Source organism: Prunus persica, chromosome G1, assembly GCF_000346465.2.
Source record: "Prunus persica cultivar Lovell chromosome G1, Prunus_persica_NCBIv2, whole genome shotgun sequence".
Taxonomy (NCBI): domain Eukaryota; kingdom Viridiplantae; phylum Streptophyta; class Magnoliopsida; order Rosales; family Rosaceae; genus Prunus; species Prunus persica.
This window is the reverse complement of record NC_034009.1, coordinates 26,518,610-26,659,388: the sequence shown is the minus strand read 5'-3', so window position 1 is coordinate 26,659,388 and position 140,779 is coordinate 26,518,610. Positions and strand designations below refer to the sequence as shown.

Below are 140,779 nucleotides of genomic sequence, written 5' to 3'. Positions count from 1 at the left end.
CTACTGAATATTGTAACATTTTTAAAAATAAGATCACGTAGTAAAATGTAAAGCTCTTTAATTAGTTCAAATGACCTAAATTAAAAAAGGAAGCACACAACCTTGATTGACTAAGATAAGAAAAAGATGAAAGTTCTAACTCAAATTTCCATATCACTTTTGAAACTCCTCACAACAAATTTTTAGCACAATACTTCATGTTTAAGTGTAATTTTCCTTTCTTGCTAAATTTTGAAGCAACTTATTTTCTTTAACTTTACTTATATAATTGATCCTCATCGTGTTCCCATTTTTCTCATACCATCATTCTAATAATCATAGCGGTTTGTTTTTAAACCAAGGCAAAAAAACGCTGTGTTAACTATATGAATTTTAAAAAAGGTATAATATGTATGTTTTTTATTTTCCCCCAAATATCATGTGGCCCTTGTTTTTTAATTTCTTTTCATTCTATTTTATTTATTTTTCTAAAATATTTTTGATGTGTATTAATAGTTACGAACCAATCACAAACCATGAGGCCAAAACTCAAATCGTATTGGCCCAGTCACTAACCATCAGGCTGGGCCCAACCCTGTCAAATTCGCAAATGGCAACCCCTAGCTGCCCAGGCCGTTGACCAAATAAAACACCTACCCAGGCCATGCTGACCAAAATGACACGTGATAGGATAGAACCGATGCATAGTCGGCGACCAAGCAGCCCACTAAAGGTTGGGTTGGACGGTTGGATGGAGCGAAGGAAAACTTGTCTAGAACGAGGTCCTACCTCTCTAATCAGGTCACACATTATGTGAGACAAGAGAAATTATTGGATGACACACACAAAATAGCGGGCGTGATTTCTGTATTATAGTGCAACTGGACTCCACGCTGGTCCTATCCATTTTACGTAAGTTCTTCGTTGGAATACGTCTTTGTCATGGTTCGACATATGTGCAAAAATAATTCTTTAAAAGTACAAAAAGAAAAACTCCGCCTTTAGACTGGAGTGAGAAAATACAGATTTAGGTTTAGTTGTACAAGCCCATCCTAGCTAAATCACATATTAGCCCACCACACTCACATTTAAGTAAATCAAAATACAGATTTAGGTTCAGCTCATACAAATGACCGATCCCATTCATTTTCATCCCCTAGCTGTGTTGCAGATTGCTTGGCTAATGGGAGCTGATATGGGCTTCTGTACTTATGATATTCCTCCTATTTGGATAGCTTCCTTGTCTTCTTCACCTTAAAAAAATATACTCTCAACCCCAACCGTCGGATTGACTTTGGATGCTGCACTTGAGAGCCATTAAACAGACCAGGAGGTTTGCTACTGAGAAATCAAACTCTCCCTTTAGAGCCATACACGTGTTTCTCTAGGTGCAATATAACTTTGAAAAGCTTCAAATGTTTTGCTTTCCTGTTTTAATCTTGTACAACATTAAATGTTTTTTTTCCTTTCTCTCTTCCATTTTTTTTCTTTCTCGCCAAAACCTAGACAGGCATCTCTGGGTTTGATTGGCAATGAACCCATGTTGGTGGTAGTTCGATGATTGCAGTTGTCGTGGTTGATGGGTTAGGGAAGCCCCATTATAAAAGATCTCCCAAAAACATAAATTAAGCCCACCCCAATATTAATTCATGATTATCTCATTGTATACGCATATCAAACTGATATTGACAAAGAATATAAAGTTCATAATGGGACAAGTATTTCACTTTTCTCCCGGTTATTTCATTGTATACGCGTATCAAACTGTTATTAATAACGATTATAAAAGTTCATAACGGGACAAGTATTTCCCTTCTCGAAGCACATTGTCTTCCCAAATTCCCATGTATAACAGTTTTCTTGGACCACCTGACCTGACAGACACCTTTAATTGTGAAGATTGGGTTTTGTGATTTAGATGGTAGATACCTTCAGGATACAGGCTGTGTTGTCCTGTTCCTGTCTTGAGAGCTTGTCACTATTTGAGAGAACCTATCTATTTCTTATCACAATAATATTATCCTCATCCTGGCCATTTCAAAACTGAATTGAATTGCATTGCCTTGACTTACTGCAAAGGAAAAACTTGGCAGGTGACACTCACAGAACAATATAAAGTGAAACTGAAGATGATCAAGTAAAACAATTAGCATTGAGGATGTATTATATCATTATGGATCGAACTGAGATTCATCTATTGTGACAAAAACATTGTATCTATACAAGTTAAATGGTGCCCCCCAAACGGTAAAAAACGGCCATTACCGCCATCTGTAAATATCCAATCACTCTTACTGGGCACCGATAAATACATATTCGATGTCACCATGTACAAAACAAGAATGGTCAAGTCCTTCATGATCCCGAACAACTTCAGAGGTTAAAAAGAATCCATCTGGCCAAAACGATGATTTAAGGTCACGCAAACGGTGACAGTTCCAATCAATAGATGCTTTCGAAAGAAACCTGGATATGTGGAAGATGCCTAGGCTTTGGGCTTGAAGCAGTAGCAAGGCCTTGAAGTAATTTCACAACATCACTGGCATCATCAAGATAGTACTTGGCCTTGCTTGGCTTTCTTCCGACTGTGCAGGCAAATATTTCGGGAGGCGAAGGCAACAATGGACTGGTGACCGTGCTTAATATGCTTTCAAACATGTCTTCATCGGATCTATCATCCCCAATGCACATCACAAAATCTGGTGCCTTCCCATCATTGACCATTCTTGAAAGAATCTTCTCAGCAACCAATCCTTTGCTTACTCCCTGCATGTAACAAGGCATTAGTGTAAAAATTCACCAGTATTGGGTTTGCGTAAGTGTATATGTGCATGTGGGGAGAGAGACTCTGTGGAGGCAGTCTTACCTGTGGCTTAACTTCAACAATATGCTGGCCCCTCTTAACAACTGCTGGTTCGTTAGAAAGAACATTTTCCAGATGATCCAACAATTCCTTGGCTTGACAGGATCCAAAGTCAGGGTCTGCATCTTGATGATGCCATACCAAAGCACTCTCTTTAGTTTCTATGTTGGAGCCATCCGTTGCCTCTGTATACAATCTCATCACAGGCTCCACAATTTCTTTCCAATCCAGATCGGCACCAACAGGACTGGTTTCCCACTCAGAACTTCTATTCCACCTAAACCAACAGACCAAAATACCTTAGTTCAGTTTAAAAATCAGGAATGGGCTTGCTCAATATTCAACAAATAACATATTAGTAACATACCTTAAGAAGTAACCGTGTTCAGCAGCAATTCCCAGCGTCTCGCATGAGGCAAACCAATCGCTCAGAGAGGTCCTTCCTCTCCCGCTAACAATGAAAACAGTGTTCTTTGGATCCTTGCACAGGGAATTCATAAGAGAGAGGACTTCTGGGCTTGGGGCCTTAATAATGGAAGCTTCGGGAATAACAGTTCCATCATAGTCCAGGAATATTGCCCTTCTATTTGTTCTTTTATATGCTGAGACAATATGGTCTATAGACAACTTCCTAAAGTTCGGAGAAAGGGAAACAACTCTGAACCTCAAGCCCAATCCAATACCCCAGCACCGTTTACTATAATGATCTCGGCATGCTCTATCCAAATCCTGCGCAAAGCTTCGAGCCCAATAAGCCACATCATGAGAACTAACATAACGATAGTGTTTCTCATGACGTAATTGCTTCTCGGATTTAGGCATGGTGATAGCCAAGTTCAAGGCATCAGCTACAGCATCAATGTCCCACGGGTTAACCCTGATTGCTCCACTTAATGAAGGTGAGCAACCAATAAATTCAGACACAACAAGCATGCTTGTCTGAGGAGAATCTTCTGTAATGCCTAAAGCTTCATTTATAAGTGGAGTTCCCTGCCTGCAAACAATATACTTGTAAGGAACTAAGTTCATTCCATCCCTCACAGCATTCACTATACAACATTCTGCTACAGCATAATACGCAGTCTTCTCATAACGCGGGACAGGACGATCAATAAGAACAACCGGTTCATAAGTAGGTGAACCATAAACCTCATTTATCCTTCTGGCAGTTAAGTATGTCTCACTCTTTGCTTCCTGTACATCTTTTCCTGAGCCCCTTGCAGGATTCACAATTTGAACCAGAACTATTTTGCCCTGCAACTCTGGATTCTGCTGTAAGAGTTGTTCTAAAGCTAGAAACTTTAAGCTGATGCCTTTAAATATATCCATGTCATCAATGCCAAGAATCATCTTTTTCCCCTTGAACTGCTCTTGAATCTCTTTAATTTTGGAAGTCGTATTCGGAAGATTCATCGCAGATTCAAGTCGACCCATATGAACACCTACAGGAAGAATTTTAATGTACACAGTGCGGCCAAAATAATCAAGCCCAATATGTCCTCGTTTGGATTCATAGTCCAGGCCCAACATTCTACTGCAGCATGAGAGGAAGTGGCGTGCATAATCAAATGTATGAAAACCAATGAGATCACAATTTAGCAAACCCCTCAAAATTTCATCTCGGACAGGCATAGTTCGATAAATTTCTGATGATGGAAATGGACTGTGAAGGAAGAATCCAAGCTTTACTCGATAGTATCGCTTCCTCAAAAATGTTGGGAGAACCATCAAGTGATAATCATGAACCCAAACACAATCATCCTCAGGATTAATAACTTCCATAACCTTGTCTGCAAATATTTTGTTTGCAGATACATAGGCCTGCCACAGTGAGCGGTCAAAGCGATCGCCATGATCCGGGCACATAGGCAGCATGTAATGGAAAAGGGGCCATAGTTGCTGCTTACAAAACCCCAAATAAAACTTCTTTTGAAGATCACTGGGTAGAAATGTCGGCACACAATTGAATTCCTCCAGCAGTTTCTGTGCAACTTCATCTTGCTCACTGATATCTATTTCAGCCTTGAGAGACCCCACATAAACAACCTCAGTTTCAGACGAAAATCCATCCCTTGATTGTAACAAAATTGAATCCTCATCCAAACTGAAGCGCCATTTATCCGTTTCTGGATCCTTTTTAGCATGTAATGGTAACATATTTGCCACAACAATTTTCCGCTCACGATAAACAGATGATGTGGAATCTGAATCCCCATCATCATTGCTATAACTATCCACATCAGAGATAATGCCAGGAACAGTCATCACACGTGGAAGGGCCCTTGGAGTACAAGGAATATCCAAAAGTCCTCCAGATGCCAAATCAAAAGGGTTCGTACAAGATCTTGATGCCATGAATAGAAACCCTTTCTACGTGAATCATGCAGAGCAACAAAGTACCAGAAAATAGTAATTTCCACAAACCTGCACAAAATTGAAAGAATGATCAGACCATTAAACTGCTGCCACTTACTAAATCCTCTTTTCCCACCTACAACAAATAAACTACACATGGTCCAATTCTGATTGCTGGTCAATAGAATCAAAATAAGTACACTGAATATAACATGCTTTCCTCTCACATGTTATGTTGCAACCAAAGGAAAGAGCAAAATTACATTCGCCATAAAACATACTGAATATTGAAGTATATCAATTATCAGGCAAATGAAATTCAACTCTGTGTTTGAATGTCCTGCTCATCCATGATAAATCGAATTCCATGTTTCCTTACACCATTTTCATTCCATGATTATAAAACAAAAAAAGTGTGGACAAAAACAGGTACTAGGTAACCAGGTAAGCATGCATCCAATGCAGCACCGTTTTGGTACAAATATGCTGAAAGAAAGTTGAAACAGCTGACGTGCGGGCATCCAAATAGGGCGAAAAGAAAATTATACTGTAAAGAGAGTTTTTTATAATCAAATGAAGTAAAGGAAGAGTTGTACAAGCATAAAAAAAGTATAATTATAGGTTTCTAGAAGGCCCTTCTGTCATCATACATTGACCATTGTCCTATCCTGAATTTATTCTCCACCCTATCATTTGAATCTGATGCAGAAAATTTACCTATACTAATAGGTACAGTAGTATACAAGAACTAAATTCCTTTTTTTCCTTTTTAGCGTGACAGCAATATCCAACCTAGTCAAAGTATTCCAAAGAAAAGCAAACAGTGCGCATCACAGATTTTATTAATATTTTGAAGGTTTGATGCAAATCTAGCAGATAAACACAAATCCTGGCTCTGCGACACAGTAAACTACCTTTCCCGTACGAATAAATTCCTAAAATAGTTTTCTACCAATCCAAACAAGAAAACGAACACAAATTTAATTTATTTTCTTTGTATTCGAAGAAAAAGAACACAAATTTATCAACCAGAAACACAAATTTATCAACCAGAAAGAAAATGAAGTACGTTGTGAAAGCTATATGCTGCAACTACAAGTAAACAAAGATCTCAGCATACGCTACATATAAGTGAAAAAACGTGAGCATTACCTGAATCAAAATTTATTATGAAACTAAGAGTCCCGTCCGGAGCTTCGATCAACAACTTCCTGCCAAAAAAAAATGTCAAAATCATTCCAAAAGGACAAAATTTCCATAAACCAAAAGGCGCAAAATAAAAAATCTATTCAGGTTATAGCGTTTTTGCCGTCCGTTTGGTTCCCAATAAAATAGAACAGTTGAAGAAAAGAAAAGCTCGTGAGTAACGAGAACAAGCAAAAACGAAGAAGCGTAGTTGTGTGCAGCCGACTGAAAAGCGTAAATTTAGGAGACTGGGATCAAGACTTTTACTTGCTATGGCTATCTCACAAATTCTCCAGAACCAAACGGACCGCATGGAAAATTCAAGAAGCCGCCGCATTAGAAAGCGGCAGGCAGATCAACGAGGAAGACAATAGCTTACCTTTCCGGTGAGAGGCCGGCGATCAGCGCCGGTTGGTTATCGGAAAACGGCAAATTAAATTTTAACGTTGGAAGTGTGAGAGAGAGAGAGAGAGAGAGAGAGAGAGAGAGAGAAATGGAGGCTGCTCTGGTGTTACAAACTCAAAATAAAGAATGAGAGAGATCGGAATGTTAAAATATAAACAAAGTAAGAAAGTTTTAGAGGGAGAGAGAGAGAGTCCATGTGAGTTTTTTTACCGCGGTTTGATTATTTTAACTCTGGGGTTAGGTTTCATTTTGGATAACGTTGAGGCCTCCAACTATATTTCCAAAAATGACAATACTACCCTTTCGTGTTCTTTTAGTTTCCTGTTTTGATTTTCTTTATTTTCATTGCGCGTCTCTCCTCTTGTGGACCCCTCTATCGGCTTTTTTTTCATCTTCTTCTTTTCGCTTGAGAGGGTTTTTCTAATTTTATTTTATTTTATTTTGTATTTTGCGGGGTTCCCTCTTCTTTCGAAAGTCACATGCATTAATGTTGTGGATAAGATTTGCATTAGTTTCCTTTTTCTTTTTTCTTATAAAAGGAAACTTTTCATTAAATCACTCGACATTTAAAACATAAAAATCATCCATATCTTTTGGTTTTTTTTTTCTTGGCCGGATCCTCCATATCTGGTTGAATATGATATGAGAGTGACGCCACTCAAACCCTTCGCCTAATGAATTATTTAATTATAGGATAATTGCATCCATACCAATTAATTGTTTTAAGTTTTTATAGTATAGTATACATGTATGTACGTTGTGGTTTTGACATTTATTTGACAAATTTTCACCGTATTTATTTTAATTACTCGCAGTGGCGAATCCATATAGGGGCAAGGGGGGTCGATTGACCTCCGCAAGCCCGAAATCCACCATAGGAACCCAAGAACTTGACCCCTGCAAATGCCTAGAAGGTGTTTGATAAAATGCCCCAAAGAGGGAGCAGCTATAGCCAAGCAAGCAAGAAGCTTGTTGTCCAAGCGCATGCGAGAGGCACTCACCGCTTCTTTTTTTTCTTCTTTTTTCTAATGCCAAAATGACGTCATTCCACTTAAGTGGTTTTTATTTATTTAAAAAGACCTGGCCAAAACAACGTTGTTTTGGCTCAGGTTAAAAAACAAAAACAAAAAAAAGCACAAGTAGCACAGCAACTCGATAAAACAAATTGGGGAATGGGTTTTTAACTCATTCCTCTCATTCAAACCCTAAATCCCCAACCCCAACCCACTCAATCCGACGGCCTCCCCACATGAATCACCCTCCGGCGCTGGCGACCTCCTCATCAAGTGACGGCAACAAACTCCAAATTCAATTTCGTTTGAAATTTGCTCTCAAAATTAAAATATGTGTTTGTTTGTGTTGATAATGACTCTATTATGCAACGTTTTCAGAATATAAAAACTCGTCGTAGACAATTATAATGTGATTTTTTATATTAATTAAGAATTATAATATTATCGTTTCATTTTTTTTAGTTCTATTTTGTATAGAATTTTGTTACCGTTAGACGTTGACACCTGCAAGCAAAATTTCTGAATCCGCCACTGATTACTCATGTACATATATTCTCATCTCGTGTATTATTGATTTATGTACACTATAAGTTTTCAACTCATTACATTTTGGTTCGGCTTCGATTATTCGAACTAAACCGAATAAGTATCTCTTAAATTCAAAAGGCCATATTCAAATGTATTTTTGGTTTATATATTTATAATTTATTGAAAGCTATATATTAATCAAGTGCACATATTATGGTTAGAGAATGAATAAACTTATGTATTGTGAGTTGTCATATGAGGATAGATAAAGACATAATTGGTGTAGTTAGAGGAGAAAAACTTACCTAATGTGACTTGTCATATGAGAAGAGGTAAAGACTCAACTAGTGTAGTCAAAGGAGAAAACTGGTATAATATGAGAAATGATAAAGGCGCAATTAACGTGCATCCTTAAAATTTAAACATTTGTCAAATATTTTCATCGTGTGCTAATCCAGTCAAGCATGGGGCAAAATAGATAACTAGCTAGGCTACAGCCTAAGCTAAAACTTGAAGTAAAATGAAATATTCTACATATACCTTTAAACCTAGCCAGTGTGCACTCACAATTAAAAAAAATAAAATATCATATATATCTTATTTAAAATCCTGCATTAATCCCACAATTTAACCTAATTCAACACTCGATTTTAATCAGATCCTATCCAATTGTACGTTGCTGTCGAATTTTTTATATTTAAAAACAAAAAAACAAATAAATGAAGCAAATAAAATAATGTAGATGGGGGATGTAGACTCCTCCATAATAATAAATTTACGAAATCAAGGCCACCATAATTTAATTTTAACCTAAGCTACGATTTTGATGAGCCGCGTAGGTGAGGGAAATGAATTGATTCTCACCGTCACCCAAAAAAGGGTAGCTTAATTAACCTAAACACCTTTGTTTAGGCTTTAGAGTTGGATTGAAAGCACTTCCCCACAACTTTTATTAAATAACATTATCCTCCAATAGTTTTTATGGCCGTACATTTTTTTAATACCCAATTGTTTAGGTCAAATTTCCTTGAGTTATTTTTTCAATTTGACTATGTCCCACCTCATCCAATTGTATCGTTATCCTCAACCAAGTAATAAAATAAAACAAAAAACTCAGCACGACTCTGTATTTCTACGCACGCCATTAGCGACGCCATTTGTGACTGGGTGGTTGTGATAATCTTGCATATGAAAAGGCTTTTGCGATGTTCAATTAACCTTGTGAGATTCATGCACTTCCCCCCAACAACAAAAAATCAATATTAATGTCAAAATATCCTTTTGAACTTATAAATCTAAAAAAATTGTAGTCCGTGCAAAACATCCTTGCAATTCATGGCACACCTCTATACTGTTAATTTAGCGACGATGCCTTTGCTGTCCATCCGCCTTGAATAGTGGCTGTGCCCTAGTTGCAGCCCCGACTTTGGCCATCGTAGCTAGCTTAACTCTAATTATAGGGGTCACTTATTTTCATTTTATATTTAAGTAGACAAATATTTTTTTAAAATAAAAATGATAGTCTAAATTACTCTAATTCAACGTCTATAATAAATTAACATTTGTGGAGTTGTAATTACAACTTTAAAAATCGAGGAGTTCAAACTCTAGTATTCTTTTACAACCACACTTAACACCGTAACTAGAGTCTTATTTCTTCAATTTCCTTTATTTATTTGTGTTTGAAGCAATATTCGAAATGGAGAAATCACAGATAAAACAACCTCATATGCAAGGATAAAATAAAAAGGGGAAATCTTGTACATAACACAAAGGAGTTACATACCCTTTTTGTGTGTGTATAATTAGCTTGTATAATTATAAATTATACAGATAATTATTGGATAGCACGAGTGTTATCCAATAATAAAGTCAAAAGATGCTTCAACTCACCTTTAAATTTTTTATCAGACAAATAATTGTTTATCCTAATTTCTCCACACAAAAAATGTGATAATATCCAGCCCAGCCATTTCTCATTTATCATTTATTCAATCCAAAATCGAACTAAACAAATAAATAAAATATTTATTAACTTTAACGGGGAACAAAAAGGAATATCCTAAGGTGTCTAAGGCCTAGTTTGGGATTGTTGTCACTTTTAAAAAAAGTTGCTTCTGCTGTGCTTTGAAAATAATTAGTTGTGAAGTAAAGCAGTTCCATGTTTGGTAAACAAAATTTTTAAAGTGTTGTTAGTACAAAAAGCAATGTCAAAACCGTTTGGTAAATTTTAATACAAAATTATTGTAACTGTGAATAATGACTAAAATAGACATGATATTGAAAGTGTTATGTACTAATCATGTGGTGGTAGTGGTGATGATGGAGTGGAGGTGGTGGTGGTGATGAAGGTGGAGTTAGTGGTTGTGGTAGTGGTGGTGGTGGTGGTGGTGATGGCGTTTGTGCAGGAGGAGGTGGTGGTGGTGACGGTGGTTGTGGAGAAGGTGGTGGTGGTGGTGTTGGTTGTGAAGGTGGTGGTGTTGGTTGTGGAGGTGGTGGTGGATGTGGAGGTTTTGGAGGAGCACGAGTGTTATCCAATAATAAAGTCAAAAGATGCTTCAACTCACCTTTAAATCTTTAATCAGACAAATAATTTTTTATCCTAATTTCTCCAAACACAAAACGTGATAATATTCAGCCCAACCGTTTTTGATTTATCATTTATCCAATCCAAAATCGAACCAAATAAATAAATAAAATATTTATTAGCTTTAACGGAGAACAAAAAGGAATATCCTGAGGTGCCCAAGGCCTCGTTAGGTTTGTGGATGAAAAATTAATTGATTTCCTATGTTTGGTAAGTTCATGTATGGAAAATGGTTACCTGACATATGGGAAAGTAAGGGAAAAAGTGAAGCTCTCCTCCCAACTTGGGTTTTATTTTCCCTCCTCATAGGAAAGTTTGTGAAAATGAGCTAATATTAAGGCCAAAAGTCAATTTTGGTCCCTGTAGTTTGACACTTTAACCACTTTTGACCCAATTCCGTCAATTTTGTTATTGTAGTTTCATATTTGTAGCAATTCAAGGACATATTAGTATTCTTGTCAATTTATTTAACGATGCAATGAGCAATTTCGTTAACCCAAAATCCTTGAGCGTAATAGCTTGTCTGAAATTCTTTCCATTTCATATTAGGGCTCGAAATTCAACCACTAATCCTAATTTTTGAAAAAAACCCTAACCCAAATGACTGATTTCAAGCCCTAATATGAAATTAGGGGAGTTCCAGACGAACTTTTATACTCAAGTATTTTGGGTTGATGAAATTGCCCCTTGCACTGTCAAAGAAATTGACAGGAATACTAACTTGTCCTTAAATTGCTACAAATACGTAACTACAGGGTCAAAATTGACGGAATTGAAACTACATGGTCCAAAGTGGTTGAAATGCTAAACTACAGGGACCAAAAGTGACTTTTAGCCAACATTAAATGGACATTTTTCATGACCATTTTGTCTCATTCCTACTCAAATTAAATATGAGAAATGAAATAAAATGATATCTTCCCGTTACTTTCCCGGAATTTTCAAATGTGGGAAAGAAATCTTCAATTTTCCATCTCTTGAGAAATGACATGAGAAATAATTTCCCATCAACTCCATTCCGTGAACCAAACGGAGCCAAGAAGAAAATGCCTTTGCTGTATAGTGTTCAATGTACATTGAAGAAGATTTTATTGACAAAGGTAACCGACTCACATTCATTGCCCATTTATAATTAATTAATTAATTAAAAGTGGACAAGATGAGCTGTGCGTTAATAAATGACAGATGGTTCTGCTAAGGTTTGCGACTTCGCGTTGCGGTTCCCCAAGACCTGTGAATTGTGAAGTCGTACTATTACCCAGGACACCACTTTCCCAACTGGCATTCTGCTTTCAGATAAGATTAATGGCACACATGGTTTTTTTATCAAATTACCATCACTCTTTTCACTTCTGAACAAGATTGCTTTCGTTCCTCTATAAACTAGAGGTCATACATTCCTGTTAATGGCAATATAATATATGTGTAAATTTTTTTTTGGGAGATTCACTATTATACCCAATATAGGGGCCCAAATTATTAAAAAACCTTATATAAAATGGACTTGAGAAACATACCCAAAGCCCATTTGCAACATAACAAATAAGCTTTTAACTTCTTATAAATTACAAATTTGTCTTCAATTTCTTAAAATAAGCCCAATCCCAAAACCTCATAAAAATACCCAAAACACTCAATAGGGCATCAAAGTAATTTAATAATCAAAATTAAATTAAATAAGGTCAGTTGTCATTTTTTTAGGTTTTTTTTATAGAAATAAAATGGTGTAGGGTTTATATATATTATTAGTGCTAAGAATGAGTATATGACTAAATATTTCAATTTTGTGTGTGTTTTTTTTATGAATTATTTTTGTACATGTGTCAAACCATGATTTGCATGAAGGAGTATCTCCTTCCAGAAAATGAGGCAAGAAGTATCCTTCACAAAATTCATCATCTACTATCAAACTAATTGGTGGGACTCACTATGCCACACATGATTTAACTTTATTTATTTATTTACGGAGTTGACATGATAAGGTGAGATATATAATTGGACTTTAGAGAGTAAAGTGAGTCATTTCGAATTTCAAATGACAAAGTGAGACTGAAATATAGTTTCAAAAGGAATATCAATAATTAAGTCTCTTTTCTCTTACAAATGAAGTTTGAATATAAAAAGAGACTTTTATAGACAAGCTGCTCTTAGAGCATCTCCAATATTAGTAGCAAACTAAACTTTTCAAATTGAAGTTTGTTGACTTACTTGGCAATTTGAAAAGTTTTGTTTGCTACTTTAATCATTTATGCTTCGATAGACTTTCAATTCAATTAATGGAATGTTATGAAAACTAATGAAAAATACGAAAATATGTGAAATATGTCTATGTATTTAGTGTTTGAAAATAAGAAATGCATGTTTTTTTTTTATTACATTTTCTAGGTTTTCAAAGTAGAATTAAATGTTTTGAAGAGCAAATGTCAACTTACCAGTCCTAAAGAGAGAGAAAGATGTTGCAACTTTGATGACTGAGTTTTGACAAGGCTATTAGAAATGATTTTGATGACATGACTCACATATTTTAACATTCCAAAGCTGTTAAAAAGACTATTGGAGATTCTCTTATGTTAGCAAACACAAGTATATTCAAATCCATGTTAAAAAAACAAGTATATTCAAAACTTTAACAAATATATGTTGCAAGCATGGAAGCAAGGAAGCTAATGTGGTTGTGGCCCATGGTTATTCGGGCATGATAAATGACAATGCATATTATAATATTATTATTTTTAATATACAAGCGATATTGAGGAAGATGAAATTAAATCTAGAACTTCAAATGTATGAGTAAATGCTCTTAATCATTAAAAAAAGAGCAAATTAAATTTAGAAACCCTTTATAATTTTAATTTTGTTAAAAAGAAATATGACTAAACGAATAAAGAATTAGTTAACATACACGTTTGCCATGCCGAGTAGTCTTAACGAAATGCTTTCCTTTAAACGTAATTTTGAAAAAGAGAGTCCGCACTAATAATGGTTTTGCTAAAACCATTTAATACGAAGTAAATTGCATAGCAAGAGTAATGGCAAGCACGTAATTATATCGAAGACGAGGTGTTCTTGTTTCACAGTCCAGGGCCGGTTTGGGTTTCAAAATAAAAAGTGGATAAAATCGAGCAGACAAGGATTTCTCCAACTTTTCTCCACTTACCGTTTTCCTCGTCCCCCCATTGAGACCCGAGTACGGACGCCCCGACACGTGGAAGCACTCAAAATGTCCCCAGCGATGGCCACTACGATGACCTAACTCGCGTGAGGCCCACCCGGTCATGATCCCACCCTTACCACCATCCGAGCCGTCCACGTCAGCCAACCCTTCCTGGGAACCGACAGCGAGCACGCTCGTGACACGTGGGTATCACGTGACCTTTAAGTCAAACAATTGGAGATCCCTCATTGGGGGGTGCTCCGGGTGGGCCCGGGTTTATCCAGACGCCGCGTTTCGTGGGGATATACAAAAGGGCAGGCAGGCCGGGGGTAGTAGGCTTGGTGGGGTCCTCTCGCCTCGCCCTAATCCAAAGGGACTCACAGGTTTGGCCCGTGGGACCCACTAACAAGGGTCTCTCTTCCAATGGTGAATGTTCCAGACGTGTCTTTCACGCTATCGCGTTCTAAAAAGCATTTGTTTTAAGAATAATAAGGGGAAGGGGGGAGGGGGGAAGAGAAGAGAAGACGACTCTTCGTTTTTGAGATTGCAAATTTTTTGGTATGGATGAGAGAGAGAGAGAGAGAGAGAGAGAGAGAGAGGGGTTGCGTACAGACTCTTTTTTTATTGTCGGATAATGCTGCATTTTATTAAATATAAATAAATAAAGGGGTTGTTACGCGTGAGTTGTGAGTTGTGATTATCAGGTTTATCCACAACTGCTATCTCTTCTCTTCTCTTTTATTTTTTATTTTTGTTATATTGCGTGCATTTGAAGCTTCTGGTCCATATTACAAAATGCTATGCTATCAGAAGTTTCACAAATGCTAAACTTCTCGACAGAATGATGAAGTTATGGCAATCAACAATGTTGAAGGCCATCATGAAAAATGAATTGAGGACATTGCGTGGGAAAAGTATGCATCACTAGCTTTTAATTTGTACTTCCCTCTCATTTCAATAAACTTTTAGTTTAACTATTGATGCCAACTAGCTACCTATGAGTTTAAGTTGTATTTTCAGTTGTGTTGGACGGTGTTTCAAATCTGGATGTTGATAGATTTAAAAAGATAAAAAAATAAGCAATAGATTATTACCTCAAGTAGTTAAGAGTAGTTATCCTTGTAATTTACTTCAAGTTCTATGTTCGAATTCCCTCCTCCCAATATCGAATGTATTTATTAAAAAAACCCCCAACTATTCTATTTCAGCCACCCTCCAAAGAGCATACCTGTTCACAAACCCATCTCCAATTCAAAGTTGCTCGTTGTTGGGTTTTTTTGTCAATGTCCAAACTTATGGTTAGCTTCTGGTTTTGAAAAGAGTGAGAGCCTAATTCTCTTCACAGAGCCCAACCCAAAACGAACCCCCTTACAAAAGAGCCTCTAGCCCATCAATGGCTTTTGAACATTTGTGTTCCAATTGGTGCGATTGATGATGCCTCATTTGTACAAGAAATAAATTCAAGAACAGGGTAAGAAGAAAGAGATATGTGTAGGAACTTGAGGAATCTATAGTATGCTACTATTTTGACAATCCTATTGAACAAGTCCCTTCTCTCAATCCAAAGGAAATATATAATAAAAAAGAAAAAAGAAAGAAAAAGAAAGCTACACAAGTTCTTTATCCTCTCACAAACCCAAAAAGGAGGATGATGAACAAGCCCTGTGTACCAAGAAAGTGACTAAATTGCTGGGATATCTTTTTTTCGACCACTATATATAATGCATCGGCTTTCAACTATTGCACAACTTTACAAAGATGTACAATTTACATTATAATTTTAGTATAATCAAAATCAAACATGGTAGATCATGCCCACCTCCAGAGTAGATGCATGTGGTACGCTGAGTGCATAGCTGGATGTCCTGCTATTCCTCCTCAAGAATTCATATCCGTAGTCGATTGCAAACCTCCTCATCCAACTAGATCCTTTCTTTGCATTCATGTATGTGTTCCCAAGTATGTATGCAATGCCGGCTTCCCTAGCTTCCATTAGCTCCTGCAATTCCTCCCTTGTACCCATGTTGATCTTCGGACTCTCTGGAACTATGAATCTTACCTTCTTCCTTCGTTGGGTCGGGGGTGGTGACCTTATTTCTCTTTGCACTGATTCGTTCATTTCAGTGCTATGCTCACTCATCTGAATCCCATCTGCATGAGTAGAACGTGTCCCAACAACTGTCATTTTATCGTCTTCCTTCCCCAAATCTTCACTTGTAACATTGGATTCAGGGCTTCCTGAGCGTATGAACTCTGCTATACTACACATGAGATCATTCTCAAATTCCATGTCATCTTTGTGAACATCACGATATCCATATCTCACAATGCACCTATAGAGTCGGTACTCTTTAGGGCCAATTCGGCCCACTAGAAACCGTTCCTCAGGTCTAACATGGGGAACTGGGACAGATTTGATGCAGAGGAAAACTAGGACCTGGTGAAAGGCTGGAAGGTTGGTCACAAAGTGGGAGAAGATTGCAGGAATTCCAGACACAAGGTCAGTGTGTATGAGGCCAATCCCACGAACTCGTACAATTCCAAGGCTGGGACCAAGGCTGAGCAACCAGTTAATGGAGACCTTGTTTTGTAATTCAAACTCATACCTTTTGATTGAGCCATAGTGCCAAACATACATGACAATGAAGAAAGAGAGAGCAAGAGCAACAGGAACCCAGGCTCCTTCAGTGAACTTAACAAGAGAAGCAGAGAAGTAAAGAGCTTCGATTGTGCCAAAAAAGATCACAAAGCAAATTGCAACAAAGACACTCTGCTGCCAGCATAGGACAATAACTAGGGACATTAAGCAGGTGGTGACCAGCATCACAGAGATAACTGCAAAACCTGTTCCACATAAAAGTTTTGGGTTAAATAAATTTAACTGGAATGCAAGCATCATCATATGTGGGATAACTAAATGATTAATCCAGCTAATAGATGCAGAAGCCTGTACTAAGCATGAAATAGATGATCAGTAAAATATGCTTAAGGATGTGCCTGATTACTAGTATACATCCAATAAAAACATGATTAAGGCTGTGGCTAAAATAGTAGCTAATTTGTGAGATCAAGAAAGTTTATAAGCAAAGTAACAGGAAATATCAAGCATTCATTGGTTTACTAATTTGTGAATAATTTCATACCTGAAGCATTACCCATACGCTTTGTGTCTCTGAAACCAATAGTAACAGCCAAACATAACACCATCAAGATCCAATTGATTTCAGGGATATAAATTTGACCATGGATTTTGGATGATGTATGGACTATTTTGACTCTTGGGAAGCAATCCAGAGAAGAACATTGCTTGATGATTGAGAAAGTTCCAGTGATGATAGCCTGGCTTCCTACTATGGCAGCAAGTACAGCTATTACCAGAACAGGCCATCTCAATTTCTCTGAGAAGTAGTGGAGGGGTGCCAGATTAGCTAAGAAGTTGCATATTTTTCAAATCTAGAAACTTCCTGCTAAAAAAAAAAAATTCAAGATGTTTACCTGGTACAGATACGTAAAATCCAATCTTAGGATTACTTCCAACAGTGTGATGTGAAGATATATAGGCAGCTTGTCCCATGTATGCTAAAACCAAAGCTGGATAAACCAAAGAGGTGAAAGCAATCTGCAAAAAAATGCGAACATCTATTAGACAAAGTGGTCGTTTTGATAACAATACCAGGATGAATAAGAGCACAAATGAGTGCCATAGTTCTAAGCTGCACTCTTATCTGGTATAAATTATAAGAAAATATTCTTGAAAAATGTCGCATATCTTGGACAATCAAAACAAAATCACTAAAAAAGCAAGTGTAGAAAATTTATTCTTCTTTTCCAGGAGAAAAATCAAGCAGGCCAAGATTCTCCTCTTGGAAAGCAAAACAGAGCTGATACATGACATAGCAAGAAGGAAACCCCAAGATTAGCTTTGCCTTTGACAAGTCATGATGTGTTGCTTTAACGGAATTTACTATGAAAAGATGGCCGGACTTCTAATTCACCAAGTCAAATTACCACTTCTGTTGTATCTGCTTTGCACCCAAATATGATTACAGCTGCACATGTCTATGGGGAATACTTAGAAAAGGCACTAAACTGCAACAGGATATAAACTCGGCAGGTGCGACGTTTATCTTTTCCTAATTTCCAAAATATTTATCATAAAAAACAGCTTCATTGAGATGAGGCACAAAATTAAAGTCTCCATCATACAAATACAACACTAATATGCGAAGCAGACACTAACTATCACCGACCAACTGAACCACAATTATACAAATGCATTATCAATACTACCATATAAACTCCATTTCTGGATGATATAAGTTATAACAAGCCATGCTAAATTAATTCTTAATCAAATTGCATTATAGTTTTGAGCTTTCTAAATAATGTACCTTGATTGACAATTGTGAAAAGTGTCCAAGATCAGCAAACATGGCTTCTGAACCTGGAATGTTAGTAAGTGTATCAGAAAAACAGGCAAACCACTTTGCTTGTCACGGCATACATATGCAAGTCAATCCTATCCATACATACTGACCTGTTATACACAACAAGATTCCACCCAGGGACATCCAGCCTCCTTTCTGAGTTTTCTTTAAAAATTTGTACATATAGTGTGGAGAAAGTGCTTTGTACACACTCGGATTGAAGTGAAGTATATTATAAAGACCAATTGCACTAATGCACAGAAGCCATGTCAGAACTATAGGAGCAAACAAGAACCCAACCCTATGAGTTCCATAATGCTGAAGTGCAAACAGGACTATCAGAATGATGCATGCAATTGGAACTTCTACATCTGCAAAAAAAATTTATCAAACTTTGAGGAGGAAGTATAAATGCAAAGTAGCCATGTTATTTTATATAAGAAGAGTGAAATCAACTGTCCAATCAATCACCCAATGAGATTAATGGAAGGCAGACACCAAAACTTGTCAAGTTAAAGAACCAACAGTACAACACATTTCATCTGAACAAATTTCAAAGCTATGTATTGACATGAAAATTTTACTAGACTGGGAGTGCAAATAACACAACATGCAAGTCTAAAGCAGTAGTGGTGGTAGTTACTTCAGAACTTCAAACTTGAGAGAAAGATCTGCAATGACTTATGGAAAGTACTTGAATTATGGGCAATTCGGGGATGACAACTAAGACAATTAAAGTAAGAAGAAGATCATAATTATTTTGAAATAGAAGTAAATTATGATTGGTGAAGATGAGCTGCACCGGAAAGAGGGAAAAAGCTGGCGATTTAACAAGTTGGAAAAAATTGGACGAAGCTATGCCTTTAATCCCAGCAATTCAGAGGAAGGGAGATTCAGGTTGAAAACTACTAAACAAGAATTTTCCAATTATCTTCAAGCTCTTAACATACAGCCAATGTTCCAAAAGAGATTTGGGAAAAAATAAAAATAACTATCTTACATTTGTGATGCTTTTCGGACATAGAAAACTCCAGCCCTGAAACCGCAGAAAATACTGCACCAATTTAAAGCAAGTTCCAGTTATCAAAACGACACAAAATTTTACCTTTTTATCCAAAACCCACAAGCACAGAAACCAAAAATTACCAGAAATAGATGGTGTGAGGACACCATCACCAATCACCATGCAAGTGCCAATCAAGGCCAGAACAAGCAAAAATCTCTGCAACACCCTATGCCTCTCCAAAGTGGACTTCAACCTCGTCCCGAAACTTGATTGTAGCGACGAGCCAGTGTTTTCCTTCTTGTAATCAGAGAGCTCCTCGTCAGCCAATTGGCAATTGGGCAACGAACTCACTCTGGCGTGACGACACAGCAACGAGTACAAAGCAAATGTCCCTCCTTCGCCATTATCATCAGCTTTGAGCACAATAAACACATATTTGAGAAGTGGAACCAGAGTGAGGGTCCAGAATACGAAGGACAAGACGCCAAAAATCTCTTCATTGGTTTCTGAGTGTTCAATATCTTCAGCAAATGTGCTCTTGTACACGTACAAAGGTGAAGTGCTCAAATCCCCATAGACAACACCAAGACTCTGATAAGCCAGAGTCAGAATTGTTCTCCATGATTCTTTCTGTGGCAAAAAAACAACAATTTGATTACTTCAATGAAATGGGTTTTTCTTCAATGCAAAAATTAAATATGAAAACAGAGAAAAAATTGCACCTTTACATGATTTTTATAAATCCCTGTTTCCGGATCCATGGTGGGTCGTCTCACTCTCAGTAGTCAAACAGAGCCATTGTTGCCTTAGATTGGAGAAAAATAATGAAACCCATTTGCAAAAACACCTTCCCCAGTTTATATTCTGAGTAAAATCACAGACTTACACGCATTTTTTTTTTTGGGTTTAATTAATAGGAAAAATCCGATGAGATTGTTTATTTACTCAATGACTTTCTGAATCTTTGATGGGTTGCCTCGTAATCTCAAAAAGAATCCCCCTTTCTTAATCTCTGTAAAAAAAACAGAAGAGACTCAACGAAAACGCCTCCCCAGGAAAGGTTTTTGAGAATACTGAACACAAAGAGAGCGTTACACACACACGCGAAAACAACTTCTTTGTTTAACTAGGGAGCGAGAAAAAGATTGTGTCTTTAAATAATAAATTTAAAGAAGAAAATGTAGACAGCAGGTGAACAACCAACAAGGGAGAACAAGCACGAAAGGCCAAAGATGATGGTGGCTCTACAAAGTAGTCAGTAATGTTAAAGAGATTAGAATATTTGGCGTCAAGCTTCTCTGAGAGAAAGCGAAAGACACACAATGAGAGAGAGAGAGAGAGAGAGAGAGAGAGAGAGAGAGAGAGAGAGTGTTTTTGTATTATTGCAGTTGGTGGGATTTTTGCGTTTCTGGGCTTTTATGGTTTCTCACTGAGAGAGTAAATTAAAGGGCACTTGGCTCTGAGACAGAGAGAGTGGTGAAGTGGCAGCCTTCTCCGAATTCCAGCAGACAAATTTCTGCTGTGGCTTCCGAATCTATAATAATGCTTTTTGTAATTTTTCCAGATAGTTGACCCAGTAAATGCCTCTGGTGAAGATAACTGACACACTGATATTAGCTGAAAAACGCATTAAATTTATATGTCAAGTTAATTATTTCTGACCATAAAAATCCGATCTTTTTTTAGAATCTTCCTCAGAAAAAAAGAAAAAAGAGAACAGAAGAATAAATTATCGCTTTCCATTTCTGGGAAGAGCCCAAAGGTTCAATATTTGATTATCTTTAACATGTTTTGTGACCTTTTTGTGTGTGTATGAAATGACTGTTAAATTCAGTAGTTACTTTCTGGAATATACTTTTGTTAGGCTGTAGGCAGCCACCAAACATGAATCTTGACTTTCTTGATGTTAGTTGAAAGGTTTATAATGTGACTCATAATTCTGTGATTATCATTTCCATATATAAAGATTTTAAATCTTGGACGCAATTTTGCGTGGTGGGTTCAGAAAGGTCAAGCTGAATAATAAAAGTAATGAATTGATAATAATACAAAGAGCAGGCAGCTTTCAGGCTTTGATAGTGTGAATATTTTGTCAAGCCAGTGGATTTAAACAAGTTGGGAGTTTGACTCAAACGCAACACGTACGTGTAGTGTTTGATAGGTTATCACTCTTAATAAGCAAAGGCCAAAGTGTGTGTGTGTGATAGGAAACTTCAAAAGGCTTAAAAAAGAAGAAGAAGAAGACCTCCATGCCATTCTTTCCCATTTGTTTTGTATCTGCAGTGCAGTGGGAATCTTGCACAGAATCATTCCGCGCCTCAATTTGGGGTGGTGTCTTAAAAGTTATATGGCTTTGGCTTTTGCTTTTGCACCACGAAAAAAAAAAAAAAAAAAGGTTGAAATTAATGGGAGGTTTTGCTAGGATATCATTATTAGACGCAACAACTTTTTTGGGACTTTATGGCTTTATTTGGCCAACTAGGTGTGCGGCTAGCTCAATTGCTCATTTGCAAGCACCCTTTAGCTGCTTCAAGTTAATATGGATTGTTAATGCTTTCTTTATAAGCTAAAGTTTAATTACCTCTTCATGATATTTGAAGCAATTTTGGTGCTTCCCAATTCTGAAGAGGCAATGTTAGTCGTAGTTTTTCCATCAACTAATTAACTTGTAAAGAGACAAAAAATATTTGCCAACAATGATGTCATGCAAAAATATCCTCATTTTCAATTCTTCGGAAGCCTTATGGTGTCAATTTTAACATTATTAGACCATTTAGTAATGCACAAAGTGGGATTTGGTGTTAGAACTCAATATCCTATATTGGAAAATAGCATATTATATTTATGAGCACTTTTTCCTTATAAATTAGTATTTAGGGGCAAGTTCTACTCATGGGTTCTTAATATATTATATCATAGCTTGGTTTAACCACGCAATTGAGCCCAATTCCACTCAATTGAGTCAGTGTCGCCAATGAGTGGAAGGAGCGATCTATAAGTTAGATTAAGTCGCATATCATAAAGTGGTTTAAGAACTCATGGACGCCCTTCTCTTATAAAAATGAGTGGAATGAGCGACCTATAAACTGGATTAAGTTGCATATCATAGAGTGATTTAAGAGCTCATGAACCCTTCTCTTATAAGCCAATTTTTAAGGACAAATTCTACCCATAGATTTCTTAACATTTGGAGAGTGGTATAACGTTTTTCTACCTTAAAAAGAAAATAATTTGATCTTTGTCTTCCCCCTTTTAGTAAAAAGGAAAAAAGTTGGGGTTTGGGAAACTTGGAGATTGAGTAATAAATATATATATATCCTTTGATTATGCATTTTTTTTTCTTCCTTTTTCTTATGACCCTAATATGAACGTGATTATGTATTATACACACAAAAAAAAAAAAAAAATGTAACATGAGTTAGCTTATTGAGTTTGACAAGAATTAATGTGTTTGTGCCAGTTGGCAAGTTGGATATGGATTAGAGAAGATTGTTCTAGCTTAAGTTGTTAATCAGGCACAATGGAAGTGTCTAGAAATCAAAATAGCCTAGAAAAGGAAATCAATAAAAATACTATTATTATTATTAGAAGTTCATTCTTATTAACAATCACTTACAAGTACATGACCAAACGAATTGTAATAAGCATTTTCTTAAGGGGAATAATTTGTCACTAATTATGGGTTACCAATCCTTCAAATATTTTTCTAATATAAGGGAACAACGATCTCTCTTGGGTTCTTCCTTTACCTTTTCGGATGTTCGAAACATGGTTAGTGATGATGGATGATATTAAATTTGTACATCATTTGACCGAGGATGCCTTTTTAATTATGCACGCCGTCCTTGAAAGTTGAATCTTTTTTTGTTTGTTTCCTTTTTCTTTTAGAAAAAGAAAAGAAAGTTCTGGGATGAAATGAAGAATATACGTGTCCTGCTTCTGGCGCCATAACACGTGCCATCATGCATGGTTGGAAATTTTGGGAATGGCTCACGTTTTTTCTTATTTGAGTTCCACTAAATTAACGTGAGGGATGCAAAGACAGATCAAACATTTGATGGGATGCGTTGACGGATTGTTTCCAATAAAAGACATCCAAACATGTAAGAGGTCTTCCTTCGTTTCTTTACTTTTTCCTTAAGTGCGCCTCAAGGAAATTTGATGAGGCAGCCATGAGCTCTAAAAAGTTTTGCAATTTTAACGTGGAATTCATCATGTGATTGTCTCGTACAAGAATGTTAAAAGTACGACGTTAGTGATTTTTGTTTGTTGACTAGCTTGCCTAGAATGGTGTTTTCTTTGACTAAGTAATTGACTTGAATCGGGGTTGCAACTTGCATGAATGGGATAGATACAAACAATTGCACCTGGGAAATGATTAAGATGGTTACCAATTCCATTAAGCATTTTGTAGCAAATTTCTCCACCTTTCGCAGATTTTAAAACCATACATAGCTTAGAAAACTTTTAAATTGTTTAAAGAAAATTAGACTTCTTCATCCGTTATCAAATGCGACTTTAAGTTAGATGCTCACGTACAAACAAAATTTTTGCTATTTGTCAAGTCAAAACCTCTGATATCAAAGTTACGATAAATTAAAGTGAATAAGAAACATATTCATAAAAACACGAGACAATTACCTTCAAACTACATTTAACTCATTAGAAAAATATATATTATAGAACTCATTGAGAAAAACCCAATTGGCAGGATGTGCCAAGAACTAGTTGTAATGAATTTAACTCATCTCTACATTTATTTATTTTATAAGAGTAATGAATTTATATTGTAATTGGTGTCCAAATTATCATATTATATGGTACTATATATAGAAAACAAATTTAACATAGCAAGAATAAAATATGAAGAGAATGCGAAATTAGAAGTCTCCCACCCGCATGGAGGGATGGGCCCATGCAGACCCAAAGGTGTTGAGTGGGAGAGTCAGTATCAAAACCAGAACTCAAGCTTTGCAGTACATAAATATCACCAATCCAAATTAAATAATAAATTATAATTCAGCATGGGAGATTAGGTAGATTATTAAACCTGCACAGGAGCATAATTAATAAATTAATTAACATTATATATATTTTGTCAAATCACAACAATATTGTTAGGTCAAGAAGCACCGGCTGGATCAGACTGGATTAGCAGTTTGTTTACTTAATTACTAGTTTCCAACTCTAATTAATAAATCCAAGGGCCAGCAAATGTCGTGGTCCATGGACGGTGGATCCAGCCTGCAGTTAATTCTCATGCATTTGGTTTAATTATATATTGGGATATCCAGAGAGGAAAGGAAACACTTCAAGCTCTGCCAGCATATAGTTTGTGGAGGTAATTAATTCTTCAAGAAATGCAAGCTACAAATTACAATCCCTCCATATGTCACGATGAGATTTATTCATCCTCCATACGTTAAGAGTTCCTTTCATCCACGGTGCTCATTCATAAAATACATACGCGTGCCGATATATATATATATAATTTTTATTTTGGTCAATAAAATTATCTGAAAATGGCTGGGCCCTAATGACCCTTCAAAGCTTTAGCAGGACCACTAAACCTTGTTGATTATAGAGATAATGTGAAATAAAATGCCCTTAATTATTCAGTTATTCTGAGACGTAAGGGTCACTTTTATCTATGAGAGAGTCTTAATTGTACCTAACCTTTGACCTTTTAATATTTAAAAGAAGTTTTCAGTTTCCATGAATTTTAGTTAAAGAAAACATGAATTAGTGTCCCAACAAATTCAACAAAACAAAAACAATTTTTTGTGTCTGCTACCTTACATTTTCTGGGTCACCATGTGGTGATGCGAAATCCACACCCTTTGTTTGGGTGGAGGTAATGAACTTCCATGACACGTGGTGAAGATCAGTCGGCTGGGCCCACCCACTCAACTGGTCCCCAAACCCAGTTGATGATGATGCAAAGTGCAAACCTTAGTATCTATTGTCTATCCGCACATCCTCTTCACTTCATTCTCTTTGAAGTATATTTGTTTGTTCATTAAGTGTTATACAAAGAAGAGAAAAACTCTCAATTAGCCCATTATGAAGCTGAGACTTGCATAAGTTGGGTCTTATGTGATTGCTATAATAAGAAAAGCCAACAGGGTCTAACCGAGTGGAAAATGGTATTAACTTGCAAATTAGTGATCTTGGGTTCAAATCTCAATGACACCTTAGTTGTGTGTGTGTGTGTGTGTGAAACCCCCTCCTCTTGTAGTATAGACTATTGCATGTATTAAAAATAAAAAATAAAAAAACTTTTGATATTGGTATCATTTATCTTGGTTCAAATGACAACCATGGATAATTTTTAAAAATAAAAGGTAAATGAAAGTTTGAATTAATTTGTGGCAAATAGTATAATCACTAGGACAACATGAGATGAGAGGAATATATATGCAAATCAAAGGGTTGCTACTTTTGCCAAAACACCAGACAACAAAAATTGACCCAACAACAAGTGGCTTCTTCTGCAGCACAACTTTCAGCAAGGCAAAGGGAGATAAAGAAATCTTTGGGGACATCACTTTGATGTTAGCATGGCTTTAAAAAGAAGAAAAGCATTCACACAAAGAGATAATCTGATGGGGTCCAAGTTGAAAATGAATTAAAGCAAAGAGAAGGGAATGACACAGACCATTTTGTAAAGGGCTGCAATAACCAACAAAGGATGATTGTATAAAAGTGGCAACAGGCAGCCAATTATGATGTAATAATTCTCTTACAGTGTAGTCTCACATAGAGGTTGCAAATAAATATCCAATAAAATGAGACAATTCTGTAAGTCATAAACAAATCATACCATGTAAGTCATTCCCACTTGAATGATATTCATGTGAGGTACACTCATGTTTGCAGCACCTGCTCTGCAGTTCTTCCTCAAGAATGCATAGAAGTAGTTTATGACTAGCTTCTTGAAGAAAAATGAGTTCTTCTTTGCTCTCACATCTCCATGTGCAAGCAAATAAGTAAATCCCGAGTCGATTGCTTCTCGAAGAGCAGAGAGCTCATACTCCAGACTTGGGTCTTCATCTGATGGCATCACACTGGACGGCAATGCTGTACCAGCAGTAGTTTCTTCTGAGGTAGAAGTTCCTACGTCTTGCAATCTTCCATTATGCATCAGTGGAATTTTAAGTTCCTCAATCTCATCACCTCCTGGGACTCCAGAATCCCATGATCTGGGTGAAACATCGTCAACGTCTGAATCATTTAAATTGCTCTCCAAGGCAAGATCTTGAGCCTCCCTCCTCAAAAACTTCTCCAGGCTTTCAACAAGAAGTTGTTCAAATGCATATTGATCTTCCTTCCGAATATCTTTGTAACCATATCGGGCTATACAGCGGAACATATGGTAGTCTTTTGGGCAAACTCTTCGAAACAGAAACCTTTCTTCCTGAGGGACCACTGGGACTGGGACATACTTAATGCAGACAAAAACTATAGTAGAATGGATGGCTGGTAGGCTAAGAAGGAATTGCACAAAAATGGATGGGATGCCTTGGACAAGCTCACTATACAGCAATCCAATTCCTGGGACTCTCACGGTCCCAAGAGTGGAGCCAAGATCGGTCATGAAGTCCATGGATATCTTCTCCCTGACCTCACTTCGGTACTTCAACACACTCCCATAGTTCCAAGTGTACATCACGCAGAGGAAGCAAATGGCAAAAACAAGTGGCAGCCATCCACCTTCAAAGATTTTCGATAAAACTGCACACAAGTAGATAAACTCTACTGATCCAAATACAAGGGGGAAACACAGAGCCAGAAACAAGTTGGTCTGCCAAATGAGAAGCATTACAAGTGTCACCAAGGTGGTGCTCACCATCATGACACCAACTTCAGCTATTCCTGCATGAATAATATAACTGCATTAGAAAATTTACCATTACAGGATTAGAGTTGGTAATTTTTAAAACTCCTGTTCGACTAAGAAAACTCTTCATTATTGTTGTGAAGGATATAAGCTCAGTAATCCTGTGCTATAGATATTTAGGGAACTACTGGTCACTACTGAATTTGGTGAGTCATAGAAATAGTACCATGCTGGAAAACAAAGCAGTAGAAAAGCACTACGTGTTGAGGGAAAACAAAGATCTGCTGTCATGTTGGCATCATTTACAGCTTTCAAAATTTGAAACCTTTTTTTGGGTCATATAGAACTAATACATAACTTATTTGTAAAATTTATAACATAGAATTTCATAACATTGGAATGTGAAAAGTTTAACCAACTTCATTAAAATCTAAGAATATTTTTTGGCTTTTTGACCAAATATTATAGGAAAGAGAGGAAAAGGATACTTAACCGTATGCATTGGCAATCTCTGTCGTGCTCTGGAAGATGGAAACTACAACTATGCACATGATCATTAAAAACCAATTGATAACAGGGATGTAAATTTGGCCCATTCGCCTCCTTGAGGTGTGAACTATCTTCAGCCTTGGAAAGCATCCAAGAGCCATGGATTGCTTAACACATGAAAATGTAGCAGATATCATCGCTTGGCTGGCAATCATTGCAGCAAGGGTGGCTACCACAAAGACTGGCCAGAAAAGAATACCTGTTTGTTCACAAAATTCAGGGACTGGAAGTGTCAAACTGAGGCAGCAAATACAAACAGATGCTCCTCTATGAAACAATTAGAAAGGAATTGAAAAGAATGGGTAGCCATGTTGTTGGCAACAGTCACCTGGCACAGAATTATAGAATATTCTAGACGCAGAATCAGGGTATTTCATCAGGTAAGCTGCTTGGCCCAGGTAAGCTAAGAGAAGGCAGGGGAACACCACAAAACTGAAGGCAATCTGTGTAAGATGTATAGATTATAGGACACTTTCGATTAAACAATGTTCATGAAGCAATTCGGAAAGGTAATGGATATGCATTGGCCAACCTGTATGGCTCGTACAGAGAAATGTCCTAAATCAGCAAACATTGCTTCGGCTCCTGCAAAAGCATAACCAGTGATGTATTTGAGCAGGCTTTTTACTATAAATCCAAAAGAAACTATTTTAAAAAATGAATAAATGGCTCTCATTATAACATATATATTATATTCATGCTCTGCAAACAGTCACGTTAAATTTACAAATCTAAGTGGAAAGAATGAGCTAAATGGACAAAAAGTTTCAAACATGCAATTGCTTTTGGATTTCATTTCAAGAAATTTGCTTAAGATACAAATAGGTCTTATGATATGAAAGCAGGACATCAATATCCAAATGTAGGTTTTATGATATACAAGCTTATCAGGTTTCCCCTAATGTTAGCATATTACGTTAGCAGACTGTCAATCTAGACTATGCATTTAAGAAAAATCTCTTATGATTCTTATAAATGGTTCAAATTGACAGTTTGGCTACAAATATGCCAGACTATCTAGAAAAAGAACATTCCCTCTAAAATTATAAGCAAATATTTGCACAAAATCTGTTTCAGTTGGAGAAGATCACTGATCTGCCTCATATGATAGAGGTATTTAAAGAATAAGAATATTGCCAGTGGATCCTGTACTTCTGAAGGTTTTAAAGGTGAGATATACCTGTTATGCACAGAACACAACCACCAAGAGCTAACCACGCTTCTTTATCGTTCTTCTTGAAGAAAAAATAAATATAAGCAGGATTGAATGCCTTCAAGACGGTAATATCATACTTCACTAGATTGTAAATTCCAATAGATCCAAGACTGAAAAACCACAAAGCAAGTATAGGAGAAAACATGACACCCACTTTGCCAGTCCCAAACCTCTGTATGTTGAACAATACCACGAGGATTATGATTGAAACAACAACCACAGCAGCTGTAATAAAAATCAATCAGATTACAGGCCAAATCCAAATGCAATTATTGGTACATACTACAAAGAAAACAAAAAACTCAAGCAAAAAATTAGTGTTATCAGGCAGTCTAGTAGGTTCAAGGCGTATAACTGTCTCTGATCAATCTATACCCAGTGCGTCAGGCAAAGCATGCTGCCCTCAAGAAATCAATGGCCCACCAAATGAACTTCAGTTTGATATCAACACCCTAGGTATGTATGATCATTAAAGAATGACATGAAAAGAAAAGAAACTTGGAACCTTGAAATGAACCACAGGTTCCCAAAAGGGAAAAGATACCCACTTGTACCAAACCCTGGAACTTCACCCTGCAGGCCACTCACAGCAGACATCACTACAACAACCAAAAAGAAAAAAAAAATTATCATTCAACTCGTACATAGATAAAATAGAAAAGATTTCACATTTAATACATGAAATGATTATTGCAGGTTCAGGCAGGTCCAACGAAAAGTTCTAATTCCAAAGTAAATGATTGGGGATTATAAAGTGCCAATAACGAACTGAATCAAGTCAAGAAAGCCCTTTTTCCAACCATGAAGGGATGCCTAATTCTGGTTGCCTGTCTAAGAAGAGGAAGTGGAAGAAGATGCCAGAATAATCCCTGGCTGATAATAGTGATGTTATTTCATATCTATATAACAATCTGGCTTACATAGTGTTAAGAGAAAATATCATTAGTTACAGCTTAAACTTATATTTTTGGTTGAGTATAGCTTCTGGAGTATGCCCAATCCATTCAAGTACCTGATATTGCTGGGGTTAGAATACCATCCCCTATAACCATTGAAGTTCCCATCAAAACGAACAATAATAGGAGAGTCTTCAAGAATGATCTCCTTTCTAAAGTCTCTTTTATACGCAAAGCCCTTTTCAACTCTGGAGTGGGTAATTTGAGCCTAAAACTTGAAATGTGTTCATCAGCTGGCTGACGATTTGGCAGCAGATTAACCTTTGCATACCTACATATCAGCGAGTACAATGCAAATGTTCCTCCTACAATTGGAAGAATAAAGAGTGTTGGGTTAACAAGTATAAACATAACAAGAGTACTAAGAACTAAAGGAGAAAATAACTTCGATAAGAGAAATGCCTACCTTCTCCATTATCATTGGCTTTGAGAACTACAAAAACATATTTCGCTAAGGGTATAAGCGCAATTGTATAGATCACTATTGATAAAGCCCCCAAGACGTCAACATCCGATTCGATTTTCACCCTGCTGAACACATCAGCGAAGACATATAAAGGGCTTGTGCCCATGTCACCATAGACCACACCGAGAGTTTGGAATGCTAAAGCAAGAGTGCTCCAAACAGAAGCATCCTGATTTATTAAATAAACGTCAGTAGACATGGATAGGTAGAGTACATGATAGAACTGGGACAAGCTAATTCTGTCTGCAAAAACGAAGTAGGTGTCTGTTTGCTTAGGCTCATTTTACCTGGACCTTTGAATAATTGGCAAGCTTTTGAATAATTTACTTCCAAATCCACATATTGTTACATACAAAGGGAATGAAAGTAAGCATGTTATTTCCTTCACACTCTCGAACACATATTGATAATACGGATGCTGAGACAACACAAACTTGCTGTCAAATCCTAATTCTGCTGATATACGACATTTACTCGAGTATTGTTTTACTTGTTGTAACTTACCTTACTTAATTGTGATGTTAGCTTGTGGACTCCATGCATAAACTGCATGTGCTAAGATTAACTGTTCTTGCCCATGCTTCAAAAGCTAAACCCTCTCACATCTCCAGGAAACTATCAAATCCCCAAGGATGCGAATCATATTAAAGAATGAAGTAATCATCTGTTAAGTAATCATTGCTCCCAAAAGATTAATATGAAATTGCCAATCACTTCAATCGCTCCATTTGCATTTCTCGATACATTGGTAGGCATCAATACCAAATTGCCAATATCCCATCTTCTTTAATGGTCAAAGAATGTAACAAAAAATGACAAGAAGAATAAAGACTATTAATTTGGATTTCGAACTTTCAGATGGTACTCCGTATTCCAATCGTAGACCATGCCCATGAATTTGAAACGAACTCACACACACACACACACACACACTAACAGCATATGGATAACAAGAACTAAATAACACATAAAAGCACACAAATTTCATAATATTTTAAGAAATTGAAAGCAATTGTAACATTACCTTAGAATGGTGGCTACCACCACCAGCAATCTCCATGGCTTCAACATCAAAAGAGTCAACTCTCTTGGGCTTCTTGGCAAGCCTTCTCCTGAGAGATCCATATCCTTCTCTGCCAATATTTTCAGAAAGCATCGAAAATGGAGGTGACTCTGAATCCACTTCGCTTCCATCAACCCACCTCGAGTCACTACCGCCACCACTCCCACTCCTAACCACCAACCTCTCACTTCTCTCCACAATCCCATCTTCTTCTTTCATGTTTCCACAGACCCTTCAGAACCCACATGCAAAAGACCAAACTCTGCTGAATCAAACTCTGCTGCCAGTACCGCTCTGGGAACCAAACTCTGCTGGTTCTGATGAATCTCCAACAATGGGTCACGAAATTTAATTGCTCTGGTGTTTTATGAACCTGGGAAATGAGTGAGGACAACAACAATAGCTACGAATAACGAAAAAAACATGATTGGTTACGACAAAACACATGCTTTTTTTTTTTTGGATAAGAAAATCATGCTGGTATCTTTCCTTGGATTTTCAGCACCTATTGGTACACATGTTCAGACACTTTTTTGTTTATTTTAATTTATCTGTTTATTTGTCAATATTTTAATATATCTGCTCACTTAATAGAATATTTTCTTTAAAAAATATATATATATCTCTTTAAATCTCTCTGTCAGTCCCTAACTTCTCACTGTACTGAAAAATCTTTGTGTCAATGTAGTTAGTTCTCGAAAATGTAAGTTAAGTAAGTTGATTAAAGATATGTGTGTTTGTTGTTTTCACTCAATTCCACAAACCTCAATTTATGGCTCAGCTCACATTAGAGTAGTTTAGAATGTATTAAAAAATAGAAAGAAGAGTAACCATCAATTAGATAATCAGTTCTCTATTTTTGAAACCGTTTTGCAATTTACAAATAAGGAGAGCGATATTTAAGATGGTCCAAGACTCCAAAGTATTTCCGCGGTTTCATGCATCTACACACACTCTCTAATTTATTATCTGATTATTTGTGGAAATGCATGTTAATTATCAACCGTCCGATTAAAACAAACAACAGTTGACATTTATTCTGAAAAAAATGGAAAAAAAAAACACATAAATCAGTATCTGAAGCAATCTTGAGTGTTGGTTAGCATAGGATAAATCCGGTATTTTGTTGTTCAACCAGCTGAATTTTCTGGTCAAAAAATTTACCGTTTTGGCAATTTTTTAGGATCTGTTTGCTCTAAACTTCTCACACTTATCCATGCACTGACTCCATACGAAAAATATCTTATTTCGCTGGTCATTTTTGACCTTTTGTCCTGTTAAAATCATGGGTTTTACTAGAGATTTAAGCCCAAATAAACGTGATGATGATGAATAAAAAAAGGCATTGGAACTATGAACAATGAATTGAAAAAAAACATCGTGAGAAGGTGAAACGTTTTGTTACACCCGAATTGGATCTATATTCTCGTAAATTAAAATGATTTAGAATAATTTAGACTATAAAATTTATTAAATAAAATGCATGTATTAATTATAAGCCTTATAAGGCCATTCTTCTGTTATTGGTAGGCAAGGGCGGCCTTAACACGGTGCAAGTGGTGCCATTACACAAGGTAATTTTTTTTTTTTTACTTTATATTATATAGATTAATAGCCCCGATCTCTTGGACCACAAGGTTGTGGGTTCAAGAGATTGTGTTCACCCACCTTTGGATGTTAATCTAATGGTTCAAAAAAGTTTCTTAAAAGGAGTGCAAGAGCGAGTGAACCATTGAATTTACATCAAACAGTAAGTGACCACAAATTTCTTAGACTCCTGTAGTCCAAGAGATCGGGACTGTATATATTAATATTATAAAATTTTTATATATACTCAAGCGTGCAACACATTGACACAAAAGTGTATTTGATGGAGATGATTTCTAGTGCATATCCCTGTATATATCACATCCATATGATTTCTCCTATAAAAAAAAAAAAAAAACTTTCTTCCACTCCAAATAAATTCAAAACAAAAATTCATGCCTTATTCTTTCTCTTGAACTCTTATTTTTTGTACCAAACATTTATGAATTTATCAAATGAAAATATTAAAAAATTTATGAATTTGATTTGTGATTGTTATTACATTCTAATTGATGATGAATTTTAGTTATAAAAAAATTGTTTTATGACATTAAGTAATGACAATTTTTTTTTTAAGTATTTTCATATTAGATTATGTGAGGGCTCCGGTTAAAGTTTTGCACAAGGCCCTCAAAATCTCAGGACCAACCCTGTTGGTAGGTAGGTAAGGTTCCTATGATGATGTCATAAATTCCCACCTGCCGCATATTTGTGGAATATTCAACAAAAACGGCATGTCGTTTCGGTGACATTAGAAGGCTGGGCCTGGTGAATTATAATGAAAAGTGGGCCAGTTGGGCTCCATTTGACTTAACGCACATTCACAAGTAGAATAATAAGAAGAAGCAGGGAAAGCAAAACGCAAAATAGCTTCTGGTTCTAGGGTTTATTTGAGCTCTGCGATTTCACGCGCAGCGCGTTCAATTCCTTTCCTTATCGCTCCGATCGTTCATCTCTCAAATACTCTAGCGGTTTTTCCAAGGTAATATTTCGATGGTATTTGTCTCTTCTTTCGTTTCTCATATCATAGACTTTGAGAATAAGTATAAAGCCAAAGTATTATTAATTTATTGGATGAAAAGTTCGATCCTTGATGAGTTTAAAGGGAAAATAAATTATTCTTGTTTGATGGGTTTTGCTGTTTTATATATGTGTATAAATATATATGTTTTCTTAGGTTGAAAGTGGTTTTGCGACGATGGCTCGGGTTTATGTTGGGAATTTAGATCCTCGAGTGAATGAAAGGGATTTGGAAGATGAATTTCGGATGTTCGGTGTTCTTCGAGGGTTAGTTTCCTTTCTTACTAAATGCCTCTACTTTTTCATTGTTTGAATGAGTCACAATAGTTATTTTAAGGTTCAGTGAGATTTATTGATGCTGGTACTTTTTTATGTAATTGATCACAGTGTATGGGTGGCTCGAAGACCGCCCGGATATGCGTTTATTGAATTTGACGATCGCCGGGATGCTCTAGATGCAATTCAAGCTGTGGATGGTTTGTCTGACACTTCTACCACTCCAATTTGGTTTGACACCATAGTTTTCCTTTAGCAACTGCAAGTTATAATTTGTTGAAGCTTCCACCTGTTGAGGATACCAAAGGCCCATCCTTTTGAACTAAACTATAGTTTCAGATGGATGTTACTTATTACTTATAGTTAGCGTGTCTATTATCGTCAGCCCATTTTTGTTAGAGAAAGATGTTAAGGCACACAGAAGAGGCATGTCCATCATATTCTATGATAGATTCTGTACACCATATGTTTGAGTTGTGTGCTATTATCATAATATATCATCATCATCAACATTATCATCTTCACCATCGTAGCATCTCAAAGCTTCCTATTCCCATTTTTGTTTCTACAGGAAAAAATGGTTGGCGTGTCGAGCTTTCTCACAATTCTAAGGGTGGTGGAGGCCGTGGTGGTGGTGGAGGACGCGGGCGCGGTGGAGGTGAGGACTTAAGGTGTTATGAGTGTGGTGAACCTGGTCATTTTGCTCGTGAATGTCGCTTGCGTATTGGTTCACGAGGATTGGGTAGCGGAAGGCGCCGAAGTCCATCTCCTCGACGCCGCAGAAGTCCCAGTTATGATGGTTATGGACGCAGGTATACTGAAGACCTATGTCTTTCTTGTTTTCATTTGCATTGTACATCTTGTGGTAAAATTATGCTCTTCGCCACATCCTTCTTGCGCTTTGTTTCCCAGCTCACATAGAAATGAGATGTGACAAATTGAAACTTGTGATATTTGATTCATTATTCTGAGTAACCCTACTAATTATTTTGTACTAATTGCATTGTGGCTGCCGAGTTTTCTGAAAACATTACACTTAAAAATGTTTTATGTTGTTCCAGGAGCTATAGTCCGCGTAGGAGAAGATCTCCTCCACGACGTCGTAGTGTCACACCTCCTCGACGTGGACGAAGCTACAGTAGGTCTCCTCCATATCGCCCTGCTCGTCGTGCTTCACCTTATGCCAATGGGTAAGTCATGGCTGTACAATGTCTTGCTGTTTCTCTTTACAAATTATGTTAAATGTAAGGTTTAGCAAGTGTATTTTGGATGGTGTTATGTATTAGAGGACTTCATTTCTTGTTGATTTCTACGAGTAGCTGATTCATGTGTGTGTTTGTCTTCTGCAGGGACTAAGCTGGAATTGGAGCAAATGCTGGATGACCTTGAAAGGATGATATCTCTGCTATATTATAGTTCTAATAGGATTGGTTGAACTGACGAGAATCATGTTAGTTATGTCGATGTTGTGACAATGGGTTTTGTTAGAAACTTGGATTTGGATGGCTTGCTTCTACGAAGTGTTTTTGCCACCAAAAGGGGTGTTGGACACCGTTTTGCGTCGGCTTTCTCGCTTCAGCGTACTGAAGAGGTCCCTTTCCTACTTTTAAGTTGCCATATTATATCTGTTTATATATGATTTTTATGTGAATTTGTCCTTTGTGGTTAGATTTCATTGTTTGCATTAGAGGTTCCTAAAGTTTGCTTGTTTTGATTTGAGGTGTGATTTTCGGCTAAAACGGCTTCGTTTCGCCACTTACTGCATCTTAGTGCTCATGGGTCCCATCTCTGCGTCCTCCAGAGTATTCTACTTCTTGTTGCTTCTGCATATTGTTCAGTGAAACTGGAATATCTAGAAACTTTGGTACTTTCTACTTTGGTTGCATGCGGCACTTTTTTTATTGCAGTCTTCTGCAACAAAGCTTCCTGAATAAACCTTTTTCGTTAGCTGGTTCAAGAAGATGAAGCTGTTTATTGCCTTCCCCATCTCTGCACCACTGCACAACATGTACTTTTTGGTTGTCTGCACGTTAATCTGCTTGTTTTACTTGAGAAACCTGGCTGCATCTGACCATATTAGTGTCATCATCGTCAGCAGTGCTTCTGTAATAGTAAGTAAGACGTTCACTTCTTAGTCCTCTACTAGCTGGTGGAAGAAGGTGAAGCTGTTGTTGCCCTATTGGTTCTCATCACTCGAGTCTGGTTATCAATGGTTGAAAGCCAGAGCATCCATGGTATTAGTTTTAGAGCTTACTTAGTATTGTCGGTTAATCTACCCACTGAGTCGAGATGAACTGCAGACCTTTTTCGCTTGTGGAGTCCGTCACAAACTCGTCATCGTCAAGACCTAAGACTTTCCTCTGAAATCTTCTTGTTGTAGCACTCTTATTTTTGCACAGTTCTACAAGCCACACACCGCGAGCATATATAAGATTTTAATCATCGCGTAATATGTTTAAGTTGCTTGACCGAAGACCTGAATCCATCATTGAGGGCTGTCAGGCATGACAACCCTGTTTGGCTTGTGGTTGGTCAGGCCTCAAGTTATCTTTCCCCTTACCCTTGAAACTTGGTGGTTGCAATGTTTATTTTTCATTTCGATTTGATTTGTATTTTCGTTGTTGACTTGTAAATTAATATGCCGATCTGGTTCAGAGATGGCAATTATGAAACAAATGTCATGGTTTAGTACTTTGCATACTTTACATGATGATCATGGCGGACAAGTCACTATCTTGCATTTTTGTTGCAATAATCTTAGGATCTCACATTCTTTCATAGTAAGTAAAATACGAAATGGGATAAATACATTGTATAATATGTGAATTTTGTATGTATTGTTAAGATTTTGTAAAAAACACGCATATTAAATATAATGATACATTAAATATTTTATTTAATTAATATAGCCATGCGGATATATTATTTATTTATTTTTTTAAGAAAGGACCCCAGATTTCCTAGTAGGCCAAAGTGACACGGTTGGGAAAGTTGGCTGGAATATGTCGCTGTTGTCCTCTACTTCTTCGGAAATTTCAATGATCAATAATGCAAGTTACTTTATTATTTGATGTGCTTTGGATTATCACCCCAAAATAAACTAACAGGAGGAATCGGCTAGATTTGTACCATTCAAATGGAAACAAAACTAGAATTATACAAGTTTGTATCACAATGTCAATGCACCGCTGCTATATATATTGAAGAAGGAACCAATGCAAGACCCACAGTATTCAAACTTCGTAGTGGTACATCTGAGGGAATGGAGAACCCAAAATTTGCTGAGATTAAGCTATGGTTTCTTGGCACCGTAGGTCTAATCGAATCAGCCATGAAAATCCCATTTAGAAATCCCAATTTCATAGCCTTAACATTGATTACCTCCTTCCCACTATTTTGCATGAGATTAATACATGAATTGCCTTATAATTACCAGCCTAGTTTGATCAAGGAGGCAATATATCAGCTAGGAATTCTTACTCATGATGGAGGCAATATGTCGTGGGCTCTAAATCTGACCATTCAAATTCTGGAAGTTTACCTCTCTGTCTTTGTTGACTTCCTCAGTGCCCTCACAACTATCTATGCTGCCTCAATAATCTGTACCAGTAGTGAGAGGTCAACAATGGGTCTCCGAAATCTTCTTCGAAATTCAATAACCAAAACAAGGTGGCATGAGCGTATGTTTACATTCTTGTCTGTGTCCTTCTTGTGCTCTCTTTCCTCAAGTGTTGTAGACTATTGGCTTTATGCTAGGCCGTTACTTTTACCAGGCTGCCCAACTCGGTTGTCGCGGGGCTTGCATTTGATAGTTTATGGTGTGGCCTTTGCTAAATGGGCAGAGTACAGTGCCTGGTGGAACCTAAGTGTTGTTGTTTCCATTTTAGAGGAGAACAGAGGAATTGAAGCCATTTCAGCCTCATCAAAGTTAACCAAAGGAAATAGACTAAGAGGGCTCATTTGGATGCTTCTGTATTCTGTTTGGAGGTTCAAGTTGCCATCCGTCCTTGCCACATGGACTTTCCCACATATACTTGCATCCTATTACCTTGACACAAGCTTCGTGTGCCTGGGGAAGGTTATCAATTGGGTGGTTCTCACAGTTTATTACTACGATTGCAAAACTGTCACAACAAGGTTGCCATAAATTCTTAAGATCAAGCTATAAGATCTCTGATTCAAAAGTTCGTAATTGCTGCTTTTGCTCAATTAATTGAATTGAAAGTTACATGGGTTCACAAAAGTACGAGGGGCTAAGAAATGGTTTGTTGGCAATTCTACCGAGTAGACAATTCAGGGTTAACAAAACAATGGCTTGGATTTTACTATGATTCTCACCATGTTCTTGGAAACCACGGTATTATTTTATATATCATTTTGCAATTAGAAAAAGAGTAAAAGTCTGAGTCAAGTCAACTCCTGCCTCCCCACTCTGGGGCCATCAAGAAAGACTTCATGTCATTTACAAAGTCTCTTGATTGTGTTTGGATGGAGCTTGGGAGTGAAAGCACGGAGATGGAAAGCAACCTTATGGTGAAGAAGAACCAGAAACTGGAAGCCTTTGATATTCTCAGAAAAGCTCTTATAATCTCTGCCAGAAACATCTGGTGCCTCTCCATCTCCTAGAGCTCAGCACTGTGCTTGTGATCGTTGAATTTAATTGGAAAAGTTCATATAAATCTGATCTACACTTGAAAAGAAATATTTCCTTGGAAATGCTCACTTTGCCATTTGACACTTCTGAATTGTAAAATCGGATTTTAAAGAGGAAACCAGACAAGGAAATATAAAATGTAGTTGAGAAGTATAATGAAAGAACACAGGAAACAGAGAAAAACAGAACCCAATCACAAAAACTAGAACAGTATCTTCAAGATTACAATACAAAAAACTACGTCAAATGGTGGACTGTCCTGTCCTTGATTATTAAATTGACTAAGCAATGGCTACAGATGCGAAAAATTAGCAACTTGGGGCCTGTGGTATTATTTTTTAAAAATCATGACCCAATTAACAAAACAGGGAAATCTGAGTCAAGTCCACTCTTGATCCCCATCAATGTTCATTATACTTGCAGCCATCAAGAAAGACTTTGTGTTCGTTGACCTGTAATGAGAATCAGCTCTATTCTCTGATGGGCAGGGCCCATGGTATTAATTGTTTAGATCATGAAACAATTAGCAGAAGAAGAAAAGTCTAAGTCAAGTCAACCCTTGATCCCTATTAATATTCACTCCTTGTATCCACCAAGAAAGACTTGATGCTCACCACCTAGAAACTTTCAATTGTGATTGGGTCGAGCTTGGAAGTGAAGGCATGGAGATGGAAAGCAACCTTATCATGAAAAATCCGAAGCTTGAAGCCTTCGGTATTCTCAGAAAAGCTCTTATAATCTCTACAAGAAACACCAACTTCTTTATCTTCATCATTCTCACCTCCCTTCCTCTGTTCTGTTTCTTGGTTTACTATGAATCTTCTCTCCAAAAATCCCTGGTTGAAATCTCAAAAATTCTAAATCCACTCCACAACAATGTCCATGGTTACAATGCTTACTTCAACTTGAGTTGGTCAATACCATTAGACATAGCCACAAAATTGAACAAAGAGTTTCCTTATGAGTTGACTCATCTTGGTCTTCTCTATCTGGTGCCTCTCCATCTCCTAAAGCTCAGCACTGTGATTGTGATTGTCCATTTGGCATCAAAAATATACACAGAAGAGATACCGACAACGATGACTTTCAAAGAGATGGTACATAGACCCTTTGGCAAAACAAGACTGAAGGGCACATTTGTTACATATGTCTATGTTCTTTTCTTGTCAACTTTTACTCTTCTAGGATTGGCATGGTTAGGAATAACATACTATGCTCTCTTCAGGGACTTCAGCTTCATGGATGATCGTGTTTCCTATGCTGTTCTTTGTTGGCCATCTTTTGTAGCATTGCTAGCAATGTATTTGGCATGGAGTTCTGTATGGAATGTGAGTGTTGTGATTTCAATTTTGGAGGGGACACATGGAATCAAGGCATTTGGTCAAGCAATATATCTCACCAGTGGTTGTGAGTGGAGAGGGTTTATTTTGATGCTTATTTTTTGTGCTTGGGAAGTAGGTTTAAGGTTGCCATGCCTCTACATTGGCAGCTATGAAAGAGGGAATTATATTGGTCTTGTTGCACAGGTTAGCTTGTTCTGCTTTGGGAATGTGCTGAAGTGGGTTGCCTGCATGATATATTTCTACGATTGCAAGAACCGGGCTTTAGAGAAGAAGCTAATGATGAAGAGTAAGAAGAGAGTTGAAAGCTGTGGATGAATAAGCACTACAGGCAAGTAGATGGATGTGATCAAGCTCCAGATGAGCACTAGTAGGAACTGCAACAAAGTTTGATTTGGATCATTCTGCATCATGCTGATTTAAGTCTTTTAGCTCAATTTGCTTTTTTGCTTTTCTTTTGATTAATCATGCCTCACTTTACTTGGCAATGTTTCAAATATGTTTGGTATAAACGTGAACATAACTCATATCTGCTATTTTCTTGCATACCCATTGTTGCAAATTCCATTGCTATGTGGGAGACAATTATATCACGCATTTACAGCAAAAGGTGCCTCTTGAAACAGTATTGTTAACTCTTCAGAAACACTATTTCGATTCGACACATTGTTTCACCCAATGGTGCCGGTTTCTTCATTGTTTCACCCAGAAATTCTCCTTAAGAGTAATACAAAAACTATTTCAAATGGTTGGACCACCTGATATGAGGAGAGTACTGAACTTCCCAGAAGTGGTCCTCGTAGGAGGAGATCCCAACCTAAGACAGATGGTGCAATGTTGAGTTAAAAATATAAAAACTTTGGCCTTTGGGAGCACCGTTAGGCTCTTGCGTCGTCTCATCGGAGTGTTAAAGCGTCCAAGAATTTCTACGGTAACAAAAAGGGTCTGCAATACCTTGATATATAATAGAACTATCAATTACAGCCTAAAGGTCTCCACGAAGGTGCAAGGGGATATGAAATGGCGACATTTTCCACCAAGTAGACAAATTCAAGGTTAAACTTCTGTTTAAAATATCTTTTGTGAGCAAAGAAACGAAGTCAAGGTTAACAAAACAATGGCTCTGAATGTGAAAAATTAGTAACTTAGGGCCATGATAATGAATTTTTTATTTTGTGCACCACGAAGCAATTGCAAGGACGGCAAAAGTCTGAGTCAAGTCTACCCATCAATATTCATTCTGCTCAACCATCAAAAGGGTGGGGGGGTGGGGGTGGGTCAGGGTGGACTTAACTAAGACTTTTGAGTGTATTGCTAATTGCATGAAGTCAAGAAAAACTTTATGTTCATTTAGAAATTTATAATTGTGTTTGGATTGAGCTTGGAAGTGAAAGCATGGAGATGGAGAACAACCTTATGATGAAGAATCAGAAGCTGGAAGCCTTTGATATTCTCAGAAAAGCTCTTGTAATCTCTGCCAGAAACACCAACTTCTTCATCTTCACAATTCTCACCTCCCTTCCTCTCTTCTGTTTCTTGGTTTACTATGAATCTGTTCTCCAAAAATTCCTAGTTCAAATCTCAGAAATTCTAAAACAACCCCTTGATGACCTCGACTATGTTTGGATCATACCATTTGATACAACCAGAAAAATGAACAAAGAGTATACTGATGGGTTCATTCATCTGGGTCTTCTCTATCTGGTGCCTCTCCATCTCCTAGAGCTCAGCACCGTGCTCGTGGTTGTTGATTTGGCATCAAAGATGTACACAGAAGAGAGACCATTGATGACTCTCAAGGAGATGCTACATATACCCTTAGACAAAACAAGACTGAAGGGCACTTTTATAACATCTCTCTATTTCCTTGTCTTCTCAACTTGTGCTTTACTTGGATTGATATGGTTAGCAACAACATACTTTGTTGTATTCAAAGGCGCAATGTATGATTTGTTCTTTGCTGTATGGTGTGGGCCATCATTTGCAGCATTGCTAGCAATTTATTTGGCATGGAGTGCTGTGTGGAATGGGAGTCTTGTGATTTCAGTGTTGGAGGGGACATATGGCATCAAGGCATTTGCTCTAGCAATATATTTTAGCAGTGGGAGTGAGTGGAGAGGGATTCTTTTGATGCTTATGTTCTTTGCTTGGGAAGTAAGTTTAAGGTTGCCTTGCATCTATATCGGCTGCTATGGAAGAGGGATTAACTATATTGGTGTTGTTGCTCAGATTAGCTTGTTCTGCTTTGGGAATGTGGTGAAATGGGTCGCCTGCACGATATATTTCTGCGATTGCAAGAACCGGGCTTTAGAGAAGAGGTTGATGATGAAGGGTACAACAGGTGAAAGCTGTGGCTGAAAAACGGCTTGTGCATATATGTGATCATGATTATCAGAAACTCCAGAGTACAATTATGAACTGCAGCAAGTTCAGCATCAATTTCCACATTATGCAGATTAACTACGTCTTCCTAGCTCAACTTGTAATGTTTTTTTTCCTGAAATTTTCCTGAAAAGTTAATCATGTAAAAGTTTACTTGGCCAAGTTTCATATGAATTTGGAATGATCTTAAACAGATATTTATCTATATCTGCTGTTGTCTTGCATACCTCTATGTGGTGAATGCCATTGGGAGACTGAATAAACTTGTGGTCAGATTTGCACTCACCTAGTTTGGGGTATAATCTTTATTTTGGTGGTAAATATAATCAGTAAATAAAATGCAGATAGCTTTATTGAAAATATGTACAATATATATTTCAAACTTGTAATTGTAATGGTTTGTGGTTATGACAGTATATATATGTGGTGGGTGTTTTATTTTTATTTTTATAGTTTGTGTAACGTTTACTATGTTGCTGAATGGGGACACATGACACTACAACTTGTTGAGATCACTTTCCTTCACAAAGAGTCCATGGAAGCCATAAGGCACCCGCCGGGGCAGCCTCACATCTGCCACAATATCAAGCCGAGGAGACTTGGCATCCATCACCAAGAAGCTTGATTCTCCTGCCTTCTCATCATGAACATACGTCACCACGTACCCATCGTCCTCATCTGCCTCCGGATTCTCGGGCTCTCTAGCCACGAAAAACGGCTCACCCCCATAGCACCCTGGCCCAAACATCCTGCTAGCCACTATACACTCCTTGTGCTCCACATTGGACACATCTAATTTCACCACCCCTGATATCTTAGGCATTGGATCACCCACAGCTGCATAAACATACTTGTTCTTCTTCCCCACATAAGCCGGATTGAACACAGCAAAGTCTAGATTTCTTGTGGAGATGGGTTGCCTTGACACAATCCCTGTCTTGAGATCAATCCTAACTTTCTCAACCGAAGCATGGATCAAATCCATTCTCTCCATTGTGTGCTCTGCTGACAAAATGTTTGGTGCCACCATCACTATAGCATCCTCTTCATCCCAAGCATTGATGGCATGTATGATGTTAAAACCAGGCACATCAAACCACCTCATCTCCGTTTCATCTTTCGCGTATCGCGGGATCACTCCGATTCTAGGCACCTTGGAAGGGTCCAAGCCAACAGGCGATGCTCCTTTGGTGATCATGTCAATTGGGTTCATGCCAATTTGTATGTCAACAAAGATGGCATATTTTTTTGTGATTGCAAAGTCGTGGAGGAACGATGGAGTGACCATAGAAAATATGGGCACGTCTGGCTGCTTTGTGCCGTTTGCATCAAACCGAAAGTATGTTAGAAATGGAGGCAAGGGGCCGTAGCGGAAGGCAAAGGCCTCCCCTGTTTCAGGGTCTATCTTTGGATGAGCCGTCATGCTCATGAAGAGCTTGCCATCAAAATCATGGCGTCCCAGAGTTTGGATATCTCCATTGGATGTCAAACGCAAAGAATAAGGGAGATCAGACTCGCCAAGCGCATAAAGTTGGTTGCCAAAGAAAGCCAAACTTGTGTTTGCAAGACCAATGCCATTAGCAGGATTGTATTGGCCTGTTACCAAAAGTATTGAAAATATTAAGAAAAGTCATATGGAAATTTCTATTCTAAAAAATTGTATTTATGACTCCGACTTCGAGTTTATAGTTTGGTAGTATAATTGTTCGCATCTTATAAATTGAGTGAATTAATAAAACCATGGGGTTAGTGTGTAATTTTGCCAAATTGATTTAAATAGTATTAGTGAAAATTTTAGACTCTGCCTGTAAAGACGCGGGCAGCGGAGAGAGCGCCACGTGTGGCGGAGGCAGTGAGGCCGTTGAAGCCAGAGAAGACGCTGGGAAGAATAGGGTAGCCAGCATCACGCTCAATGGTGTATTTGTAGGTCTTGACATAGCGGCTGCACAGCACGGCACGGCCTTTGGAGATCCTAACAGAGTGAAGCATGCCGTCTCCGTCAAACAGGTGGTAGGGCCCACGCGGAAGGTACTGCGGGTTCGGGCCATTGCGGATGTAGGCACCGTCGAGGCACGGCGGTAGGGAGCCCTGTATGATCTCACACTCGGTCGGAGGAAGCTCATCAACCGGAGCAAAGTTGTTGGAGAGGACGTGCTTTGGGTCCACAGAAGGGCGCAGTGGAGGGTCTATGAAGTTGTTTATGATGTCATCCAAAGCGTTGAAGATCACCGCAGGTAGCGTAGGATCTGTTCCTTTTTTTGCCGCAGAGAATGTTGAAGCATTGTTGTAATCGCGAGCTTTTGTTGTTAGTGGCGGGGATGGAGTTTTTGGAGGCTGTGGTGCTTTTGTGGAGGTGGGTTTTGAAGCTGGTGGTGGGCTTGATGGTCTTTCTTCAATTCTAACAGAGGAAATGCTGAACTTGGGGGTTGCTATGGCAGGAGAGAGAGAGAGAGATTTTGAGTGGGAAATGTGGATAGGAAAGAGGAAGAGAAGGCATCCATAATTCTGGTATTGCCCTTCACTGCAAAATGGGAAAGTAATTAACAAAAGAGAGAAAAAAAGGTAGTGAGGTGTGGGATCAGTTGGTTGGAATAAATAAAGGCTTCATGTTGGTGTTGGGATATTTGCTTGCTGTGTGAGGACACTCTCAAATAATTCTGGTTACAATCAGAACAGAGGAGGGGACCACATTCTGCAATATCTTCCGCTTCCCCAAATGGATGGTTCAGAAATTTCAATTCAAAAATTATATCTGGTAATCCTCGCTAGGTTGATGTTTCACCAAAATGCATTTATTGCAGAGGGGCACCCTTGTCACCTTCATCTTGCTCCTTTTCTAACCTCAATTTGTTTAGTATTTGGGTTAATATCTTTAGTATCAAGCTATCGGCAAGTGCTTTCTCTTTTAACTTTTTAAAACTCTCTCTCATGGAGAAGAGAGAGAGAGAGACCATGATGGCATAAATGGCTCTCTTCATAGAGATGGTCCCTTAAGGGACGCAAGGACTTCTTTCAAGGCTTGTTTTGTCTGTGTGGACCTGGTTTAAAGTTGTTATGCCTTTTCTTTTATCTATATTTTTTTTTTATCATCGAAGGAAATCAGACACCTAAACCCTAAATCGAACGCTTGACTTATTTTAATCCTAACCCGATACTCATATTAGGTTTGCCCTGTTTTGGGATCATTGAATTGGGATCAAAGAAACCTTAACCGATATAATATATATATATATAGTAAATTTGGGTTTTCTCCTTTAAATTATTATTATTATTTTTTACCTACAACCCATTCTTTTATTTTTCTATAAATTAAACCCAATTTTTACATGTAAAACTTGGTGACTAGAATTCACCTAAGTAAGTTACCTAAGCAAGCTTAACATATTAAATGTTATATTTTATGAATTTCTAAAATACCCCTAATTGCATTTTAACTTCTTTTTTTCCCAACAAATTGTTTGCTATTCAACGTCATAATGGTGTTTCAATTTTGCATAAGTTTTGTGGGTCAGTTTTATTTATTTATTTTATATATAATTAAACTTGGTGTGTAATTAGTGTCGTATGTTTTTGAAATTGATTGGTTCCAATATACCTTTATTTTTTATTTTTTATATTTTTTATGTATACTATGATTGGTTATATTTTGTAAACGAAACATATAATTAAAACTTGGTTTGCTTTTCCAAATCCGACTACCTGATCATATTTTATTTTAATTTCATATTAATTAGTTATTTCCTTTTATTTATATCAAAATTTAAAATTTAATAATTATTATGTATTTGAAATTAATTTGTTTGAGGTACATTAATTTACCTACAACACTATATTTTTGTATACCTATTTTTTCCTTATACATAATGTACCTATTGTTATGACTTCAATAATGTACCTATTTTTTATGTATAAATAATGTACCTATATTTTTGTATACTAAATCATGTACCTGTATTTTTTATATATAAATAATGTACCTATATTTTTGCTTATAATGGACCATATTCAATAATGAACCTATTTTTTTTATTATAAATAATGTACCTATATTTTTGTGTATTAAACCTTGGATTTTGAACATTTTCTTAAAATATACCAATTTCAAATTGCAAATAACAAAAATAGTTGCCATGTGAAAATTAAAATAAGAATTCTTTAAAGCCACCCATGTTGCAATTGACCAAGGAAACCTCAACTCTCATCTTCTATATCATTCAAAGCCACTTAAAATATATATGAAAAAAGAAAGCCACTTAAAATATGAAGAAGATATAGTGCATTCAATTTTGAGGGGCACTTGCATTTTGATCCTTTTATTATAATAATATCGTTAGTATGTATCAAAATCAACCTACTATTTCTTTCACTATTTGGGTATAATCTCAATCTGTCACTGTTATATGGGGCACCTTTGTTAATGCTCTCACTTTCTCTAAGCAAGCATTGGTTTTTTCTTTTCGGACGCTTTATTTATTTTAAGCAACTTGTGTCGTTGCTGAGATTTGCGTCTTCCCCATGCCTATTGCTATGTCAATCAGCAGTAGGAGAAGGCCGCAATTCAATACATTTATAACCACATATCAACTATCTACGACTCTACACACGACAATTTCCCCCAATTTCTCTTTGATTGAATCAATCACCTACATACTTTGCAAAAGATGACAGACAGAAATATGGTATGATTTTTGTTTGTTTTTCTTTTTTAGACGAGCGATGTTGGAGAAAGGAAAATCAAACATAAGATTTAGAATGCATAAATGCATGTTCTTAACAACTAAGTTACAAGTCCTTTGTAGAATATGACTAACTATTCAGTTCAGTCACCCCTACAACAAAAAAAGACATAATAAAGGAAGCAAGCAAAATCATACATTTACGATTCTCAGTCAATCACGATATAACACGCATTATAATTTTTCCATATAGCATAATTTGATTAATTGAAGACAGCAAAACAATGCTATCTCCATTCGCACAAGTTTTTCTGCCCTCAAAAACTCATAGTTGAAAAATATGAAGCTTCTTTCCGTGTTGAATTGCCAAATCAGCCAACGGTAAAGGTAACATCAAGTCCAATCAATCAGTCTCAAATTATGAAACGACCGTCTCAACCTAATGAAAGACCCCTTAATTACTCGGGGTAGTGTTTTTCTTTTTGATCAATACGAAACTTTCAATAACAGACCGGCGAGGGCCAGAACCACATACACCTGGGCAGCATAAGGAAACAAACAAGCTTAAATAAAAACAATCACAATATCTTCAATAGGACTGTTGTCCAGCATGGGTGACAGCAAGGCCCCAAACAAAGAAGACAAGTGAGGAGCAAAAGGACACCGAAACTTATGGGGTTCCAGGGAGGCCATCCATCGTAAGGATTCCGACCAGGGAGGGAGGGGGCTGAAGGTGTAGTGTCGGGAGACTCTAGAAAAGACTAAAGGAGAGAGAAATTTTTTAAAAGAAGCTAAAATAGATAAAATTGCTCTTATTTATTTTTGAATTTTCTAAAGAATCTTTTACATTTGCATGTCTTTAGTTTGAAAATTAAGAGGTTTTTCATTTTTTTTTTTAAACTTTGACTTTTTTTAAAAATAAAAGTTATTTTGTGACTAAAACCTAAATTTACTTAGTCGCTTTAACCAAGGCTGAAGTCAGTATAAAAGAAATTATTTCGTTGGTGGGGATGCAAGAAGTATAGCCAAATCTCTTTGGACCTTGGACTAACTCTCTGCTTCATTTGGAAGTGGTAATTCTTAAGCCCACTATTTTGGGTCTCCATGGGCCAATTAGTTTGGCTTTTTAGACCCATGGATATCTCTTGACTAGTGTTGGTTTAATTAATGACAAAAGGGCTGCCCAATGGGAGCTCACTATATAAGTAACAGGTATGGCATCATTATCAAATACCAACCAAGCCAATGACTTGATGCCCACTGGGTTTGAATTGAAGCCTAAGGGATTCTTCTCAATGCATTATGAATTTACCACTGTCTTGTTCTCAAGTGAAGTCCTTTAATAAAATTCTCCCTGCTTCATTTGTAGCAACTTAAGGAGAAGACGATCGTGGATATGGAAAGCAACCATACCATGCTGAAGCAAAAGCTAGGATTCTTTGATACATTCAAACAAGCCCTGAGTTTAATCTACAACACTAACTACTTTATTCTACTCACCTTTCTCTCCTCTCTACCTCTCTTCTGCTTCTCAGTTTACTATGAGCTATTGCTCCAAAGAACCCTGGTTCAAATCTCAGAATTTGTAAGGCAACAACACCCTAGTAACTACCACCACAACTGGCAAACACTGCTCCATACGGCTGCCCGAATGACCGATAAATTTCCCAACAACTTGATTCAACTGGGATTTCTTTATGTGGTGCCTCTTCATCTCCTAGAGCTCTGCACTGCTTTTGTCACAGTCAATTTAGCATTGACGACACTCGCAGAAGGAAAAAAAACAGCATCCAAAGCCAATTTTAGAGGCACTCTTGTCACATCCATCTGGGTTCTTTTCTTCTCAACTTGCACTGTACTTGGATCAGTATGGTTAGCATCAATCTACTATGTTATATTGAACAACTTGGGGTACAACTGTAAGCTGTATTTTGGAGTGTTATATAGGGCAGCTTGTATGGCACTGCTGGCAAAGTACTTAGAATGGAGGTCTATATGGAACATGGCCATAGTGGTTTCAATATTGGAGGATGCAAATGGAGCTAATGCATTGATACTATCTGCTCATCTAAGCAGAGGCAACGAGCGGCAAGGGCTTCTCATAACGCTTGTTTTCTCTGTTTTGGGGCTTGCTTTAAGGTGGTCAGGGCTCTTTTTTGAATGCTATGAAAGAGGAAATGGGATTTTTGCTCAGGTTGGGCTTTTCTGCATGGTTAATGTGGTGAAGTGGGTCGTATATATGGTTTATTTTGACAACTGCAAAAGGCGGATTTTGAAGAAGAAAGTTGACATGGAAATGGGAAAAGTTGAGAGGAGTAATCTGAGAACAGAGAAAACAGAACCTGCTGATAATAATAGTTCAGATTGTAGAACAAAACTAGAAACAGAGTAGGTTCCGAGAGACGTTGCAAGCTTCATACATGCTCTTCTTCTCTTATCTCTCTGTTCAGGGGCAGTTATATAAACTACAGGTTTACAGGAAAACATGTAATGAACATTAAATGGAGGCAAAACTAGCTTGCTTATATTACTATTTTCGTAACTATCCATAAAGGAAGGAAAGACGATCTTTGAGAGCATCGTTGATGTCACTAAAGCTCTAACAATCCCAATTGGGACAAACTCTTGAACAGCAATTTAAATATCAATTATTCCATGGTCCATTGCTCTGGAAAAACTATTTCAACTAGGCCAAAAGCAGGTACTCAGCAATAGCCAATCTGCTCGTTGGATGCTACTGAAAATTTTCCTCAATTTGCTTTTGCATCAATCACCTTCTTTGCAAAAGATGGTAGACAGAAAGCAGCTGTGTGAATCTGAAAATGAGAGAAATAATTAAATCCAACAGAAAAAAGGGGGATAATATTGACAAGCTCACCCAAAAAAATAAAAAACAAAACAAAAGTCACACCTCAGAGTTGTAAAATTTCAATGGTCTTGATTTTTGACTGTCATTTGCATCAATTGGATTCACAGGGTGCTTAAAATCCACAGCAGGTCCCTCGGTAGAACAAAGCATAAAACCAATCACCCCACTGAAGAAGTAAAAAGTAAAATCAGCAGAAAAGATAGGAACATGTCTAATCAGACAAATCACAGACCACGTCACCAACATAGAAAAATAATTAACACTCTACTTTGTACGACATGATGCCAACTTGTCATACTGGAAGACAATCAAATAATGGATGGCCGTGTAAGTGATGGAGTTATCACTTGCAGCAAAAAGAAAATAAAAAATTAAACTAATTTCAAAAGTAAAAGAACAAAGAAAGCTAAATTCAGAAAAATATGGTGGTCTCTAAGTCACATGTTGCACTTCAGAAACCATTAGTTATGATAATTTACCAGCTAGTACATTGCAAAATGAGAAAATGCCACTATTAAACTTGTTATAAACACAAACGTGCAACCATGCAGACACATCCCTTGTGGACCTGTGTATGCGTCTGCATGAGGGAGAGAGAGAGGGAGAGGATGTAAAAGAGACTCAGAAAAGTGTATGCCTTGGATATGTAGGGACTGTAGTCCATGCGTAGTTGACGGAGCCTTTAAATATCTGGCGACAGTTGGCCACAATATCCTCAATGATGTGCATGTGAAGCCATATACTCTCTGCCTGTGTACACACGACTCCTCCTGGACGAAGAGCATTTGCTACTGTCTGAAAAAAGGGCTTCTCAAAAAGCTCTTGTGCAGGACCTAATAGAAAACAAACATCAAAACCAGTAAACTCACACATAACATAATTCTCAGGTTCCTATTGGGAGCATGATGCATGTCATTTCTTATTAATACCTATTGGGTCAGAAGAGTCCACTATTACTGCATCATAAGTTCCTGCAGGAACAGCCTTCAAAAATGCAACTCCTACAATATCGAAAGAAAGTTTATGAGGATGCCATTTGCAAGAAGCGAAAAGAAAAGGCAAGAAAAACAGAAGAGGAACAAGCAGATCTTACCATCACCAACATGAAGCTTGACTCGTGGGTCCTCATATCCAACAGCTACGGCAGGGAAAAACTGCTTAGACACCTGGAATGGAGTAGGAAGAATCAACCCTTTATCATTTCATCCGATATTATTCAGAAGTCTTTAGTCCATTTTTGCATGTCAAATAAGAACCGCATAAAAACATGCATGTTCCAACCACATTGAATTCATTCTAGTATGATGTATTAGCAACTTTGAATAATTGATACAATAAAACCCAAGCAGAACAGACCCAAAGATATGATTGATATTACTTACATCAACCACCATCTTGTCAATCTCACATATATCTATCTGCTCAATAGAAGAATAGCGAGCCACTTCCCGCAGAACTCCACCATCTCCTCCACCGATAACCAAAACCTAAAGAATACCAATTTGGAAAGATAATTAAAGAACAACAAATCATAGAGAACAAAACTAATGCACTTCACAGATCATGCTCTTAACAAAGGTTTGTGAACAATAAAAACAGGGGACTGTCATGTCCGTGGGTACATAACTTTTTTGTATTGTTATGAAAAATGTCAAATCAGATTCCTAGTTAGTGATTTAGCTTAAAAATAATAATATTAACCTTCACTGGGTTTGGAATTGAGCAGAGGGGAAGATGAGTAATCATTTCTTGATAGGCACATTCATCCCTTTCGGTTAGCTGAATCACCCCATCCAATACAAGAACCTTTCCATATGTTGATGACTGTAAGACGAAATCATAGCATCAATTAAGATAATTTCTTTCTTTTCTCAATAGAAATAGATACTGGTTAAAAGTAACACTAACATCTTCTGAGAAATGTCAAATACCTGGAAGACCATCACATCCTGATAGTCAGACTTCCCTTGAAATAGAATCTTCTCTATCTTCAAGGAATGTGCCTCTCCTGCATAATATCATGTATAAATCAATTTCCACAAAGTATACAGCCTAGTTCTATAATCAGGCTGTCTACCAAACAATGGGAAGCTGCAATAACCAAACAACAAAGACTGAAAACATTCTTGTTTTCATTTGTACAGCACATCAAGGAAAAGCAACAAAGCCAATTATTAATCTTATGCTTCAAACATACAGTGCTTACAGGCAACACTATACACATTATTACTCCCACAAACATAAATTATTCATTAAAGTAAAACTGCCGGTATTGTAACATGAAACCATATAATATCAACAGATCGAACTTCCAAGTGACCCAGTACCACTAGACATTTCAGCCTCAAGCAGTATGCATTGCGGTCCACACTTGATGACAAACAAGAAAGCAAAGGAGGTTCCTCACTAACAATTATCACGTGGCATAGTCTTGGGTTTGGAATTTCAAAGGAGCTCATGGGAAACACAGCTTTTCATGGGAAAGAAACTCATAAACAACACTGAAAAATAGCAAATTGACATGAAATCCTAAGGTAGCTCTGGAAAAAGAAACCCATAATAAACTTTGGAGACAAGACAAGCATCATGAACTGATATATGTGGTCCAAAATCTAATGAAAATGGAATAATGCAAGCATGTCACAGATAGCACACTACATGTATTCCCATATAATTTGCACAATTTATTATTTCAATCTAAACTGTTAATTCTGTACAAGAACTTGTTCCCATATAAATTACATAATCTATTAGTTTCATTCTAAACTGTTACTCTGTACAATAAACAAATCACAGGATTTCATTAGCAAGCATTAACCAATAACAGCCATACACATAAAGATTTAAAAATATATAAAAAACCAACAACGAGTTCATAACATTCCTTGCTACAAATACACTATTTGTACGACTTCGCAACTTTCCCACAATTTCTGAGCTGCCAAACACATGTCATAGCGAGAGGAAAACAAAAAGATGGGTAAGTAAAAGAAAACCAACCTGGCCACATTGGGCTAATCTCTGAAAACCACCCAGGAATAACAGCAGAAACACCATCAGCCTCTTTGCCAGTATCAGTCTCCACGGACACGGTTGAGGCCGCATAAACTCCGTTCTCTTCTTCTTCTCTGGACCTCTTCAATGGAAAATCAGCAGACCCCGCCACAATCTCTTCCGCCATAGCCAAACACTGAAGAAATGGAACCAAAAAAACCTAAAGAGACGATATGAATGACTGGGCCGCGAGCGAGCAAGCGGTTTAAAGACTCAGAGACACAGACCACACAGTCTCGGCGTTGCTCGCTTTATACAAAAATTCCAGGAATATTATTATTGTTATTAATTCTCATTAATTATATTCACTAATTAAATATTATGAAATAAAGTTTGGTAATTAATTTGGTGAGGCACAAAAAGAATCTGATTGCTGCCTCTGCTTACTAGTGACGCGTTTGTTTGGCATTTGCTTTTTCTTTCTTACTTTCCGACTTTCCGACTTTCCGACTTTCCCTTTGTGACTGACTTTGATTCAACTATTATTATAACAATATAATTTTATTGTAATTTAATTATTTTTTGGAAGTACAGTATAAAATGATAAGGTTCTCAATTAGGGTTTGCTCAATTTGGCTTTTGTTTTTGTTGGATTTGGATACAAACAAATGTTCCAAAATATCATATCTTTGCTGTGCCTGATTCTAGAGCCAATAAGTGCCCCTCTTTTATGGGTATTTTACATATCTCGCCACTGATTTGTTATTTATTCCTTTTGGGGGTTTTTTTTCTTTATTTATATTCGAATAATTTGATGTGGTCGGTGGCTTTGTATGGCATTTGGTGTGATTGAGGGGGTAGTATTTTCCTTTAGCTAACGGGGAACAAAGCCACATTAAGAGTGGGGCAGCAAAATCCAGTGGGATTAGAAATTAGAGATTTCCCTAACTTGTGAATTATGGTCCATTCACTAATCAACTTTAGTCACAATGGATTGTGAATTGTTTGATGTGTGATTATTAGGATGACTTTAGACATAAAATTATTATACACGTGCATGAGAATCATAAAAAACATAAGGGTACAAGAGTAATTGTGTATTTGTACGCCCCGAAATTTAAGAAAAAATTTAGAATTTGAAATACGTTAAAGTGAAAACGGAATACATTCTCCATTAAACTAAATATTACTAAAACAAATTATCATCAAATAGGATTTGCGCATTAAGATTAAATTGAGACTTTTGGCACGTGTGTGAAGTAGAAAATTGTATGTATAAGTATAGACATGTAAATGAATCATATTTTTATCCGAATTCGGTGTAATTAATAGAAGATGGATTGGACTTCTCAATCCGTGAATCCGATTACAATCCAAATCCTGTAATCCGATTATAAATGGATTCGGATATCGACTATAGTTTATCTGATTCGATAATAATATGATCCGACTTAGTATGAAGTATAATTTAATTTTTATATTAATATTTTATGTGTGTAAATGAGTCATTTTAATTTTATATGCACTAAGAATACACTTAAAATTAATTTTTATGATAAAATATCAAAATTTGATATAAAAAGTAGATAAATACAATAAAAGATTGACGCTACTACTGAAATTTTGATTTTGTGCACATATCAAAATAAATCCAACTCAATGCGTAATAAATATAAATTGATAGGTGCAATTTAATAATCTAAATCTGATAATGTATTTATAAATATATTCGGATTTAAACTAAGGTATATCCAATCCAAATCTAATCCGTTTATAGATCTAGTAGTATAGCTTTCCCAATTCCCATCTCCGCCATTTTAATGAATAAAGTTAATTGCCTCGTGTGCAATATATGCCATGCATGTTGGAGACTTGTAGGAACAAAATTTAAAAAAATTCCTCCTTTTGTGGAGCAAACAATGAGCATCATATAGCTGATTAAGATCAGCCCACGTGGCAATTATGAGTGTGAACACATCGTTTGGTAATGATAAATTGTGGGCGATTGCTTGCTTTCATTTTAAGATAGACGACAATGATGCTCAAGGGACCAACTTTTGCCCAAATATTTTGGGGCCTTTTCTTCGATTGAGTTAACAGTGGGATTACGCTATGCCTTGGCTGGTCTGCCATGCAGCCATGCACGCATGGTTTTGGTTTCAACTTTGGGTCATGAATCTCAATGATGTCAAATTGCCTTTGTATCTTGTGTCCGAAAACATTGGATATTGGCGAAGTCTCATTTCTCTATAATCATTTCACAAAGTTCTTTTTTATATGTATGTTTTCTCACAGCGATATTTTAAACTATTCTGGTGCATGGAAAAGGAGATTAAACGAGCGTGCTCGGGATTGGATACTTGAAACCCAACTTGTTTTTGTAGCCCAAAAGCATTGTCATTGAGAACTGATTAGGCCTGTTGGGCCAAATAATGGGCTCTACCGAACCAATTCATCGGATCCGCTTTAATATAAGTTGGTGTTCAGGGCTGCTGGCTCATGGTTGTCAAAGCTGGACAAGAGACAAAGTGTGGTCCGTGATCCTTTGATTCCTGGGAGCAAGTTTAAATTTATTTATTTATAATATGTCCTAATTTATTCCCATCACGTGATAAAATAATATGAACGGCATTCACTCATTAGGTTTTGTATTTTGATTCAAGGCGATTGAAATGCATGATAAAATAATATATCCATCATCTCATTCATGCACAGAAAATAAGACAAGGAAGTGTACCGAGTAGGTATGGTAGCAAAAAATAATAATTAAAAACCATACTGAGATTTTCTTTTTTCTTTTGACAATTATTTGGCGCCATTCACAATAGTGATCAGGATTTGGTGCATATTATTTTAATTATATTAAACCATCTCCAATCATGTTGAGGTTATATTCAAAATTCTATCTTTTTAAATATAATTATTCATGTATTATCCGAATTCAAACTATTTTTATCTTCAACTATATAGATTCATAGTTTGAGTTCGCAATTTTATTAAATTATTTAAAAATAGTTAACTCCCAATTTTCTTTTTGTCGTTAATTTTTCTTGACATTGTTTTTGTTTCAACATTCATGATTTAATTTTATGAACATTTTAACCTAAACAAATTTAAATTCCAAAACATAATATAATTTCACTTAAAAATAAAAACAAGTACAACAACATTTTATTTCATAGACTTGGAAGTAAAAACAAGTACCACATGACTTACATTAAAAATCCCCACTTGTTCGATTGTTGCTGAGCAGTATTTGGATATCAAACGGACCTCCCCAGAAGGTAATTTTAATGTGGCCGATTTCCCCTCTTTTGCAATCAGTTTCGCTATAGCACTTGTTGCTCTAGTTAATTGTTCACTCTTTTCAAGTGTGATTTCTATGTTATGTATGGCCGTGCCTAAGGGCATATCGGTTGAAGTAGATTCTTCTATTTGATCAATCAAAACCCCTTCCCAAACTGTACAAGCTTCTTCCAAAGCATACGGCTTTCTGGATGTAGATGATGATATTTATACAGATGGATCTTATATATATCATATAATTCTTATATATCATATAATGAAGTACCACATGAGTGGATATACTGGAGGTGCAGCAATGAAAGCAATAATAAATACAGAAGTTGAGGTCAATAAAGTAGGGATCATCAAAACACCAAACCATCCAATGTAAAGACGGTTTTCAGTGCTAGTTATCCAGTTACAAAAGCGACCCCATAGGCTTTCGCTTTCGCGTCTCTCTAAAATTGAAAGGAATGTTGTTATGTTGCCTTGAACGGTGCACTAATCCTTTGAATTCTGTACCAACGGGTATCATACCCCCTAGAACAACGTTCTCTTTCAAACCTTTCAACCAATTGAAACGACCCCAGAGGGCGGCAATAAATGCAACAATATGACTTATTTGGTTAGTTGCAATGCGGTCACAACATCTACATCATCCCAATTTACAGCCCTTAGAGCTACTACTTTTGCGTAAGCTCGGAATAATTTGAACCCTTTATTGAAGCCATCACCATAACTCCCTCCCATTTTTCTTTATACTCTTCCGGTGTTAAATGAATTGTGTCATTATCATGCTTATGAACTACAAATTTCTCTTTGATGATCTTGGTGTTGGACTTTGGATATAGCTTATGGCATCAGATTTCTGAACTTTGAGTGAAGTCGGTCTCTAGAAACACTTGTTCAATGCATTTCTTGATTATTACAGGAGGTGGAGGTGGATTGCATCTAGGATGGGGGCATCTCCAATCAAATGTATAATGCTTCCTTTGATTGCTAGGTTTCATCGGTGTGGTTGATTAGGTTGCATATGGAGTAAATATTTATAGACAAATGGATGGGTACCTACATTTTTTACTTTAATTTTTACTTCATTGGATTCTTTTATATTCCTTCAATAATGTTCTGAACCCTTGTCCACCTCCACTTATCTTCTTCAATTATTTTTTGAACCATTTCCCATCTCATGTTGTCTTGTTTCAATCATATTCTGAAAGCTTATCTTTGTCCATCTCACTTTGTTGGATTCCCTTATCTTTCCTTATCTCCTATTGTCTTTTTCAATCATGTTCTGAACCATTACCCATCTTTGTCTATCTCACTTTATTGGATTTTCTTATATTTCCCTATATATTCCTATCTTCATTCAATTATGATCACACATGTAGGCCATCTCGTTTTGACATATTGCTATTTTTTCATATCTTCCCTCTTATCCCGATTTCCTCTCATCTTCCTTTCAAACCTCATCCTTTTGTCTATTTAAGAAGTGGTATTCTACCCAACCAAACACACAATCTTCTTCAATCTCATTTTATATCTTACAATGAATTCATGTGAGAAGGCTATACAAAATTTCTTCGATGATGATTTTAAGGCTGACCATCATCAACAAAGAGTTGCAATGGTCATTCAACACCATACGTTTCTATTGGAGCAGTATGCTCAACAATCCCAACATGGTGGTTCCGTTGTAGGTCGTAAGTACAAGAATTGAAAGAGAGAAAAGCATTATCAGAATCTCATGGAGGACTACTTCTGCGAAAGACCACTATTTTCCCTAGTGAACTTTCACAGGAGGTTCCTCATGCGGATAGAGCTTTTCTATCACATTTTGAATGATGTTGCACATGAACCATGTTTTTCCATGAAGATAGACGCTTGTGGACGACAAAGTGACAGGACCCGACCCTAATTCTCCCTTGGAACTCGTGTCGAATCCTGCTATCCGACAGACACCTGAGAGATGCCCGACCTACTACTAAATTTACACCTGCAATTACCGACAATCTAATAATCTCAACTGGCAGCACACACAAGATAAGGCACACATAAATTTCACATGGCCTCCGGCCTCAATTTCAATCATACATTGGAAATATCAGAGCAACTACAGAAGTTGAATTTACAAAATTATTTTCCAAATAAACCATGAGAACAGAAGATGAAGTCTCCTACTTAGAATTATAAGGACTTCAGTGACGCCAGATTAGCTTACGTAGATGTCCGAACGTTGAGCTATCTAATTCATGGGGGAGCAAAACAGTAAAAGCATGAGTGGACAAAAAGAAAGTTTTTCTTGAAAGTAATTATACAAAACATACTAACCCCTCTGTTTTCACAAACCTTTGAAAAACTCACTATTACACATAAGTATACGTACAGGAACAAAATATAATCAATACATGTGCAAGTAAAATAAACTCAGAATTAACTAGTAAATAAAATATCATTGACCCAAATTTGTACTTCAAATAACATTTAAATCCAAAACAACTCAAGATATAATTTAATAAAAATCAAGTTTCAAACCATCATTTGAATCCAATAAACCAAGCAAGCTCAAATACAAATCATCCAAAAATCCAATCTCAAACCAAGTCATACGAAAACTCTCCACCCAAGTACACATATGGGGAAAATAACTGGCCAATCCTGTGTAATAAATAGGCAGGGTGGCTGGGGAACATCCTGGGAAAAATCACTGGCTGGACACTCGCATTTGTGATACGAGTACAGGCAATATACTGAGGCAACCGGGGATGGGGGAAAATTGATCAACCACCTGTATAGACAATCGAATAGGTGGAGGGGGAAAATCCTGACCGGACGCCCACATAAGCAGGTACAGGAAATATACTGGCCAGACACCTACAAAGTAATCTCTATGTAGGTATAGGCAATTCACTGGTCGGACACCTGCGTAGTCAACATAGGTATACGCAATATACTATGGCCGGACACCTACAGAGTAGTCTCTATGTAGGTACATGCAATCCTAGTCATGTGCACAGACTTAACCGAAGGCAACCATAATTTCTGAAGGCAACTCATTACACTTTTTCCGAAGGCAACCATTTTATCTCTTCCGAGGCAACTCATTCATTCTGAAGGCATCTCATAAATTCCGAAGGCAATCAGGAATAGGTTCTTAGGGTGGGTTTGAAATCCAATTCCAACACTCAATCATGAAAGCCCTCTTTTTCCAAAAATCCCTACATACCACTCTTTCTCAAATCCCTTATTAGTTATCTCAAATAAAACACAAATCTTTCAAAACCAAATAAAGTTCCAAGTCTGCAATATAATTAATGAAATAATCAAAATCCCCTTTAAAACCGAGATAAAACCCACAAATAAAATCCTTACTAAATAATGCATTGACAAAATCGCATAATTACCAACAAATCCTCCTGAAATATATTGTAAAATTAAATCATATAAAAGCACTTTAACATCAACCTCAAGTACTAAACCATGAATATACTAATTAAAAATCATTCCAACCAAAACTAAACGCTTAGAAATTAAATACCATAAACAATTTATTAACTTAACTCAAGCCATATATAATCCTTCAAAACCATTCTCAAACCAAATTCGAATATGCAAAATATTATTTTAGAAAACTATAACATAAATCATCAAATCCATAAAACAACACAAATAATAATCACAATCCAAGAGTTTCATAAAACCATTTAGAAAATAAATTTCCACTCACACACGGTCCAAAGCGCATTCAACCCTCCGCGGTTTCGTCTAGAACGATTCGTAGCGCCAAAGAACCTATTTGACAGAATACTAAGATTAATTGAATACTCAAACCCAACACTGAACTTTAATTCAAAATCCTAACTCTCGGGACTCACAGTGAGTGCACGTCCTTTAAGTAAAACCCTAAGGCCATCCTAGTACTTAACAAGGGACGAAACGTTCTTCAAAGACTCCTAGTCAACTGTCTGGTCCCACTAGTCATATTGGTCAACCGATAGTCAACCAGGCCTACGGGGCCCACAACCTCCCATTTACAATCCGAAAGTTTTGAAAGGTCTAACAGAGTTTTCTAAACTCATCCCAAGAGTTTGGTCTCGATCGAATGGTCGGATCACTTGCGATGGCACGATCGAACGGTTATCGTAAAACACAAACTTTAAGTTATTGAATCGGAACATCCGGGGCTCCGATTCACGATCCGCGAAATCCTGCACGATTCTAGGAGTGCCTAGATCAACATAGGTTAATTTGGACTCGATCCAACGGTCTAAACATATCGAACCTAGATAACGCACAATAGGCGTAAATCCGTTCGATAGTCAAACGATATCCGAATTGGAATCCGAAAGTACCTACTCGCTCGTGACAACTAGGGGATCGCATTGGGACACAATGCCCCTCTGCTACAGTGCCCACGCGCTGCCAGCGTGTGGGTGTCCAAAGCGATAAAGCTTCGCAGAAAAATCTCAATATCTCAGGCCAAGACTTCTACCCTAGGTATAACACCATATTTTGAGTCACTTTTGTTCTTAGGCCTACCCCAAAAAGTGACCGAAAATGGTCGAAATCGGAATCCAAAACTAGCCGAATCCTAAATTGAAAATCAACTAACCGAGGCTCAAAATCAAAGAAATCCTATCCAGCCATCAGCTAGAGCATGGAAAATAGTCAAAAATCCATACCTTACTCGATAAATTTAGTGGAGAAATAAGAGAGAATGAGCGGTTTGAATTTTTGAAAAAATCGGCGCTATTTCTGCAGATTCTAGCGACTATGCTGATGGTTAGCAGCGGAGACCAAGTAGGACTGGAAGAGGAACTCACGACGGTCCTTTTGGGACCGGTACCGCCCCAAGTGGTGGCTGTGGCGACGGTGAAACCGTCGCCGCTGGGTTTCAGGGAAAGGAGGGGGGTCGCGACGAGAGAGAGAGAGAGAGAGAGAGAGAGAGAGAGAGAGAGAGAGAGGGAAATTTGGTTTATTAAAAACCAACTTTGAAATATTTATGGTTTTGCCACTGAGCTTGTTTTGCTCGTAACTTCTTCGTTACAACTCCTAATCGAGCCTACCGCGTGTCTACGGACTCGTCTCAGCACGACCAACCCAAAAATACCAGTCACTACCCTCTTTCTGGGTAAGAAAATAACCAAAATACCCTTACCCCAAGGGTAAATTCTTAATTTCACTTAAATAATTTAAATAAGGGATTAAATTTGGAGTCGGGGTGTTACACAAAGTATATCCCAGAGCAGAAGATGACAACTGTTTTCAGAATGCTTGCATATGGATGTTCAACGAACTCCACCGACGAGTACTGTAGATTGGGTGAATCTACAGCCCTTGAATGTTTGTGGAAGTTTTGCTTCATAATTGAAGCCTTGTATAGCTAGTGGTACCTACGTTCACCAAATTCAATTGACCTTTACAAGCTCTTGCACAAGGCTAGTCGCAGAGGATTCCCGTGCATGTTAGGCAGTCTTGACTGCATGCATTGGGAATGGAAGAATTGCCCCATTACTTAGGCATGCCAATTTACTGGCCACAAGCGTAAGCCAACTGTTGTTCTGGAGGCTGTGGTCTCGTATGACACTTGGATATGACATGACTTTTTGGAGCTGCTTGATCCAACAACGATATCAATATCCTAGCTTGTTCCCCATTATTCAGTGATGTTGTCAATGAAGTGGCTCTTTATCTTGTTGGACTTGATAGGCTTGTTGAGATTTGGTAAGTTTGTTTTGCTCTTTTAGGAGCTCTAGCTTTCGCTTCCTATCTTCTTTTAACTCATTTCCTTGTTGAACAAACTTAGACAAGAACTTTCCACTTCAGTTGAGATTCCCTTTATTTTTGGTAACCTTCTATTTATCTCGCCCGAGCTGCCTTGGAGTGGGCATGACCACATCATCATCTATTCTTCCAAATTAATTGTACGGCCACTATAGGAAGAATCTCTAGCTGTTGGTGTGGGAGCTTGATTTTGGTCGTTCCAATTTTTGCAATCTTTTAAGATTTGCCAAGCATGATCCAACTTGAAAGGCCTATTGATAACCCTATTATCATTCAAAAAAAAATGATTTTTGCATGCAAGTACTAAGCACAAGTTAAAAATGATAAGTCACGACAAGAAAAAAAAATTCACAATATGAACATTAAAAGTCGAATAAATTTTTTATTAACCAAGTCCCTTAGATTGGACCCACTTGAAGGGCTTGCATTGGCCTTAATCAAATAAGCTTTCCAAAGAGAACATTGTTGGTTGATGATCTTGAACCGAGAAGCAATGGCTTGCAGTGTTCGAGCCTCCAATCTATCACTTGCCTCCATATTCTCCAAAAAAAATTATGGTACACCGTTTCCCAAAATGTGTTGTTTGGTTGATTCATGTCAATCACCCCATCTTCAGAGATACATACCCACTCTTTGCATATTGCCTCATCTTCTTCTGGTTTCCAATTGATACCTCTTTGGGATTTTGGGGCCATATTGAACAACAAAGAAACTCAAATGAAGACAATTAGGAAAGTGAAGAAAGGTAAGAAATTGAATTTGGTGGATTTAACAAATAGATTACTATTTATAGAGTTTGGAATGAGTTTTGGGGTTGGATTTGATTTCGATATATTTAAAATATTATTTTGACCTTTGAATTTTTTTTTCCGTTGAAATCACCTTGGAAAAATCACAGCCATTGATCAAAAGTAGCCGTTGGGTTTGAATGAAAAAAAGAAAATGAAAAGCAGCTTCAAATGTAGCCGTTGGTCAAAATTATCAATCCAGATAATTCATTAGGCATTATATAGCCCGATAAATTGACTGGGCAAGCTTTTAACCCCAACAAATACATAGGTTGGAAATGGGTTTTGGGCTTAAAACTCAAAATTTGACATTCCACCCCTTGGGTTGGAAATGGTCTTACCTGCAAAATGATATGGAGTTATGTTTTTGCTGCCCACTTGTGTGTGGGATGCCCCAATTAGGCCAACAGGATATGGCGTGCTTAATGTAATCTCACACACTAAATAGTGGTGAACAGATAGGACGGATTTTTGGTTTCTTGTTCTTGCTTTATACAATACGATTACCTAATGTGATTAGAAATAGGGAGTTAATTTTCTCACTCTTCTTTTCTTCATTTACACTCATTTTTGTTTTTTAATACTTTTTAATAATTTTTTTTTCTTTTTTATTCATTCTCTTTCCTGTCCTACCCTTATCCTAGATTAATTTCTTGGGGTAATTACATTTTTGGTCAATGCGATTATGTTCGAATTGAAATTTGGTTACCGAAATTTCAATTTTTCGAAATTCGTCACTGTACTTGCAATCGTTAACAAATCAAGTCAAATATATTAATTCTGTCAGTTATGTCCAAAAAATAAATCAAAATCAAAATCAACAATGAAAAAAGACTGACAAGAAAGAAAAAAAAAACAACATTCGTCCAAAAAGAAAATATAGAAACCACCTATATCGTCCACCACCAAAACCCACCTATACCACAACTGGATACCACCACCACCATCAAACCCATAACCAGCCACCGCAGACCCAATCGAACCATCATCACCGCCCAATTAGTCAATCAAACCATCACCACCATGCATAACTAGCCACCACATACCCAGCTCAACCACCATCACTACCCAGTTGAACCATCACAACCATTAATTAGTGGAACCAAAGAGAGGGGGTGGGTGTTTGCAGCCACTACATACCTAGAAGTGGATCTGGCTCTCTTAAAAGTTGGGGTGCGGCATGAAGAGAGAGTGAAAAGGAGGGAAGGAAAAAGAAAATAGAAAGGAAAGAATAGGAAGAAAGAAAGAAAAAAGAAGGGACGGCCTAGGAAAAAAGGAAGGAAAAAAAAAAGACACGGGCCAGGAAGGCAAGGAAGAAGAAAAGACAAAGGAGAGAAGAGGAAGGAAGGAAGAAAAAGGAGAAAAAGAGATAAGATAATTTTAGCCTTTAAAAAATATTATAATTTAATTGTTTTCTTTTTATTTATTTTTAGGTCAAACTCCTCAATTAAATATTAGAATTTTATTTATTTATAATTAATATTAAATACTAAAATAATTATTTTTTAATTCAACACAACACCAAACATAGGTCTTCACTATTTTTACAATCCATCTTCTTAGTCCAACTAAACATCAAAGGTAGGTCAGTACTTAATCTAGCTTAGGCTAATACGAACTAATCCAAGACAGTTCCAAGATTTAATCCAGTCCAAGACAATTCACCGTATCAAACGACCCCCAGAAGTTCTCTCGATGCCCTTCTCCCCTTCTGTCTTCCCTTAAACCCGACAACAGTCCCCACCTCTTGCAGCTTTAATTGCAATAATGTTTGGATTCATTAGCTAATCAAATGGTAGGTTCAAACTTCAACTTCGTTGTGCTTGGTTTCTAGTGGTGATGGGATTTTACAATTTCATTGTGTTTGTGTAATGTTCAAGATTGATATTGAGGAAGTTGTTTCAATGTCCAGGGTTGAGATTTGAAGCTTTATTCATTTAGTGTGGGTTTTTGAAGGGTGAATTTTGTGAAATGAGTAGTTTCATTGATAAATTGTTAGGTAAATGTCAAAGTTCCTCTGCAAGGTATTTTTGGAGAGAGAGAGGGCGAAATTCATTCCAGAAACTAATCTTTCTTGATGTGTTCAAAAAAGACGTGAAATAAAGATGAATCCATCCATCTACTTCAAAATACCCACAAAAAAGAAGACTAATTAATTAACAAATTAAGTTGGAAAATTAAGTATAAAGAAAAAGAAATAATATAAAAATGAAGTTAAAAGGAATTAATGTAGATTAAGGGTAGAATAGGAAAGAGAAAGAACAAAAAAGAAATTTTTTGATTAAAAAGTATTAAAAAACGAAAGGGGAGCGTGAGTGAAGAAAATAAGAATGGAAAAATCAGAATTATTGTTAAAAAAAGTGATTAGAACAACACGTGATTTACACAAACTCACCAACCCATATATAATATGATTATTAGAAAGAAGCAAAATATTGCTCATGGCTCAATAATTACTCATTATTCAACCAGGAAAAACAACAGACTCATTATTCAACCAGGGAGAAAAAACTACTCATTTACTACTCATTATTCATTAATAATGATGACATTTTCAGTTTCATTGTTCCATAAGTATGTGTCCTTATAACATTCGAACTTATCCAGGGGAAGGAACCAAATGATTTTCAGACTTATCATCTAAAATGCTTATCCAAGCAATTTTGGTTTTTCCCAAAGCTGGTCAGGCATAGAGACGTCATGCAAGAATTATTGGTCGACAAAGAAAGAAGAAAGCCAAAATGTCAGCTTTCTTTTTTTGGGTCATTTTAACTCAAAATTACTGTTCTCCCCTTTTGGGAGCTCACAGGATGTAGGTGGGTGTGGTGGGTCGATCATGATTCATGAGCCAATAGCAGCGCACAATATGGTCTGCTAGAAAAAGGATACCAAATATTACGGCAGTAAAAAAAGTCTGCATTTTGCTAAATGCTAACGCCTATCTTTGTGGAAGGCCACCAACTGATATTTGCATTTGTTGTATTTAGGGGTATACATATTCTTCAACTTTGAACCAGTCACCGACCCACCTAGAGAGCTAGAGATAAGTGGCGCACTGTAACTACTGTTCTTTTCTTGTGTATCATGGCGTCTCGGAGGGTCTCTTCGGTTCTGTCTCGTTCATTCACATCTGCTTCTCTGTTTTCTGCAGGTACTGCCAACCCAATTCCAAAGCTTCTTTCTTTCTTTTTTTCTTTTTTTTTGTGTTTTTTGTTTATCTGTTTGGATCCCATGACTTTAGGATTATAATCAGATTGGTTTGTGTCCGCATTTTATAGTGATCGTCTGCTGCCCTGTTTGGTTGGTGAGAAAAATGTAGGATCAAGATTGAGTCTTTTCTGTTGTTGCTACAAAATATAACTTTAAAAGCGTACAACTGCATTTTATTGTATTCCTGAGTTTTCTCATCATCTGGATTGAGGTGTCAGAGAAAAGTCTTGATTTTTAATTCAGTGAACTCTTATTTCCCCCTTCTGGATCAAAATTTCCTTATTTGGATAAAGAAACACTTGGATGCAAAAGCTCAGTGGTTTTGCATAACATAGATTACGTAATTGAATTTTAGAGAGTGAGATGAATGTTTCTTTGATCTCTCATTTTGGTGCTAGAGTTTAAAAACCGATCCCACCACTGGCTTGTTCGTTTGGCGATATCTGTATATGTCTGAAGGTGACATAATGTTGTGACGGTCCCAACCTGCTTTTAGGGTACTCTGGATATTTAAGAGTAATATTACATTAGTCAAAATAAATCTCAAAAGATGCTACAACAACTAGAAAAATATCATGTCATTTATCACATTATCTGGGGATCAAAATTTCAAAGAACTTTCCAGAATGTTGTCAAAAAGGAGATACTAATATTCAGGAATGACTATCATCCTGTACATTTCTTTAACTTTACTCTGAATTTTAAAAAAAAGAAAAAATTCATTCCATGTAATGAAATTGAAAATCAATATGCCTTCCTCCTTTGTTCCTTTTTGGATTGGTTTTTGAAGTTTACCCTGCTTGTATTTCACTCCTTGGCTGATTTTATTTTTATCAGGGAGGTCTTCTTCTGTGGCTAGAGGAATTGGTAAATATAGCACTGATGCTTCATTTGAGGCACCAATCATTCCATCCGTTAAAGTAAATTATACTCGGCTTCTAATTAATGGACAATTTGTAGATGCAGCATCAGGTGAGTTTTCCGTCAATAGAGTGACAGAGTTGTTTGAGTTTCTCAACTTTGGAGCAATCCGCATGTTTATTAATAATTTTCCTTCAGGTTAGACTTTTCTGGTTCTATTGTGTGACGCTTACTTTGGTCTCAGGGAAAACTTTTCCCACATTGGACCCCCGAACTGGGAATGTGATTGCTCATGTTGCTGAAGGCGATTCTGAAGATATAAATCGGGCAGTTTCTGCTGCCCGCAAGGCCTTTGATGAAGGACCATGGCCAAAGATGACAGCTTATGTAACTATTCCATATTTTACTTGTACTATGTTAGTGTATGCAGGTGAATGGTCTCGAATTCAGTGCTGTATTCATTTTTTTTCCTAACAGAACACCTTTGTGCAGGAAAGATCAAGGGTCCTTTTCCGCTTTGCTGATTTGGTTGAAAAGCATAATGATGAAATTGCAACCCTTGAGACTTGGGATAATGGGAAGCCATTTGAACAGGCTGCTAAAACTGAAGTACCAATGATTGTGCGTTTTTTCCGGTACTATGCTGGTATGTTTATTTTCTACAACACAACTGTACCTTATTCTATGTGGGGTTTACACAAAATTTATGTTTTAATCTGGATGTTCCTCAGGATTTGCGGATAAGATTCATGGTCTCACAGTTCCAGCTGATGGAGAGTATCATGTGCAAACCTTGCATGAACCTATAGGTGTTGCAGGTCAGATAATTCCATGGAATTTCCCTCTTCTCATGTTTGCTTGGAAGGTTGCGCCTGCCTTAGCATGTGGCAACACCGTTGTTCTGAAGACAGCAGAGCAGACACCATTGTCTGCTCTATATGTAGCAACGCTGTTGCAGGAGGTACTTCATGAATCAAAATTGTCCGTCTCACCTTTTGTGAATCAAAATTTTCCTTCTCACCTTTTGCTTCAATGATGGTCTCATTTGGTAAATTTTATGTTTGGATGATTGAATCTGGAATTTTGACATATTTATAAATTTCTCTAGCAAGTGCTTCCAATAGCTTATGTAGCAAAGGTTTGACTGTGTTTTTGTGGCATAGAAAAATGAAAACCATAGCTTGTCTAACCTTATGTTGTGCAGAAACTTAATCACCTTTCTAGGACATGCAGCGTAGTATTTTCTTCTGTCCAGCAGCTGGGACGCATGTAATATTAACTTTCAAAACAAACAATTTCCACTTGGAACTGAACACGGCCCTTACGGTATTGTGCCATTGCTTCATTCACAGCTGTCTCAAATCCAGTTGAAGTGTTTAGAAGATAATTCATCTTTTACCTTTCGTTCTGATTTGATGGTTTTTAACAAATTTCGGTTTTGAGTTGAACCTGTCAGTGGATTATGCGTATAAGCTTGGATATTAATCCTTCAATTATTAATGCTGATTGGATTTTTTTTGGGCCTTTTACAGGCTGGACTTCCTCCAGGTGTTTTAAATGTGGTTTCAGGTTTTGGTCCAACTGCCGGTGCAGCGCTTTGTAGTCATATGGAAGTTGATAAGGTATTGTATGACATTAATTATGAAAGTTCCTATCTTGGAATTGGCACTCTTATGTAATTTCATGAGAAAAAAGAACTTCCCAGTTGTGTATTATATCTGCAATAACATCTTTGCTCAAACATAACTTCTCCAAACTCATACTTAATCAGCTTGTTGCCCGAGGCTGTGTGAGATTTGTTCTGTCTGTATGAGGTTGAATGGTTCCAAAATCAAAATTCTGGGTTTAAAATTCATGCTACTTCTTTATGTGGAGAAACTGGATTTTCGTATTCATATCTATGTGTTGTTATAAATATATCTTACTATTTTATAATTTCTTATGCTTTGATGGGAAACTGGTTATTGATGGAATATAATTGAGTGTTTGCACTACAAACTGAGTTGATTCTGTTCAGAAAAGTTTTCAGTCAAGCAAATAGAGTTGAATGTTGACCTATGATCCTTGTCTAAGAACAAGGTGGGTTCTAGTTATCATTGAGTTAAGAATGTTGAAGATTCTATCTAAGCTTTGGTAGGCAATATGAAAAAAGTTACCAAGAGGACTATATATTGATTCAATATTTCCCGCATGCTTCATTGATTAGATGAATAGGTCATATTTGATGGCAACTCTCATTTGCCACTGGCGATAGAGTCAACTCTCTCAATAGTCTGCCAAAATATGAGTAAATAATAATTGGGCTGCCAGCTTGCATCAAGTTGTTATCTCAACATGCTTCTTCTGCCTACTAAAAGTGTCGACGATCCCTTTGCAGGTTGCTTTTACTGGATCAACTGATACCGGCAAAAAAGTACTAGAATTGGCTGCCAAAAGCAATCTTAAGACTGTAACTTTGGAGCTTGGCGGGAAATCCCCATTTATTGTGTGTGAGGATGCTGATGTAGATAAGGCTGTTGAGCTGGCACACTTTGCTTTATTCTTTAATATGGTATGTCTAACCATTGTCTTGGGAGAAAAAGTTTGATTCTTTAAGGCTTAGAAATCCATATGTTGATTACATGACACCTCTGTTTATAGGGTCAATGCTGCTGTTCTGGTTCTCGTACATTTGTGCATGAAAGAGTATATGATGAGTTCATAGAGAAAGCAAGGGCCCGTGCTGAGAAACGCATTGTTGGTGATCCATTCAAGGGGGGTGTTGAGCAAGGTCCTCAGGTAAAACATTGGCAGCTCTACCATGCAACAATCCTGTTACAATCAATTTTTGAATTTAATCTTTGAACTAACATAAAACTCTGCTGTCGAAAGGTGGTTGCACAACCTAACCTGCATATGAGATTTTGTATTCTCAATGTCCATTTAGTGTTGTAAAGTACTGTTTCTTGATTCTTATTGAAACCATTCAATAAACATGAGCCATGACACACAAAAAGAAAAAAGGAAAAAGGAAAGGAGTCAATATAGATGCATTGCAGCAAATTTATTTTGGATTGCACCTTGACAATACTTGTGCGAACTAGCATTCTTTTGTTTGTGATACTAATCGAGTCTTACTCAAACAAATCAGATTGATTCAGACCAATTTGAGAAGATCCTGAGGTACATAGATTATGGTATTAAAAGTGGAGCTACACTGGAAACTGGAGGAGGGAGGCTTGGCACAAAGGGTTTCTATATTAAGCCCACTGTATTCTCAAATGTTAAGGTATATTATTTCACATTGCAGATCATAACCATATTTACCTAGAAGCTGAAACATGATTATGATTGATCTAAACATGGTTGTCTCGTGGGGTAGGATGACATGCCAATAGCACAGGATGAGATTTTTGGTCCAGTGCAGTCCATCTTGAAATACAAGTGAGCAATAAAGCTTTCTTCTCTAAACCTGTTGTTATCCAATCCCTTTTGTTAGAATTAACATTAACATTATGGCTGATTGCAGGGACCTTGATGAGGTGATAAGAAGGGCAAATACTACGCGATACGGGCTTGCTGCAGGGGTCTTCACACAAAACATAGATACTGCAAACACATTGACACGTGCATTGCGGGTCGGTAGTGTATGGATAAACTGCTTTGATGTCTTTGATGCTGCAATTCCTTTTGGAGGGTACAAGATGAGTGGACATGGAAGAGAAAAGGGCATTTATGGTCTTTCTAATTACTTGCAAGTTAAGGCTATTGTCACGCCCCTGAAAAATCCTGCATGGCTATAAACTTCAAAAGCTTAGTTTCACTGTGCAATGCCAAGAATAAAGAGAGAAGTGCATCAATATTTGACGCATTGATTTCATGATGACATTAGGTGGTGCTGATGATGAAAGTCTTGCTTCTTTGTAATGAACCAAAGCAATGTATTTGTTGAATTAATGGTTGGTTCAGTCAATTACTAGTTTAGTGGTTGGTGTAGTGGCTAATCAAATTCTATGGTTTGTTGATGCATCATTTTCTCCTCTTTCAATCACATATCAAAATCTGTTGCTGATAATAGGCTGATTATCTGTTTATTAGTTGGATATTGTCTTACTAATGCCAGATATGGCTCGTGGCTTGTTTATGAACTAGATGACATGGAATGAATATCTCCCCCTTTGTGGATCTGAAAATGACATGAAGGGGAAGAAGCCCACCTGCGTCTAAGCCTCCCAGGGCCTACTTCTAATGTCCAAAAAGATGAACCCTCGACCAAATGGGCCCATTCACAGTATATTAATGGGACGATGTCTTGCCTAAACTTCTATGTGTTGGCTTCATTGCCCTGAAAAAGTTTCATTTGTAGTACCAATTGGTATTGTCATATCACCGATTGCTAAACTTAGTGCAGGAACAAGAGGGATCACAGGGACAGAGACACAGAAAAAATGGAGACTACATAGAGCCATTGAAGAAGTGAAAAGAGTGTCCTAATAATTCAACATGAGCATTGATGAAATTAGATGTTTGGGACACCAAGACTGGGCAAAAAATTCATGGTTTTATGATATATCCTCATAAAAGTAATTAATGTATTTGATACAGAGTAAGAAATGTAGTAGAGGTGAACATTTTGAATGTTGAACTATATCTTGAACTTGTTTACAATTTGACGATCTTATAGTGTTTTGCAAAACTATTTGCACTCTGGTGGCATGACTTTAAACCTGGATGTATCTTTACAGTAAGAGTAAAACATTAGCTTACTTCTTGCCCAACCCAGAGCACTAATTTGCTGGTTAGACAACTTAACAAACTCTGGTCCTTCAATTGGGTCCAAGCTTGAAGGAGTGTTCTTAGAACATGAAGTCACTGTTCCTGTGGGATTGGATATGCAGCCACTCATTTCCATTTCTGCAAACGAAACTCGAAACGGTGCATATTTGTAGTTAACTGGGTATTTTCCTCCATGAGTTGCCCACTGTGAGGCATCCCATATTGTTGCATAAACTGACATGGGTTTTGAAGGGAAAAAGGAACCGCTATGCTGAAACTCTCTTACAGGGATATTGTCCACTAGAAACCTGCAAATTTTAATGGGCAATTTTAGAGTTGGGTAAATATCAAACCATTCATTTTGGATTTCTGAATTTTGGTTTGCTTACACTATATGATGGTTGTTCCAGATGATGCTGTATTGATGCTGCTGTTGTGTTGGGTCAAACCAGAGATAAAACTTCTCTTCTCTTCCTGTGTTTACACTTCCATTTGCATATACATTTGTCTGAATGACCCAATCATTTCTTTTATCATGGCCCAATAGCTCTATGTCAATCTCATCATGATTGTGAGGGAAAACATCTGCATTAGACAGCTGCAAAAATTCCATACAAAATGTTAGGCTTGACTGCAACACATATATGCATCTTATATTACTGTATAAAGCATTGAACTTACATAGAAAGCCACTACAACCCCAGAAGTGAGACCAGCAGGCAGCTTGATGGCAGCACTGAAGAATCCATAGTGATATTTGTTTACAGATGCCAATCCAGATCCTGCATGTTGAACCAACAACAAAAGAACCTGATAATTAATAATGAATTCAACCAAACTATAACTTAAAAATCATCAGGGTCATAATTAAGCATCACTCTGAATAAGGACTTCACCTGAGGACTTGTCAAGAGCAAGAGTGGCCATGGATCCATTGATCACCTGAATGTTTGAGCCTCCGAAAGCTTTTGAAAACCCATTACTAATTGGTACGCGAGGGAAAGCGTCTGTCAAACGTGGAACGCTTGGGCTTGTGTAGTATCTATTATGTGAAGAAACCAGTACTGCCATACACAAAATTAAAACACAAAAGCAGGGGAGTTTTCCCTGCAAAAATGCCATCTTAGCTTTTATTATATCAGAGAGCTGAATCAAAATGGTTGGAGTTATTGGTATTTATTGGGAGAGGTTTTAGGGAGGTTCAAAACCACATTCATAATCTTGCTTAGTTGTCTATTAGCTGGCTGGCTATATCTTTCCTAGTATATGATAGTATCTCTTTTATTAGGCGTTTTAAATTTTGTAACCCTAAAGACAATATCAGAAAGCTCATGTGAGTGTGATTTTGAGAGGCTTGGTACATCTTGCTGCTGGGGCTGCCCAAAAGTCAGGGCAATGCATGATTTAGACTTTCACTTAAATGTTGATGGGTATCGTAGCCGCAACCTCCTCTGTTGAATGCACCATTTTAACTTCTGGATGTGGTCCAGGTGTTATGGAAAGCACAAGGAAGTACTATATAATTGAATTAGGCCAAACTATAATGGGTTGGCCTTCACCCAGGTCCTAGCCAAATTATTTGACCAGCTGAAAATGAATCATTTTGTTTTCCTTTTTCTCATTTTGGTTAACAAGTCGCGATTGAGCAGCTACAATACTAGTGGTGACTAACTAGCTCTCGGTCTAGTAGTATTTTTCTTTTTGTACTAACGAAAGATGTCCCAATTCAAATTCAATTATTACGTGTACTCGGAGGTTATATATTCAGAATTGAATGGAAGAACATATATATCATTGAGTTTTCCTTAACAAAAACAAGAAGGAAAAGTATAGGCTGACCAAAAAATGTTCAGTCTCTTTCACAAAAGGGCCAGATTTGCCAGAAGTTTTGTAGCTGGCTTTGGAGAGGTGCTTGATATGACAGATAACATATTTCCATACAGTGCAATAAAAGGCCCTGCAAGTAGCCGAAAACTGTATGGTGGTGTCACTTGTGATTTGGTTAAAATTCTGAATTTGATTGATGTGAGAAGATATAATTAAATGGTAGCATGTAGAGAGCAGAGAATCAGCCTTCAAAATCTAAGCCAGCCTGTTGCAAAAGATGATGGGCAGGATCACAATATGCCAGATATTGTTGGAGGCTGCTGGCTAGAAGCAAGAACGAGATACCAACTAGTCTGATTTTCCTAGTTGCGCAAGTTGTGAACTTTTTATTTTTGTTTTCTCTCCACATCAAAACCAAAAAGTTATTAAAGGAGTTGAGTGAGTAGTTTTCACTTCAGACTAAAGGGGAAAGTTGGTTTCATTTTTCCATCACCGAAGTCCAGAGACATGGGGAACCCGTACACTAAGCAAAAGCCCAAAAAAGAAGAAGCAAAAAGTAGGTAGAATTGTGTAGTGTTGCACGTACACTAGTAAAAATAAAGTGTTCTATCACGGAAACTATAAACTCCTATTATTTACTGTAAATTTGATGTAAGTATTATAGATAGCAACATCTCTTTTCGTGGTCATTTTTTCTTTTTATACAAGTAAAATTTATTGTAATTCGATGTAAGTATCAAATATATCAACATCTCTTTTTATGGTTGTTTTTTCTTTTAGATAAGTGAAATTGAGGAAGAAAATAATCTAACCTAGAACCTCCAGTAAAAGTGTAAGTGTTTTTAACCACTTGCACTACAAACTTCTTATTGTTTAATGTATATTTACTCGTAAATAGATTTTTGTAGAAGTAAATAAAATTATACGTTGAATTCTCCTAGTCAATTACACGTCAATGGCAATAATCACAAACCAAAGGGGAAGTCTCTTGTTCCCATCCAATGTTCACAAAGTCGTGACCTCTTTTGTTTTGTTTTTGTTGTTGTTGTTGTTGTCAACTGTCATGACCTTTATACAAACTACAATTTACAAAGCTTGACTTTTGCATAAATCAATTGAAAAATAAAAATAAAAATAAAAATAAAAATTGATTATTGCTTCCATAATGGACGTAAAATTCGCAACTTCCTCCTACTAATCCTAAGGAAATAAAAAATAAAAAATTCCTCAAAATAATTCCACGTTATAATATTCACACAACCTGTCAAGTGTCGAGTGTCGGCTACCTCTCTTCACGTACCCTTCACCTTCCCTTTCCATAATCGACGCTATACGTGTCACTCTCCCATTAGCCCTCCCCCAACTCGAAATACTCTACGAAGCCGCCTTTCCCATGCCCACGTGTCCCCCACGCCACGTGTTGACCGCTGAACTCTCAAGTTTCACTCTGTAGGCGCCCTCGGATCCTGTAAACCCATTGACTATCAAATAGCCCTTCGACACGTGTCCCAACTCTTCTCCCTATATAAACGTGCGAAGGTCCAGCCCTCAAAACCAAACAAACAAACAAAACCCAAATCCTTACACCAACCTTTTTATCCATTCGTTCTTTTGTTTCAAATGATCCAAAGAAGCGGGTCGGGTCGCCGGATTCTCACATACCCGGCGGTTCATCCATGTGAAGCCATATCTCCCCAGACGCTCCTGAACTCACTCATCACTCTCACCCACATCATTTGCTCGTACAAATCCAAATTCATCGCCAGCAACAACAGAAACGCTCGCGAAACCGTAAGACAAATCGGGGTCGTTCGAGTTTTTCTCGAAGAAATCCGAGACGGGCAGTCGGGTCTTTCGGCTTCGGCGGTTCTGTGCTTGTCGGAGCTCCATTTGGCCTTCCAGAAAGTCCAGTTATTGTTGGAAGATTTGACCCGGGACGACGCCCGGGTATGGATGCTGATGAATTCGGATCGTGTAGCGAACCATTTTCGGGTCTTGAGTAGGGCCATGGGTACGGCTCTCGATGTTCTGCCTCTCGGTTCAGTCAACGCACCGGTTGAGGTGAAGGAGCATGTAGAATTAGTGACTAGGCAAGCGCGAAAGGCGATGTTTGAAGTCGACCCGGATGATATTCGGGTCGTGGAGGCCGTTAGGTCCGTCTTGGTCGGGTTTGAGAAAGGGGTTGTTTCGGGCGAGAGCCATTTGAAATGGGTTCTCGAGTATCTTGGGATTAGAAAGTGGAGCAATTGTGAGAGGCAAGTCAAGTTCTTGGACTCAGAAATTGAGGTTGAGAATTTGACTGAAGAAAAGAGAGAAGTGGGTTTCTTGAGCAGCCTGAAGGGGTTTATGTGCTATTGTCGATGTGTGTTGTTCAATGTTGTTGATGGTGAAAGGGGTCGAAGATCCGAGACGAAATGCAGTAGCAGTGAGGTGTTGAATCGTCTCAATGTAGAAGATTTCCAGTGCCCAATTTCGTTGGAAATCATGGTTGATCCTGTGACAATAAGGACAGGGCATAGCTACGATCGGAGTTCGATTATGAAATGGTTCAGAGCTGGCAATCCCATTTGTCCCAAGACGGGTGAGAAGCTCAAGAACATGGAGGTGGTCCCCAATTTGGCGCTGAAGAGGTTGATTCAGCAGTATTGTGCTGCGAATTGTGTTCCGTTTGCTGCTTCGGATCATCGAAATCGTGACATTGGGAAGACTAGGCTTGTAGTTGCTGGCAGTTTGGCAGCTGAGGGAGCCACGAAGATGGTGGCTGAGTTCCTCAGTGGCAGGCTACATGTTGGGACACGAGAAGAGCAGAACAAGGCTGCTTATGAGATCCGGCTTCTTTCGAAAACAAGCATTTTTAACAGGTCTTGTTTGGTTGAAGCTGGTGTGATCCCACATTTGTTAAAGCTGTTATCTTCAGCAGATTCAGTGACCCAAGAGAATGCCATTGCAGCCTTGTTGAATCTCTCCAAGCATTCCAAAAGCAAGGATGCGATTGTTGAAAATGGGGGTCTGGATTTGATTGTGGATGTGTTAAAGAAGGGTCTCAAACCAGAGGCTTGTCAGCATGCTGCTGGCACAATGTTTTACCTCGCTTCGATTGAGGAGTACCGGATATTGATTGGAGAAAATCCAGAGGTCATGCCGGCTTTGATGGAGATGATCAAGGATGGGACAGATAGGGCCAAGAAAAACGCTTTGGTTGCGATTTTCGGGCTCCTTACACACCCTGCAAATCATAGGAGGGTGATAGCAGCAGGGTTAGTTCCTGTGCTGGTTAATATCTTAACATCTTCTGATAGTGAAGTTCTTGTCACAGATGCTCTAGCAATTCTATCAACTCTGGCGGAAAAACCAGATGGATCAGTTGCAATTTCGGGTTGCAAAGCTTTGGATGCGATAGTGAGGATTTTGAATTCCTCCATTCCAAGGGCAGGGAAGGAGTTCTGTGTGTCTTTGTTGATGGCTCTTTGTCTAAATGGTGGCAATGATGTTGTTCTTCTTCTGGTTAAGAGCCCTTCTCTTATGGGATCTTTATATTCCCAACTCAGTGAAGGCACATCTCGAACAAGCAGAAAGGCTAGTGCTCTCATCAGGCTACTACACGAATTCCATGAAAGACGATCCTCTGGCCCAATGGCACGTGGAGTTCTTCCTCAAGAGAGATTTGTTCACGTTAGGTAGCCCAAATTTTTGTGGGATACTTACATTGCTTAATTCTTTTCAGGCCTCTTGTAAATTCGGGGTCTTCTGTAGATATGGCGCTGTTCTAGTTTTTTTATCTGGTTTTATTTTGTTGTTGGCTCGGTTTTTTGAAGAGCTAATGACTGTATGATCAGCTTCTGTTTTTTTCAATGAAGCTTTGTACAAAAAAATTGTTGTATTGTAATCTATTCTAATTCCTTTTCCACATGAAATCAGTAATAATTAATGATATGATACATTTTCTAAGCTGAAAATCATCCATGATTGTTTCAATATACAAAAACTTTCTGCTATGCTTTCTTCAATTTCAAGTGTTGATTGGTGCGGTCAAAGAAATTGGCTCCATTTGGGTTGAGATATCTAGTGCCTTTTCCAGTTTTGAGACCACTTGCTCCATGCCTGGCCTTTGCTGCTTTAGTCCTGTGCATGACAAAGCTAGGTTGAACACAAGGTCGAAGGCTACTACCGAGTACTCCCCGTTAAGCTTAGGATCTGCAAATTCTGTTACATCACCGCCTTTTGTGAGGGCCCTGGCCTGTAGAGCAAAGGCATGGAACATAATAAGCCAAATCTGTGACTTGAAATAGTTCTTTACAAATGTGGAAAATATGAAGTTTCTCACCATTTTACTAAGTGGCATTGGTTTTTGTGAGTTCAGATTGATAACCCTGCGGCCCGAGATAAGTTGTAGAAGAACTATTCCAAAACTGTAGACATCTCCTGAAGCATTTACGTGGTGGTTCTGTCTGTACTCAGGATCGACATAACCAAATGTCCCTCTCACTTCTGAGCTCACATAGGACTGGCCCAAGTCCATAACTTTAGATAACCCGAAGTCTGACAGTTTGGCTTGAAAGTTGTTGTCGATGAGAATGTTTGTTGGCTGCCAATTGGGACAAGAAAAATTGTTTGAAGAAATGAGCGGCAAACGAACAGCAACAGAGGGGGCAAAAATAGAAGATAGTGCAGATAATATAGGCCTACCTTGATATCGCGGTGAACAATGCAGCCATCCGGATAAGTGTGCAGAAACCGAAGGCCTCTTGCACTGTCAATTGCAAGCTCAAGTCTCGTTATCCATGGTAGACTTTTATCTTTACCTGTAATCAGCTTTGAATTGGCTTTCCAATCGATGAAAAATCTAGAGAAAATTTTCACCAAAGGAAATATGAACGAACTTACCAAATAGCCACTCTGAAAGGTTCCCATTTTGACAAAGTTCATAGACCAGGAAACATTCTTCTACATCTTCACAATAGCCAAGCAAAGCTACAAGGTTCGGATGTCTAACATCGGAAAGGCTTGTTACTTCTCTGATGAATGTCTCTACAGAGCCATCATTGATTATGTGCTTGACTGCAACATGCTTCCCATTCAAGAGTATGCCTTTATATACCTTTCCTGGAATATGATCAGAATAGTATTAGAATTTAGAAGCCAGTTCTTGGTAGCTTCTCTTCTGTAATTCTATTATATGCCTTTGTTTCTGCTTAAAATTTCTTCCTGTTCTGGGAGAGGGTTTAGTCTCCATTACAGAGCTGGCTTTGCTCTTTTTGGACATCTTTAATTAGTCAGTCATTATGACCAACAGCAAAAGTAGAAAAAATGAATCATAGACATTCTTACCAGCTCCGCCTTGGCCAATGAAATTGACTGCACTTAGATTGTCGGTCGCTGCATAAATTTCCTTGATTGATATTTTAAAGCTGCCAGGTTCTTCAGACAGTGAATCGTTTGATGCTGTCCAGTAAAACACAAGTTAGCAACATTTAACTACCGTTGGGTTTCAAGTGAGATGTGGAACTTTTTGCAGAAATACCATATTTCTCAGCTGAAACACTCTTTTGAGGCCCTTTTCTACATAAGGTCCATGTGGCAATGAGTATCATTGCTGCAATTCCTGCTAGACCACCAGAGACAATCCATATACCTGACATTCTCATGAAATTAATCAAAATTACCATGAAACCTCACTTCATCATGACCGACCTTAAAAAAAACTGCCAGCAAAGAAACTTCCTAGAATTTAGGACTCAAAAGGTGCTGTGATGACCATAATGTATTTAAATTACCTGTGCTCAAGTTTATAGCATTAGTCCCCGAGCTACGCTGTTCATCTGCAATGGAAGCAAAGGCAATTTCTTAGCTGGAGTTTAAGTAACAAAAATGCTACAACTTATTATTGTATAAAGATATAAAGATGAAGACATGAAATAGAATCAAATATCTTTGCTGATTGTCTGGCTGCCTAAAAGAAAAAAAGGAGAGGACTGCCTACCTGCTGAAAGTCTCTGATCCCCAAGGCATTCATAAAGTGCCTGAACAAAAGCCTTATCATCAATCCTCTTGCTTGTTAAGGATACCAAAACAGCAAAACCACAGATATTGGCTTCAACCTTCGATGAACCCCTCTTATTGTCTGATGATGCAACAATCTCTTCCCACCTTTTCAAGCATGCACTGCAAACCAGATCAGATTTTTCGGCTGTGCCCAAAAGCTTACAGTCTTCTTCTAAACTTTCCATTGTGTTCCGTAAATTATTAAAAACATCTAGTTTAGTATAGTCGGAGCAGCCGCCGGCTCCACTTGTTAGCTTCTCGATGCCACAACTCAAAACATCCTCCTTAATACCCTTCATTAGGACTAAGCAGTTTGTCTGCTCTGTGGAATTCAAGAAGAGCTTCCCGGTCTGGTTGGCCCTCTGTCCCAAGGCATACAGGTAGTCATCAAAAACTACTTCACAACAATTACTGATAAATCCACCCCAATTTCCTGCCTCACAACTTGAGTTACGCCAAGATGAAGAGGCCTGAATATCAATGACACACTCAACATCTGGGGTCTCTGAGAAAACAAAATATAAGGCACTGAGGAAAATAAAGACAAGTATTATCGGATTATGACGACGGAGGAAACTCGAGATAAGTTTGGCCATTGTGGGAAGCAAAAGGTAGATATCCCAATTATGACATCCTTGAAATGAATGAACACAGATGATTGGTGACAGAATTGAAGATATGCATATGTCTTCAACCGGCCAGGAAGACTGTCTTCTTTCTTACTTCTTTTAGTGTGTATTTGTGTGAAGAAAGGATGCTCAGAATGTATAACTTGGTATCTGGAATGAGTATAGAATCTAAAAGGGAAAAGAAGATTGTGTATTGTGATCGTTGGCAAGGAAAGTATTTTTCATTTTCATATAAATTAAGGAGAATGAGTTTGTGCAGATGAGACGGCAATGACATAATTTTATCTGCAAACTTTTATATACTTGTGAGAGAGAGAGAAAGAGAGAGAGAGAGAGGGAGAGAATTTGGAGTTATTTGAAGTTGGAATAATGTATACAAGGCAAATGGCTGTGAGGTGGTGTAGTTTGGATATATGCAGGCTATTTATTTTTCCAGTGTCAAGCATGGACCAAATAAACTAATATTTAAGAATTAATCAAACTAAAGCATTTCATTGATTTGTTTTATATATATATATATATATATATATATATATATAAAAGGGGTAATGCTAAATTATAAATCTCAAAGATATTTCTGAAGTGGGTTCTGAAGGGTAGGACAAAGAAATAGGACAAAATGCATGGTACATTGCTCCTGCTGGCTTATGTTGATTGAAGGTCAAATTCCATTTAAAAGGGAGGATAGGCAGAGGCCGGAGGGATGTATACAAGAAATTTAACCTGACAAGTAAGCACTTTGCTCTTTGATCATGATATTGCTTGCTGCCCTCAAAGACAGATGTTGCTACCAAGATGAAAAATTCTTAACTTTTTGTTCAGATGGTCAATTTTGGATCAGGGCATTTGAGCTGGTGCCTGATCACTTCTCTGTGGTTGACAATCATATCTTTTTCACCCCAAGAATATCATTAATACTAAACAATAACTTTGTAAAAGTCGCAATTTCAAAATATTTTTATATCTCCTAAAACTGTCATCAACTGTTGTTGACTTTATGAAGATTACAAAAAATGTGATAACTTGATGCCGCACCAATGAATGATGCAGTTTTGAGCATAGCTAATAAAACAAGTTAATGCAGAGAGTGCCAAATGAGAATTCCCCTCCCAACCAAGTTGTCCATTCTTGGACTTTTATTTGGGTCATGACAGATTCTTGGGCTCTAAATTAGCAAGAAAAGCCACTAGATGATCCTTTTTAATTCTAATTAATTCCAATGTTGTAATGTGTTAGTATGAAAATTGTATTGGCATTTCCTATACTCTAATAAAGGTCGGGAATTAGTGTGTGAATATCTTTCATTGGAAGTTTTGGCACAACACATTCAATCCTGGATTTTCAAAGTGTGACTTGATCGATATGAGGAAATTGATTTCAGGTAAATCATAACATAATCATACATTCATGATAGGATTCTTAGTTGGAGTTATTTTCACTCAAATGCTTATGTGTTAATCTTATTTTTAATAGAAAATTAGTTAAATATCCATTTCTATACATAAAACTATAAAAATACCCTATACTATTTACTGTATATAAACACACCTAAAATAAACCCAAAAATCAACAGCTGTACATATTTTTAATTTAATTATTAAGATGAAATACTTTTATTACCCTTTTAACATAAAATTGGAATTCCTAATAAATACCAGATAATACTCACGACCTCCAGTCTCTCATCTTCATCTTCAACCCCAATTTTCAGTTTTTGTTCTTCCACCTCAGTTTTGACGATGAAATCCTAAGCTCTCTCTCTCTCTCTCTCTCTCTCTCTCTCTCTCTCTCTCTCTCTCCCCTAAAAAATAATAAGAATGATGTAGTCATAGGATTCTGATTGTGTAAGGTAACTATTTCTTATAATTCTAATTAATTCGCCTTTTGGATATAGGAAAACTAGGAGACCCCTTTCCAAGCCCGTGGATCAAAACTTTGCAACCATCTCAATTCAGGGAACATCAAGCAGTAATGCTTTGGAAGATGGAGTTGACGAAGGCTCTGCCTTCAAGCACGTTAGTCCAAATGGCACGACAGAAGCTAAAGTCAGAGGCACTGGCAATCCATTAGATGTTGGATCTGTGAAAAAATTGGAGGATTTGCAACATGAACAAATAGACAATGACTTGGCGGATTCAGGGGATGAAATGGCTCATGCATTGGTGACTTGGCTCAGTATAAAATCCTATTCGATCTGCGATTTTGAGGTATTTGATTTTTTTTTTTAAATTTGAATTCATATTCGATTTTATTGTAGTCTAATTTGGGTGATTTCATGTTCAATTAATTAAGTTGCTGGTTAAGTTTTCATAATTTTTGCAATTTTGGAGTTTAAATTTGAAATGTAGATCCAATTCTTCTTGATTTTATATGTTTATTTTTGTTATTGTCGATTTGGAGATAAGCTATTGGATTTTCTAATTTCATTCTAATTTATATTTAGATATTCGTTTGAGTTTTAAATTGTGATTTTAATTTCTTTTTGTTTATAATTTGGATTGATTTTAGATTCGGTTTGGTTATGGATTTGCTTTTGTGTTTTGGTTTGAGTTGTGGTTACAAATTTGTGATATTTGATTTGGTTATCATATTAATTGAGGTATGTTTTTTCAATTGAATATATTCGTGTTTTTTCTGTTTATGCACTATTGATTTTTGAGTCGACTATAATTTGTTGTTAGGTAGCAGTGTTATTACCTTATATTGGAACTTTACAGACATACATTAGAAATAAGATTTTATAGGAAACAAGTAGTGTTATAACCTTATACTGGAACTTTACAGTAGTAGACATGTATTATAAATAGGATTTTATATGAAACTAGCATTGTTATTATGCTATACTAGAACTTTACAAGGGGTAAACATGCATTAGAAATAGGATTTCAGAGGAATCTAGCAGTGTTATTACCATATACTGGAACTTTACGATGGTAGACATGCATTCGAAATAGGATTTCAGAGGAAACAATCAATGTTATTACCTCATACTGGAACTTTACGGCCATTAATTAACATGAAAGTAAACCAGCAGTGTTAAGAATGGGTATATGACTAAATATCTCTTTCTTTTTTGAGTTGCTGAAAGCCGACCATTTTATAGTCCTATGCAATCAGTTCAATAATGAAAATCCAATATAGTTTCAAGATTTTGTCCTAGATTCGAATCTAAAATACTGTTATTACCATAGATTGAAACTTTACAGAGGTAGATATGCATTAAAAATAGGATTTCATAGGAAACTAGGAGTGTTATTACCTTAGACTGGAACTTTACAATGATCGACATGTATTAGAAATAGGATTCCATAGGAAACAAGTAGTGTTATTACCTTATACTTGAACTTTATAGTCATTAATCAACATGATAGTAAACTAGCAGTGTTAAGAATATGTATTTGACTAAATATCTCTTTCTTTTTTGAGTTGTTGAAAACTGAATATTTTATAGTCATATGCAGTTAGTCCAATAGTGAAAATCCAATATAGTTTCAAGATTTTATCCTGGATTCGAATCTAAAATACTGTTATTACTATAGACTGGAACTTTACAGCAATTAATCAATATTACAATAAAGGTTTGGTTTTTAAATGTCTTACCTTTGAAGCCTTTTTTTGTTGAAATTGTTCTCTGAAATTTTGTCTTTGTTTTGTAGGTGGAGGTTAGTGTGTGGTGTTGGTTTTTGAAAGTAGATCAAGCTTGGTGGTAGTTATGGAGTTTCAGTTTGCATAAATGATGAAGACGGTGAAATGAAGAGACGTTTTGCAGAGATGGTTTAATGAAGATGCGTGCTTGAAGTTACGGTTTTCGAGACAGTTTTGTGTTGTAATAAAATGTTTCGACTTTTTGTAACAAAAAAATAAAATAAAATAGGGCTTTTTAATAAAATTGGGCTGGCTTGTTTTGGGTGTTTTTTGAGGTTTTTTAATTTTATTTTTTATTGGGCATTAGTGGCACCTGTAATTTATAGGAACTTCAACACCAATTTCTTATATAGTAAATGTATTTTGAGTTTGTTTCTAAAGTGCATTCCATGTGGGGTTTTTTTATTTATAATTTCAGCTCCTATTTTGGGTGTATTAGTGAAGCTCCCTATTTTTAATAGAATTAGATTTTATCTCTTGATATTACTTTCCTAGTTGGACCTTAGTTTGATTCTCATTAAAACATTACTTTTCCTCTTATGACTTGGAGGGCACGTTGCCTTATTAAAGTCATCTCCTACTTAATTGGTCTTATTGATTTATCTTGGTAGATATTATTTTCTTCTACAATAGTTAATTGTAGTGAAAGACATCTTTTATCAGATTGTACAAAAGATGACCTTTTTTTTATTAGCATCCTAAAATACTTTCAAGATTTGTATGTGAGCATCTAAAATTCCTAAGAAAGCTGTTGTGCATAACTTTGAGATAATTCATCAAGTGTTCCATGTTTACGTGGTGATTTATCAAATACTTTCATCATTCATATTGCATTCATTTGCATGTTCGGTGACTTATACGGTTGAGAGCACCAAGACCGTGGTGGTGGTTTTTCTCAGGCAAGTTTGAAGAAATCGTGACCAATATTGCGTTCAACATAAGGAGTGTCAGAAGATTATTCCGTGACAGAAATTGAGTTACGAAGAAGTCGGTAAACATTATTTAGAATGTGTTTAGGATAAGTACGTGAGTGAGTACTTCTTGTAATTATCGTTCTATAGTGTATTTATTTTGGAATGAAGAGTCCCGTAGATTTTCTTTAGAAATAGCATTTTACCACATAAAATAATTCACTTTGTATTCCTTTATTTTATCCTCTGCACGTTTTAGAATTGATAAGCTATATTAAGTAATTTCATAATGCCAATAGAATTCATCCAAAAACAAGAGCTTGGGTCTAGGGATGGCAACGGGTCGGGTAGGGGTCGGATATGACAATACCATCCCCATCCCCGCTCTCCATCCCCGCCCCCGTCTCCGAACTCATCCCCGTTTATTAGATTTCGGGGAATCCCTGTCCCCGTCCCCATCGGGAGACTATCCGCCATACCCGCCCTGAATCCCCTATTTTTTTGTATAAAAAAATATTTATCATACATTTTAACATTAAGTTTCATATTAAATTATCATTCAACACATCCAAATTAACTATAAAGTTCAACTCAACTATTCAAAATCACATCAATATGAAATTCCATGGAAAATTATGAAGAATTAAGAGAGGGAAGTTATCTTATGGTTAAACATAAATATTATAATTATTTATTTATTTATTTATTTAAATATAAACATATATTTTCGGGTTGGGTTCGGAGATGGGGACGCCAATACCATCCCCTCTCCATATCCGTCGGGGATTTTTCAAGTTCGGAAATCCCCATACTCGATACTTATTTAGCCTCAAAATCTCCTCTCGTTAAGATCGGGGACTCGACGAAGACCCGCCCCTACGGAAATTTTTGCCATCCCTACTTGGGTCTTGGCCTTGCCCTGGAGGGCTCAACTTTTACCCTGTAATTAACAGGGACCCACTTAATAGCTGGGTTTTAGTCAAGCAATTCTTTTACCAAAAAAACTAGGAGATGGTACAAATTCTTCAGCTCTACGCCAACAACTGTCCCTTGGAGCCAACCTTCGCGGACTTGTTAAAAAAAGCAAGTATCTTCAAACCCCCTCAAATGAAAGCACGTGACTTTACTTTATATGGGGTTGTTGAGTACGTAACGTCTCAATAATTGACCCCAAACGACGCCGTATTGTTCCATCTTCAACTCCACCAACAGTCCTTCCTAACTTTCGACCAAAAAAAAACGAGTCCTACCAAACCTCCATCACCAAATTATTAGTTTTTTACTGAAATGGTCCAACTATTTCTCGAGTTTCATTTTGGTCCACAAATTAAACATTTCATTTCAATAGTCTTTCAACTCTTCATTTAATGTCAAAACAGTCCCATTTCATTTCAATAGTCTTTCAACTCTTCATTTAATGTCAAAACAGTCCTACCGTCAAAGTCTGTCAATTGTTCCTCTCTCCCGCACCCAGGTATCACCCCATCCCCACCCCCAACCACCGGCTCCCCACCTGCTTCTTCACAAGCAGAGCTTGTTGAGGCTTCAAATTTGAAATTGGCTTTTCCTTCTCTATCTTTCTCTGTTTTATTGAACCAGAAAAAGAAAAATATTTCTTTGTCTTTTGGGTTTGCTCTTTTCTCTATTTCTTCAAGGGCTCTACGTATTTTTTGTTCTTCTTCTTGTATTGTTTTTCTGGGTGTTTGAAGTTTTGTGGGCTTATGCTTAAAATGGCTGGGTTTCCTCCAAATCTGGATGATGGTGAACTATGGCTTCCCTATGATATTTTCCTCAACGAAGTAGCCTCCCCAACCTCCAAGCTTAATCCTGACCATTTTCTCTCAATGACGGCCTAGCTCAACACTTGGCTGCTCTTTCTTTCCTCAAACAACGTCAATGCCTTTCAAAACCTCTGCTAAATATACCTTTGCAGGTTCTCTCTCTCACTCACACACACAGAGCTAGCTTTCTTTTAGATTTGAAAGAGAACACTCCCGCTTTCAATTTGGATCAAACAAGTTTCCGGTTACCCCTTCAATTGTATCATCAATTGGAAGGATGTGAACCTGGTTTCTATACTTGACATCAGGGCAGGGCAATGATGAATAGACACAACATCTCCAAGGCAAACCGTAAGATTAGCTCGCAAAATTTTGTTCATTCTGATTTTCGGTTCATCGCATTTGTCTCCAGCAAGAGGAAGGACTCCTCCTTGCCTCAACAAGCTCATCCTGTGAAGAAGCAGCACAGCCAGAGAGCACCACCAAGGTTTGCGCTGGAGTTGGATGGGCCCTAAAAATACAATTTTACCCCTGAATTTAACGGCAAAATTGACGGACTTTTGACATAGAACCAATTTGATACTATGAAAAACTTAGAGGACTATTAAAATAAAAATTTTAGTTGATGGACTAAATTAAGACTGTAGCAAAAGTTGGGGATCATTTCGGTCAATAACCCCAAATCATTATCTTCACCAAAAAGAATGGCTTGAAGCTTTGGGGATTTTCCCGTTGCTCCTCATCCGCCGGACCCAATCCAGAAACCCATTGAGACAAATCCACCGATTTCCGATGGGTTTCAATGCCAAAACCGCCGACGAAGATTCCGAGTCAAGCGTCCTCCTCCCCACCGTATCCGCCACCACACCCAATAAAATCCCAAATGACTCGTTCCACTTGGCCTACATCATCTACTTCACACTTGGTGCTGGGTACCTCCTCCCATGGAACGCTTTCATCACAGCCGTCGATTACTTCGCCTACCTCTACCCAGATGAAAGCGTGGACCGTATATTCGCCGTCGCGTACTTCGTGGTGGGCCTCGTCTGCCTCCTCATCATAATCTTCTACGCCCACAAGTCCGACGCTTATGTCCGGATCAATGTGGGTTTGGGCCTCTTCGTTGTTTGCCTGCTCATCGTGCCCCTCATGGATGTCTTTTACATCAAAGGTCGGGTCGGGTTGTACGACGGGTTTTACGTGACGGTTGCAACGGTTGCGCTTTCGGGTTTGGCTGATGCTTTGGTTCAAGGCTCGCTCATTGGGGCGGCTAGTGAGTTGCCCGAGACTTATATGCAAGCCGTTGTGGCTGGGACTGCCGGTTCAGGTAACTTCTGCTATTTGGTTTGTTGGGGATAATTTCAGTTTATGGGTTTTGCTCTTTATTTGGTTTTGGTTTCTGGGTATGGCTTCGTTCTGTGAATTATAAGCGCTCAGAATTTGTTTTGGTAACTTTGTGGTGGTTGTGTAATAAATGCTGCTTTGAGTTGATTTTGGTATCAAAGAAAGGAAGCCCTTTTTAGAATGTTTTAAGATTTCCAGCATTTGTGGAATAAGTAGTTCTCTGTCAAAGTAAAAAAATGAAAAATTCATTGCTGACTAACAGACTAGAAAGCATAGAAATTTTGCTATTCTAGGTTTACTGATTATGCAAGTTCATCAAAGTTTCACGAGGGATGCCTAAAATGTGTTTTCCCAAATTTTTGATTGATTCCAGGAGTCCTTGTTTCTGCTCTGAGGATCATAACTAAGGCTGTATATCCACAAAATGCTGATGGCCTGAGAAAAAGCGCAAACCTTTACTTCGCTGTCGGGATAGTAGTTATGGTCATATGCCTTGTTTTCTACAATGTGGCACCAAGGCTTCCAGTTATGAAGTACTATGCGGAGTTGAAGACTCAGGCTATAAATGAGGAGAAGGAAGAGAATGGTCCTTTGACTCCGTCTGTGTTGAGATCAACTTTGTGGCGCGTAGTTGACAGAGTCAAGTGGTATGGATCTGGCATCATTCTTATCTATGTTGTGACTTTGGCAATATTTCCAGGATATATTACTGAAGATGTACACTCTCAGATTCTCAAGGATTGGTACCCAATCATCCTTATTACAGGCTACAATGTGTTTGATCTTATTGGCAAGTCTCTGACTTCTGTATATCTCCTCGAAAATTCTAAGGTTGCGATCGGCGGCACAGTTATAAGATTGCTCTTCTTTCCTCTCTTCTATGGGTGCTTGCATGGCCCCAAATTCTTCCGAACAGAGATTCCAGTGACAATACTTACTTGCCTTTTGGGACTTACTAATGGCTACTTGACAAGTGTGTTGATGATTTTGGCTCCCAAGATCGTCCAATTACAGCATGCGGAGACTGCAGGGATTGTGATTGTGTTGTTCTTAGTTGTGGGTCTGGCTGTTGGTTCAGTTGTATCTTGGTTCTGGGTCATCTGAGTTTTGAGCAAATTTTATTACACCAGAAACTCCCAAACGTACTGCTGTTGCCAAGTCCCACTGTTGGGGGATGGGTTGGGTTGGGTTGGGTTTGCTAGTACCCTCCTTTTGTAAAGCTGTGTAACTTAACTGTTTGAAATATTGTAATTTTTTCCTTTTCCCAAAACATGGGTTATGAATTGTAAATGGTTGGTTGATCTGTCAATTTGTTCAGTTGAATTATGAAAGTCTGGATGTGTTGCTTTACTGGTGGTCATCAAGTTATAAACTTAAGTTCTAATTGGACCCCTTGCTGGCTGTAGTTCTGGTTCCGTTCTCCCAATCCCTTTGTCGTGTTTCATCCACCACAACCGACAAGATACCAGGGTTTATAGAGTCATTGCATTTCCAAATGAAATCCGGCTCCTAAAACGAAAGCCAATGTCATATGAGAAAAGCTTCCCTATCCTTGTTTCATTACACCTCCCTTTTATCTCTCCTCATAATCACCCAATAACCTATATCAATGGAGAGAGAGATAAAGTGAGGGGCAATGAATACAAAGTTCAAGTGCCTCACAGAATACAAACCTGCACCTTACAAAATAATACACCTGGGTTGGATGCGTGTGCTTGGTGTTCTCAAAAGCGAACACAGCTGTAATGGTCAGAGAGAATTCTTGTGTCGTGCACTTCAAAATATTATGCCCATAATGAAAGCGCCAAACATGAATACAAGTATTATTTTGGCAAAGAATTACCAACAGGACATCTAATAGATTCCAAAGCTACAAACAACCCACAAGAGCAATGAAGACAAAAACGGGTTTATTTGCTTATGGACTAAAACTGTACTTTGAAGCAATACAAACAGAAGAATATGGTTTAGCCTTGACAGCCATCTATGCTAATCCATCCTATGTAAGAAGGAGTGAAACAAGGGGTAGGCCAATGGATGTATAATACTAACAAGACTCAGGTCTACAGCAACAAAAATACAACCTACAAACAAAACCGTCGTGTTCACGTTCATGCTCTTGTTCTTGAAGCAAGACCTGTCTCAACCTTCTTAATTTCAAAGATGAGCATCCTCCACATCTTGAGAACAAACATTTCAGCTTCCTCGTCTAAAATGGATTGAAGCAGCTGTAGCATGCGTTCTGCTCCCACATGTTCCTGAGTACTAGATACAATGTAATCTACCAGTGTGGTCTCTTCCTCTCCTAGAAACTCTGTAATCTTCTTTGAAATCCATGGTCTCATTCTCTCATGTAGTGCATGCTGTGAAAGTAGAAAACATCAAACACAATTTATGAGCAGTTATTAAACAATTACAATGAATGATTTTCACTCATGTAGCCCAAGTTTAAACAAAAAATTTCAGAATTTTGGCCTAATGCATGCTTACCTTGTCATAAATAGCCCAATTTATTTCATATGAGAATAATTCCTCTTTCGTCTTTGGAATCATATCAATCAGTTGTTTCGCATCCAAAAGTTTTTTGTTATCCGTTGTCCTTGGTTTATCCAGCCCATGTTCTCGATTGGTATCACGGTCAGTCTTCTCCTTGTTCTCATCTCTAGTGCGATTAGTGTCATCATCATTCCTGTCCCTATCCCGTTGGCTCGACCTATCATTAGCACGTCTATTTCTTTCCTTATCTGTATCTGGTTTCTCTTCCCTAGAACTAACATTTGAAATTCGCTTTGCGAATTCTGCAGCTGCAGCCAAATTTGATGGAGGCCCAGAAGCAGTTTGTTGGACAGCCTGCAGTTCTTCAGTTGAATAATCAATGGGAACCAGGGGCCTCATTTTTTTGTCCTTGTGTGCATCATCATCCTCCTCATTGAAAACAGAAGGAACAGCAGTACGTTTTCCAGACCCTACTAGGCCAAAACCCAACTTTTTTGCTGGGGCACTGCCACTCTGCTGTGGTTCTGATGCATGAACTGATGTCATTGTTGACTCATCACCACTGTTACCATTCTGTAAAGTTCCATAACCTATCACATCAAGTCAAACCATATAAGAAAAAATGAAAACGAAAGGGAAGAAAGATAAAAGGTTTATAAAAGCAATAAATAACTTCACAAGTAATTTTAGTTTACCCATATGATTCTCATGACCAGAATCACCCTCGTTATTCTGTTCAGTAGCCTTATCTCTCAGTTCCACAAAGGATTCTTCAGCCAAAGCCACTTGTTCGCTTCCATTAGCTGCATGGACAGATAAATCCCTCAATGCTTCTCTTTCTTGCTGTAGCTGCTTTTCCTCATCGGCCCTCCTCTCGGCCTCAGCAATTTCTTCCTCTTCTTTCTGCCTGTCAGCCAAGTCATCTTCTTTCTCCCGTAGTCTCCTCTTTCTCTTCTCCTCCAGCGCACTCCTCCTCCACTTTTTTCTGGAATCTTCATCCTCATCATCTTCTTCATAGATTACCTCTTTCTTCCTCTTGCGTTCCCTTTCTTTCTCCCTCTCCTTCTCATACTGCCTTTGTTTCTCTTTCTCCCTTTCCCTATGCTCCCAATCTTTGAGACATTTGTCATACTGATGCTCAGCATCCTCAATTTTTCTCCTTTGCTCCCTCTCCTTCCGTACCCGTTCTCGTTCTGTTTCTCTTTCATATCTTTCAATCTCACGCTCCTTTTCTCGTTTCAGATCTCGCTCTTTGTCTCTACTCCTCCTATCTTGCTTTCTATTCCTGTCAGGTGAGCTTGTTTCAGGCCTATCCTGCTCACTTATTGCTTTGTTGTCACTAGTTGTCTCTTCATCATTTTTTTCTTCTGAAGCATCTGAAAATGATAACGACGACTATAACTATGACAACAAAACTGCCACCAAATAATTGACTCTAAATAACTTCATTGCTTATTAAGTACAAACTTCAATAATCACAAAACACTGTCCAGTATAATACTAGTTTCAAGTATGAGACTTTACCATTTCGCGTTATATCAACATCAGAGTCTCCATCCCTTGATTTAGCTGGCAGCTCTGAGTTTGAATTCCCAGTGCCATTGCCAGGAGCTGGTGTGGGTGGTGGAGGGAGAGGTTTGGTTTTTAACCTCTCCTCTATCAAGCTTGTAAGCTTCTCCATAGCTTCGCGGTCAGCTTCTCTGTCTTCGTCAGTCACAATTCCAAAATTGGCAGCGTCATTTTCTTTGTTACTCGAATTACTATCCTCCTCCTTTGAGTCCAATACAGCAGGATTTGAAGGTACATTCTTCTCAACACCTAGTGCACTTTCATCCTCTTTCTCAGCTGCTTCAGCTTCTTTGAGCTTCTTTGAGTTTTCCGTTTTCTTCTCAACAAACCGCTCCAGATATTCTCTCGTTGCTTGGTTAACATTTAACTGTTAAGTTTACAACATGATATAGAAAAAACAAACATTAGCAAAACTAAGCGTGCAGTATGCAGAATATGATTACAAAGGAAGGGAATGTAAATTCCTGTTGCAACATAATGGCAATGACAAGAAGACATAATGAAAAACAAAATATATAAACACGGAATCAGGACATACCACAAGGTCCTGCCCGTCAATGTTAAATTTACTCAGAAGGCGTAATGCACGAAGAACTCCTTCAGCAGATTCAAATTCGCAAAACCCAAACCCTCTAGGAGTCGCATCTGTAGGAACTTGAGTACATTTCCAACTCTTGACAGGTCCACATAACTTAACAAAATGTAAAACCATCACAAAGCAAAATATCATACACCAAAAACTTCAACGAAATTACTTATAAAATTTCGGTAACATAAAAAGAACATTGTGGCTAAGTTGATAAAGAAGGCAGAGATCACAATATTTGAAAGCACACCTGGAGGAGATATAACATAAAATCATTATCCACGGTTGGTGGTATCTTCCCAACATAAACAGTGGTTTGTGGTTTCTCAGCTGGAGTAACACTAGGAAGAGTTGGCCTAACAACAGGGGGCATAATTGGGCGAACTCCAGGAATCCCAGGAACAGGGCCACGTGGTAAACCTGGAAGCGAACCAATTGATCCTGGTGGACGCGGAGTAAATGCAGGCCGAAGCATTGCATGATATGGAGAAGGATAACGAGCAAGTCCTACAAAGAAAGAAACAAATATCTTGCAAATACATCAGATCACGTTTATTAACTGCATACCATGATAACTAGGTGCACCCTAATTAAACAGATGTATCAAAAAACAATATGACAAGAAATGATTGATTTTTGTTACCACACATTAAAAGCATATTAGAGATGGCAGCACAGGCATGGCAACTACCACCAGCTGAACAGATAACCTGAAGGAAAAATTAAGAAATAGCATCGTGTTCATAAACCATGAATGAGTAAACTGTGCTTACCTTATACCACTTGGACCATAGTAGCCTTCTCAAGTAAAATAAAACCATCAACATCTCATGAATATAGAGGTTGATGAAAGTTGTATATATTTAGATATATTGATAGTTCAATTGATCTTGGAAAGATAGCAGCAGGTGATGCAGCATGAGAACAACAGAAGATTTAAAAAAAAAAACAAAACAAGCATGCACAACATATAACACACACAAACACATGATTAGATGTTTAGATTTATAGATAAGTAGATTGATTGATAGACAGATAGACAGATAGATAGATGAATGGATGATGGACATAAATAAATATATACATATATATGTGTGTGTGTGTGTGTGTGTGTGTGTGTGTGTGTGTATCTATGGATAGTGAGACTGCAGTTGGAAGGATTGTGATACCTTAGAACACAAGGGCAATGAGCACTCAGTTGCAAACATGGTCTGCTTCTGGCAATTCATAAACCCATGAAAAGGGAAAGTATCCTTAAAACTACCAGAAAGCATCCTACTAAAATGAACACGACATAATAATACAACTTTAGCATGACAAATTGAAAAATAAAAGTTTCCAATTTGTGGGAATATTATTTAAATTTTGAACTCGAAGACCAACTTGAGCTTACATAAAACTTTAGAATATGTGCATACCAAAAAAGGAGTTGTAGATGGGGAGTTCTCAAAGCAATATGAAGCAAGCCTTCCAACCTTTCTCACCGAATTCAATCAAGACACTGTAGGAGAAAACATCTTGTCATCGATACCCTTAATCTAACACACTGAATTTTTTATTTTTTTTTACAAACTCCGAACTCTGCTCTAACAAACTCTTCCCACTACATTATACCATTAATCTTCATTTACTTGCTATCCATAAATTAGATGCAACAGCTCGATATGCTATTAAAAAAGTCATTTACTTTTTCACTTTTTCCAGACTGAGAAACAGAAAGCTTCATGCATTCAAGCAATTTCGCGCTTATTAATCAGCTGGAGCAAAATAAACTAAACAACTCAAAGAAAAATAACACCAAAGCAATTGCAATATGGGAACCACCATAATAGATACAGATAAGCAATAAACCAGTTTAAAAGACAATCGTATGCAACAATTACACTATGTAAATTAACGTAGGAGATGTACAGAGAAGCAAAAACCCACCAGGGAGAGGCATGGAGCCTTGAGGAGCACCAGTGGGCATGGCCGCATATCCATTAGGCATCGGCGCGTACGCTCTCATGGGCTGCATCTGGTAATGCATCATATGCGGCGGCACCGACGACGGCGGGGGCACACCGGGAGCCATCGGAGACCCAGAGCTCACGCCGGGCGGCTGGACACCGGGGTTGTGATAATTCGGATTCGGCACGCCGGGGCTCGGTATTGGAGAGAACTGAGGAACCGGCCGAAACGACGGCGCCGACGGAGGTCCGGCACCGGAGCCCTGTTGTGGAGCGTAGGAGATCGAAGGAGGCGGCGGCGGCAGTGGCAGAGACACCAGAGGCGGATTAGAATTAGGGTTTACGGGGATGGGGATTGATGATGATAATGGCGGTGGTGTGGAAGCGGGAACGGGATCCGGTTGGTTAGATTGGGGTTTGGGGGTATCGGATTGGGGATTGGATTCTAGGATTGTTGCTGGAGAGGAAGGAGCGTCCGCCATGGCTACAACGCACGAGGTCTGAGAAAGAAAATGAAATCTTTGAATGGATTTCGGTATTTCTGTGCCCTAGGAGAGAGGGGGGGGAAGTGACACAGAGAGAAGAACTGGGGAGTTTATGTAACAACTACAGAGTTCGTGTTTCGAAAGACGTAAATTTGTTTGCTTCGTGGTACGCGTGTCGCCTTTGGAGTGGCCATAAAAATTTAAAAAGACCATACAGACCTTTGGTTTGTGATCTGCGCGGTCCCTCATTGGTGGAGACAGTTCTTTTGTTTTGATGTTTCTGTTGTGCCGTAATAGCCTGCTGTTTGTCGTAGATTACCAAATTATGCAATTTAGTGACGTCGTCTCGTTATCCTTCTTAAATGCTAAAACGACTTACTTGCGCGCCGTTTTTCTTCTCTTTTGACCTTTCGTTTACTTTTTTTTTAGTACAAGAAGAGACTCGGGTTTCGTTTGGGATTGTTGTTGTTGTTGTTTTTTTTTTCCATTAAAAATCAACTTCACTTTAAAATTAAGTAATTTAAGGTGTTTGGTAAAAAAAAATTAATTACTTTAAAAGTAATGGCTTCTTAACAGCAGCTTCTAGGTTGCTTTAGAAAGCTACTTTCACAATAAGCACGGAATAGTGAATTTTTCACCTCAACCTCTACCACCACTAAGGTCTAAAATATCAATAATATCGGAAATATCGGTAGTCCAAAAATATGAAAATATCGAGATATTATCGATATCGATAAAAATTGAATAAAACCCATAGAAATTGTAAGAAAAACTTGGAAATTTTTATTGAAACTTTAGAGAATGTTTATTTAGTCAATTATCTATTAGTTTATCGCAAAAAATTAGAAGAAAATGCATTGCATGATGGATTTAACTGATTTAAGTTGATTATACAGTGAGCTGGCAAACATTGTGAGTGTAGAAAATATGTAGTAATTAATGAAAAAAGATTAAACACACCATAATCATTTATATATAATGATTTACTACAGTATTTTACACTTCATACATTGCATGGTAATATACATAAGTGACTTAGTACCACATACAGTTCCTATGAGGTTCAAATTTTTCACTATCTTCATCATCTAATTGTTAACATGTCACCCATATAAATATAAATATTTTAGCATATTATCACAAAAACATAAGTGATATGGTGATTAAGGTGCTGTAGGAGTAAAATGGGAGGGTTTAAATCCCCTTTTGTGTTTTTTTTTCTCCCTTTTTTCCTTTTTTTTCTTTCTTTTCCTTTTTTTTTCCCTTTACATCGATATTTTCGATATTTTTGATATTTTTGCAATATTACACCGATATTTTGACAAAATTTTACTGAAGTATGAGTGAAATTATCGACATCCATATTTTCCGATATTATCGTCGATATTGTCGATATTTATACGATATGTACATGGATATGTTCCGAAATATCTGTGATTCGAAAAAATCGAAATATCCTCGATATTTCGTCGATATTATCGATATTTCAGACTATGACCACCACCATGGCAAAAATCCCCCCAGGAGCGTGCTTCGACTCTAACAGAGGGTGATTTCGGGGCCAAACAGGTATCGGGTACAGGGATCCCCGAACTTGAAAAATTCCCACCGAGTATGGGGAATGGATGGTATTAGCGTCCCCATCCCCAAACCCGACCCGAAAATATATATGTTTATATTTAAATAAATAAATAATGTAATTATAATATTTAAGTTTAACCCTAAATTAACATCTCTCTCCTAATTCTTCCTAATCTTCTCTGCAATTTCATATTGATGTGATTTTAAATAGTTGAGTTGAACTTTATAGTTAATTTGGATATGTTGAATGATAATTTAATATGAAACTTAATGTTAAAATGTATAATAAATATTTTTTACGCAAAAAAAAAATATATATATGGGGGATAATCCCCCGACAGGGATGGGGACGAGGATTCCCCAAAACCTATTAAACGGGGATGGGTTCAGGGACGGGGGCGGGGATGGAGAAAGAGAACGGGGATGGTATTGTCATACCTGGCCCTTACCCGACCCGTTGCCATCCCTACCACCACCGTATAGTTAGCACATAACACTTTTAATACCATGTCTGTTTCAGCCATTATCAACATTTACAATAGTTTTATATGAAAATTTACCAACAACATCATAAGGTGGGGCATTCAAACCAGCAAACCGGAAATTCGAGCCGAACCGCACCGAAAAAAATTTTAAAAAAATCCGAGTTGACTAAAAAGTCAACAATTGGTCAAAAATCGAACCAGACCGATTCCAGTTCCGGTTCCATACCTCCAAAAATCAGACCGGACTGAACCGGCTTTAATATAATTAATTTTTATATATACATTGGGCCTTATTTTACCTTAACCTTCCATTCACACTTTGAAGCCCAAAGAATTGGGCCTAACCCTATCATCTATATCTCAAGCCCAACACTTTATATTTTAATCTTTTTAGTAGCCTACCTTTTATAATTAGTATCACCTCAGCCAAAATTCAAACCCTAGCCGCATGTCTATTTCCTCTCTCTCACTCTCTCACTCTCTCATTATTCCAAATCCAAACCCTAGCCGCATGCCTTTTCTTTTTTTCCTTCCATTTTCTCTGTCGTTGCCTCTCTCTCTCTCTCTCTCTCTCTCTTTCTCTTCTGAAGAAAACCCAGCCTCAACTTCTTCTCTTCTTCTCCTCTTCCTCTCCTCTCCTCCCTGTCTGATTTCTCTTTTTGTTTCTTACTGGGCATCGATTGGATCTGTTTTGCTGGATAGTTTTTTTTTGGGTATCTTTTAAGGTTCATAACTGGTTTTTCTTGTACAGATTCTTTGATTCGCTCTTAGCTTAGCAGCAAGACGGTGACGTTCCTCCTGCTAGATTCTTACTCAGATCAGTATCTCAGAGCATATCCATATCTAATCTTAGCAAAAAATTTATTTTTTACTGAAATCTGAAGTTGGGGTTTTTTTTTCCCTTCAACTATGCACCGACAAATGACTAATAAGGTGGTCTTGATGGAGACGAAGCACCCAATGGCTAACTCTGCGTTGTTGTCATCCATGGCCATGCCCTTTTTTTTCCCCCAAAATTGGAGTGTTCTAATATGTAATACAAAGCCCTAGTTATTTTTACTGCACCTGATGTGCTACTGGGCTTAGTTGGAATTAGCTCAATTCTAATCCAAGCAAGCCTTTGCCTTTATTAGGGGTGGGCACGGTTCAGTTTGGACCAGTTTTTGCCTCAAATTAGAACTGATCCGGTACTATTCATCCGGTTTGGTTCGGTTCGGTTTTAATAAAAAAATTTTAAAAACTGTCCGGTTCAGTTTGAACCGATTTCGGTCCGGTTTCGGTTCCGATTCGATTTTGAACCGGATTTTTAAAATTATTTTTTAATACAATTCTCAACTGAAATATTATTTTTTTTACTTGAAAATTAACAAATTATTCAATTTCATATAAAAATAAATATTAAAGTGAGAAAAGAGAGATATTTTGACATTGAACTTGGATAAATATTAAGTTTTTTTTAGTGAAATTAAAAATATAGCATTAAATATAAATATATATTAAAATTATATATTTTTTTAGTTTCACCGGTTCGGTTCGGTCCGGTTCGGTTTTTGAAGACATGGAACTGGATTCGAAACCGGTCCAAATTGGTTCGGTTCGGTTTTTGACCGGTTTTTGACTTTTTGGTCAACTCGATTTTTTTTCGATGCAGTTCGGTTCGAATTTTCAGTTCGCCGGTTTGAGTGCCCACCCCTAGCCTTTATTGTTTCTTTCAACTTTTTTAATTTGATGGAGAAGATTGTAAAATAATAAAATTAAAAAAAAAACTGAGGTAAGATTATTTGCCGGTCCAAACCGAAAAAACTGAAACCGAACTGAATTTTAACAGGTCCGGATTGGATCAGTTGAGTAGTTAATTTTTCATCAGAACCAGACGGACCGAACCGAATGAACAGTACAGTTTAGGTTCTAAATTTAATTGAAAATCTATAAAAACCGGACCGTGCCCAGCCCTATAACATCATGTGAATTTTAGTCATTATCCACAATTACAACAGTTTTATATTAAAATTTACCAAACAGTTTTGACATTGCTTTTTATACTAACACTTTAAAATTAGTGTTGATCAAACATGGAACTGCTTTATAGCTCATTATTTTCAAAGCACACCAGAAGTAGTTTTTTTAAAAAGTGACACACACAATACCATGGTGTTATAAGGGTTCGAACCTGAGACCACTAGTATGTAAGTTGTTGGGGTCTTTTTTCGTCGGAAGAGTTGTCCGAGCTTGTTGATTCTTGGACCGACATAGAGTGGAGAATCAAGCCTTCGTTGCCCTTTTTTCCGAGTTAGCGAGAACTAGGCCCAAAGTATCTCGAAATAAAAAGCAAGTCCTAGGTGAGTACTTTGTTGTTCTTCTAGCAGCTGCGTGTTTTGTGTTGACGTTTTCGGGAGCTCTTAAAATGGGTGAAGATGATTTGCTAATATTGAACTGAGATTATATGAGCTTGGCATGAGAGCTTGGAGTGTGGGAGGTAAAGACCCACAAGTTTAGCAAATGAGAATGCTTGTGCTTGGCTTGATGTTTGATATGCTTGAGTTTGAGTGTTGAGAATTTGTTGTTTAAAGCTATGGCTATGGTGATTTAAGAGTTTCAAGAGAATGAGAATAGAAGGAAAAGCTTGATGCTTGAAGGCTATGGTGTTTATAGCTTGGAAGAGTATGAGGATGAAGGAAATGCTTGGAGTTATGCTTGGTGAGGATTTCTAGGAACGATGAAGGATTTCGAGGCTAAGAAGTAGTAGGAGAAATGGATGTGATGGCTGCTGGGATGCTTGCAGCAGCCAAAAGAATAGGTCGATGGTCGATGGTCGCTAGGATGCTTGCTGCAGTCAATAGAATAGGTCGATGGTCGCTAGGATGCTTGCAGTAGCCAATAGATAGAGATTGATAGCTGAAGAATAACTGGGATAGTTGCTGGAATGTTTATAGCAGCTAAAGAAAGGTGCTCTAATGGTTGTTGGGTTGCTTGCAGCAGCTAAAAAGAAAGGTGATGGCTACTAGGATGCTTGCAGCAGCCAAAGGATGGAGGGGTTCTCATGGTTACTGAGAGGTTTCCAGCCACCAAGAAAAGTTGGTTTTACTTGGGCAATGCCTCCCAATTTTTAGAAGGTGAATGCTCTTTTTGGTTTCCAATAGGTAAAAAGAAGTGTTGGAACCAACCTATTTTCAACGGGTAAAAGGGAGCATTGAGACATTATTATTTCCAACAGGTAAAGCTAGGCATGAGAAAATGACTATTTCCTACAAGTAAAAAGAAGTGTCGGAATTAGCTTGTTTCCATGGGGTAATAGGGAGTATTGGGACATTATTATTTCCAGCAGGTAAAGTTAGGCATCGGAAAATGACTATTTCTTATGGGTAAAAAGAAGTGTCAGAATTAGCTTGTTTCCAAAGGATAATAGGGAGTGCTTAAAGAATATCTCATTTACTCACTCACATTGGAGAACTCCAAGTAATGGGCTTGGACTTTGGTGCTCCCAAGTAGCTAGCCCAAAGTCTCCATTATCTAAGAGCTTCCGTGAGCCTTATGGACCTTCGTAACCTTCCACACCACAATCCTTCATGCAAGCCCCGTAAACCACATGACTTGAGTTCATGTGAGCTTGGTAGGTGATTGGCATAGGAAAAATGTATTAGCGTGACATGGAGTTATTTGGTATGTGCTTAGGATGCTTGGGAATGTGTTATAGTGACTTGAGCTTTTGTGACCGAGTTCAGTGACATATCGAAATTAAAGGAATAAGTTTTTGGGCATGATATGGATGCTATAAGAATTTGTATAAAAGCTTGCGTACATATTTATTTTGTCGAATTAATTCCTAAAAATATAATTGGAATTAATTCATGACCAATTTATTCCTTATTTCGTACGGCATATTGAGTTTTAAATGCTTTTGGGCTTGTGATTTTTTGGGCTTCAACATAAGTCAAGACCATTTTTCTACTGGACTAAACTCTGTTGGCTTTCATTTACTTTCTTTGATTTGTGATCATCTTATCATTCCTTTATTGTTATCTCCCACCACATAACATGACGATATTGATTAGGCTTCATCACCATGAGAAACACCATCGACAATTTAATTTGTAGAAACCTCAAGTTTTATAAATATATTTGAATGCGAACTTTAATCCAAAATCATTTGGCAATGAGTAGAGAGACCCTTTTAAGCATAATTGCAAATGCATGCGACATAGTCTCAACTAAGGACTAAAATATCGATAATTGTGACGATATATCAAGGATATTATCGTTTTTTCGAGTCTAAGGTATTTTGGAACATATCTATGCACATATTGTATAAGTATCAATAATATCGGAAAATATCGATGTCGATATTTTTCTCACACTTCAGTAACATTTGGCCAAAATATCGCTATAATATTGATAATATCAATATGATGAAGATGGTGAAAATTTTGAAGAGTTATTTACACACCCCCTAAGGTTTTTTGTGTTTTCACAAAACCCCCTTAGGTCTCGAAAATTACACAAACACCCCCTGAAGTTTTAGTTTGTTTTCACAAAACCTCTTTACGTTGATTTGTTTGTCCAAAAATTGATGATTACATTGAAATTTTTTTTATGCAAATGACAAAATTAACCTCAATGAAATATATGCAATCTCTCAAAGGCCAACTTTGTCATTTGGAGAATTTTTTTTGTATAAAATCAGCAATCTTTGGATGAAAAATCAATGAAAATGAGTTTTGCGAAAACAAATTAAAACCTCAGAGGGTGTTCTTGTAATTTCTTAAACCTCAAGTAGTTTTGTGAAAAAGGCGAAAACTTCAGGGGTGTTAGTGTAAATAACTCAAATTTGAACCTTATAGGAACTCTATGTGGTACTAAGTCACTCATGTATCTTACCATGCAATGTATAAAGTGTAAAATATTGTAGTAAATCATTATAAATAAATGATTATGGTGTGTTTAATCTTCTTTCATTAATTACTACATATTTTCTACACTCACAGTGTTTGTCAACTCACTATATAATCAACTTAAATAAGTTAAACTCATCATGCAATGCATTTCCTTCCCTTTTTTTTTGGGTGATAAAGTAATAGACAATTGGCTAAATAAACATCTTCCAAAGTTTCAAGAAAATTTTTCAAGTTTTTCTTACAATTTTCCTGGTTTTTATTTAATTTTTATCAATATCGATAATTTTCTGACATTTTCATAGAAATTTTTGTGTTTTTGGACTACGGATATTTCCGAAACCATCGATATTTTAGATCTTGATCTCAACACTCACATTAAATAGCGTATTTTTATGATCAACACGTGTACAATTCTTATTAACTGACATAAGAGCAAGTGAGACTGTTAGACGTTTACATAAATACCAAACTTTGATACCACTAGAACCAAGAACATATTTTTGATAAAACTTGTCTGGAAGTTACCAAACCAACTTTTATTTGGGTTAGAATTAACTTGGGGGAAAAAAAAACATAATAATACTTTGGCTTATTTGTTGAAATACCCCTTATGGTTTTCAAATCATCTCAATTTGGCCCCCCCTGAAATTTTAAATGACTCAATTTCCCTCTTGAACTTCCATTATGTCACCAAGGTTGCCCAATTCCGTTAGTTTCTAGATAAAAATTGTTAAATTCACTGACATGGCATCAATATTTTGGTAATTTTAACTAGTAAATATTAAAAGGGTTTGAAATTATTCAAAATCAAATATATATATATATATTTTATAAAAACACATCGCCAAAGTTCTGCATCATTTTCTTCGACTCCATCACACCACCACCCCACTGTACACCCCAGCTACATCAACAATTGCCCACAACCACCAACACCTACCCATACCCTGCGAGATTCAATTGCCCCACCCTCCATCGAAACCCAACCCAGCCACAACTCCCCTCTGAAATCTATTAAACCAATCTAACAAATATAAAAATGAACATCGATATGAAGAAAATGGATTTGAAAAATATTTTGGCCTTTTCAATTGGGTCTGTGGGGCAGTGGGTTGGTGGAATAGCTTCATTGGTAGGCTGGAATGTGGAGTGGTTGTGGTTTTGGAGTGGTGGGAGAGAGAGATGAGCAAGGATGAATTTAAAAAATATATTATCTTCTGCTTCCCTTTGCAATTTGTAATTTTATTGGCATCCCAAAATTTGCTCTTTGCACCCCATATTCTCCTTATACCCTATTAAATTTTAATAAATTTTAAAATTACTCACTTCACTTCATTTTTTTCCTAGATTGCCCTCATGAATCTCATTCCTTAACTTACCTGTGTAAACCCCACTGAAATCGTTACCTTGTTCAGTGGTAGTCCACCGAATTTGTTTTCATTTTTCAGTGTCTATCAACCGAATGTGTTGATGTTTTCAGTAGTAGTTTACCGAATCTGTTTCAATTTTTTAGTGGTAGTCCATCGAATATGTTTCCGTTTTTCAGTGGTAGTCTACTGAATTCGTTTTTTGTTTTCTTGAATTCGTTTCTTGTTTCAGTGATCATCTACCGAATTTGTTATTGAGTTTGTACTTAATATTGTTTTTGATTAGGAATGTGAGCACCTTAGGTGCATGTCGAAGACATTTACCCTTTGTTAGTGAAATTGGTGGGCTAATCCAAACAATGTTATATTCAAATCTCTGGATTGGAGCAACTTATTAGGTATTCTTATTGGAATGCAGATAAGATTGTTGTATCTACCTTCATTGTATCTACTTTCACATGCCTTTTAGTGAGATGACCATCACATTGGATGATGTTTCATTTATTTTAAGGATGTCACCTTGTTTTTGTTCCTTTAATGGGAGTAAGGTCAAAATAGCTTACATTAAATTTATGGTAAACAATAAGTTATTGAAAAAATAAATATATTTCGGTTCGTTGCCACTGAATTGTAGGTAAAAATTCGGTAATATACCACCGAACACTGTTTCATATTATGCTGGATCTCCACTGCATCTGAAGTTAACTGCCGGTCAAACACCACCGAAATAGGTGCAATGTTTATGTGGCATCCTACCGAATTTACCTATCACGTTTGGTACTGGCGTGCTAAACGCAACCAGCGAACCATCATGAAATTCTAAGCTTAAAAAATGCCAAAAAATAAACTCATACCTCATTCGAAGTCTCTTTAACTTCAATCTCACCCTTCATGAATAAATACAATAAATTTTTTCACCAATATAAGCGTATAAACCTCATTAGGGTTGTAGAAACATAATGGTTTGAGAAAAAATTCTAACTAGGGTTGCAGGAACATATGTGGGGTGTAGTGAGCAAATTTAATTTTTGTTATAAATACTTTTTGTACTTAACGGTAATTATGTACAAGGGTTATATAAATTATTCATGCTTAAAATTAGTATGGGGTGCAAATAGCAAATAATGGGGTACCAATAAAATCTCTTTATTTTTAAACATTTAAAATAATTTCTCCAAGGAAATTTTTTATATTTAAAAATTACTCATGCCACGTAAACGGAATTAATGATTTTCATATGAAAACTAATGGAATTGGGCAACTTTGGTCACGAAATGGAAGTTTAGGGGGAATATTGAGTTATTTAAAACGTCTAGGAGCAAACTGAGAAATTTGAAAACCACATGGAGTATTTCAACAAATAAACCTAATACTTTTAAAAACAAAAATAAGGAGTGATTATTGAATTAGAACCATGAAATGGTTAACCACAGGTGTGGTGCTGTTGACAAATTGCCACATCCAGCTAGCGAGTTACCTAGTGCTTCAATAGTAGAGGTTTGAAACTCGTTGGAAGCACTTTATGGTCAGGGGCAAGCTGAACCCCAAGTGGGGATTAATCTCACGTTTCGGATGTGGGGACACTTCATTGTATTTACCAAAAAAAATAAAATAAAAAATCATGAACTGGTTGGGCCAGCCCACGATCAATGGAATGGGCTCATGAGAAATGTTTACGATGAATTTAGGGCCTGTTTGGTGGGCTGTACTGGATGAGACTTTTTCAATTAAAATGAACATGGATCCAGTCTGTTGTTTGGTGGGCTTAATTGCATCACACACTAGCTTGGACTTAAATTTTTGTTTAGGATATGAATCCAGCACATGGGTTTCGAAGACTCTCTTTGTCGGCTTCCTCTTGCCAAACGTGAACTCTCTCTCTTCAGGTCGTCTCCCTCACGTTGTCTCTCTCTTCAAATTTTCTCCCTCACGTCGTCTCTCTCGCATTGTCTCCCTCAACTACTTCACATCGTCGTCTCTATTGTCTCTCCTCTTTTATGATTTTTTTTTTCTTTCTAAAACTGATTTCTCTGTTCTTTTTCTTTTCGATTTTTTGTTAAATATTAAGTGTTGTGGTTTTTTGGGTTTGATTTATTTTGATATCTTTTTTTTTTTTTAAACATTCATTCATCTTTCTGTTTCCCGAAATTGAAGATCTGGGTTAGATGTTGAGAGCATTTTATTTTATTTATTTTTCACTTAATTTTCAGCATTTGTGATGATTTAAGAGAACTTGTGTAAAATTGGTGTATTGGGTTTTTTTTTAGGGATTAATGGTTTTTGATGGTTGAAGGTTTGAGTCTGATCCTTGATGCCTTGTGTTGTGATCGATCAACTGGAATTTAAGAAGTGGGTGTTTATGATTTTTGTATGCAAACCCCAATTAATCATAAATAATAATAATAATAATAATTTGTTATATTTTGTGAATTTGAGAAGTGGTTGATTAAGGGCTAGTTTGGCATTGTTGTGCTTTTAAAAAAAACTGCTTCTGCCGTGCTGCGAAAATAATCAGCTGTGAAAAAAAAATAGGCGTTTGGTAAATTGTATTTAAAAAAGTGCTGTGAGTAGTCAAAATATTTGGTAAAATTTTATCAAAAGTACTTTTAGTATATATAATGACCAAAAATAACATGATAGAGAAACAATGACCCTTTCCAAAAAGGAAATCTACTTCTCTACATATACTTATCATTTTTTTGCCAAAAAGTTCAGATTAAATCAAATTAAAAAGTCAGATAATTTAAATAAATAAATAAAACCCAACTCTCTCTCCAAAAAATTTAATAAAAATAAAAATTCAACACGATCTGGTTTGAGTTCCACAACTCTCTATTTGCCCTGTGCATGTGAATAACGGGAAGATTGGATTTTGTTTTGCTGGGGAAGGTTAGGGTTGGATTTTCCTTTGCTGGAGATGACGAGATGGGGAAGCTGGGGATTGGATTTTTTGTGGTTGGAGTGAGGAAGAAGAAGAATTGATCTGCACAGAGAGAGGAAGAAGAACCCCACCCAACCTCGATATCACCATGCCAGCCTCACACGACGAACCCCACCCAACCCAACCACCACCCTTGTTCATGTTTTCTTCTATGCACTTGTGCAGTGAGGAAGAAGAAGAGAGAAGAATTGAAGTTTTCTCAGATCCCAAATCTAGGGTTTTTCAATCAAATTCAAATTTTTTTGCAGCTCGTTTGTGTTTTCTGTTAAATCAAAAGTGTGCGGTGATGAGACTATTTGTGGACTAGAGTTTATGATATGGGTTCTTCTCCCAAAAGTTTGATCTATTAAAAAAAAAAAAAAAGGAAGAAGAAGAATTGATTTGCAGTGAGAAGAAGGAAAAAAGAAGACAGTGCAGAATGGGAGGGATAAGGGTTGTCATTTTGGAAAAGTCGTGAGGGCATTATGGGAAAAATGAAAATTTCAGACCGATTGTTTTTTTCAAAAACCAGCTTCTCAAAGCTGGGTCCAAGCTGCTTTGAGAAACTGCTGTGGATGACTGACCCCAGTTTTTAAAAGAAGCTGGCTTTATTTGGTTTACCGAACACTTTCACTTGGAAAACTTTTTTTTAAAGCCGCTTATTTTTTAATCACCACAATCCCAAACGCTACCTAAATCTTCTCATATGCAGATGGATAGAAATTAGGGGTGGGCGCGGTCCGGTTCGGTCCGGTTCTCACCTCAAACCGGAACCGAAACCGGTATTATTTAACCGGTCTGGTTTGGTCCGGTTTAGGCAAAAAAAATTTCAAAAACCGGCCGGTTCGGTTCTAACCGGTTCCGGTCCGGTTCTGACCGGTTCCGGTTTTGAACCGAATTATTAATTTTTTAATTTTTTAATTTTTAAAAAAAAAAAATTTTTTTTTAAAATTTTTTTTTTATAAAAAAATTATAATAAATAACTTATTTTTTTAGCTTAAAAATGAACAAATAATCCAATTCATACATTTAGAAATTTTTTGAAGTTGAACTTGGAAAATTAGTGATTATAAAAGTTAAAATATGGCATTAGATTTTAAAATTTTGTAAAAATATAAATATAAAATATATGACCGGTCCGGTTCGGTCCGGTCCGGTGCGGAGAGATGTAAAACCGGAACCGGAACCGGTTGGAACCGGTTCGGTCCGGTTCCGGTCCGGTTTGTTGATTTTTTTGGTCAACCGGTTTTTTTTCCGGTTTTTTTTCACCGGTTTGGTTCGGTGTTCCGGTTTTCCGGTCCCGATGCCCACCCCTAATAGAAATTGTAAGGCTATCTAGCAATTTGGGGATATTCTGATTGCATTTCTGGGTAGTTTGGTTTGTTCAACGTGAAGATCTTTCAAATCTGGTTTCCCATCCAAATTTTGCATCATATGAAATTTTTTTTTAAAAATGTGGTTTTTAGTTTGTATTTTCTTTGATTTGAAGAAAGATGTTGAAGAAAAAAAAGAGGAAACACTGAGGCAAAAAGTTCGAATTTTGCATCTGATTATTGTTAATCAAAATAATAAAAAAAAAAATTGATTTATTAAAAAAAAAAAACTTAAGTCTGTTGTTTGGTGCAAAAATGAATATGTCTGGACTCAAAGTCTAGTCAGTCCAAGTTAGCCCAATCCAATGTTTCAAAGCCTATCTTAAACCAGTCCAAACCAGCCCACCAAACAAGGCTTTAGGGTTTAGCAGGCAGGACTAGAATTTAGGCCATTTTAATTCCCAGATGACCTGGACCAGAAGGGGCAAAACTCAAACTTCGTGTCGTGAAAATAAAAATGATGAAGACGAACCCAATTTTGGGGTGATGATAAAGATGAAACAGAAACGCATAAATGGTGTGTCATCCTCTGTGTGCTGCTTGACCTCAATACTACAAAAGACGAAAAAGAACAAGACTTTACTGACTTAACAGTACCAAATACGAGAGAGAGAGAGAGGGAGGCAGTGAGTTTTGTGAGAGAATCACAATCAGAGAGAGAGAGAGAGAGAGTGAGTTTCAGAGAGCCCTCATTTTTGGGCCTTCACATTCCATGCATGGAAGAAGAGAAGGGTAAGAAGGGGGGGATTGATATTGACTGGAACAACGTCTTGGACTCTCGCGATGACCATTGCGACCCACTGGAGAGAGTGGCCGTGCCGGAGCCCAAGCCAAAGACCTCCACTGCCGACGAGCCACCTAAGCAGTCTGGAATGGGTGACGATCAGCAGCGAGATCGTTTATACGAGGACATGCCCGATTCCGAGCTCGATGATTCGATTCGTCGGAACAAGCTTACTCAGCAGAAGATGGCCCACAGATTGCCTGACAAAGGCGAAAAGCTCCAAATTGCTCTTAAGCGAATGGTGGACGAATGGGAGCGACGAAGGAAACTAAGACGGGAGGGGACGGTGCGTTTTGGGTTGCTTAGACTTTGATTCTTCTACTTTGCTTGCTTTTTGTGTAGAGTTTAAAGATTTTTGGCTGCCCGTACCTTATGTTCTGTTTGGTTTCCCAGAAATGGAGGAAAAATTGAGCGGAAAGTTTTAATTTTGGGTTTATTTTTTGGCTGCTGGTTTGTGCCGGTACTCACTAAATTAAGATGATACGTTTGCAAAGGTTTATGGGCTGAGTTCTGTCATTGTAAAAGACTGATGCTTTTTTGATTACTTCGTAGTATTGGAGCCTCATTTGTGGTTTTATATCAATTCTGCTTCATGGTAATCAGAGTTCTCAATGATCATGTAAAGTATTTATCAAACTGGGTTCTGACTCCACTCGTTTTCATTGAATAGGGTACTGGTAAGTGGGAGAAGCCCACACAAGCCGTGATCTCTAGAAATATAGGTAAGGTCATTCATGGATATCTTCTTTTAACTAGAATTATAGGTTGCATTTAATTTGCTACTGTTGTATTGCAAATCTCATTATATGTTTTTCAGAACTCCTGTTTAAGAAACCTTAATGTGACTTTTAGGTGCTTCTATTGGCTCCAGCGAGGAGGCTTCATTCGTTTCCCTTTTTAAACGAAAGCTGGAAGAAAATGTAATGAGCTCCGTTTAGCTTTATAATTTTTTAAGTGGCCTAAAGTTGGAATACAATCACTTCATTCTTAATCTATTATGCAGTCAGATTCTAGGACAGCCAGTGAATATCATGGAGAATCATCTTTACATCCCTGTAACCGGCAGAACATGAAAAACAATGGAGAGTTATTGCAAAAGGAAGGACATAAAGGTCGTTCTTCATCAAGATTTTTGCGTCATCAATGCCCTAACAATTTCTATCATAAAAGAGATAAATGCTCTCTTTCAAATGGTGATCATAAAGGCATGGATTCTTCCCCTTATCCACTTCACCATTGTGGGGAGAACATGTCTAGTTGTGCCACAAGGTAACATTCCTATATGCTTCTTTTAGCAGGCTTGAATAGCTAATGACTAATACCCCTTTAGTTTGATAATTTGTATTTCTTAAATATATATATATATATATTTTTTTTTTTTTTCTGGCAGGAATGATGCTTCTCAAGTAAATGATTTGAGGCCTAGGAAGGTACAAGATCTTGTGTTATATTTCATTCTGCAATTTATCTCTTGTCACCTCCTTTTCAGTTGGAAACTACTGTTATTATTCAGAAGTTGTCTTGATGGGTGAAGTTTTTTCCACAATTGGATGTACTTCGGTGTGATCAGTGGACTGTGTGTCCTGCCACAGGGTTTATCCTGTCACTTCCACAGTCTTTCTTCATTTAGTAATCAGATCCATAGTTTTCATGATTATAACAGGCTCAGAACATTGTTGTTGTGGATGACGAGGAATCTCAGTCTATGGACACGACAGAGGAAGCAGAAGAACTTCCTGAATGGTATCTAGAATTTCAATTTTTTTTTTCACCACGTTTCAGACTTAACCAATATGAAGTTATTATCAACAATAACCTGTCTACCTTGGCTCATTTTCCAGCATGAAAGAGACTAAGATCTACTACCCATCAAGGTACATAATTTCTTTGTGGATGATGCAAAGAAAATCTTTGAATGTTGAGGATTTAGAGTACTATTGTTCATCCTGTGCTTCATTTATTTATTTTATTCAGAAGAGATCCAGAATCTGTAGAAATTTGTTATGGTGACATCAAGTGCCTTGATCCTGGATGCTACTTGACATCGACTATTATGAACTTCTACATCCGGTAAACTTAATTAGCACCATAAATGCCTATTTACTGGACAAAATAATGGAAACCTATAATCCTTTCTTTAACATTGAATTTGTTTTCCTCATTTAGTAATAGTACACATGTATCTCTTTTCCCATATCATATATGTGCTGTTGTAATATCTGAAGGCAATGTGTGGAGTAATTTCTCCTCTTGATAATGATTTCTCTGGATGTGTTTGGCACTATCAAGTTTAAATACTTACTCACTTGTGGGATCTTTTGACTAGATATCTACAGCAACAAGCATCCTCAAAGGACAGGGGAATATTCGACTGCCATTTCTTTAATACATTTTTTTACGAGAAGCTCAAAGAGGCTGTCGCATATAAGGTAATTGTTTATCTTGTTCTATCTTCTGTGGTCGATATTTCTTTTTTAAAAATTGGGATAGTTGTTAGAACTTCAGAATCCTTTATCTGTAAAAAAAAAAAGGTCGCCTATATGGCTGAGACTTTGTAAGTTTTAAGAGAATAAGACAACTATTCTTACCATATTATCTCTTTCTAGTTTCATAAACAGTGGAACATATGTGGCATCGTTTGAGTTATGCACTTTTTGGCAGTGACATTTTAAAGTTATTCAAAGAAAAGCTTACCTTCTCTCTCTCTCTCTCTCTCTCTCTCTCTCTCTCTATTTTTTTTTAAATTACTTATTTGAACATTTTTTATGCAGTGGCTGCGTCATGCCCACTTTTCCCCTGCTTATTTTCTCTCATTTTCCTTGTACTATGTAGGGGAACGACAAGGATAAACTTTTTGGTAAGTTTAGAAGGTGGTGGAAGGGTGTTAATATATTCCAGAAGGCATATTTACTTATTCCGATTCATGAAGAGTAAGTCTCTCTCTCCCTCTCTCTCTTGTTACTCCTAAGAATATGTGCTTGTAGTTGTCAGATTGTGCATGGGTAGATAAACAGTGGCAGATGCCTACGGAAAAAACTTGTTAGAAAGCTCATACTAGAATAAAGTATTTGACATCTATATATGCTCAATTGCTTTTTCTTCAATTGTTACTCGATATAGTATGAGAGATGAAATGCTGGAAACTGTGTCTGGAATTTTTTTTTAATTCCAGCATGCATTTTCTTTACAAATACTTAGCATATCATAGGTTATTACTTTCGTGGCCAGACTTGCAATTATACACAAGAAGCTTGTTTTAGATATATTTCTACTTGCCACTATGCGAACGATCCTCACAAGAATGTGGTACAAGCCATAATCTTGCAAGCAGATGAATAATATTGTATTAATTTTGGTAGGAGTAATCAGATTTAGGTCTCAGGCGTGGTTAGTTGACTTGACTGCGTTGCCGAGGACAGATGATTTTTCATTTAGTTTCTACCAGTGTTGTATTAGGCCGGATATATACTGTGTCTAACTTTGGTGAGGCTGGATTGATGTGGGTGACTTTTGTCGGGTGATTGGTAACAAACACGAAATGAAGTTAGAAAGAGAAAACATTCGAGAAAAAAAGGACTTTTATAAATGAGTGGTTAAATATATTAATATTCATCAATTTTAAATGCTATGATAAACTGATTTGGTGACAATTAGCAATACCTCTAGAAGAATAAAGAAGTTAGATATTGGATATTTGAACATTTTATTATGCGACTTTTAATTGTTTATTTAAACTGTAAATATGCATTCACTATGTGTAATATGGACCTATTACATTTGCTACATATGCACTATATATGTGTTGTGTTGTTAGAGAAAGCTCATGCATTTTTTTCTTTAATTAAATGCGCAACATCAAAATTTTGTCGTGGAACTCTTTTTAATTATCATGGTATGCTTTCTGTGTCTCATAGCTCATACCTTCTTTGACTTAAATTATCAAACATTTGACTTTATTATGGTATTTGACAGTGTACATTGGAGTCTAGTGATTATTTGTATTCCTGACAAGGAAGAAGAATCTGGACCAATTGTACTTCATTTAGATTCCTTAGGAGTTCATTCTCCCAGATCAGTTTTTCAAAATATTAAAAGGTGAGACAAAAGATGCCCTTCCTGACTCATTGAGATATAATTTTATCATATATTTTCTGCCTGCTAGGTTATTTTCAATTAGTCATCACTGGTGGATTTGATACTGATGTGCTATGTAGCTATTTGAAAGAAGAATGGAACTATTTGGATCAAGAAGTCGCCGTTTCAGATATTCCTATTTCAGACAGTATATGGAACCAACTTCCCAATAAAATTGAAGAGAAAAAACTTGCGGTACATTTTGTCCTCACATGCTTCAAATTTAAATGTTAAGATGCCATTAATACTATTTTGAACTGTTTTTATGCCCCATATTTCATATCCAGTTTGCATATAATTATCAGAATTGCCATGAAATGTGCCCTATTCTTACTCCACAAAAGACATATTCTTGAGTTTTGTTCCTCCAAATACTTCTGTTTCACTTTGTGTGTTCAACTTAATATGTTTGCATTAGAAGCCTTCTAGTTTTTGAACCAATTGAATCTGTTGACGTTGGACCGATATTTAGATTGTTTTCTGGTTTCTGTGTGCAGTCTACAAGTATATCTAATTTCTGACAAGTGTTGTGTTAAAATTGTATAACATCATGAAGCTCTTAGAAATTTAGTGTGCCTTATAAGTTGAAATGGTTGGTAACTGTCGAATAGTAGCCAGCTATCACAAAATGAGGGGACTGTTGGGCTTGAGTGCGTAGCCTTACTTGGTTGGTTTGAAGCTTACCTCTTTTGGTATCTCCTACCAGGTCCCCCAGCAGAGAAATGAGTATGATTGTGGTCTCTTTGTACTTTTCTTCATGGAGCGATTCATTGAAGAGGCTCCTCAAAGGCTGCAAAGGAAAAATTTAGCAATGGTACAGGGTTCTTGTGTTCTCAACCTCTCCTTCCTTCTTAAAAAGAAAAGCAATGATCTTAAACATGTTTTTTTTTTCTCTTTCCATATGGCTGTGTTTCTTATGACCTTTCCTTGATTAATTATTTTGAATTCTCAGTTTGGCAAGCGGTGGTTCAAACCTGAAGAGGCTTCGAGTTTGAGAATGAAAATCCGGAAGCTACTCATACAAGAATTTCGAGATGCACATCAGGTTAATTGCTCTAAAGAATCTTCTCCACAGTCTGGTGCTTCTGAAGAATGAATTGGTAAATGGATCCTGACTGAATCTGGTGCAAAAGTGGCAACCAATGCTGCATTAAATCAGGTGTTCATCCATGTATAGCTCAAACAGCTGTGTAAATGATCTTTTGAGTTTAGAATTGTATAGCCTGGAAAATTGGTTTTAAATGCCATTTTAACGAGGGGGAGGATACCAGTTTTGCCCAGGACAAGGCGTACATCTTAGTCATTTACGTTACTGACCATTCTTGGTGAGTTAGCATGATGCTTCATCAACTGTATAGTAGGAAAGAAAATTAGGGCTAAAAGTCATGGTGGACTTCTTAAGCTAATGTTCACAATTTACGTTGTATGTTAAGGAGCGAAGCTGTCTTTTTGAAGTGATTTCTGCCATTTACTTAGTTATAATCTCGCTTTTAGTGCGTTTTTGTCCTTGTTCTGTCTTTCATTTTCACTTCACTTTAATTTTCACTTGCGTTTTTCTGATGAAACTTAAATGATAAACATTTTCAATCAATTTTTGTCATTTTTTTTTGGGATCAAACTGAAATCAGCTTCATTGACTGCTTAAAATACATCCAGCACAATCAGAGGACTAGAGGAGTAAATTAGTGGCCTCGTTAAAACCTTGCCATAAAAAACCTCCTGAAGGAGGAAAATCCGGTCAAGGAAAGAGTACCACACTCCTTTCTTTTGTCATTTAATTCAGCTATCTCAACTTAAATAATACGTTGAAATGAGTCTGTTAGCGTCTTGAGCCGAAGAAGCTAAAGCAACCCGAAGGAGCACTGTTTGACGTGTTAATTGCCTCTAGCATGGAAACAACCTCCTCCATTTCTGGCCTTCTCTTGGGTTCTCCATCCCAGCACTGTTTCATCACTTTGGCTAGAGAGCTTGGGCATTGCTTGGGTATCTCTGGCCTCAAATTCTGAAGCAACACAAAAGTACAAAAACAATAAGTTTAGGGTCACTCAGACTACATTATAAAAGAAAGAAAGATGGAAAGAGAAATGACATACTTTATAAACAACAGCGGAAGTCAATTCGGAGAATGTGATGTTAGGGTAGGGCATATCGCAGCAATACATCTCCCACAAGCAAATCCCGAAGCTATAAACGTCGCATTTTCTGTTGTAGGGTTTACATTCCAAGACCTGCATCATCATCATCATATCATCCAATCAGAACATTTGGTATTGATCAGAATGCTGCAATTAATATATAATTCAAAGTCTAGGGCAAGCCTTTAAAATCTAAGTAGAGAGAAAAAAAAAAAGTGAATTAATTGATACCTCAGGGGCCATGTATCCGGGGGTTCCCGTGTAGCCTGTCATCTCTGCTAAATTTGAAGCCTCCAGACGAGCAACTCCAAAGTCTGCTATCTTCACCCTACCATCCTTATCAAGAAGCACATTTTCTGTTTTCACGTCTCTATGAACAATGTTCTTGGAGTGCAAAAAACTCAATCTGCATGCAAACACATGCATATATCATTAGTAATAGTATTACTTGCATATATAATATATGTTGAAAAATATATGGTATAACCGTATGTATTATTATACTATTACTTAGGTGCATGAAGAGAAATAAACAAATACAAATAACATATGTAAGAAAAGAGAGATACCCTTTAGCAAGATCAACGGCTAGTCGGTTAACTGTCTTGAGAGACAATTTCTTTTTCCGGTGTTGGATGAGGAAGGCTTTTAGGGTTCCTCCAGAAAGATACTCAGTAATAACAGAGGCAGAGTCGATATCCGTTGTGGCTCCAATACACTAATCATCAAGAAAATTAAAGAAAAAGAATTAATAACAAATAAAGATAAAAATATTTGAGAGTAGACAGAAGAACGAAAAGCAAAAACAAATAACCATTGTCGTAGTACCTTAGTAATGTTAGGATGATCAAGCTTATGCCAAATAGAAACCTCCTGCCTAAAATCTTTCTTCAAAGAAGCTATTTCAGATTTTGTTCGGCCGTCTTCTCCCCACTCCATCACTTTGACTGTATAATCAAGAAAGAAAAAAAAAAAGATACACCGTCAATGAAGTTTGACAAAATTATGCACACACATAGACATATATATACACGTGAATTTGCGCATGTAAACATAGATATAATTACCGTACCTGCAACTTCTTGTCCATCATAGATGCCTTTATGCACAGACCCGAAGCCTCCACGGGCAAAAACTTGTTTCACGACAAGTTTCTCTCGAATGATCATTTGCCATTCTTCTTGAGGAGCTTCTTTGGTCCCCATGGCTCTCATGTTGATGACTTTGTTGCTTTCTTCGTCATGCAACTCTTTCTTCTTCTTCATAGAGTACAGTCGGTAGAGATTCTCTAACTTTTCGTCCAAACTTTTCACGTCAATCTTGGGTGCCAAAGCCATTTCTTTAGTATGAGAGTTGAAGAAATGGACGACTGCTTTCTTTCACCTAGCATTAGAACTATTTATTTATTTATACAGACCCCAAAATATTAAAACGGTTTATCACATTTTTGTTCGGCCCACCAACGATGCGGTGCAAAAGTAAAATTTATTCATTATTTAAGAAGATAATCCTGCCCTAAATTTACAAAATTAAATAGATTAAGCATCAAATGGTGTATATCTTTTTTCCATAAAAATAAAAAATAAAAAACGTAGATATACATCTTATTTTGTTAAAAGGAAAAATAAAAAAAAATAGTGAAACCATGCAACTGACGACATCTCTTGCACCCTTGGCTTAAGGCTTAAGCTTTGCGTCTCACAATCTAGTTGCTCCGCTTCTCACACATGAGTAATCTAGTTGTATTTGTCACCGAAAACAGGGGAAAACTCATGATCTTGGAAACCCTAGTTCCTACTTTCACCAATAAAAGCTCATGTTGACCCCATATATAGGGTTAGGATAGAGAACACACGTAAAATCACATTTTTTTTGACACTATTTAAACCATAGAATTAAGTAAGTTTTAACGACTAGAAATACATTTGTATGGATTATTGACTAATTATTTTATATTCTCTCTCCCTTCTCTTTGTTTTTTTGTTTTCTTTGCAATCCTTTTCTTTCATCTTCTATCTTCTTTCTCTTTGCTTATTTCCCAATGAAAAGAGTTTTGTAGCTTAATTATTTTATTCTTCATAACATTTGGTTGCTGAAAAGATACAAATAATATTAAGGAGTGAAGCAAATAAAGATTTGCCCTAAAGTGGCTCAACTCAACAGTAGTGAATGGAGGTCGGGAACCACCAAACACTGATTTGGGTATGAAATGAATTCATTAACTTGCTGATTTGGTTCAGCTTCATAAAACATGTCCTGCGATCTTTACAAAAAATATTGATTCGAAAACTGATTCTTCTTTTGTTATCAGGAATGTTTCAGAGTTCTTTTTGTTTTTCAAGAGGAATTCGAACCAAAAAAAAAAAAAAAAAAAAAAAAAAAACTTAAATGAAAAACTCAATACAGGAGAAACGGTCCTCCATTCCATCTGAACTGTGCTAGCTAAACTTCAAAAAAAAAAAAAAGAAGAAGATAGTAGAGTTCGCTACTACATTTTACTCTTTGCGCGACGAATAACAAAACGTTGCGCAAAGTCTCATTTAGTCGCACTAATTTCAGCGCAACAAAAAATTCGTCGCGCACATTCCGTCGCGCGAAGATCGTGAAGAAAGCCTTTGCGCGACGAGGTACAACCATTTGTCGCGCATAACTGTGCGACGGGTAAACCATCGTTGCACCAACGGTGTGGAGACGGACCAACTGTTCGTCGCATAAATATTTGCGCGACGATCAAGTATTCGACGCACGTATATTTGCGCGACGAAAGGAATAGCGCGACGAAACCTAATTCGTCGCGCAAAACTTGTTCGGGTGACGTATATGTTCGTCGCAGAACTATTCGCGCGATGAGAATGTTTTCGTCGCTCATATATTTGCGAGACGTATGTATTCGTCGCGCAAGAATTAAAAGTAATAAAAAAGTTGATTTATTATTTTTTTTTGTTACACGTGGGTTTGCGCGACGAAATGTTTTCCGTCGCGCAAAAATAATATTACAATTTTTTTTCGTTTTTTATTTTTATTTTTTTATTTATTATTTATTTATTATTTGTTTTTTTAAATAAAATTAGTTTTTTTTATTGATTAAACAATGAAATTGCAATAAAAATAAATTAGAACAAAATTTTGTTATAAAATAAAATAAATGCATTACAAATAAAATAAATGTTTATGATGAAAATAAATACACTAATCAAATAATGAAGCAAAATCAACCGGGTTGTCGCCAGTATGCGGCTCGGAGGTCTGGGCGTCCACCGGGGCAGTGGTCTGGTGGGCATGCTCGGGGTGGACGGGCTGGGAGGTCGACGCACGAAACTGCGGGATTGGAAAGCCGCCCTGTGCGAGGGACTGTAGAATTACCGACATCTGACCCTGAAGCTCGGCCACCTGTGCTGTCAAAGCAGTCACCTGACTGTTTGACTGCGCTGATGAACGAGGTCTAGGTTCCCTCCGCCGGGCATTCCCCATCCCTCGACAATATGTCCCCGGCCTCCTCCCGAGAGTATGATCCAACGTCTCCGTCAAGATCTGAAATCCAGCATCCTGTGGAGGAGCCACAGACTCGATCGGAGTCTCGGGAGGAAGCTGGAAGGCGGACTCCTGAAGAACCAATTGGCTCCTCTCCACCATCGTCGTCTGTTGAACATAACATAAAATATAAATTAAAACATGCATATAAATTGAATGCGTAACATAAGAATTAAAATTAAATAATACTTACATGAAGGGACTCGGCCAACTCATTCCCGGGTCGAACATAAACGTCACCAAAGACGTCGATCTCTGGGAACTTGGACCCCTCCTAAATTGAACAAGAGAAGAAAAATATTAGTATGAAAAAAATAAATTAATAAAAATGACATTAAAAAATGAAATATAAATTATGTGATTATTACCCGTCGCCATGCATCCATCCTATACGAAAAGGGCCTGGAGCCGGAATGGTGGAGAAGGGTCTTCTTCTTCCTATTACCCTTATTCACTTGGGCTTTATTCTGTTATACAAAAAATGAAACGTATTAGTTAAAATATAACAAATTAAATAATAATGAAATAAAAAAATGAAATAAACATTAATAAGAAATAAGTAATAATTAAACAAATATTATTAAAAAAATACCACATATTCGGGCGCTTGAAAATGAGCGCAGAGCCACTCCCAACTATCCTCCAGCCCCTCAAGCTTCTTCGGGCAACCCTCCTGAAGAGCGACTTGCGGATCATCAAAGGCCTGAAAATGATGGTGCAAGTCGCTCTTCCACTGCTTGTACCTCTCAGCGAAGAGTCTGTTGACGTACGCCAACGACTCTTCGTCGAGATCCTCCAAGTTATAGTTCGTCTGCAATCAATTAATTAGATATGTTAAGTAATAGAAATATACACAATTTTAAAGAAAAATAATGAAAATGTAAGGTACATACCGACAACTGGCCGCGAACCTCCACCTTGATCTCGTCAGGCATGACCCTCCAAGACTTCCATTGCATCGGGCAATGGGTCCGCACGACGTGGCCAATGTCGTGGGCCAAGGAGCTATGCAACTCCGCAGTCGGTGCAGCCCGATGGCGTTCGTCGTATCCGATGCTGATACGACTGTTGGTCATCCGGGCGACCTTCGCCGTCTTCAGCTGACGACACGGCCCTCGGGTGTTCTTCTTTGCTGCAAAGAAATAAGATATTAATGTTAAATAAACAACATTGTCAAATTTCAATATAAAATTAACAATACAAAATGGTAGTTATACCTGGCTGTGATCTCGAGGCACCAGTACCGTCGGTCGATGTCGTGTCGGTGGTGTCGGTGGTGTCGGCGGGCCGGTGCCGCCGCCTAGCACTAGCTGGCTGTGCGACGGATGACGCAGATGACGCAGGCGCCTGGGACGCCCCGGGACCAACCAGCACGTGCTCCATCAAAGCTGGAGCAGTGGCAGCAGATGCCGACTGAGCCGGGGGATCCGAACTCGGTGCAGTCATCATTGACCTATCACATCTAATCAAGTCTGACATCTGCACATATAATTTCATTAAGAATTTAAACTAATTAATTAAAAGCATAGCATGACCTAGGGTTTGGAATTTCGGAGTATCCGGGACTCCGATCAACGATCGGTCAAATCCTAAACGATCCTAGAAACACAAAGGTACAACTACGTGAGTTTGAATTCGATCCAACGGTCCGAACATATCAAACCTGGAAATCGCACAATAGGCGAAATCCGATCAAGACTCAAACGGTAACCAAATTTAAATCCGAGCAAACCTACGCGCTCGTGACAAACAGGGTATTGCTCTGGGACCCAATGCCCCACTACCACAGCATCCCACGCGCCACCACACATGCCGGCAGCACTTGGGTGTCCAAAGCGATAACATTCGCCGGAAAATTCTAAAAACTAAGGGCCAAGGTTCCTAACCTAGGTTGAAAACATTAATTGGAGCCACTTTTGTTCTCGGACTTACCCCGAAAAATGGCCGGAAGTGGCTGGATTTGAAATTCCCAAACCGGCCAAAACCTAGGGTTTTAATTCCTATTTCCTATAGCGAAAATTCAAGAAATCCTAACCAACCATCAGCTAGAGCACAAAAAATAGTCGAGAAATCATACCTCAGGCGTCGGAAATGGTGGCCGGAGGAGAGAGAAATCGGCCGGCGAAGAATCGGAAAAAACCGACTATGTGCGACGGCAGGGGAGGCTACGGAACGAGCAGAGGTGGCTGAGGTGACGGCGGAGAGAGAGGGAGCAACGGAGGAAAAACCAGAAACTGGGGAAGAAGGAGGCATCGGGTCGTTTCTGCAAAATTATTCGACTTTGCGCGACGAAGAACAAAATGCGTCGCGCAAAATGGTATTAATCAATCTTGCGCGACGAAATATCCGTCGCGCAAGGTCTCCCAGAACGCCAAAATTTGAATGGGGATTAGGGTCTGTACCTTTTGCGCGACGAAAAAGTATAGTTCGTCGCGCAAAACGCTGTCGTTCCGCCAAAATTTTGGGATTTAGGGTTTAGCGGGAGGATGAAACTGAAGGGTTTGTGCTTTTGCACGACGAAGACAGTAAACGTCGCGCGAGGAGAACATTGCGCGACGGAAACTAATATATTCGTCGCGCAAAACGCTGTCGTTCCGCCAAAATTTTGGGATTGAGAGTTTAGTGGGAGGCTGAAACTGAACGGTCTGTGCCTTTTGCGCGACAAAGACAGTAAACGTCGCGCGAGGAGAACCTTGCGCGACGGAAAATAATATATTCGTCGCGCAAAACGCTGTCGTTCCGCCAAAATTTTGGGATTTAGGGTTTAGCAGGAGGCTGAAACTGAAGGGTCTGTGCCTTTTGCGCGACGAAGAGTTAAAACGTCGCGCAAGGTTCGCTAACAAAATGAAGGGTCTGTGCCTTTTGCGCGACGAATACTTGTTATTCGTCGCGCGAGTTCAAGATTTTGATTCGGTTGAAATTTTTACTAAGTGTTCAAAGGGGATGGAGGGGTGAAAAATGTCGCCCAGATTGCGCGACGAATATAAGATTTATCCGTTGCGCAATCTTGTTCACCTTCACTTTGCGCGACGTATTTATGTTGTTCGTCGCGCGAGTTCAATATTTTGATTCGGTTGAAATCTTCACTAAGTGTTCAAAGGGGATGGAGGGGTGAAATGTATGGCCCAGATTGCGCGACGAACAGAAGATTTATCCGTCGCGCAATCTATTTCACTTTCACTTTGCGCGACAGATGCAGGTTCTTCGTCGCGCAAAACCTAAACCCTAAGCCTAAAATGTAAACCCTAAGCCCTAAGCCCTAAGCCCTAAACCCTAAAATAGTTTCAATGATCCAACCGGCAAACTTATTTTTTTATACTTGGAGATCGTATACGCCAAAAATCAAAAAGACCAAACATTCAGATATCAGGGAACGGGACAAAATATTTCGACGGTTATAAATGAAAAGTCATGATTTAACGGTTATTTTAACTCCGATTTTGATCATTTTTTACAGCAACATTTGTTGACCCTATATGAATACAATGACTGAATTTGATCTTCAATTTCAGATTTTTACACTAGGGGATACCACATAAACGTTAAGTTACATTTTCACAAATGTATGAACAAATTTTAGGGTTTTTGGTGAATATATGATTTTGATAGCACACGCAGTCTACGAAACTAGTTTCAGTCATCCAGCCGTCAAACTTGTTTTTTTATACTTCGAGATCATAGACAGCAAAAATCGGACAAAAAAAACATTCAGAGATTAAGTAACGGGGTAAAACTTTTCGACGGTTCTAAATAAAAAGTGATGATTGAACGGTTATTTTAACTCCGATGTTGATGATTTTTTGCAGCTACAGTCCTACACTCCATATGAATACAATGAACTAATTCGATCGCCAATTTTAAATATATATGTGTGTATATATTATACTATAACGTTACCCTAATATATATTTGCGCGACGAAGGGCTACTTATCGTCGCGCAAAAAGACCATAAGCGACGCATATATATGCGTCGCGGAAACTATGCGCGACGAGGTATGTTCGTCGCGCAAACTTTACGCGACGAATATATATGCGTCGCGCATAGTTTGCGCGACGAGGATCTTTCGTCGCGCAAGGATTTGGCGCCATAAATCCTCATTTAGTTCAAATTCTGTATGCTTTGTATTTTTTGGAAAGGTTTTGTGTTCATCATTTTTTAACTTTGTATAAAGAGGGTTATATTATTTGTTTTACCGATCTTGTTTAACTAAAATATTTTTTCATTTTTGATTTTGTTGTATGTTTTAACAATGTTACATATGTTGACATATATAAGGATTGGATATAACAACTACATATATTCAAAGATTTGTATTACACAAAATGAATACACTAACATAATAAATTTACAAATAAATTCATTATTCATCATCTGAACTATAATAACTTTCATTATCGTCGCTATCATCACTCTCGGTCTCCTAATCTTCTTCCTCCTCCTCCTCCTCTATAACTGCATCATCGGCGTTGCTAGGGCCCACTGCAACATCGTATTGGGGAAGATCACCGAGGTCAATTGTAATTGACTGAATCGGTATTTCGACTGAAGACACTTCTTCTATTTGAAACGGTTCTTGTATAACATTTGTATCTCGAAGTGTTTCCGCATCATTTTCCATTGAAGATTCTAAACGTTGGTCAGCCACATTGTCGACGTCGTTGTCACTTGGGTCTAGTTCTGGTATACCATACACGTTCCTATGATCCATCTTCTGCACAACTTTCCACCCGTTTCCGGCTTTAGGGTCATCTAGATACACAATTTGGGATGCCATGTTTGCCAAAATGTACGGGTCGTCATCATACCAAGTTCTGTTAATGTTCACAGACAGTACTCCATGGTCGATTTTAACACTTCCCGCCCTATTTGGGTTGGTATCGAACCATCGACACTTAAACATGATGACTTGGTATCGATCTTTGTAAAGCAATTGCACGACAGTTGTCAGTTTGCCATAGAAATCAATGTCCGTACTTTCGCCTCCACCTGGGACATGGACACCGCTGTTTTGCGTACACAACTTGTCATCTCGTGCGGCCCCCAAAAATTTGACGCCGTTAACATTACAATCCGAGAACAATTCAGCGCGAATTGGGCCGAACGCCAAGTTATATAACTCATCACTGTAAGTGGGGGAATTCGATGATTTCAATTTATTCACCTAATAGTATACAAAACCATTTACATGTTAGTCTGACAAAATTAAATACTACAATTTATATTTGTCAATTACAAAACACTTATAACTTACAGAATCCAAAAACCATTGTGGAAATAATTCACGGTGTTTCCGGGCAACCAAATGTGATGGATGTTCTCGCTTCATCATCTGTTCATGCTTATCTAAGTAGGCCATTATCTCATCACAATTGTTCAGTACGAACCAATGCGCTACCTCCATGTCATTTCTAGAAAACGACTCTCCTCGTCCAGGATCTCCAAATGGTCGTGCGCTTTGGGCAAAAACAGAAAGTTTTTCATTTCTCATACCTCCGTCATTATTGCGTTGAGGACAATTGAAAACCGTCTCTACATCTTTTAAATACATTCCACAGAAAGTAAGCGACTCATATTGAACCCAAGCCTCTATAATTGATCCTTCGGGCTTTGCCCTGTTGCGTACACTTTTTTTCAGCTCTCCGAGAAGCCTGCCAAAATAAAACGATATGATACAAATTAGCAAAGTGTCGATAATGATGCATACACAAATGATAAAGATTATATACCTTTCTATTAGATACATCCAGCGATAGTTGACAGGACCAGCAAGCAATGCCTCTTCTGGCAAGTGAACCATCACGTGCATCATACTTGTAAAGAAAGCTGGAGGAAATATCATCTCAAACTTGCATAGGACTTGGACAATGTAATGGCGCAACTGAAACATGTCTGTCCTTCCCAATGTTTTTGCCGTCAGTTGGGAAAAAAATCTGGATAACAACATGATTGGCTTCACCACATCTTCTGGCAGTAGGTGTCGAATACCCACAGGAAGTAGGCGTTGCATAAACACATGGCAGTCATGGCTCTTAAGTCCAGTAAATTTACCCCCATCGACATTCACGCAACGTGCAATATTAGAAGCATACCCATCGGGAAATTTGACAGACGATACAAACTTTAGAAACTCTTTTTTGTCATTCGGTTTCATAGAAAAGAATGCAAGATCCCTTCTAGCTTTATCACTGTCCCTATTCATCCATAAACCCCTTCGTATGCCCATTCTTTCCAAATCAAGACGAGCTTTGATCGTGTCCTTCGTCTTCCCCTCGATATCTAGAATTGTGCCCACCAATGTGTCGAATACATTTTTCTCAACATGCATCACATCTAGATTGTGCCTCAATTTAAGTTTCGACCAATATGGGAGCTCAAAAAACATAGGCTTGTGCGTCCAGTTCAAATGTGTAGAAGGTCTGGTCCGACTAACTGTTTTCCCGAACGGAGCAAAATCCAAACGGTTCAGCTGTTCCAAGATCTCATCACCGGACCATTATCTAGGTCTGAGGCGACGCTCTGTGTTCCCGTCGAACTCTTTATCTTTTTCTCGCCACTCGTGGTCCCATGGCAACCATCTCCGATGACCAAGGTAACAAACTTTTCCCGTGTGCCAACCAGAAGTTACATCTTCCTTGCATACAGGACATGCCATATAACCCTTTGTGCTCCACCCAGAAACCATTGCATATGCTGGAAAATCATTCACAGTCCACATAACTGCTGCTCGCAAAGTGAACATCCTCCCAGTTGATTTATCGTACGTGCGAACACCGTTTGTCCATAAATCCTTCAGCTCATCAACCAGAGGCCTTAAGTACACATCAATTGACCTGCCAGGATCCTCAGTTATCAAAACAGTCATCATCATGTATTCTTTTTTCATGCATTTCCAAGGCGGCAAATTATATGGGAATGCGAAAATCGGCCAAGTGCTGTGGTGTTGGTTTAGAACCCCATACGGATTGAATCCGTCAGTGGCAAGTCCCAATCTAACATTTCGGGGATCAGCAGCAAACTCGAGGAACGTTCGATCGAACTCTTTCCATGCCTCCCCATCTGCAGGATACCGCATCACATCATCGTCTACCTGTTTTTCCTTATGCCATATCATGTCTGTGGCAGTATGCGTCGACATATACAATCGCTGCAACCTAGGTTTAAGGGGCAGATAACGCATGACTTTTTGTGGTATCTTAGTCGTTCTATTCTGGGATGTCATTTTGAACCTCGACTCATTGCATATAGGGCATGTATCCAACGTTTGATGCTCTTTGTAGAATAACATGCAATTGTTTTTGCAAGCGTGGATTTTTTCATAACCCAATCCAAGACCATGCAACACCTTCTGTGCATGTTTATGGTCTTTCGGCAAACAATTGTCCGTCGGAAGCATTCTCTTGAAAACTCCTAAAAAGTAATCGAAACACAAGTTCGACATACGATACTTTATTTTTCCGTGCATTAGCTCCACAATGGCAGTGAGAACGGAAAAGCTCTCGCACCCCGGGTATAACTCTTGGTTGGCATTTTTTAACAGTTTTTCATACTGTTCAAACTCCGCACTGTCTATTGGTGTAGGCACGTCATCTTCCCCTTCCTGATTGATGTTGGTCGATGCGAATGGAAAAGCTTCCTGTATAATACCCATGACTTGATCATTAGGATCCACAATAGGTTCAACATTGTCCACTCTTGGGGCATTTGAAGACGAAGCATGGTCTACTTGTTCGCCGTGAAGGTTCCAAATGCTATATGTTTCAATCATTCCATTCCTTACTAAATGAAATCCAACATTTTCAATTGTCTCCCACAACGTGTTGTTACACCTCCTACAAGGACAACGGATTCTAGTTGCACCCGGGTTGTGTCTACGTGCAAACTCAATAAAATCCTCGATTCCATCCAAGTATTCGTCTGCGCATCTATTCGGGTTCTGTATCCACCTTCTGTTCATAATTCCTGAAACCACAATCACGACACAACAATCACAACAACTTCATACGAAGTTATAATGTCACCTTATGCCTCCGGTAAGGGCCCTATCCCATTCGGGAATGCATAGTCCTGTCACGTAACCTACGGCTACATGAGATTAGATTTCGACGTGGATTAATTTCGGCAGCATCTCGACACAGTTCTTGAAGTGGGCATAGGTATAAATACCTACGTACCACCCGAAGAACGTACCAAGATGACACCGAAATCTCCACAATCGAAACCTAATCCTGTAGCCGAAGATTATGTGACAACACTATGCATTACCAAACTGTCCAAATAATGGGACAATTCAAGAATTAATTGGACCGCAGTCATGCCTTACGCATCCATGCACGAAATTCAACTAATCTCGAACGGGAAACTACGTGTTACTAAACATAAAAATAAAAGTACGAAGTTAATTTCAATTAACTTCGTACATCACAACACATTGTGCTATGTCACGCACAATTTCACAATATTATACATATATAACTTCACAAAAAAATTACAAACATAACAAACAAACTTTTACAATAACATACCTTCTCAATCGTTCTCCACCAATCACTAATCACAAATATCCCTAACGAGAACAAAATTAATAGCGTTACTACGAATTTACATTAATACATTTAAACTAACGACAAAAAATACATACCCAATGAACGTACTGAATTCACAGTAGAGCAGCGGCAGGGAGAGTGAGAGAGAGGCAGATACTAATATGAAGAAGGACTTTGCGCGACGAACAACTGAATCCGTCGCGCAAAATGTCGTCGCGAAAACCCACTTTTCTGTCGCACAAAACAACATTTTCGTCGCGCAATTACGTGTCGACATCTGCTTTTTTGCGCGACGAAGTATATTATTCGTCGCACAAAATTTCATCGCGCAAGAACGCACCGGCATTACACTTTACGCGACGAAGGTAATTCCGTCGAGCAAAATTTTTTTTATCCACCCTGCATTTTGGCGTCAAAAATAAGTATCCTTCATTTTCTTACGCGACGGTGCATTTTTCCGTCGCTCTAAGTGGTCTTTTGAGACGAAAACTCTCGTCGCGCAAATTTTTTTACCGCCAAAAAAAGGAGCCAATTTTCTGTCCATCTTTACGTGACGAATGCTTTGAATTGTCGCGCAATATTGTCATGCGCGACAATTTTTGTTGTCGCGCAAGATTCTGGCGCCAAAAAAAAAACCGGGTTTTTATCCCCTACCTTTGCGCGACGAAAGTAATTTAGGTCGCGCATAGATTGTTTGCGCGACGAAACTATTTGTCGCGCTAGTTTTCTGTTGTTTGCGCTACGGTATTTTTTTTTCGTCGCCATAGTGCTTTTTGCGCGACGAAAAAATGTTCGTCGCGCAAACTTCCGTCGCGCAAATAGTAAATCGTAGTAGTGGTTTAAGATTTCCAATCTTCTTCTTACAAAGTTTCTGTATGTCTTGTTTATTTTCTTGCAGATTAGGTAGCTTCTTCGTATATATCTTTTTTCTCTGGAGAACTTTCCCATAAAAATGGTGAAGAGAGTTTTGCCAAAGAAGAAGATGAAGGTTGGGTCCGGACCGGTGGCCTTGGGGAGTGAAGAGGATGATGCATATTGTAGAAAAAGGAGAGAGAAAATGAAAAGTTTAAAACTTTTTGTTAGCTCCAATGTGTATTAATTGTTTAACAAAGAAGCTAATAATTTGTTCTAAATGCAATCTTAGCCACTGAAAGCTCTACAATCTAATGGTTTAAAATCCGAGTCATAATGTGTATCTCTCGATCCTCTTCTACGAATATTTTTTTCAATGATCTTAACAGTTTATTTTTCAAGTTTTCATTCATAGACCATCCTTGCAAACACTCATACAAATTGAAAATCAATAAGGCAACTGGTTGGGAAAAACAAAATAGACGAACACAGTGCTTTAAGAAAATGCTATAATAACAATCATCTAATTGAGTGGTCAAATAGTTTCGGATTCAAGTGATTTTTTTGCAGAGATGATCTTTGAGAGAATATTTATTAAACTCTACAAAGATATCCCTCAAATAAATTATTCGAGAGATCTCTCAATTAAAACTCTCAAATATACTTATTTTACCTTGTAGTCATCTAAACCCTTAAATCACATCATTCAAAATGAAATATTAGATTACAGTTTTGGATTGGCGCGTTGTTCTTTACGGGTTGGGATCTCTTGTCCCCAAATTTCATATCCCCTTATGTCCCTTGTGTAAAATTTTGACCCATGTCCCTCTAGTTAAAAAATAATATAAAAAAAATACAAATTTACACCATATTATCTCCTCGATCCCTTCGTCTTCTCTCCACCATGGCAAATGACTGTTTTTCAAACCTTCTATATGTTGTAGATCTCTTATGATTTTGGACGTTTTCTTACTCTTTTTTCCTCCATCCAAGTAATCCAAGCGGGATACTGCTGCTTAATAATGGTGAAGTGTAGCAGCACTCATAGGTGGATGGGGAAATATGATAGAGAGTGAAAATAGCAGCATTCATAGGAGGAAAAATGAAACCCTCCCCCCTATTGGGTTTCATTTTCCCATAAGAAACTATAGGAAAATGAGCTAACACATTCACATTTTTCATGACCATTTTGTCTCAATTAACAATTTAGAATTAATATATAACATTAAATTCATTCTTTTTTAATTTAATTTAATATGAGTATAATTAGAAAATTAAACAAATTTTATTTGACATTCATATGCAAATCAGATGTGAGAAATGAAATAAAATGGTATTTTCTTGTTACTTTCCTAGCATTACCAAACACGAGAAATGAATCTTCCATTGCCCATCCATTAGAAGAAGGCATGAGAGATTATTTCTCATAAAATCTTTTCTGCGAATCAAACGGGCCTAAGTCTTTTAGCACATTTGTGGTCGGCCCACCAATGATACAAAGAGTGCAAAAGTAAAACTTATTTATTATTAATAAATCATTGTACATACTTCGTCATACTTTTAACGAGGGCAAAATATTATTTGGCACTCTTATTTGCAATTTCACTATCTCATTTATAAATTGTTCATGTAAAATCCAACAGTTCTTTGGTAACCAAATAATTGTGGTGTACCTTAATAAAAAAAATAAAAATAAAATTGTGGTGTACCAAATCATAGTTTCAGTTTCATGCCGAACTCATTTTTAATTGAGTTAGGTGTAAAATGTAAACGGTATGATACAAGTAATTTTAAGACTTGCTAGCTACTTGTAATTTTTCAATTCAATGTCATTGATATTAGGCGACATCTAATGACAGTTATTTTAATTCCAGAGGAAAAAAAAAATATTAGAGGATGCTAAAAAGTTAAACCTGCAGCTTCTACGCCATCACATATACCTTTATGGACAGAACTGAAGACTCCACAGGCAAACACTTGTTTCACGACAAGTTTCTTCGTATGTATATTTAAAGTTATTGATTTTCTAAAACCAGAACAATATGACAATGTTTGATCATGAACTTGTATTGTTACTTTAAGATTTGTCAAAACGATAGGTTATGGATACTTTCAGTATTCTTTTGATCAAAGTGGAAGTATCTTTATTAATTGAAAGCCAAACTCAACACATCTAATAGTCAGACTAGAAGCGCAAATCGATGGCCTCATAAAATCTTACCATGAAAAACCTCCAGGGGAGGAAATCCGGTCCACGAAAGAGCACACTTTGTCATTTAATTCAGCAATCTCAAGCATTTAAATAATACAAAGTGGGTTGAGTTGAGTCTATTGGCATCTTGAGCTGAATAAGTTGAAACAATCAAACAGAGTATGATATATTGTAATTCTAAATTGTTAATGGAGACAAAATGGTCATGAAAAATGTGCATTTAATATTGGCTTATTTTCCAAAACTTTCTCATGAGGAAGGAAAACAAAATCCAAGTTGAAAGAGCTTCACTTTCTCCTCTACTCATGTGTCAAGTAACCATTTCCCATGCCTGGACTTACCAAACATGAAAAAACAATTAATTTCTCATCCCCAAGCTTCCTTTCCCATGAACCAAACGAGGAGAGTTCCTCCGAAAAGGTATTCAGTGATAACAGAGGCAGACTCAATATCCGTTGGAGCTCCAATACACTAATCACCAAGAAAAATCAAGAAAAAGAATCAATAACAAATAAAGATAAAAATATCCGAGAATAAAGAGAAGAACCAAAAGAAAAAAGCAAAAACTAATAACCATTGTCATACGTTGTATGTATCTTTGTAATGTTAGGATGATCAAGCTTATGCCAAATAGAAATCTCCTGCCTAAAATCTTTTTTCAAAGAAGCTATTTCAGCTTTTCTTCTTTGACCGTCTTCTCCCCACTCCACCACTTTGATTGTATAATCAAGAAAGAAAAAAAACTCCATCAGTGAAGTTTGTGATATAAAGCATGCACACACACATATATAGTCTGTCACACTCCGGATCGGTTCCGTCGTAGCACAATATTGTCTGTTTTGGGCTCCTTCCTCATGTCCTCACGGTTTTGTTTCTGGGAACTTACGAACAACTTCCCAGTGAGTCATTCATCCTAGGATTGCTCTGGTCCAAACTTGCTTAACTTCGGAGTTCCCATGACTCCGAAGCCAGTGAGCTCCTAAAAGGCTTCGTGCTAGATGAAGGTGGGCATGTACATATAAGGCATATCACTTCCTCTCCGTTGGTCGATGTGAGATGTTACAATCCAACTTCCTTAGGGGCCCGACGTCCTCGTCGACACACTCGCACCACACGGCAGAGTGGCTCTAATACCATTATGTCAGACCCCAGATCGGCTCCGCTGTAGCACGATATTGTCTGCTTTGGGCCCCCCATGCCCTCATGGTTTTGTTTCTGGGAACTCAAGAGCAATTTCCCAGTGGGCCACTCATCTTGGGATTGCTCTAGCCCAAACTCGCTTAACTTTAGAGTTCCCATGACTCTGAAGCTAGTGAACTCCCAAAAGGCCTCGTTCTAGATGGAAGTGGGCATGTACATATAAGACACATCATCCCTTCTCCGTTGGTCGATGTGGGATGTTACATAGTCAGTGACGTTTGAGAAGATTAAAGATATAAAGCATGCACATATCTATCTATAGAATATATACCTGCAACTTCTTGGCCATCATAGATGCCTTTATCTACACAACCGAAGCCTCCACAGGCAAAAACTTGTTTCACGACAAGTTTCTCTCGAATGATTTTCCAGTCTTCTTCTTCATAAACTTCTTTGGCTACCACGGCTCTCACGTTGATGACTTTGTTTCTGCAACTCTTTCTTCTTCTTCATAGGGTACATTCGCTGGAGATTCTCTAATTGTTCGTCCAAACATTTCAAGTCAATCTTGGCTGCCATTTTTGAGTTGATTAGAGGTTTTTGAATTTCTGGTGTGGTTTTGTATATATAGAGTTGAAGGCAACGAGGGTTTTGTTTTCTAATATGGTAATTCTTCTACTAGCACGCAGATGGTTGTTTTGCGATCTTCGATTCTCATATATAGACAATCAAATACAGTCTTCCTTAATTTCTGTTTCAGTCCTAGTCTCTTCCTGACACAAAGTGATTATAGAATATACTACCGTAGTATGGCTACATGGTACATCTTGTACGAGTGTTGCTATTTTCACTCACCTATCCTATTTTCCCACCCATCTTATCTTAAAAAATTTAAAGACAAATTTATCCCTCTATAAAATGACTTATAAAACCCTAAAAATAAAACAAATTTTAAAAAGAAAATAAATTTTTTCTTTTAACTCTCCATATTCTTTCCATCTTCCTGACCTCAACAAATCCAGCGAGCACTCATCTACCTATCCCAATCCTTTGAAAAGTTAAAAAAAAAATAAGAAAAATCAAATTCTCAACTCCACCTTTAATATTGTGTCAGGGTTGGTGGGTGTTGATAATATAGGCCAAATTGTCATTCAAATTTATTCCATTTTAAAGATTTTTCAATCTGATTAACTCGCATGTGGGTCCTTATTCCATATAACATCACTTTAATTCAAATCCATGGTAGTCTTGTTGGTCGTTGCTGTGCTTTTGTGCTGATGAGAATATTGATATTGCAGGGTTAGGTCGTGGAGTTGAAAAGACATAAAGAAGATGAATAGTGTTTTTTTTTTGGGTTAAAATTTTTATGTTTTTAACTTGGAGTTGATGGTGTTTGGTTGAATTAATAATTAAAGCGTATTTTAGGAATAATGGGGGGTGGAAATGTAGGATTTTATTTTTTTCAAATTTATATAGTGGGTGAGAAGAAAGTGGGTGGGAAAATATAACAAGTGAGTGGAAATAGCAGCACGCATCTTGTTCTTGTACACGTGTTATAATATAAGTGGATATTCATTGATACTATTCCTTAAAAGAGGGGAAAATAAATCATGTCGTCAACCCATATTATAACACGTGTACAAAATATACCACGTAATCATACTACCATAATATTCTATAATTATGCGGATTATTAGGAGAAAAAAAATGATTGTTGGAATTTTGAACCTACCACGGCAGTAAAGGACTTGGGCTGGTTCATCTGGTCATCTGGCCCAAATGACAATTTATAAAGATAGACATGAAATCCACTTGTTTTCTTTATGATATTTTTATCTAAATCTTGTCACATATGGATTATAGGTTTTATTTTTTATTTTTTTGGCTTAAAGATTATAGTAGATTTGAGATAACTTTATCCAAATAGGATCTTATTACATTGGTTTTTCGATTGGTGAGTTATATTTTACAGTATAGAACTTTTTATCCATATCCAAAAATAAAAATAGACCTTTATGTTAATTACCTTTTCGACTAGATCTCTACACAGTAAACCTTGTATCATATTTGTGTTCGGCCCACCAATGATACGATGCAAAAGTAAAATTCATTTAGACTTTATTTAAGAAAATAATCCAGTAAAATCACAAAATTAAATAGATTGAGCACTAAATGGTAACAAACGATTTATTTTCTCCATAAAAGAAAAAAAATGTGGATACATAAACAAGAGCTGTATTTGTGGAGTGGAACCATATACCGCGCATCTAAACGAGCTGTGTTTGTTACCAAAAACATGGGAAAACTCAAGATTTTGGAACCACTTCCAACTTTCACCAATTAAAAAAAAAAAAATTGTGAACAAGCTTCGTCAAACCATCACTGACCATATCCATGTTAAGAGAGAGAGACAAGATTATATGGATTTACACATTTTTCTCATGGCTTCCAGATATTCATACGTAGATTTACAAAGTTGCTGATATCCAAAATAATATGCGGTAGGATGTTTACGTTGCATGTACCTGGGCTTTACCTGCCGTACGTAGGATGTTTGATATTGATATTCCAGTTGTGTGCGTGCCTTCTTTTTATCAGGAGTTGCATGTACCTAGGCTTTACATCTCCATGTGTCTTCACCTGATAGTTCTCAAAGGCCAGCAACTGCTCCAACCTGAATGATTAATACATCTCACTCATAAGTCATTAGCTGCATGTTGAAAATAAACGTGTTTTATTAATTAAATTCATGAGTTATGTATTTAGTTAATGCATGTACATGTATTCAAGATTAGGAAGTAGTAGGGTTTTATTAGCTTTAGTGGTTGTGATTGCTATATATGTCAAAGTCCTGTAATCGGATTGTTGCACTTAAGCAATATGAATAAAAGTATCTTCTCTCAAATATTGTTTATTGTCAGTTTTATGAGTGAGGGGCCATCACCTTCCAACAAACTGGTATCATAGTTATAAGAAGAAGTTTAGATCAATGGCTCCATTTCAAATTTATCTGCTGACCAAAGATAATCATCACAATTGGAGTGTTAGAATGAAGACTTTGATTAGCTACTATGATGTTTGGGAGGTCGTAGAGAGAGGAATTGGCGAACATGGTGATGAAGCAAATTTGACCAATGCCCAAAGAAAAGCATTGAAGGAAATAAGGTAGACAAGAAGGCACTCACCCTCATCCAAGCCTTGGATGATAGCACATTTGAGAAGGTTGCAAATGCAATAACGGCAAAAAATGCATGGGAGATTTTGCATAATTTTTATAGAGGAGTTGATAAAGTAAAGAATTTATAGAGGAGTTGATAAAGTAAAGAAGGTGCGGCTCCAAACTCTTAGACGAGAGTTTGAAAGCCTACATCAAAAGGAATCCGAATCGATTTCAGACTATATGTTAAGAGTTCAAGCCAATGTCAACCAATTGAGAAGAGTTGTTGAAGAAATCAGTGACGTCACTCATGTAATTGAGAAAATTATTCGCTCATTAGATTCAAAGTTTGAGCATATTGTTGTTTTTATTGAAGAGTCGAAGGACCTGGACACTATGACGGTTGATCAACTCTCTAAATCATTGAAAGCTCATGAGGAAAGATTCACTACTACATTTTACACTTTGCGCGACGAAGAACAAAACGTCGCGCAAAGTCGCATTTAGTCGCCCCAATTTCAGCGCGACAAAAAAGTCGTCGCGCATATTCCTTCGCGCGAAGATCGTGAAGAAAGCCTTTGCGCGACGAGGTACAACCCTTCGTCGCTCAAAAGGGTGCGACGGGTAAACCATCGTTGCACCAACGGTGTGGAGACGAAACAACCGTTCGTCGCAAAAGTATTTGCGCGACGATCAAGTATGCGGCGCACGTATATTTGCGCGACGACGGGAATTGCACGACGAAATATTATTCATCGCGCAAAATATGTTCGGGAGACGTATATGTTCGTCGCAGAACAATTCGCGCGATGGGAAAGTTTTTGTCGCACATATAATTGCGCGACGAACAATTATGTCGTCGGCCAAATATTTTGCGCGACGAAACATTGCGTCGCGCAAAACGTGTTTGCGAGACGTATGTGTTCGTCGCGCATGAATTAAAAGTGATAAAAAAAATTTGATTTTTTATTTTTTTTGTTACATGTTGGTTTGCGCGACGAAATATTTTCCGTCGCGCAAAAATAATATTATAATTTTTTTTTATTTGTTTATATTTTTTATTTTAAATAAAATTGGTTTCTTTTTATTGATTAAACAATGAAATTGCAATAAAAATAAATTAGAATAAAATTTTGTTATAAAATAAAATAAAATAAATGTATTACAAATAAAATAAATACACTAATCAAATAATGAATCAAAATCAACCGAGTCGTCACCAGTATGCGGCTCGGAGGGCGGGGCGTTCACCGGGGCAGTGGTCTGGTGGGGATGCCCGGGATGGACGGGCTCAGAGGTCGGCGCATCAAAATGCGGGACTGGAATGCCGGACTGTGCGAGGGACTGCAGAATGACCGACATCTGGCTCTGAAGAGTGGCCACCTGTGTTGTCAAAGCAGTGACCTGACTGTTTGACTGCGCCGATGAACGAGGTCGAGGTTCCCTCCGCCGGGCATTCCCTATCCCTCGACAATATGTCCCCGGCCTCCTCTCGAGAGTCTGATCCAACGTCTCCGTCAAGATCTGAAATCCAGCATCTTGTGGAGGAGCCACAGACTCGATCGGAGTCTCGGGAGGAAGCTGGGAGGCGGACTCCTGAAGAACAAGCTGGCTCCTCTCCACCATCGTCGTCTGTTGAACATAACATAAAATATAAATTAAAACATGCATATAAATTGAATGCGTAACATAAGAACTAAAATTAAATAATACTTACATGAAGGGACTCGGCCAACTCATTCCCGGGTCGAACATAAACGTCACCAAAGACGTCGATCTCTGGGAACTTGGACCCCTCCTAAATTGAACAAGAGAAGAAAAATATTAGTATGAAAAAAATAAATTAATAAAAATGACATTAAAAATGAAATAAAAATTTTATGATTATTACCCGACGCCGTGCATCCATCCTATACGAAAAGGGTCTAGAGCCGGAATGGTGGAGAAGGGTCTTCTTCTTCCTATTACCCTTATTCACTTGGGCTTTATTCTGTTATACAAAAAATGAAACGTATTAGTTAAAATATAAAAAATTAAATAATAATGAAATAAAAAAATAAAATAAACATTAATAAGTAATAAGTAATAATTAAAAAAATATAATTAAAAAAATACCGCAAATTCGGGCGCTTGAAAATGAGCGCAGAGCCAATCCCAACTATCCTCCCGCCCCTCAAGCTCCTTCGGGCAACCCTCCTGAAGAGCGACTTGCGGATCATCATAGGCCTGAAAATGGTGGTGCAAGTCGCTCTTCCACTGCTTGTACCTCTCAGCGAAGAGTCTGTTGACGTACGTCAACGACTCTTCGTCGAGATCCTCCAAGTTATAGTTCGTCTGCAATCAATTAATTAGATACGTTAAGTAATAGAAATATACACAATTTTAAAGAAAAATAATGAAAATGTAAGGTACATACCGACAACTGGCCGCGAACCTCCGCCTTGATCTCGTCAGGCATGACCCTCCAAGACTTCCATTGCATCGGGCAATGGGTCCGCACGACGTGGCCAATGTCGTGGGCCAAGGAGCTATGCAACTCCGCCGTCGGTGCAGCCCGATGGCGCTCGTCGTATCCGATGCTGATACGACTGTTGGTCACCCGGGTGACCTTCGCCGTCTTCAGCTGACGACACGGTCCTCGGGTGTTCCTCTTCGCTGCAAAGAAATAAGGTATTAATGTTAAATAAAAAAACATTGTCAAATTTCAATATAAAATTAACAATACAAAAGTGTAGTTATACCTGGCTGTGATCCCGAGGCACTAGTACCGTCGGTCGATGTCGTGTCGATGATGTCGGTGGGCCGGTGCCGCCGCCTAGCACTAGCTGGCTGCGCCACGGATGACGCAGATGACACAGGCGCCTGGGGCGCCCCGGGACCAACCACCACGTGGTCCAACAAAGCAGGAGCAGTGGCAGCAGATGCCGACTGAGCCGGGGGATCCGAACTCGGTGCAGTCGTCATCGACCTACCACGTCTAATCAAGTCTGACATCTGCACATATAATTTAATTCAGAATTTAAACTAATTAATTAAAAGCATAGCCTGACCTAGGGTTTGGAATTTCGGAGTATCCGGGACTCCGATCAACGATCGGTCGAATCCTAAACGATCCTAGAAACACAAAGGTACAACTACGTGAGTTTCAGTTCGATCCAACGGTCCGAACATATCAAACCTGGAAATCGCACAATAGGCGAAATTCGATCAAGACTCAAACGGTAACCAAATTCAAATCCGAGCAAACCTACGCGCTCGTGACAAACAGGGGATCGCTCTGGGACACAATGCACCACTGCCATAGCATCCCACGCGCCACCACACGCGCCGGCAGCGCGTGGGTGTCCAAAGCGATAACATTCGCCGGAAAATTCTAAAAACTAACGGCCAAGGTTCCTACCCTAGGTTGAAAACAATAATTGGAGCCACTTTTGTTCTTGGACCTACCCCGAAAAATGGCCGGAAGTGGCCGGATTTGAAATTCCCAAACCGGCCAAAACCTAGGGTTTTAATTCCTATTTCCTATAGCCAAAATTCAACAAATCCTAACCAACCATCAGCTAGAGCACAAAAAATAGTCGAGAAATCATACCTCAGGCGTCGGAAATGGTGGCCGGAGGAGAGAGAAATCGGCCGGCGAAGAATCGGGGAAAAACCGGCGATGTGCGACGGCAGGCTCGACGGCGAAGGCAGGGGAGGCTACGGCAGGAGCGGCGGTGGCTGAGGTGACGGCGGAGAGAGAGGGCTGAGGTGACGGCGGAGAGAGAGGCAAACGGAGGAAAAAACCAGAAATGGGGAAGAAGGAGGCATCGGGCCGTTTCTGTAAATTTTTACGACTTTGCGCGACGAAGAACATCATTCGTCGCGCAAAATGCTATTAATGAATCTTGCGCGACGATATATCCGTCGCGCAAGGTCTGTTAGAACGCCAAATTCTGAAAGTGGATTAGGGTCTGTGACTTTTGCGCGACGAAACAGACATACTTCGTCGCGCAAAAGGCTGTCGTTCCGCCAAAATTTTGGGATTTAGGGTTTAGCGGGAGGCTGAAACTGAAGGGTTTGTGCTTTTGCGCGACGAAGAGAGTAAACGTCGCGCAATGGTAACCTTGCGCGACGGAAATCATTATATTCGTCTCGCAAAAGGCTGTCTTTCCGCCAAAATTTTGGGATTTAGGGTTTAGCGGGAGGCTGAAACTGAAGGGTTTGTGCTTTTGCGCGACGAAGACAGTAAACGTCGCGCAATGGTAACCTTGCGCAACGGAACTCATTATATTCGTCGCGCAATCTATTTCACTTTCACTTTGCGCGACGCATATTTTGGTTCGTCGCGCGAGTTCAAGATTTTCATTGAAATTTTCACTAAGTGTTCAAAGGGGATGGAGGTGTGAAAACTGACGCCCAGATTGCGCGACGAACAGAGGATATTTCCGTCGCGCAATCTATTTCACTTTCACTTTGCGCGACGGTTAAATTATTCGTCGCGCAAAACCTAGACCCTAAACCCCCTTGTAAACCCTAAACCCTAAACCCTAAGCCATAAACCCTAAACCCTAAAATAGTTTCAATGATCCAACCGGCAAACTTATTGTTTGATACTTGGAGAGCATATACGCCAAAAATCAAGAAGACCAAACATTCAGATATCAGGGAACGGGACTAAATATTTCGACGGTTATAAATGAAAAGTCATGATTTAACGGTTATTGTAACTCCGATTTTGATCATTTTTGACAGCAACATTTGTTGACCCTATATGAATACAATGACTGAATTTGATCTTCAATTTCAGATTTTTACACTAGGGGATACCACATAAACGTTAAGTTACATTTGCACAAATGTATAAACAAATTTTAGGGTTTTTGGTGAATATATGATTTTGATAGCACATGCAGTCTACGAAACAAGTTTCAGTCATCCAGCCGTCAAACTTGTTTTTTTAGACTTCGAGATCATAGACAGCAAAAATCGGACAAAAAAAACATTCAGAGATTAAGCAACGGGGTAAAACTTTTCGACGGTTCTAAATAAAAAGTGATGATTGAACGGTTATTTTAACTCTGATGTTGATGATTTTTTGCAGCTACAGTCCTACACTCCATATGAATACAATGAACTACTTCGATCGCCAATTTTAAATATATATGTGTGTATATATTATACTATAACGTTACCTAATATATATGTGCGCGACGAAGGTTTGCTTATCGTCGCGCAAAAATGCCATACGCGACGCATGTATATATGCGTCGCGGAAACTATGCGCGACCAGTTGTATTCGTTGCGCAAACATTACGCGACGCTTATGTATGCATCGCGTATGGTATGTTTGCGCGACGATAAGGAGCCCTTCGTCGCGCAAGGATTTGGCGCCATAAATCCTCATTGATTTCAATTTGTGTATGCTTTGTATTTTTTAGAAAGGTTTTGTATTCATCATTTTTTATGCTTTGTATTTTGTGGAAAGGCTTTGTATTTCTCAATCAAGCTTTTGATTTTGAACACATCTCTCAATCAAGCTTTTGAGTTAATTCAGCCATGGCTTCTCTTCATGACACTCCAACATCTTCAGCTCCCATACCCCACTTCTTCAAGATCATTCTAGATGACACTTCTAAAAACATCAGAATTGTAAGCATCTCTCTCTCTCTATGCTAAGAATGTTTTCTGATTATTGAAATATTCATTTCTTTTGTTATTTTTATTGAAGCTTTAACTTGTTCTGTTCCGCAGAAAATTCCAATGAAGTTTGTGATGAAATCTGGAGAATGAATACACAACTACATATAGACAACTACACATATTCAAAGATTTGTATTACACAAAATTAATACACTAACATAATAAATTTACAAATAAATTCATTATTCATCATCTGAACTATAATAACTTTCGTTATCGTCGCTATCATCACTCTCGGTCTCCCAATCTTCTTCCTCCTCCTCCTCTATAACTGCATCATCGGCGTTGCTAGGGCCCACTGCAACATCGTATCGGGGAAGATCACCGAGGTCAATTGTAATTGACTGAATCAGTATTTCGACTGAAGACACTCCTTCTATTTGAAACGGTTCTTGTATAACATTTGTATCTCGAAATGTTTCCGCATCATTTTCCATTGAAGATTCTAAACGTTGGTCAGCCACAATGTCGACGTCGTTGTCACTTGGGTCTAGTTCTGGTATATCATACACGTTCCTATGATCCATCTTCTGCACAACTTTCCACCCGTTCCCGGCTTTAGGGTCATCTAGATATACAATTTGGGACGCCATGTTTGCCAAAATGTACGAGTCGTCATCATACCAAGTTCTGTTAATGTTCACAGACAGTA

The 140,779-nt window shown here is 37.7% G+C and overlaps 18 protein-coding genes across 20 annotated transcripts; 9 read left to right on the top strand and 9 right to left on the bottom strand.

Moving 5' to 3' along the window:
- On the bottom strand, positions 2,110 to 6,918 carry LOC18788435 (probable alpha,alpha-trehalose-phosphate synthase [UDP-forming] 10). Its single transcript, XM_007225247.2, has 5 exons — positions 6,762 to 6,918; positions 6,350 to 6,408; positions 3,210 to 5,266; positions 2,846 to 3,119; positions 2,110 to 2,745 (listed from the first exon to the last, which is right to left on the bottom strand). Exons 3-5 carry the CDS (start codon positions 5,195 to 5,197, stop codon positions 2,422 to 2,424), a joined length of 2,586 nt encoding a protein of 861 aa, XP_007225309.1. The 5' UTR covers positions 5,198 to 5,266; positions 6,350 to 6,408; positions 6,762 to 6,918; the 3' UTR covers positions 2,110 to 2,421.
- On the bottom strand, positions 15,558 to 21,084 carry LOC18791682 (potassium transporter 6). The gene is made up of 8 exons (XM_007221847.2): positions 20,225 to 21,084; positions 19,643 to 20,132; positions 19,497 to 19,550; positions 18,607 to 18,867; positions 18,461 to 18,513; positions 17,565 to 17,688; positions 17,213 to 17,467; positions 15,558 to 16,913 (listed from the first exon to the last, which is right to left on the bottom strand). The coding sequence occupies exons 1-8, from the start codon at positions 20,261 to 20,263 to the stop codon at positions 15,865 to 15,867; spliced, it is 2,325 nt and encodes a 774-aa protein (XP_007221909.1). The 5' UTR covers positions 20,264 to 21,084; the 3' UTR covers positions 15,558 to 15,864.
- Positions 26,163 to 31,811, bottom strand: LOC18789976 (putative potassium transporter 12). The gene is made up of 9 exons (XM_007225221.2): positions 31,554 to 31,811; positions 30,470 to 30,698; positions 30,120 to 30,368; positions 29,656 to 29,706; positions 29,072 to 29,332; positions 28,424 to 28,476; positions 28,220 to 28,334; positions 27,836 to 28,090; positions 26,163 to 27,377 (listed from the first exon to the last, which is right to left on the bottom strand). The coding sequence occupies exons 1-9, from the start codon at positions 31,809 to 31,811 to the stop codon at positions 26,320 to 26,322; spliced, it is 2,529 nt and encodes an 842-aa protein (XP_007225283.1). The 3' UTR covers positions 26,163 to 26,319.
- Positions 34,020 to 37,191, top strand: LOC18791111 (serine/arginine-rich splicing factor RSZ21). Of its 2 annotated transcripts, XM_020554281.1 has the most exons (6): positions 34,021 to 34,161; positions 34,357 to 34,466; positions 34,587 to 34,675; positions 35,047 to 35,287; positions 35,537 to 35,665; positions 35,825 to 37,191. In XM_020554281.1, the coding sequence occupies exons 2-6, from the start codon at positions 34,378 to 34,380 to the stop codon at positions 35,829 to 35,831; spliced, it is 555 nt and encodes a 184-aa protein (XP_020409870.1). In that variant the 5' UTR covers positions 34,021 to 34,161; positions 34,357 to 34,377; the 3' UTR covers positions 35,832 to 37,191. The 2 variants fall into 2 exon arrangements, with proteins under 2 accessions (XP_020409871.1, XP_020409870.1); XM_020554282.1 differs by lacking the exon at positions 35,825 to 37,191 and having other exon boundaries at positions 34,020 to 34,161; positions 35,537 to 35,669.
- LOC18791908 lies at positions 37,738 to 38,622 on the top strand. The gene has a single exon (XM_007224644.1). It carries the CDS (start codon positions 37,738 to 37,740, stop codon positions 38,620 to 38,622), a length of 885 nt encoding a protein of 294 aa, XP_007224706.1.
- Positions 39,696 to 41,015, top strand: LOC18792829. Its single transcript, XM_007225459.2, has one exon. It carries the CDS (start codon positions 39,792 to 39,794, stop codon positions 40,785 to 40,787), a length of 996 nt encoding a protein of 331 aa, XP_007225521.1. The 5' UTR covers positions 39,696 to 39,791; the 3' UTR covers positions 40,788 to 41,015.
- Positions 41,746 to 43,345, top strand: LOC18788927. The gene has a single exon (XM_007226420.2). The coding sequence runs from the start codon at positions 41,865 to 41,867 to the stop codon at positions 42,825 to 42,827; it is 963 nt and encodes a 320-aa protein (XP_007226482.2). The 5' UTR covers positions 41,746 to 41,864; the 3' UTR covers positions 42,828 to 43,345.
- On the bottom strand, positions 43,175 to 45,541 carry LOC18792568 (probable carotenoid cleavage dioxygenase 4, chloroplastic). The gene is given in 3 exon segments (XM_007222371.2): positions 43,175 to 44,447; positions 44,657 to 45,302; positions 45,305 to 45,541. Coding segments are annotated over 3 exon segments (1,794 nt in total). The 5' UTR covers positions 45,353 to 45,541; the 3' UTR covers positions 43,175 to 43,347.
- LOC18788994 lies at positions 49,179 to 49,919 on the top strand. The gene has a single exon (XM_007226158.2). The coding sequence runs from the start codon at positions 49,179 to 49,181 to the stop codon at positions 49,917 to 49,919; it is 741 nt and encodes a 246-aa protein (XP_007226220.2).
- On the bottom strand, positions 50,019 to 53,730 carry LOC18788330 (spermidine synthase). Its single transcript, XM_007222441.2, has 9 exons — positions 53,397 to 53,730; positions 52,328 to 52,404; positions 52,098 to 52,220; positions 51,779 to 51,883; positions 51,490 to 51,562; positions 51,326 to 51,397; positions 51,034 to 51,229; positions 50,439 to 50,562; positions 50,019 to 50,343 (listed from the first exon to the last, which is right to left on the bottom strand). Exons 1-9 carry the CDS (start codon positions 53,575 to 53,577, stop codon positions 50,278 to 50,280), a joined length of 1,017 nt encoding a protein of 338 aa, XP_007222503.1. The 5' UTR covers positions 53,578 to 53,730; the 3' UTR covers positions 50,019 to 50,277.
- On the top strand, positions 66,050 to 71,391 carry LOC18789616 (aldehyde dehydrogenase family 2 member B7, mitochondrial). The gene is made up of 12 exons (XM_007221738.2): positions 66,050 to 66,159; positions 66,235 to 66,398; positions 67,295 to 67,429; positions 67,563 to 67,705; positions 67,811 to 67,964; positions 68,050 to 68,279; positions 68,851 to 68,940; positions 69,696 to 69,869; positions 69,959 to 70,096; positions 70,449 to 70,586; positions 70,680 to 70,741; positions 70,827 to 71,391. The coding sequence occupies exons 2-12, from the start codon at positions 66,332 to 66,334 to the stop codon at positions 71,098 to 71,100; spliced, it is 1,605 nt and encodes a 534-aa protein (XP_007221800.1). The 5' UTR covers positions 66,050 to 66,159; positions 66,235 to 66,331; the 3' UTR covers positions 71,101 to 71,391.
- LOC18788572 (probable xyloglucan endotransglucosylase/hydrolase protein 33) lies at positions 71,840 to 73,399 on the bottom strand. Its single transcript, XM_007223107.2, has 4 exons — positions 72,970 to 73,399; positions 72,755 to 72,855; positions 72,463 to 72,671; positions 71,840 to 72,381 (listed from the first exon to the last, which is right to left on the bottom strand). Exons 1-4 carry the CDS (start codon positions 73,193 to 73,195, stop codon positions 71,994 to 71,996), a joined length of 924 nt encoding a protein of 307 aa, XP_007223169.1. The 5' UTR covers positions 73,196 to 73,399; the 3' UTR covers positions 71,840 to 71,993.
- On the top strand, positions 75,380 to 77,805 carry LOC18791200 (U-box domain-containing protein 18). Its single transcript, XM_020555335.1, has one exon. It carries the CDS (start codon positions 75,521 to 75,523, stop codon positions 77,579 to 77,581), a length of 2,061 nt encoding a protein of 686 aa, XP_020410924.1. The 5' UTR covers positions 75,380 to 75,520; the 3' UTR covers positions 77,582 to 77,805.
- Positions 77,773 to 81,024, bottom strand: LOC18789042 (probable LRR receptor-like serine/threonine-protein kinase At2g28960). The gene is made up of 8 exons (XM_020555336.1): positions 79,881 to 81,024; positions 79,675 to 79,719; positions 79,422 to 79,532; positions 79,229 to 79,342; positions 78,785 to 79,003; positions 78,587 to 78,702; positions 78,225 to 78,485; positions 77,773 to 78,137 (listed from the first exon to the last, which is right to left on the bottom strand). Exons 1-8 carry the CDS (start codon positions 80,536 to 80,538, stop codon positions 77,910 to 77,912), a joined length of 1,752 nt encoding a protein of 583 aa, XP_020410925.1. The 5' UTR covers positions 80,539 to 81,024; the 3' UTR covers positions 77,773 to 77,909.
- On the top strand, positions 87,526 to 89,602 carry LOC18791740 (equilibrative nucleotide transporter 1). Its single transcript, XM_007222490.2, has 2 exons — positions 87,526 to 88,235; positions 88,626 to 89,602. The coding sequence occupies exons 1-2, from the start codon at positions 87,701 to 87,703 to the stop codon at positions 89,354 to 89,356; spliced, it is 1,266 nt and encodes a 421-aa protein (XP_007222552.1). The 5' UTR covers positions 87,526 to 87,700; the 3' UTR covers positions 89,357 to 89,602.
- Positions 90,023 to 95,505, bottom strand: LOC18792169 (RNA-binding protein 25). Of its 2 annotated transcripts, XM_020565667.1 has the most exons (8): positions 94,833 to 94,940; positions 94,322 to 94,404; positions 93,154 to 93,410; positions 92,856 to 93,008; positions 92,273 to 92,684; positions 91,444 to 92,124; positions 90,743 to 91,338; positions 90,023 to 90,615 (listed from the first exon to the last, which is right to left on the bottom strand). In XM_020565667.1, exons 3-8 carry the CDS (start codon positions 93,376 to 93,378, stop codon positions 90,364 to 90,366), a joined length of 2,319 nt encoding a protein of 772 aa, XP_020421256.1. In that variant the 5' UTR covers positions 93,379 to 93,410; positions 94,322 to 94,404; positions 94,833 to 94,940; the 3' UTR covers positions 90,023 to 90,363. The 2 variants fall into 2 exon arrangements, with proteins under 2 accessions (XP_020421256.1, XP_007225347.1); XM_007225285.2 differs by lacking the exon at positions 94,322 to 94,404 and having other exon boundaries at positions 94,833 to 95,505.
- LOC18790437 (ubiquitin-like-specific protease 1D) lies at positions 107,939 to 114,348 on the top strand. The gene is made up of 14 exons (XM_007227551.2): positions 107,939 to 109,025; positions 109,410 to 109,461; positions 109,592 to 109,659; positions 109,743 to 110,008; positions 110,130 to 110,169; positions 110,403 to 110,482; positions 110,581 to 110,613; positions 110,714 to 110,809; positions 111,066 to 111,168; positions 111,572 to 111,669; positions 112,712 to 112,834; positions 112,954 to 113,068; positions 113,580 to 113,687; positions 113,826 to 114,348. Exons 1-14 carry the CDS (start codon positions 108,672 to 108,674, stop codon positions 113,967 to 113,969), a joined length of 1,680 nt encoding a protein of 559 aa, XP_007227613.2. The 5' UTR covers positions 107,939 to 108,671; the 3' UTR covers positions 113,970 to 114,348.
- LOC18790610 (serine/threonine-protein kinase STY8) lies at positions 114,622 to 116,976 on the bottom strand. The gene is made up of 6 exons (XM_007223966.2): positions 116,081 to 116,976; positions 115,837 to 115,955; positions 115,578 to 115,726; positions 115,240 to 115,414; positions 114,967 to 115,101; positions 114,622 to 114,875 (listed from the first exon to the last, which is right to left on the bottom strand). Exons 1-6 carry the CDS (start codon positions 116,343 to 116,345, stop codon positions 114,693 to 114,695), a joined length of 1,026 nt encoding a protein of 341 aa, XP_007224028.1. The 5' UTR covers positions 116,346 to 116,976; the 3' UTR covers positions 114,622 to 114,692.

Bases quoted from the DNA above. Each gene is read 5' to 3' on its own strand.
- LOC18788435 (XM_007225247.2), bottom strand. From the start codon at position 5,197: ATGGCATCAAGATCTTGTACGAACCCTTTTGATTTGGCATCTGGAGGA. The intron at 3,120-3,209 runs GTATGTTACTAA...CTGTTGGTTTAG, and splicing joins GAACACGGTTACTTCTTAAG to GTGGAATAGAAGTTCTGAGT. The intron at 2,746-2,845 runs GTAAGACTGCCT...TGTTACATGCAG, and splicing joins TTGTTGAAGTTAAGCCACAG to GGAGTAAGCAAAGGATTGGT.
- LOC18791682 (XM_007221847.2), bottom strand. From the start codon at position 20,263: ATGGATCCGGAAACAGGGATTTATAAAAATCATGTAAAG. The intron at 19,551-19,642 runs GTAATTTTTGGT...AAATTGGTGCAG, and splicing joins CCTCACACCATCTATTTCTG to TATTTTCTGCGGTTTCAGGG. The intron at 18,868-19,496 runs GTAAGATAGTTA...TTTTTTTTGCAG, and splicing joins GTCCGAAAAGCATCACAAAT to ATGTAGAAGTTCCAATTGCA.
- LOC18789976 (XM_007225221.2), bottom strand. From the start codon at position 31,811: ATGAAAGAAGAAGATGGGATTGTGGAGAGAAGTGAGAGGTTGGTGGTT. The intron at 30,699-31,553 runs GTAATGTTACAA...TTAATAAATCAG, and splicing joins GTGGTAGCCACCATTCTAAG to GATGCTTCTGTTTGGAGCAC. The intron at 28,091-28,219 runs GTGACTGTTGCC...GTGAACAAACAG, and splicing joins ATTCTATAATTCTGTGCCAG to GTATTCTTTTCTGGCCAGTC.
- LOC18791111 (XM_020554281.1), top strand. From the start codon at position 34,378: ATGGCTCGGGTTTATGTTGGGAATTTAGATCCTCGAGTGAATGAAAGG. The intron at 34,467-34,586 runs GTTAGTTTCCTT...AATTGATCACAG, and splicing joins ATGTTCGGTGTTCTTCGAGG to TGTATGGGTGGCTCGAAGAC. The intron at 34,676-35,046 runs GTTTGTCTGACA...TTGTTTCTACAG, and splicing joins TGCAATTCAAGCTGTGGATG to GAAAAAATGGTTGGCGTGTC.
- LOC18791908 (XM_007224644.1), top strand. From the start codon at position 37,738: ATGGAGAACCCAAAATTTGCTGAGATTAAGCTATGGTTTCTTGGCACC.
- LOC18792829 (XM_007225459.2), top strand. From the start codon at position 39,792: ATGGAGATGGAAAGCAACCTTATCATGAAAAATCCGAAGCTTGAAGCC.
- LOC18788927 (XM_007226420.2), top strand. From the start codon at position 41,865: ATGGAGATGGAGAACAACCTTATGATGAAGAATCAGAAGCTGGAAGCC.
- LOC18788994 (XM_007226158.2), top strand. From the start codon at position 49,179: ATGACCGATAAATTTCCCAACAACTTGATTCAACTGGGATTTCTTTAT.
- LOC18788330 (XM_007222441.2), bottom strand. From the start codon at position 53,577: ATGGCGGAAGAGATTGTGGCGGGGTCTGCTGATTTTCCATTGAAGAGG. The intron at 51,230-51,325 runs GTATTAATAAGA...GTTTTCTATTAG, and splicing joins GGACTCTTCTGACCCAATAG to GTCCTGCACAAGAGCTTTTT. The intron at 50,563-51,033 runs GCATACACTTTT...TTACTTCTTCAG, and splicing joins ACAGTCCCTACATATCCAAG to TGGGGTGATTGGTTTTATGC.
- LOC18789616 (XM_007221738.2), top strand. From the start codon at position 66,332: ATGGCGTCTCGGAGGGTCTCTTCGGTTCTGTCTCGTTCATTCACATCT. The intron at 68,280-68,850 runs GTACTTCATGAA...GGCCTTTTACAG, and splicing joins TAGCAACGCTGTTGCAGGAG to GCTGGACTTCCTCCAGGTGT. The intron at 70,097-70,448 runs GTAAAACATTGG...CAAACAAATCAG, and splicing joins GTGTTGAGCAAGGTCCTCAG to ATTGATTCAGACCAATTTGA.
- LOC18788572 (XM_007223107.2), bottom strand. From the start codon at position 73,195: ATGGCATTTTTGCAGGGAAAACTCCCCTGCTTTTGTGTTTTAATTTTG. The intron at 72,672-72,754 runs GTAAGTTCAATG...GAATTTTTGCAG, and splicing joins GGGTTGTAGTGGCTTTCTAT to CTGTCTAATGCAGATGTTTT. The intron at 72,382-72,462 runs GTAAGCAAACCA...TAAAATTTGCAG, and splicing joins TGGAACAACCATCATATAGT to GTTTCTAGTGGACAATATCC.
- LOC18791200 (XM_020555335.1), top strand. From the start codon at position 75,521: ATGATCCAAAGAAGCGGGTCGGGTCGCCGGATTCTCACATACCCGGCG.
- LOC18789042 (XM_020555336.1), bottom strand. From the start codon at position 80,538: ATGGCCAAACTTATCTCGAGTTTCCTCCGTCGTCATAATCCGATAATA. The intron at 79,720-79,880 runs GTAGGCAGTCCT...CTTCCATTGCAG, and splicing joins GGATCAGAGACTTTCAGCAG to ATGAACAGCGTAGCTCGGGG. The intron at 78,703-78,784 runs GTAAGTTCGTTC...AGCTGATTACAG, and splicing joins CCTTTCAGAGTGGCTATTTG to GTAAAGATAAAAGTCTACCA.
- LOC18791740 (XM_007222490.2), top strand. From the start codon at position 87,701: ATGGGTTTCAATGCCAAAACCGCCGACGAAGATTCCGAGTCAAGCGTC. The intron at 88,236-88,625 runs GTAACTTCTGCT...GATTGATTCCAG, and splicing joins GGCTGGGACTGCCGGTTCAG to GAGTCCTTGTTTCTGCTCTG.
- LOC18792169 (XM_007225285.2), bottom strand. From the start codon at position 95,334: ATGGCGGACGCTCCTTCCTCTCCAGCAACAATCCTAGAATCCAATCCC. The intron at 92,685-92,855 runs GTATGTCCTGAT...TAAACTTAACAG, and splicing joins TTGACGGGCAGGACCTTGTG to TTAAATGTTAACCAAGCAAC. The intron at 90,616-90,742 runs GTAAGCATGCAT...CTACTTTCACAG, and splicing joins ATTGGGCTATTTATGACAAG to CATGCACTACATGAGAGAAT.
- LOC18790437 (XM_007227551.2), top strand. From the start codon at position 108,672: ATGGAAGAAGAGAAGGGTAAGAAGGGGGGGATTGATATTGACTGGAAC. The intron at 110,009-110,129 runs GTAACATTCCTA...TTTTTCTGGCAG, and splicing joins ATGTCTAGTTGTGCCACAAG to GAATGATGCTTCTCAAGTAA. The intron at 113,688-113,825 runs GTACAGGGTTCT...TTGAATTCTCAG, and splicing joins AAAGGAAAAATTTAGCAATG to TTTGGCAAGCGGTGGTTCAA.
- LOC18790610 (XM_007223966.2), bottom strand. From the start codon at position 116,345: ATGGCTTTGGCACCCAAGATTGACGTGAAAAGTTTGGACGAAAAGTTA. The intron at 115,102-115,239 runs GTATCAATTAAT...ATGATGATGCAG, and splicing joins CCGGATACATGGCCCCTGAG to GTCTTGGAATGTAAACCCTA. The intron at 114,876-114,966 runs GTATGTCATTTC...GTGTTGCTTCAG, and splicing joins CTTCCGCTGTTGTTTATAAA to AATTTGAGGCCAGAGATACC.